This window comes from Coffea eugenioides, chromosome 4 (genome assembly GCF_003713205.1).
Source record: "Coffea eugenioides isolate CCC68of chromosome 4, Ceug_1.0, whole genome shotgun sequence".
In the NCBI taxonomy this organism is placed as follows: Eukaryota; Viridiplantae; Streptophyta; class Magnoliopsida; order Gentianales; family Rubiaceae; genus Coffea; species Coffea eugenioides.
The window spans coordinates 41,004,286-41,148,464 of NC_040038.1; the positions used below are offsets into that span (position 1 = coordinate 41,004,286).

At 35.3% G+C, this 144,179-nt stretch overlaps 7 protein-coding genes and 1 non-coding gene across 8 annotated transcripts; 5 read left to right on the forward strand and 3 right to left on the reverse strand.

Annotated features, from left to right (window-relative positions):
- The first annotated feature begins 22,877 nt into the window (after nucleotides 1-22,877).
- On the forward strand, nucleotides 22,878-27,899 carry LOC113768268. Its single transcript, XM_027312549.1, has 4 exons — nucleotides 22,878-23,282; nucleotides 24,949-24,987; nucleotides 27,403-27,487; nucleotides 27,636-27,899. Exons 1-4 carry the CDS (start codon nucleotides 22,902-22,904, stop codon nucleotides 27,716-27,718), a joined length of 588 nt encoding a protein of 195 aa, XP_027168350.1. The 5' UTR covers nucleotides 22,878-22,901; the 3' UTR covers nucleotides 27,719-27,899.
- A 7,641-nt stretch (nucleotides 27,900-35,540) lies between these two features.
- LOC113767738 (cyclic dof factor 3) lies at nucleotides 35,541-38,892 on the reverse strand. Its single transcript, XM_027311918.1, has 2 exons — nucleotides 38,482-38,892; nucleotides 35,541-37,251 (listed from the first exon to the last, which is right to left on the reverse strand). The coding sequence occupies exons 1-2, from the start codon at nucleotides 38,701-38,703 to the stop codon at nucleotides 35,977-35,979; spliced, it is 1,497 nt and encodes a 498-aa protein (XP_027167719.1). The 5' UTR covers nucleotides 38,704-38,892; the 3' UTR covers nucleotides 35,541-35,976.
- A 16,530-nt stretch (nucleotides 38,893-55,422) lies between these two features.
- Nucleotides 55,423-65,117, forward strand: LOC113769364 (valencene synthase-like). Its single transcript, XM_027313820.1, has 9 exons — nucleotides 55,423-55,527; nucleotides 55,612-55,882; nucleotides 55,998-56,370; nucleotides 56,490-56,593; nucleotides 62,054-62,192; nucleotides 62,284-62,416; nucleotides 62,527-62,775; nucleotides 64,785-64,929; nucleotides 64,963-65,117. The coding sequence occupies exons 1-9, from the start codon at nucleotides 55,423-55,425 to the stop codon at nucleotides 65,115-65,117; spliced, it is 1,674 nt and encodes a 557-aa protein (XP_027169621.1).
- A 22,832-nt stretch (nucleotides 65,118-87,949) lies between these two features.
- Nucleotides 87,950-92,989, forward strand: LOC113769365 (valencene synthase-like). The gene is made up of 7 exons (XM_027313821.1): nucleotides 87,950-88,090; nucleotides 88,175-88,445; nucleotides 88,625-88,997; nucleotides 89,129-89,347; nucleotides 89,445-89,583; nucleotides 89,709-89,954; nucleotides 92,666-92,989. The coding sequence occupies exons 1-7, from the start codon at nucleotides 87,950-87,952 to the stop codon at nucleotides 92,987-92,989; spliced, it is 1,713 nt and encodes a 570-aa protein (XP_027169622.1).
- A 27,974-nt stretch (nucleotides 92,990-120,963) lies between these two features.
- On the forward strand, nucleotides 120,964-122,268 carry LOC113767881. Its single transcript, XM_027312084.1, has 3 exons — nucleotides 120,964-121,154; nucleotides 121,269-121,330; nucleotides 121,710-122,268. The coding sequence occupies exons 1-3, from the start codon at nucleotides 121,067-121,069 to the stop codon at nucleotides 121,830-121,832; spliced, it is 273 nt and encodes a 90-aa protein (XP_027167885.1). The 5' UTR covers nucleotides 120,964-121,066; the 3' UTR covers nucleotides 121,833-122,268.
- Nucleotides 122,269-124,324: 2,056 nt separating this feature from the next.
- LOC113769366 (GDSL esterase/lipase At1g74460) lies at nucleotides 124,325-126,977 on the reverse strand. Its single transcript, XM_027313822.1, has 5 exons — nucleotides 126,740-126,977; nucleotides 126,430-126,560; nucleotides 125,997-126,239; nucleotides 125,441-125,690; nucleotides 124,325-124,558 (listed from the first exon to the last, which is right to left on the reverse strand). Exons 1-5 carry the CDS (start codon nucleotides 126,975-126,977, stop codon nucleotides 124,332-124,334), a joined length of 1,089 nt encoding a protein of 362 aa, XP_027169623.1. The 3' UTR covers nucleotides 124,325-124,331.
- Nucleotides 126,978-133,812: 6,835 nt separating this feature from the next.
- On the reverse strand, nucleotides 133,813-137,791 carry LOC113769367. Its single transcript, XM_027313823.1, has 3 exons — nucleotides 136,502-137,791; nucleotides 136,084-136,219; nucleotides 133,813-133,919 (listed from the first exon to the last, which is right to left on the reverse strand). Exons 1-3 carry the CDS (start codon nucleotides 137,789-137,791, stop codon nucleotides 133,813-133,815), a joined length of 1,533 nt encoding a protein of 510 aa, XP_027169624.1.
- On the forward strand, nucleotides 137,313-137,419 carry LOC113769726. The gene has a single exon (XR_003468272.1). It is a non-coding gene; the product is annotated as a small nucleolar RNA R71 (small nucleolar RNA).
- Nucleotides 137,792-144,179: the final 6,388 nt, after the last annotated feature.

Genomic DNA, 144,179 nt, shown 5'->3' on the forward strand with positions numbered 1-144,179 from the left:
ACGAATATAACAATATATTTAAAATTTTAAATAAAATGTAAAAAAATAAATACAAAATAAATATCATATTTTAATTTTATTATTATTCTACAAAGTACGAAATAATAAATAGATAATAGATGAAGAAATTGAGAGTAGTTTAGAGATGGAAGAGAGAAGATTGATTTTGGTGTAGTAGAAAATAAAATTTCAAGTCTTATTTATAGGACAAAATGAAATTAAAAATTTGGAACGTTGTATTGTAACGTTCCAAATTTGTAACGTTGTATTGAAAATTTGGACAAAATTACAACGTTGAATTGTAACGTTGTAAACTTGTAATTCACCCTAACCCCCAATTTGTCAAATTTAGCAGGCAGCCACCTTTCTTGTTTTTTTTCTATCCTTTGCTTTGTTTCTTTCTTCCGTTGAGAGCCTGAGGACCTTTGTGCAAGTCAGGAGGAGCCCCCGAGAGCAAAAATTGTGGTGGCATCATGATGACCAAGGTCATCATGATGTCTCTACTTTTATTATTTTTTATATTAATTATTTTTAAATTTTTTAACGGTTCTGGAACCGGCGGTTCTGGTTCTGGTTCTATTTTTTAGAGAACCAGAACCGGAACCTTTATCCAAGGTTCTACTACGGTTCTGGTTCCACGGTTCTGGTCCGGTTCCAAACGGTTCGGTTCCGGTCCGGTTCCCGGTTCCAAGTGGAACCATGGCCATGCCTACTTATATGTATAGATTTACCATTATATACTTTGTTCAATACTCTGGACATAGTAGTCTCACTATCGTAAAACAAAGCAATTGCAGGTATAGGACGAGGCCACAGATTTATATCAAATAATAAATCTCTAAGCCACTCCGCTTCTCTGCATGCAGAAGCTAAAGTTATGAATTCAACTTCCATGGTAGAATGAGTAATCACAGTTTATTTCTTAGAAACCTAATAAACAGCTCCACCACCCAGCATAAAGATCCATCCACTAGTAGGATTTTGATCACCAATACTAGTTATCGAACTAGCATTTGTATACCCCTCAAGAACACTTGAAAAATTATTGTAGAATAGACCCAAATCTTTGGTTCTTTTAAGATAACCAAGGATTTTAGTCACTGCTTTCCAATGATCTTTACTATGATTCTTGGTATACCTAACTAATCTACATACTGAATAAGAAATATCTGGTCTTGTGCAACTCATTGCATACATTAAACTTCCAATTATACTTGCATATTCTAACTGAATAATTGGATTACCAGCATTCTCATATAATTTGAAATTAGGATCAAAAGGAGTAATAGCCTCTTTCACATTCAAATGTTGATACTTTTTCAAAATTTTATCAACATAATGCGATTGTGAAAATGCAAATGCCCCACCATGCCTCTTAACTTTAATCCCTAAGATAGAAACTACCTTTCCAAGATCTTTCATTTTGAAATTGTCAGAAAAATACTTCTTAGTATCTACTACTGCTTGATAGTTAGTATCAATAATTAGCATGTCGTCTACATAGAGACAAATGATCACTCCATACTTGTCACTAAATTTAGAATAAATGCACTTGTCAGCATTTTTTGACCTAAATCCATGTGAAAGTAAAACAATTTCAAATTTTTCATACCATTGTTTAGGTGCTTGTTTCAATCCATATAATGATTTTACAAGTTTACACATCTTATTCTCATTTTCAGGTAGTACAAAGCCCTCCGGTTGTACTATATACACCTCTTTATCTAAATTACTATTTAGAAAAGCTGTCTTGAAATCCATTTGATGTACACAAAGGCTATAGATTGAAATTAAAGCCAAAAGACTCTAATGGATGCAATTCTAGCAACTGGTGCATATGTGTCGAAATAATCAACACCTTCCTTTTATCTAAAACCTTTGTCCACCAACCTAACTTTATAAGTTAGTATGGATCCATCGGTGGAATATTTCTTTCGAAATACCCACTTATAATCAATAGGTTTAGAATCATGTGGTAAATCAACTAGGACCCACGTACCATTAGATAACAATGAATCCATTTCATCATTTACCACTTTTTTCCAAAATATTGAATCTCTAAATTTCATAACTTCACTAAATGTTTTAGAATCATCCTCTACACTAAATAAAATTGGAGTTTTATTTAGTCGAGAATCTCTATTGCCTTTAACAAGAAAGACAATAGCTTGTGGAGAGATAAAATCAGAGAGCAGACTCTTTTCTTTTCTTTGTCTCTGACTCCTCCTTGATTCAAAAGAAGTGTCAATTTCCTTTCTTTTTGTACCATTAGAAAGATCAGCACTATTGGAAGAACTTGGTTCATTGTGTGGATCATTTTGAACTCTTGAATTATTGAGAAACTTATTCTTAAAAAATTCAACATCTCTTGATTCTACAATCACATTAGAATCAAGATCAAGTAGCCTATAGACTTTAGAATTTTTAGTATAGCCAACGAACACACTTTTAAGTGCTCTAGATCCCAATTTTATTCTTTTATTTTCCAAAACTCTATAATAAGCTATATATTTCCAAACTTTTAGATAATTCAAGTTTGGTTTTCTTCTCTTCCACAACTCATATGGAGACACTTTAGTCTTCAAGGAGGGAATACAATTATGCACATGACATGCAGTCAATAAAGTTTCGCCCCACAAATTCTTTGATAGACCAGAACTTAAAATCATGGCATTTACCATATCTTCGAAAATTCTAATTTTCCTTTCAACCAAACCATTTTGTTGTGGAGTATAAGGAGCACTTGTTTGGTGTACAATACCATTATTTTCATAAAAAATTGAGAATTCAGTAGAAAAATATTCACCACCTCTATCACTTCTCAATATTTTGATTTTTCTATTTAATTGATTTTCAACAAGAGACTTATATGTTTTAAACATATAAAAGATTTCATCTTTTATTTTCATCAAATATACATGCACACATAGAGTAATCATCAATGAAAGTGATGAAATATCTATTACCACCTGTTGTTAAAATTCCATTCAACTCACAAACATCCGAATGTACAAGATCAAGCAATTGTGAGTTTCTTTCAACTGTAGAAAAAAGCTATCTTGTTATCTTGGTTTGAACACATGTTTCACACTTCTTATTCACATTGTCACTAAATGAAATTAGACTATTTTTAGACATATGTTGTAGCATTTTGTGATTAACATGTCCTAATCTACCATACCACAAAGAATAAGAAAAATCAACAAAATAAAGAGAAACATCATCATTCTTATTGATAATTAATTTAAACATGTCATTACAAGATTAGCCTTTTCCAACAAATACACCATTCTTGGACAATATCACTTTATTGGCCTCTAGTACAGCTTTCAACCCTTTCTTGTTAAGAATATTAACAGAAACAAGATTTTTTACAATATCCGGAACATGAAGTACATTAGTGAGGACTAATTTCTTGCCGGAAGTGAATTGAATATTCACACAACCTTTGCCATGCACTTTAGCTCTTACACCATTTGCCATCACTACATGTTTTTCAAGAATTTCATAATTCTTGAATTGATTCTTGTCATTGCACACATGAATGGCTACATCAGAATCATACCACCAATCCTTGGAAAAATTAGGTGTGGTCATGTTCACTTCAGTCAATGTACAAAGTAACATCATAGCAACAATTTCTGAAATTTCCTCAACAAGATTTGTGGTTGAAGCACCACTAGTCTTTTGTTTCTTATCATATTGGCATTCAAATTTGTAATGACCTTTCTTGCTACAATTATAGCAATTTCTATTCTTCTTCTTATTGTCATTAGAATTAGTATTATTAGGTTTCTTCCTTTTGAAATTGAAAGACTTTCTTTCGTTCACAAAATTCACCTTAGATTCATTTTTCACTTTCACTTTAGATTCAACATTCACATCTTTGTTTTCAAGATTCTATCATTTTCTTCAATCTTTAGATGTTTCAAAATGGAGCAATTTCTTTTGATAGTCATTCCAACTAGGAGGCAACTTGGCAATAATAGCCCCCACTTGAAATGCTTCTGAAATTTCAATACTTAAATCTTTGAGTTTTGAAACAATCACTTGCAAATTGTGAATTTGATCAAAAAGTAGGGAATTGTCTATAAATTTGAACTCAAAGCATTTTTTGATAAGAAATTTATCCGAGCTTTGCTTTTGATTGACATGTTGACACTCAAGGGTAGTCCAAATCTCCTTTGGTGACTTGACGGTTGTGAATAAATCATAGAAACTATCTAACAAAGTGTGGAGGATGTGACTTCTACACACTACTTCATTTTTTTCACGCTTTTTCCTTTGTCTCTTCAAAACCTCTGAATCGTCATCCTTTGGAGGAGAAATTTCTGGAAGATTCGGGTTCAACACATATGCCACCTTCAGGGCTGTTAAGAAGAAGATCATCTTATCCTTCCACCTATTGAAATTGGTTCTGATTCCATCTAAGCGGTCCAAGTTGACAAAGTCTTGATTCATCACCTTGATAACAGATTCTTGAGTATACTCCATACCAACCTCAAATCACACCTTAAGATAGTTAGAGAAATAAGGATTAGAAGTGTATAAAACCTACTACAAAACTATTACAAGAATAATATTAAAACTAATTTTTTTAAAAATTTAAGAGAGTTTTCAAGGCATGTGATCTAGGGATGCTGTCGAGCAGAGTCAAACTCGAGTAGTACCATACTCGAGCTTGAGCTTGAAGGTTATGAGCACTACTCAAGCTCAAGATTGAGCACGAACAAGCCTCAAATTTCAGACTCGAACTTGACTTGATATAGTTAAAAATAACTCGAGCTCGAATGATGCGAGACACGAAAGCTACTTCGGATCTAGAGGAACACGTTGATGATTTGATGGAGTTGAACCCAAACTTGGACTACTCAAGAATAGATTCAACGGTAGAGGACGCCACAATCAAGTGTGTGAGACCCCCGTACAACTCAGCGGAGCGCATCTTCAATTGTAAGCAATACTTTAGTCGTCTTGCAAGGATCTTCCAACTCAATTTCTTCAATGGGCGGTTTCTCTTGGATTTGGACGGCATGAACCAAGACTTGAAGCGACTCCTTGAATCTCTTACCTCGTGCTTGTGTCACTGGGCCTTGGGGCACCTTGACAGAGTCTACTGGAACACCATGGGTCTCGTACTTAATCGCATCATTCCCCTGCTCTTGAAAAGGATTTGCCCTCAAATCGTACTCGTCCCCTGCAAGAAACGGGCTCAGATTAGAAACATTGAATGTAGCACTAACATTATACTTACTAGGCAAATCTAAACGGTATGCATTGTCGTTGATGCGCTTAATGACTTGAAAAGACCCATTTCACTTGGTGACAGTTTGCTTTGTCGTTGTTTTGGAAATCTCTCCTTGTGTAAGTGTAACCAAACCCAATCACCAGGTTCAAAGACAAGCTTGCGTTTGTGCTTGTTAGCTTGCTGGACATATTGGGCCGTCCTCCTCTCGATGTTGGTACGAACCTTGTCATGCAATGATCTCACGAACTCAGCTTTCTTCTTGCCATCTAAGTTCACATGCTCAGAAGAAGATAATGGCAACAAATCTAAGGGAGTTAAGGGGTTAAAACCATACACAACTTCAAAAGGTGAGAATTGTGTAGCACTATGCACAATCCTATTGTATGCAAACTCCACGTGTGGAAGACACTCCTCCCATGACTTGAGATTTTTTTTTATGATGGCACGCAAGAGTGTTGATAAGGTCCTATTGACTACCTCAGTTTGTCCATCCGTTTGAGGATGACTAGAGGTAGAGAACAACAGTTTGGTTCCCATCCGACCCCATAAAGACTTCCAAAAATAGTTCAAAAACTTAACATCTCTATCGGACACTATAGTGCTAGGTATGCCATACAAACGAACAACCTTTTTAAAGCATAAGTCAGCAATGTGTAAAGTATCATCCGTTTTATGACATGCAATAAAGTGAACCATTTTGGAGAACCTATCTACCACAACAAATATAGAGTCATGGCCATACTTAGAACGAGGTAAACCAAGCACGAAATCCATGGAAATATCAACCCAAGGTTGGTGAGGTATGGATAAAGGAGTATACAAACCATTTGAGTTGATCCGAGACTTAGCTTTGTGGCACACGCCATATCTTTCAACAATTCTCTTCACATCCTTGCGCATGCGAGGCCAATGGAAGTGTTCCTGTAATACAGCTAATGTCTTGGTGATACCAAAATGTCCCATTAGTCCACCACTATGTGACTCATGAGCAAGTAAGTCACGTATGGACCCTCGGGGAATGCACAACTTGGTAAGATAAAATAAAAATCCATCATGTACAAAGAATTTTTCAAAGTCAAATTTTTCCCAATTCGCATAAGCGTTCGAAAAGTCCAAGTCATCCTTATACAACTCCTTCATGAGCTCGAAACCTAGGAGTTTAGCATCTAAAACAGTGAGCAAAATGTGTTTACGAGATAAAGCGTCAGCTACTACATTAGATTTACCCGTTTTGTATTTGATGACTTATGGAAAAGACTCGATGAAGGCTACCCATCGGACATGTCTTTTGCTCAGTTTTTGTTGTCATTTTAGGTACTTGAGAGACTCATGGTCAGTTTTGATTACGAATTCCCGGGCACGTAGGTAGTGTTGCCAGGTCTCCAAAGCACATACGAGGACAAACATCTCCTTATCATAAGTCAAATAGTTGAGAACCGCACTATTTAATTTCTCACTAAAGTAGGCGATCGGTTTCCCTCATTGCATGAGTACGGCACCTATTCCTACACCTGATGCATCACATTCCACTTCAAAAGTGAGATCAAAGTTAGGTATTGCAAGAAGTGGTGCATATGTGAGTTTGTGTTTGAACAATTGGAAAGCCTTATCTTGGGTTTCCCCCCAAAAGAACTTCTCGTTCTTCTTCATGACTGCGATAAGAGGTACAGCAATGGTGCTAAAATCCTTCACAAAACGACGGTAGAAGCTTGCTAATCCATGAAAGTTGCGCACATCACTTACAGAGGTGGGTGTTGGCCACTCTTGGATGGCCTGGACCTTCTCTTCATCTACATGAATGTCCTGCGCACTTACAACATATCCTAGAAACACAACACGGTCAGTGCAGAATGTGCAATTCTTAAGGTTGGCATATAACCTTTCCCTTCGAAATACTTCAAAAAAGGTTTTGAAGTGCCCAGGGTGTTCCTCTAAGTTTCTACTGTAAATCAGAATATCATCAAAATAAACCACTACAAATTTCCCAAGGAAAAGTCTCAAAACATGGTTCATTAAACGCATGAAGGTACTAGGTGTATTAGTTAAACCAAATTGCATCACTAACCACTCGTATAGACCATGTTTAGTTTTGAAAGCGGTTTTCCACTCATCTCCCTCTTTCATTCTTATTTGGTGGTAATCACTTTTTAAATTAATTTTAGTAAAGATAATGGCACCATACAGTTCATCTAACATATCATCTAACCTAGGGATAGGATGACGATATTTTACCGTGATCGCATTGACTGCTCAACAGTCGGTGCACATTCTCCAAACTCCATCTTTTTTTGGCACGAGAATCACTGGTACAGCACATGGAGTTAGACTTTCTCGAGCCCAACCTTTCCTTAGTAATTCGTCCACTTGCCTTTGCAATTCTTTTGTTTCCTCAGAGCCCATTCGATAGGCAGGTATGTTAGGCAGTTGTGCTCCAGGAATGAGGTCAATTTGGTGCTCGATTCCCCTTAGCAGTGGTAGTCCATCGGGTACATCCTCAGGAAATATGTCCTCGAATTCCTGCAAGGGAAGTAAAATAGTAGAAGGCGAGAAGTCCATCAAGATGAAGTGACCAACCCTTCTTTGCATACAAGCACAAGTAAGAGTTGATTGGAAAATAAAGCTCGCTTTACATTTTTGGCTTTTGCTAGCAAGCTTAGTTTTCCCTTATTTTCTTCTCTCATAGCCGACCCACTTGTTGCCTTTTTTCTTCCCTAGGGGCTCGGCTCTACTCTTTCCTTTTTTTTGCTCACTTTTCTTTCACTTTTTCCTCTCAAGTTCTAACTCATACTCCTTTTGAAGTCTCAATTAATCTTCATACACTTGTTTTGGGGTGAGAGGTACAAGTGTCACCTTTCTATTACAATGAGTAAAGACATATTTATTAGCTCTTCCCTTGAATTCGACATCGCGATCATATTGCCAAGGACGTCCAAAAATAAGGTGACTTGCTTGCATTGGCACTACATCACAAGTAACCCCATCTTCATACTTACCAATTCGGAATGGTACTTTTACTTGTCTAAACACACGGACTTCCCCTTCATTGTTCAACCATTGAAGGCGATAAGGTCTTGGATGTTTGATAACTGGGAACCCTAGCATTTCTACCATGAGTAGACTAGCTACATTGGCACAACTCCCACTATCAATAACAACACTACATACCTTATCCTTGATATGACACCTTGTGTAGAAAGGGTTGTCCCGTTGTACCTCCATTTCCTCCTCCTTGGCGCGGGTAATGAGGACCTTTCGAACCACTAGGCATCCAATCTCCTCATGCGTAGGTATCTCCTCACTCGATTCATTCTCATCCTCCTCTAGAGGCGGGATCCCCTCGTACTCCTCTTTCTCATCCGATACAATTTTTTCATTTGGTAACATGAGTATGGTCCTTTTGTTGGGGCATTGAGATGCGATGTGACCAAATCCTTGACACTTAAAGCACTTGGTGTCTCGACCACGCGGTTTGGAAGCTTCATTATTAGCCTTAAAGTCAGGCTTGGCCTTTGCCTTGGAAGGGAGGCCATTTGGCCTTGGAGGGTGAGAAGGAGCTGCGGCCTTCTCCTCCCTTTTTGGTTGAGAAGTGCGCCAATTTCCAACTTGATAAGTAGTGCTTTGTCGCCCAGTACCCCTCCTCTTGAGGCGCCGTTCAACTGTAACTGCTTTCTCGAGCATTTCATTCATGTCGAGATAGTGTTGGAGTTCCACTACTTCGACAATCTCGGGCCTCAATCCATGTAGAAAACGAGCCATAGTGGTCTCCCCATCTTCACGCAAATCGGCCTTCATGATGGCCATTTCCATTTCCTTGTAATAATCCTCAACTGACATGGACCCTTAGGTGAGAGCTTGTAGCCGACGGTGTAGATTTCGACTATAGTAGCTCGGACCGAACCTTTTTCTCATCAGACTCCTCATTTCCTCCCAAGTTTCCACAGGTCTCTCACGATTTCTCCTTCGACTTAGTCTAAGTTGATCCCACCAAATGGAGGCATAGTCAGTGAATCCCACGACTGCTAGTTTCACCTTTTGCTCCTTCATATAGGTGTGGCATTCATATACTAACTCAATTTTTCGATCCCATTCCAAGTATGCCTCGGGATCCGATTTGTCTTGGAATGAGGGAATCTTGAGTTTGACACCTTTAATGGTGTCTTCTCCTCGACGTTGGAACCTTTGATCATTTTGGTACATTCTCTCAAACGCTTCCTCTTCATCATTTGAATATGTCGATTCTTTGCCCTTACTCGAGATAGGTGGAGGTCTCGAGTTCTCCAACTGATCAATCCGGTCATGCAATGGTTCAATTTCATTCTTAAACAATCATTTGAACTCCCTCATCATGGCTTCCAACTGTAGTTTGATGTCCATGGTTTGGTCACCAACTTCACTAGACATATTTAGTTCACCTGCAAAACAAATAAACAAAACGAGTTCCTCTCTCTCTCTCTCTCTCTCTCTCTCTTTAATACAATGTATAGGTCACTCACACTCGTGTATCACTCAAATGTATCACTCTCTAATAATCTCACCAAGCAATTTTTTGGCTCGCTAGTTGCTCGGGTTGAACAAATTAGGCGTCACCGCAAGGTTCGTCCTTGACTATTCAACAAGTGATACAAGATAGTAGCAATGAATGGAGATGAATGAGGACCTAGACGTGACTCAAGACTCTGAATTATAGTTGGAAAGTAACTAATGACTAAAAAAGAAAGCAAGACAAATGACCTCAAAGCTGAAATTTTAAGAGTCCTAGAAGACTCTACCCGAAGACCAATTTTTTTTTTTGTTTTGCTGGAATTTGTGGAGCTGCTGGTCCATGGTCTTTTGGTCAGGTTTGGGGTATTTCGGGTGGCCTTAGGCTGCTCAAATGATGGGCAATTTAATACCAAAAACTCAGCCCAATCGGGTGTCACAATTGCTTCACACGATTTTAGGAAAATTCAAGAATTCAAGATTTGGAAATTGAGAAGTTTGATCTGATTTGGACACTTGAGGTTGCCAAGGATTGGAAACCTTGGAGTTTGGTCAGATTTGAAAGTCAGAGTTTGCACCAGATTTGGTAAAACTTGGAGGTTGGTCAAGAATAAGAAACTTAGGATTTCTTGACTTTTGCTGGAGCTGACTTTTGCTGGTCAAGAATTGGAGGCTGGAGCCGACTTTCATGAATTTTTTTTTTTTGACTTTTGCTGGGTTGTTGTCACACAAAAGCCAACTAGATTAGACCACAATCTCACAACAATTAACGGAAAACAACTTGGACAGATTTGTACTACAAGGACAAGCCCATACAAGATGTGACAAGGAGAAACCCTAGCCGTCACACAAACTTTTTTTTTTTTACTGGGCTCTTCAAGAAACCAGATTTCAGTTCCAATTTCGTCTGATTTCAAGATCAAAGTCTATGAAACAAGAACATGGTTGAAGGTTTATTTCAGGTTTCAAGACTTCCAAGATTAACCTCTAGTGGTTAAAGAACTTCAAGAAATTGGTCCAAGAAGCTCAAGACTTCCCCAATAAGGTTTTGATGTTGGGGTTTTACAAAACAACAACACAAACGTTCAAGAAACAAGTGCAAACGGATTCGGCAGCCTAGCAAATTAACTCCAGCAACGACTCAAGGGAACGACAATAAGGTATGCAACTTCTTTTGACTCTTTTTTTTTCTTGTTGGTTAAGTCACGACTAACTAACACAACAGAATTTCGGACTCAAACAGAACATAAACACAAGACAAAACTGGACAGAAATTTCGGACAACAACTAAACAACAAAGACAGATCTATGACAAGGAAACAAGCAAGATAGATTTCGGACTTGACAAACCCTAACACTTGAGCTACGAATTTAGAAGACTAAAACAGTTCTAAAAATAATAAAAAGGGATATACGTGTTACCTCTAACCAGCTCTGATGCCAGTTGATGCGAGACACGGAAGCTACTTCGAATCTAGAGGAACACGTTGATGATTTGATAGAGTTGAACTCGAACTTGGACCACTCAAGAACAGATTCAACGCTAGAGGACGCCACAATCAAGTGTGTGAGCTTGATTGATAAGTCAAGAGCAACCTAGGATCAACTCTAGGATGTTCAACTTAGCTTTCTCAAACTAAGGGATTTTAGCCACAAGAAATGGATGAAATTCTAGAAATTGTATTCAATAATCTCAAAACTGAATGTAACGTCCGACTTGAGGCTATTTATAGCCATGACGAAGACTTAATAAACTGGAAGCAACACTTTAGTCATCTTGCAAGGATCTTCCAGCTCAATTCCTTCAATGAGCGGTTTCTATTGGGTTTGGACGGCATGAGCCAAGGCTTGAAGCGACTTCTTGAATCTCTTACCTCGTGCCTGTGTCACTGGGCCTTGGGGCACCTTCACAGGGTCTACTGGAGCACTATGGGTCTCGTACTTAATCGCATCATCGGACTAGTATAAGATTTGAGGTTGAGTACTCGAGCTAAGCTCGTAAAATGAGCTCGAAAACCTTTGTTTTCTAGACCAGAATTCAGCAAAAATTGAGTGCAAAAAATCTGGGCTTTCCTTCAATAAAATAGCAACTCATATTAAAACATGCATTTTGCTTCATTTCAATGCAAATGCCAACCATGTGATTCAAGCACTTTAAAATCCACAGTATCAAACTAGTTAATATGACAGTTTCTCAATAGCCAAAATAGCCGTGTAAGCAAAAGAACTAGAGAACTTGATATTAATAGAATTTAGTCACAACACACTGAACATACAGATTTGAGATCAAGTTCTCTATACAACATTCTATTAAGATCCGTTGCCAAGATTCTATACAGCAACTCATGTATAGATTTTAGTCAAAAGTCAAAACACAACTTGGCAGCAGCTATACAACATTCACTTGAGTAAAAAAAAATTACTAGATTCACTATAGCTATACAGATTTGAGTCCAAAGTCAAAAGTCAAAACACAACTTGGCAACCACAGCTTGTCAACATTCACTGGATTAAAAAAAAATTACCAGATTCACCACAGCTGTACAGATTTGAGTCAAAAGTCAAAAGTCAAAACACAGCTTGGCAACCACAGCTTGTCAACATTCACTTGAGTTAAAAAAAGTCACCAGATTCACTACAGCTGCACAGATTTGAGATAGGTCATTTGAGATGTTAACTGCATTGAGTTTCGATTCCAAAATTTCAAGTTTCTAACACCTATTGCCAACCAAAAAATGTAAGTCCTGTCAAATATCCCCAAAGACAAAAAATGAATCAAATTAAGGTACAAAGTTATCGAGAACTCTAAATAACCACAAATCCACAATGCTAAACCTGATTCAAAATAAGCCCTTTGCAATAAACCTTCAAACCTTGAGCAATTCAATTTCTTTGATTATTCTAGCTTGCTGCATTTACAATAAAAATCACCCAATGCAAATAATTTAGAAATAAAAGAAGTCATAACTTGTTGAACTTGGCCACAAAAGTTGAATGATAAAACAATAAAACTTACTTTCACTTTCTTTGAGATCCCGTGAAGTTTTCTACACCAGTCCCCTGCACATAACAACACCTAAACAGTATCTGGATGAAGGGAAGCGCGATAGCTATCAATAACTCAAGTTCCGGCACTAAATGTGGTCTCAGATGCCACTGTAGTTACAGGAATAGCCAAGATGTCAGCCGCCGTTTCGGACAATATTGGATATGCAACCCTATTGCTTTTCCACCACTCTAAACAATCATAGGCGTTTGGGTTGAAACCCGTCTTTAGGCGAGCCTTTTCTAAATAATCCACCAATTCATATTTTTGTGGCTCGGTAGTCTCCATTTCGTCACAGTACTTATCAAAGTCAACCTATCTAGAAGAAGATGTTGCATTTTTTTTGGCCCTTCTGAAGCACATGAGTGGACTACATTTTCTTTTTCAATTGCATTAAAATTTGCATACTCATCATAAAACTCAAATAAAGCTTTCTTCATGCTGGAAACATGTTCTTGTGCCTCAAAAGATGAAAACATTTGAGGGAAGGCGAACTCAACAACTCTCATTTTCTACCTTGAATCTAAAATGGCAGCAATAGCCATTAACAAATTGCATTTGCCCCAATATTTGTCGAACTTGACCTTTATCTTTCCAACTATAGCCCGGATGAAGTCATTTTCATCATTCACTCGAGAATCTAAGACTTTTTGAATTTTCACAACCTCTTGTAGGAACAAATTGCTCGTAAGATATTCACTCCTAGATATTATATGAGTGGCTGCCCAAAATTTCTCTAACACAGAGCACACTTTTTCTGCTTTTTTCCAATCCTCATAAGTTGGACAGGAATCATAGAGTGGCTCTCTATCTTGAAAATGAGGAAAAATATTTTTGAACTTCATAGCACAGCTTAGCATTTCGAAGGTGGCATTCTATCTTGTTCGACAATCATAAAGCTACTTCTTTCCTGGTATTTGAAGTTGTTGTGCAATCTCAGCGAACAACAATAATCTGGTCTCTGAGTGATTGGCAAAATCGACGTTGTCCCTAATTTTGTTTACAATGTCCGCAATCTCAAAAAGGCCGACTTGAACAATAAGGTTCAAGATATGCGCATAGCATCGAACATGAAACAACTCTAATAGCTTTTTCGATCTACTAAAATCATCCCGCAAAACTCTAATAGCCACATCATTGGCCGAAGCATTGTCAACTGAAATTGTGTGTATCTTCTACTCGATACCTCAATCCTTCACACACTTGAAGAGTGAAGCAGCAATCTCAATCCCTCGTCTAGGAGGTGGTATGTGAACAAAGTTGAGCACTCTCTTTTGTAGCTTCCAATCCAAGTCAATCCAATGGCCAGTGATAACCATATATTAGATTTTTTTATTTTTGGATTTCCAAAGATCGGTTGTGAGACTCACTTTTTTCATATTTCTCAACTTGTTCTTCAATTTCTTTTTCTCAAGTTCATAGACTGCCACACAATTATTTTTTGCTACTCCTCTGGTGATCTTCTGCCACTTGGACATTCCACACTTTAGGAAAATATTCAAACCTTTTTCTTCGAGAATGGTGAAGGGATGTTCGTGCATCAAAATCCAATGTGCAGCTGCTTCTCTCATTTTCTCCATGTCAAATTTCTCGGTATGCAAAGGTGGTACAGTAGGAAATGCATTATTAGCCGACTGAAAGTTCAATTTCGTTTGTTGTGCAGCTTGTCTTAAACTTGTTTTTCGAGATGGACATGAGTTCCAGTGCTGCCACATGCTAGATGTTAGCTTTTTATTGCAATAATGGCAAATGGCATAGTAATTGCCATTTTCTTCGAATTCGTTGAAGTCCTCCCAAGCTTCAGAAGTTTTATTCGTTTTGGAATATGAAATTCATCATCTTCATCTAATTTATCCTTTTCTCCTTCTGTATTGTTATCGTCAGCAACCACAGCTTATTGTCCTTCTTGTATATTACCTAAAGAAGTACTTTGTGTAATCGGATTAGTCATCATGTTTTCTGGATTCATCGTTGACTCATTGGAGACATATATTGGGTTGTCCAATATCAATGAAGTACATGAATCAGCATTGGAAACTAGTGGGATACAAGAAATCTCAGGTTGACTGCCCTTGTCTCGAGTTGACATCAGTCCATAAACACATACAGTCCAAGCTAAAGAAAGACAACGAATTTTCAAATCACAGCAAGGGAATTGGTTATAAAAAAGAATAGCTAATCTTTTTTGACTTAATAATTAATGAACGGTTGTTGTGCCAGTTCCAATTTCATCACTATTCGTTTAATTGAGCATAGTTGAAAGTAGCTCTTCCATTGAAGCATCTATCTATTGCTTAACCTTGATGTATTTGTGGTCTCGGATATAAGAAAGAATAAGGAACTTTCTTGTAGACATTCATAAGTTCTCTAATATGTTCTTAAATTGTGATATTCTTTTTCCCTTTTTTGCAGTTTTCATGTGTAAAATGGACCAAAAGCTGCTGACTTTATAATGGTTTATCGTGATAATCTAGTGCCTTTACTAATCACTAGTCCTTTGTCATTTAGGATGTTGTAGCTAAATGGCCTCCTCCGCGACCATTGCATTTAATTTTGAAAATATTTTACAACAGAGAGAGTTGAATGAGGTTGAGTTCTACTTTTTACTCTCTAATTCATTGTCTTTGGCAAGGGAATGGGTAATGAGAGTTGAAAAAGAATCGCTAAAAGAAACATGCATATATATACCATTAACCCAAAAAAAATAGAAAACTAAAGGGAAAACAAAGGGAAAGAAATTAGTATCATCTACACATCATAAAGAGGACAACTCAAGCTCATATGTGAAGAAACTATGGTGAAGTTGATGGAACTGCAACTAATGCCTGAAACGTGCTCAAGGTAGAGCCCATTTTGTTGTTTCCTAAAATAATTCACAATTAACATGTCCAAATTATAATTTAGGGTTTATAATTAGGAATACCCGAAAATTGGGGCTAAAAACTCTACCGTCAAATCAATAGCAATAGAAGGAAGTTGAGCTTATTTCATATTCGTACATTTTCATCCTTTACAGCTTCCCACGACCTCAAGCTAAGGTGGTGCTGAAAACCTCTAACTTCACGGGCGACAGATGGGGTGAGTGGATAATGAGCCAGCAACGGTCTTTGAAGTTCACCCCTCACCAGATTCGCTACAAAGCTACGAGCCGACGACGGTCTTTGTCGGTGAAATTTTGCACAGAAGCTACAACGAGCCGGCGACAAGGAGACGCGATTTGCTAGTTGGAAAGAGGAAGAAAGGCTCAATGGGGAATAGGGAGATCTCTCTCTACTAAAAGAATTAAGAACTTTTCCTTTTTAATGCTTTCAAATTAAGTTCTCTAAAAATAAGAAATAAGAAATATGATTTATGAAATTCCTACTTTTTCCACACAAATAAATAAAGGTGGTAGAATGGTTCATCATAAATTTCATAAATTGTTTACCTATATTAGTAATTTTATATATAATTATTTTTATTTTTTATGCGATACTCGATAGAACTCGTCGAGTTCTCGAGTATTACATATCTAAGATCGAACTCAACTCGCTAGCTCTAACGAACAGCTCAAACTCGAGATCGAGTTCGTTTGACTAAGCTCGATCTCGAGCTGCTGACCGAGTCAAGCTACTTGGTCAACAACTCGAGATCGAGTCGAGCTACTCTGTTCAGCTCCACCCCAAGTGTGATCACTCTCCTTAAGGTGTGATTTGCCTTCACTATCTTACTAACCAGGTTGAGATGGCAAATTACCTCTAGGATACAATGGAAACAAAAGCTAGCCTATAGCAAGTTTAAATTTAGTTTTCACAAGAAAGAGATGCAAGAAGTTGGTTTTGCTAATCTAAGATAGCCTAAGCAGAAGTTGCACAAAAGAGGTTTAGACTACCTCTATTTATAGGCAATCCGAGAGCAAGAGTATATGAACTTCACTTAATGCCCATTTATAAATATAGTACACGAAATACATGAACTAATGAACTTGAGAAAATACATTAATGTATTTTCACTTAATGTCCATTCATGAATTTAGTACTTCAAGTACATGAATGGAGTAGTTCCATAAATTAACAAATGAAGTTGAGAAGATACATCAATGTACCAATGAACCTTGTAGGAAATTCATGAATCAAACTTCTAGACATGATAAGAAAAATCATGTAACGAGTCATGATCAATTTTCATATTCCAAACTAATTTCCAACAAGAAGTATGTGAAGTTGAAGTCTACAAAAATGAGTTTTTAAATTTGTACAAAATTAGAGTAATTCATGGTTGTTGTTGGGGTACTTGTTGGAAAAATTAATCTATCAGTGTTTTTGTAATTGTGTGTCTAAGAAATGAAAAAGTCATTGAAAAGCTTGTTTAAAACTTTGCATATTTTCAAGAGCATGTTTCTGGAAAACATTCACATTTATTTTAAAAAGTAAATCTTATATGCATTGACAATGTATACATTATCATGATTAGATGAAAGATACATACATAAAATTTAGATAAATTTCAAATGTGGTTTTAATGAGAGACACATATTGCATTCGTTCTATCAAGGTTTTGAAACCTAGACCATATGTTGACCTGGAAATATGATTGGGTCAAGGGCATTAGTTTAATCGTTGGACTAACCATTATTGACTCATGACGCCACAAATACATCATATATATTATTAGTAAATATTAAACATCTAAAAATATGCAAATATTTGTAAAAACTTCAATAATAATGTTAAAAAGAATCACTTCAATACTCATTCTAATCTTAAGTATTACTTGTTTGAAATTTAAGAATAACTTTTATAAGTAAAGGCAAAAAAATTATAGAATAGCATTATTATCTATCTTTAATGTTTTACATTTTAATTTTCCTAAATTATATGATTATTAGTTTATCAAATAGGAATGAAAATAAATAGAAGGTAATGACAAACAATTGAAATGTTAGCATAATTAATATATTATGTCGAATAAATGTTAGACAAGAATTGAGGTGTCATTATGGAAGAGAGAAAGAAAAAGGAGAAGAAATAAAGTAATAATTGTTATTGCCTAATTAATTTAAGACAATTACGCATGGATAATTAGTAAGGTTTAATTTTGTAATGTCACTGAATGAGATTAGTTGGCCAAATTTATTTTTTTTGGATTAATTATATGTGGGCAAGGAATTGGTTCAATAAAAACAGTTTCGGTTGAACGGTTGAATCGAATGGTTTTTTCGATTTAGTGTGATATTGAAGGAGTTTTAACCAAACTACTTTTAAGGCCCACTCAAATAAAAAAGCAGGCCAATCAACAGGTTGACCGATTCGATCAGCTGGTCCAAGTTGGGTTTTAAAACATTGCATTCTGCAATATCTTGTGGTTAATCTTGTTTGTGGAAGGATACTGTGGAGGAAGTTAATAGCTATTTATAGCCACACCATATATTACAAAACTAATGCAAAGTAGCTATACACATTAAACATTGCAGTAATTAACATGCAAAATTAAACGACCCCTAAGAATATCCTAATTAGAATATTTGAAACTGAGCACAACTTTGCATAATTTAATGATTTGGCTAATTGGTTATTATCACTTTACCCCTTTAAATTATATCACTATTATCAGTTTACCCCCTAACGTTATCGTTTAGTCACTTCAATCCCAAAAGTAATTCAACTCAACATGTTAAGAAATTTTGGACAAAAATACCCCTTTATTCTATAGTATTCTCACATTGTTATTATCACTTTATTCCTTAAAATTATAGTAATACAATTACTTTAATTTCTAACATTATTTTCTAGGCATTTTATCTCATCGTTAATCTAACTAGTATGGTAAAAAAATTTTAAATATATTTACCTTTTTTATAGATAATTAAAAATAAAAAAGTTGGAATGGTTATTTTTTTCACTTTAAGAGATCCAAAAATATAAAAATAAAATAATTTTCTCAAATTTCTTTTTTCACACTTATTAATACTAGGAAAAGGAAAAGAGATAGGAAAGAAAGAGACAAACAATTAGATTTGCAAACAAAGAAAATAAATAAAAGTCTAACATTATCATATTACTTTAAGGTTGTCAGATTAGGATTGAAATTTGATGGTAAAAAAGAAAAGTGAAATAATTTTAAAATAATAAGAGTATTTAATTGTTTCTTATTTGTATTTTTTAGAAAAAGAATTGAACTCTTTCTCTCTCTCACTCTCTCTTCCCCTCCCCATCTTTCTATTTTTTTCAATATTAATAAGATTGTTAAAAAAAAAAAAGATTAACACTTTGACTTTTTTCCTTGATACTAAAAAGGAATAGAGCCACTCTAAATTTTTTTTATTATTTTTATTATCCAAAGAGAAGGGTACTTTCTTCTAAAGTTCTTTAACTTGCTAAGTTAGTTTAATGATAGGATAAATTGCTTAAAAAATAACTTTATGGAGTAAATTGATAATGATGCTATAGTTTATGAGGATAAATTGATAATAATTTTAAGGGCTAAACATATCTTTTCACTTTAATTAACAAATTCCGTTAACTTTGACCGTTAGTTTTAGGGGTAAAGTGACTAAAGGAAACGTTAAGGGGAAAATTGATAGTGCCATCGAAAGTTAAGGGGGTAAAGTAATAATAACCCTATAATAAATGGTAGCTAATTATGTAGTTATTTTGTAATAAACTAGGGATAATTGTATAAACCTCCCCTGAGGTTTCTGATAGTTGCATTCACCTCTTTTGAGATTTCGAAAATAGCACTGACCTTCCCCTGAACTTAAGGTTTTGATGGCAAATTCAGTTCATGTCAAAGAAAGTGCCATTAGAAAAGTCTTTTGAGAAATAAGATGATAATTTTGTTCCATTTATACCCTTTTTGTCTCTTGTAAGGTTGTATTAGTAAAAGAATAAAAAGCATTTAAAATTGGAAACAATTAGTCAAATTCAAAGGGATACAAATGCAAGGAGAACACGTGCAATAGCAACAATTGGAAGAAACAACAAACATACATTTAGAATATGAGATTCTAAAGCATATAAAGTGTACAAACCAACTCCAAAAATTCTCTTTTACTAATGTGCATAGAAACTTCTTAGAAACCAACATAAGTAATTTTTTTTTGTGGTTAGTTTGCTAGTTAAAAGTGAAGTAGTGGTGCCAGAAGAATGGCTTCATCAAACCACTAGGAAGAATCATGGAATTCACCAAAATGGCAAAGCTCGAACAACCAAATGCCACAGATAATAATATACGACTTGGATTGTCCTCTCAAGTGCTGTCAATCACAAAATGGCACCAATTAAAATAGTGCCATATTGGAGCATCAATTGGCGACATTTTTATAAGTGCACTTATAATGCCTAATCAGCAAGAAATAACCGTTAATTTTATTTATTAGTTGTCTTTAACTTGTTTATTGCCCTAATTTTTTTGCCCCATATTTGTTTACTAACAACCTTAAACTCTTGGGGTATGGAAGTAAATTCACCCTATTTTATGTTAGCTATAGGCCCCAAATTCATATTAGGGGAGGTCAATGCTATTTTCGAAACCTCAAGAGAGGTGAGTGCAACTGTTAGAAACTTCAAGAGAGGTTTTTGCGATTATCCCAAGAAACTATATGCATATTATATGCATAAAACACATGATTTCAAGTTCTAACCACCAGAGTTCCTACATCGTTGACATTTTCTCAATTTAGTTGGCAATTACATTGTATAAATAATAGTTGACTTTGTTACTTAGCTCGTGTGACTACATTGCTAAGACCCTTGACATCATCTGGATAGATAGACCAGGGTGACCTAGGTAGCTAACCTCGCCCGACAGGATCACTAGATTGGCTGGTAATGCCTTTACAGCCCACTTTAATATCCACTAGGTAGAGGGGTGAGTCATCCTACATCCTACTTTAATATCCACTGGATAGAAGGGTGAGTCATCCTAGGAGAGCTAACTTTCCTGATACAGTTAACTAAGATAGGAGCATAGTTTCATGCAATAGACAATAGAAAGAGACTCACCATTGTCAAGATCATAGAATACTCCTAGAATCTATAAGTACTCACCATTCTCACTGTTTATTGAGTTTCATTGCTAGGCTAGTCGGACATAATCTCGATTAAGAGATCTCCTTCTTTAGGAGCTTTCACTGAGTTCATTCCTGCTTGTGCTATTACCTTTGAATCTTGCAAAGCGTCTCACTTCATTTTATTCCCTTTGTTTGAATGTTAGACTTTTTGTACTTTTTCCTGCTAACCAAGCCTTTAAAGTAGTGGTCCTCACTTAGTAGACCTTCCTGTCTTTTTACTGTTTTTAAATGGTGCATGTTCCATGTTTTTGGCAATCTGGTTGGTTAGAGAGTAGTGAATCAGAATATGGCAGTGATCATTCTGAGGAAACGAGAGAACTCCCTGGTATTCCTCTTACTCCCAATTAGGTAGGTTTCTATCAAAAAGCCCTCTAGTGATCCATCATTTTCCAAACATGTAGCTTCATAGAGACCAATTTAAATAAGTGTCAATATTACTTCATACTTTATGCGTATTTTAGGTCATTTGTAGTTAATTTCGAACTCCGATGACAATATGAATGACTATTTTGACAATATTTGATATTCTTGAATAACTTTGAGAAGACTTGTGAATTCATCCCACATTTACTTGTTAAAGTTTATCATTTTTGATAGAAATAAGAAGTAAGGACAATTCGGCACCAATTACACAAAGTCATTGCCGGATTGAGTAGGGATAATATTGCCCCAAATTGACATGGGTAAGCTAGATTCAAACTCGGATATTCATCAAAAGCTTTTCAAGACAAAGTGAAGAAAACAGAATTTGAGGCCTATTTGTGGAATTCTAGGCTAGACTTTGGAGCAAAAAAAAATTTACAAATTTGTGCAACTTGCAACGGCCTTTTGATCACAGTGATATGGGCAGCTGAAACCATTTTTTTGGATTCAAAACATCAAATTTTGTTAACTTTTTGTCAACTTTATGTCATTCCATCTTCAACTTTTGTCTCTTCAAGACCAAAAGAACTTATTGTAGAAGATTGAGGGAATTGAAGAAAGTAAATAGAAAGAGCTTTGTTTAGTTTAGTGCTGGGAGTTCTTGTTAGTTCTAGAGAGTGTAGGGAGCTTTGGAGAGAAGAGAAACAAACCAAAGGGTTGTGTCTTGCCCTTAGAAGCAAGACAAAAGCCTTCAACAGATATAGTTGTCTTCACCTTCTTTTTCTTGTTTTGATGTAGGTTAGCATAGGATAATTTAGTTGCTATTCATCTTAGCTTCTGTGTTGGCTCAACAAAGAAGCTAAGAGAGATGACAATGGAGAGGTTCAAGAAACTCTAGTGATAACTACTGATAAGGGTTTTCTTCTCTCCAATTCTTGATCTTGTATTGACTTCTAAGTTTTGTTAATGCAAAGTTTGGATTTTATGTTGTTAATGTTGTTTTAAAGTAAACTATCTATTATTGTTATGTGTTGATTTCTTAGTTATTTTGAGGCTATCATCTTAATTGAGTTATTTAGCATTTTTTCTCTTATAACCATGATTAAATGATCATTAATTATGATCGTTTCAAGGTGTTATATTTGCAACGAAAATTAAAATTTGACACTAGTTCATGGAAATGTTAAATCTAAGGAATACATTCACGAAAGTAGAGATACACCTTGATAACTTGTAGTGAAGTAATTTTATAGAATTTCATGAGCTTATGGTTGATTTCATAACCACGAAAATAGGTAATCTGTCATCTTTTATTGTGTTTTTCCTTTCTTTCTTTTGCAATATGACATGTGACCTTAGTGTGGTGTTTATTTTCCTGAATAAATACTCTTCTTTTTTAGTAACAGCAATAAGTCACTCTATATTCCTTAATCCATTCTATTCCTAAACTGTAATGTTATCCATAAACCATTATCTATTTGCAAGCACATCATATAATCGAATTTTTGGATGTAAAACTTATCACTAGCATTTGACTGGTCAATGGTTGGGGGTAAAGTGTATATGTGCAGAGTTTAGAGGGGGAAGTATCAGTAATTGTCAAGTTCAAGGGGGAGAGTGTAATTAAACCTTTCTTTCCTTATCTATTGTTTCTTTTCGTCCTCTTAAAATTTTGGCCCCAATAATCTCATCCTAAATTTGGCGCAGTTTTCAACATGAGAGCCAGCAGAAGAAAACGAACCAACGGATCTCCAACCAGGGCCCGACCCGGAGACCCATCCGAATCGGGCAGGACCCGTAACTCCAGATTCTCCTCCCCTCCGCCATCATCCTCACTTCTTCTCGACAGCGACCCCATCACTGAAGAACTTGCAGTCTTTGAAAAACTCCAAATCTCTTCGCCCGACCCGAATCCCAACCCAAGAAGCTTTCCTTACAGCGTGAAGCAACAATGCTGGGAAAAGGCAGAGAAAATCAAGGGTCGTGACCCGGATCGATGGCGCCGTGACCCGCTAGGGAATATTGTGTTCCGGAAGCTTGTGGGCTGCCCGGGTTGTTTATGCCACGATTATGACCATATTGTTCCTTATTCTAAGGTATTGATGCTCATTTTTCAAGATTTTGAATTTTTACTTTTTTGTAAATTTTGAATCTTTGAAGCTGCTAACTTTATTCAGATTCTTATTGTCTTAATAAATTTGGAATTATGGGTTTTGCCAGTGATGGAAATGGGTGTCTGGAGCTGTTTTTTTTTCCTTTTGGTTTTTTCCCCGCCTCTGTTGGTGTTTAGTGTTATGAATTGGGGTTCTTTTTCTTTTCTTTTCTTTTTTTACGCTTTCCCTTGAATTTGTTCCAAAGTTTTAATTTTTTGGGTTTTGACTATTAATTTTTAAGTTTTTTTCCTGTGGTTCTCTCATTGTGCAGCTGAAATAATTCTCTTTTTTATTTGATTGTGGGGTGTGGAAGCATAATTTGCTTACTAAACTGCGAATTTTGGGTTTCCTTGTCGGGTTTTGAGTTGTATTGGATGAAGTGGTTATGATTTCGGACTTCTAGGTAGCTAAGCCAATAATACCTTTTGAATCAATATGTTCTAAAATCTAACCCGAAGGTCTTGATTAGGTCCATTTGTTTTTTGTTTTGCTGGTTTCTGTTTGCAAGAACTGATTAGTTGTAAAGGTTCGATTTCTTGTAGTTGGATCAATTTATCCTGGGAATATGGTTCCTGAACTCGGTTTGAACGGCTTGTTGAATCTTGTAGCAGATTTGAATCCCAAAGTTGTGCTAATATATTTTCTTAAGATAGAGCACAGATTTTTGTGAGCAGAAATGGGATGCATTTTACTTCTGGCCCATTTTTTGAAGCAAGGCTAGGGGTTACCAAATCCAATGATACCATCTTCCTTATACACCAGAATAGGATTTATTAGGCTAAAGTCAACAGGCTAGGTTTGGGAAGACTAGCAATGGAATCAGTTTTCAGTGTTGCAGCTCTCTTAGCCGTTTTTCCATCCAAAATCTCCTCCTGGGAGTCAAAACCTAAAGCTTTTCCTGGAAATTGCAAAGAACTTATAAATGGGCTGGTTGTCTTTATGTTATTGGTTAGCAGGAAGCCTTTCTGCAAATGTGTTGCTGTGTTAATTTTCTTTGCTCGTTACCTGTGATTCTTTTTCGTTTTGCTATGATGTTGAGATGTTTTGCCTCGTCAATGTAATATGAAATAATAAACTTTGTTCTTCTAGATTGTGCTGGTTTAACTATGATTCATGAGCAAAAGATTTATTAAAAAAGAATGATAAGGTCTTTACTTCCAATACTGGACCATTGCACATTAATTATGTTAGTGTGTCTAACTTGACCAACTAAGACAGTTGAGAGTTACTGACAATGTAAACTGATGCATCAGAAAAAATAACTATTTTTTTTTTGTATTCTCTCATCTAGAGGGCAGAATCTGACTAATCGGACCAGGACTTCAAAAAAAAAAAAAATTGTAACTGAAGTTAAGTTTATGTTGCAGTGGTCATGATCCAGTTACTGCTTTATTTGTTATTCGCATCCTCTGTGATGCATATACTGTAAATATATATAGTATCCCATGTGATTTCTTTTACTTGTTGGCTTCAGCTCAATTTAGAAGTTTAATATCAGTTTTTCCTGCTCTCTGAAATTTTTATGTTGTATTTTTTATGTCTAATTCGCATGATATTCTTTGAGCCTTACGTTAGTTTCTCCTAAAACCCAAATTTGGATCATTTTCAGGGAGGACAAAGCACATTAGAAAATTGTCAAGTTTTGCAGGTACGGAATTTTCTTCAATATGAAAACAGATCTTTCACTTAATCACCTATCTACTCAACTTTACAGATAGCATTATTTCTCATCCTTCCATTTGCTTGACTGTAACATATTTGTGCTTCAACGTGGTTTTCTCTTTTGTTGGTTGAAAAGTAATGTTAATTGTTAACAAAGCATCTAATGGTTGTCATTTGAGAAAAGTGCTGTTTAATGTGGATAAAACTTGGAAGCTCTCCAGAAGTTAAAAATTGATAGTGTACTGTGAAGAATGATGCTTGTGTATACCCCAAAATGTGATACAAAAGATTGAATCTGTAACCAAAGGATAATCCGTGTGCTATTTGTTTCTGCTTGTTGTACAGTACTTTCTATATTGCCTGGAAGACAACCACTTGCTGCCAACTCTTTTACAATATTCTTATTTTTCTTCAAAATAAGCTGCAGCAAAGCAATAAATTAATGTTCTCTTGGTATAGTTCGTTGCCATGCTTAAAACATGAAGAGCTCATGCTTCATAATGGAGACAAATGGTTGGAACTCGTCTCTGCTTCTGTGTGCACAAAACAGTACAATACAAATGTTACTCTTCCTCTGACAATTCCTGCCAAGATTTTGTTATAGCTTCCCCAGCAATAAAGATAAATGTCCGAGGGGTACATCGTTTGGTATTTCTTTCCAAATGAAGGTTTTCTGAGATTTTCCAGTTATTCAATAAAACAGGCATTGGACTGTTAAGGTTGCACATATTTCTTGACAAGTCCTATTCTATGCAGTTTATCACTTTGCATGTCTTGCTCATTTAGAGGCTTCACTGCTTGTTATCCACCTCCCTTCTTGCACCTTTCTTTCAAACATGGACTTGCCATGTTTTCCCACATTGTGCATCATGAAGGATCTGCAAATGTCTCATTGTTATCAACAGCTATTCTGAAAAGTGTCTATTTAGCTTAACCAATGATGCTTTGTCTTAATAGCGCACCTTATCTGAGGATCTGACTCTTTGGACACTTTTCAATCCTCTTTAGATAGTTTCGAGAATCTTGTATCCTTATGCTGGTGACTTCTTCATCCATATAGGTAGCAGTAATCATTCATTCTTGCTACTTTAGGACCTCTCTTCACAAATCATCCTCTGTAGCAAAACTCTGCCTCGTCAGTTTTAAAACTGCTGCTTATTTTAACCTCACTTGTCACTTTGATTAGCTGCTCCACACATTTACTGGATCACAAATGATACCCACTTTTTAAATGATACTCGTGTTCTTTTGCAGAACCGTCCAATATAACTTCATATGAATTTTGATGTCCTACATAATTTTCCCTTGTCTATTGTTTGATTCATTCTCTCGGTGCTGGGTTGGAACATGCTTCTTCCTCTTCCACCATGTTGTTTGACATAACTGGATTATCAGAATCTTCTTGGGCTGCTCATAGAACTTCTTTCAATGTTTCCGTTAGCCCACAAAAGCTAACTTTATGTTCCGCCTCAAATGCGGTATACATCTTAAAACCCCGTTAGACTTGAATTCTGTGTCCTCCTATTCTCTTTTGTTCATGCACTGCTTTCCCAGGATAGAGATGGAACCTGGACAATTTGATGTTCTAGTTTTCTGCTGTCTAGATTTCGTTTGTTTTTTTTTTTTTATTGAAATTAATATAACAGGTTTGACCTGTATAAGATTAGTATTTGTTTTTAAACACTACATTGACTGAGTTGAATGTGTAAAACTTGACATCTTAGTGCGATTTTATTCTATGCATTATGAGATTACTGTGCTGTTTAGTGCTTCTAGCAATCTAGTTCTTGTTGTTTGATGAAGTAATTGACATGCTTGTATGGGCATGTCAGTTAAATGAGCCCAAGCTACAATTGGGCTCATATAACGTGTGTATATCAAACTCTGCCGTCAGTTTTGAAAGCATGTGAACCAACACCCAAGCCATATTTGTGTTGTCGTGAATAGATAATTAGGCCCCCTTTGGTTTAGATTATTCTTCTAATATAATTAAAAACTTGTGAAGTCAAGTATTTTGTTTCATTTTATGTTCATGAAGTCACTTGCTGGAATCAGAAGTGATTGATTACGTAAAAGTTGATTTTCTTTTTCAAGTTAAGCATGGAACTTCATTTTTTTATTTGCTAAAATCAAGGACTGAATTCCAGTAATTTTATCTAACAGCAATAAATAGCTCATCCTTTTAGCGTCGTCATCCCCTCCTTTTCAATTTTTTGCCTTTTCAAATTGGGCAAACCTAACTGGATTGCTTTACAGACCTTTTTTTGCTTTTAACATCCTGTAGGTCAGAGCTCATTACAAGTATTTTTGCATGAAACGAATCAGTTTTTATTTTCCCATGTACTCTGCCGTAGTGATTTAACACGGAAGGTATTGCCTCATCACCTGTTCCTTGCTGCAGGCAACCGTTAATCGATCTAAGGGGAACCGTACTGAGATATCTAAATCTGAACTTATTCAGAAGAGTTCTTACTGTCGGGTTTCAGGTATTTCCCACTCTTGCATTACTTTTCATTCGGTTACAGAAGAATACTTACTTGAAATAAAATTGAAACGTCTGGACTTTTAGGTAATCAGGTATGTAAGATTACTCAACATTTCTTCTTTGTAAATTGGTCATTTAATCAACCGCAGGTCGAGATTTGGATTTACTTGAACTGACAGCCTATGGTAATGTCCGACGAGGACAAGATTCTGGGGGATGTAACATCCAGTGATGATTATGTTGTGGGCTGGTGACTTGCACAATTGCATCTGTTGTAAAATTGAATTAGCTAGAAAGCCTAGAATATACTCTATTAGTTAGAACATAATTTCTCTCATTCTCTATATTGTTTAAGCTTATTGATAATGAATTTATTTGAGAACATTCCTAGTTAACTGGGCTTTTTTTCGTTTTTTTGGGGTACCCTTCTCCCTTTCTGTGTTTGTGAGCCTTGTAGGTGATTGCATGCATCTATCAACAGTAGGGGAAAATCCTGCTTTTAAAACAAAATTGGTATGTGCAGTTTGTTATACTCCAATTATGGTATCATAGATTTTGACCAAATAACAAAAGCAAAGAAAAAAAAAAGATAATGGTATTGTAGAAACTCATGCATTTCTGGGGATTTAGCACTCTTTATCTGTAGGTAAGTTTCATTTCTGTTGCTGATGTTGGCTATGGAAAGTAATCTACATTGACTGATCTACATAGTAGTAATACGGTATATTAAAACGCAAGAAATAGGCATCTGAATTTTTGTCTTTCACAACTTATTACTCTTTTATTTCAGTCAAATTTCAGAAAACTAAAGTTAGATTGAAAAAGTGTCAAAAGCAAGAAGACAATAAATGAGTTTGTGCATTTAGATGATATTAACATGTATTTTAATGCCTTAACACCAATTAGAAAACTTGGTTTGAAATGCCTCTGAGTTTGTGTAGGAATAATAGTTTGAATAATTTTTTTATACACTATCAGTGTGTATAAATATATATATATATTTTTTATATTAATAGGTTTAGATTATACTATATAATATGAATTTAAATTTAAAATTTAAATGATGCGCATGTGGCATAAATCTAAAACTATTAGTGTAAAAAATTACTATACTGTTAATATATAAAAAGTTAATCGTAATAGTTTCCTTGAATGTATCATTTTCTTTCTCCCTTATTTTTGAAGGATATACCACATTAACGTTTTTCATTGAAGGTTAATATATGAATTTGAAGGTGGTTCTTTACCTTATAGAACAAATGCAGTCAAAGAACCAGCTCTTTATCAACTAGCATCCAACAAGTCAAAATGTACCCCATCAAATTATGAAAATTTTGACAAATAAGTATCTGTTGACTGCTGACTGTCTGATCCCTTTTTGGTCAAGAACCAAAATAAACACTCAAAACTTTGAAATCTAAAGTAAAACTAACTCTCTATTTCTGAAGTTGAACGACCAACGCCACCTCCATATTGTAGAAGAAAAGTATAGGGTTTTAATCAACCAACCCTTTTCAGCCATTGACAAATTAGACATCCAGGTGCCAAAATCTAGTCAAAAAAGCTTGTGGAATTTGCATATAAGTCGTGTTTGCTTCACAATTCATAAGGACTGACTGCCTTAGGGTTATGGCTATGAACAGCAAACTCTGCTAAAAAAGGGGAAAAAATCCACAGATTCACACCTTCTTGTTTAATTAGCAATAACTTTTGAGATTTAGTCAACTTTTTTTTGTTTTGGGTTTTTGAAAATCATTGTTGGCCACTTAGACAAATGCAAACCAGTATAATAGGGGATCTGACTCTATTGATAAAGGAGTCATTAATGGTTTATATCATTTTTATCTTGAGTTTTTGTCTCACACGTAAAGTGAATTAGAAGCAAATTGTTTCACCACATTCTATTCCTTTCATTAAAATCACTAGAATTCGATTGGTTAACGTGGTGAAATTCTATTAGCAGAGACAAAAGTGCAGGTTATGGTCGAACTCAGGCTTGTACCAAACTTAGAAATTGTTTTGTTTATAATTTTATGCATGAAAGAAGTCAATAGAAGGGATAAGCAAGAACTATATATTCTTGTATATAGTCTTTGTCATCTAGCTACTCTTCTTTGGATTAAACTGTTGTCAACTTATACTTTTCATCTGTTTCGTTGGTCCTATTACTCTTCACTCAGAAGCAGGTAATGAAGAAAAAGTTGGCAAGCAAAATGAGTCTTTTTCTTACTTTTCCTCAGAAAGTGATGTGCTTTAATCCGCACTTTCTTGCAATAGATGATGCTTTTCCCTTCCACAAAGTCCTTTCCTTCTTTGACGAAGCATTTCACCCCTAATTTTGTCACCACAAAGACGGATAATATCAGAGATACTTTGTTTCGATTGGTGTTCCAACCGTAACAATTCTGGCCATACATGTTAAAAAAAAGGGCAAAAAATGTTATGCCATGAAAACATCCATTAATCCTGTAGGCTGAACATAGTGACAAGTGTGCTATTTCTATCCAATTTAGGAGTTGTACACTTTTTTGCCACCAGGTCAAGCCCTGCATGGTATTGGTCACAAAACATAAATACAACATTAGGGACCAAAGAAAAAATAATAATGAAATCCCTATTTTGGTTGGTTCATTTTTGGATGATCTTTCTTCCCTTTTCCTTTTCGTTTTTTGTTTTGTTTCTCTTTTCTGTTCTTAAAGAGGAAGGATAACAGGTCTCTACTTACCTTTTCAGTAACACGATTCCTCAACTTCTAAGTTATAGGTGAATAGCTCAAAAAATCGAACTCAATTTCATCCTACCTCAATCTTACCTTATGGAATGAATTATTTAAGCGCTTCTATCTTTTTAGATGGTACAAAAAATTTAACCGTTTCATTACGAGATTAGAATTATGAACAAATTTTTTGTGACATTTTTGGTATTGATGATAGTTGATGGGTTGGAGACTCAGCTGAATTAAGAATAAATGCTAAATGGATGATCTAACTACAATAAAGAAAGAAATTTCAAGAGTATGTATGTAATAAAAATTCGATTTGCCTAATTTGGAATCTAGCTTAACAATTAATATAATATTTTGAAATATGCTATCATTGCACAATTATGCCCTGAAAGTATCATTATAACAAAAAGATAGTCAAGCAGGAGTAGGAGTGTAAGCGAGTCTAAACAAGTCGAACGTTCCTATGTTCAAATTTGGTTAATTATTTTGATGAGTTTGATTCAAATTTAACTTGTTTACTTATCGAGTCAAGTTCAAACGAGATTTTATGAAGTCAAATTGGAATGAGTTTAAGTAGTTTGAATAGTTTATATGTAAAATTTCATTTTTATACTAATCGAATCGAGTTCCAGTCGAACTTAAAAGTATATCAAACACAAAATACTATTTAAGTTGGTTTCATTAGTTAACAAATCAAATTCGAAAGAGTTCTTAACAAATCAAATTCAATTAAAATATCAAATATAGTTTAGTTCGTCAATCAACCTAAGCAAGGGAATCCACTTGAATCATCTTTGGGACTCAAGCTTCATGGTTGACAACATTTCAAAGTGCATCATCCTTGAGTTCAATCTCGAATTGGTGGGACATAAAATGCATTACATATAGGGCTGACCCTGAATTGCACTTTCTATAACTTTCACTTGAAATGACTAATAAAGCACTAACCAACCAAAGAAAAAAGAGTTGAATGATAATTTTTGATGGGAGGTTGACTTTGGAGTCTTTAGTGCTACATACATGGTTCTCGACAGGGTAAAGGTTGGAATAGTAAATCCCATAATGGGTAAACAGTACCACTTTATGCAACTCAGCCCAAGAGATAGATCCCACTAAGTATAAGAAATTGGACAAAATTGTGGTTATGGACAAACTAACTGGCCCCTGATGTGATTTTTTTTCTAATATTTTAACTTTAATTACATTGGCATAAATCACTTCATTAGTTTTCAAAAATATATCCTATGAATTTATCTAGTCAACCATTTAGTAGCATGATCATTTAGCCACCGTGACATCCTCCAACCATGGTGTTTGTAAAGATAATTTGGACTTAAATAACGTCATAAAAAGTCAGTGGGGACGTCAAATGTTACTCTAGTCTTAAAAGGGCTAACTTCACTGTGCACTTTGTATACTTGTATCATATTCTATCATCGCACTTTAAACTTTAATTTTTAAAACTTTGCACTTTAACCTTTCAGAATTGTTCCATTTAAATCCAATCGATAACACTATTAGAAAACCTAGCGGAATTGAGGATCGTACAAATCAATGATCAAGTACTGAGAGTGATTTTTTTTTCTTTTTTTTGTAAGTGAGAGGATTTAAATTCATTATTTTCTAGTTACAATCCCTTTCATCTCAGCATCCAATCCAACCGTCTCCCAGTATTAAGAGTGATCACATAAAGCAAAAGGACCACACATGGATCAAAATGATACATTGTCATCGATATGCACTGTCTTCTCAAGTAATTTTGCTAACAATGTTACGAGTTAGATTTAAATGGGAAAAGGATGAGAGGTTATGCTACAAAATACCCAAAATTAAAGTTTAAAGTGCAAAATAAAAATAGGGTACAAGTTCAGAGGTATAAAACAAAAATTAATTCATTTTAAATGCATACACAATTTATGTATGTTCGCAACACAATCCTGTAGAATTGCTCAAAAGGAAAAGATAATTAGGAAGAAATCTTAACATCCTTCCCCCCCACCCACACCCCACCCCACAGAAAAAATAAAGAACACCTTAAACTTTACCATCTTATGTCTGCTCTATTCTTCCATAAATTAGGCCTTAGTACGTATCCAGGATGTTGAAAACACGCTAGTTTTTTGTTTCTTTTTTTTTTTCCTATAGAAAAAAATGTTAGGAGGACACTCTCATCCCATTCTAAAATCAAGTCAAGTCATCGGCGCATTTTTTCAATGACTTAGAGTGATTTTTTTATGATTCTCTACCAATGAGAGATTATTGACAACAGACCTTATAAGCTTTAACTTGAATAAGGTGAATGAGTCTTATCAACTCAATCAACCCTAGATAGCAGAAACCGTGTTAGTATCTATAAGGTTTTTCATGTGTAGAATAACGGAAAATTTGCTCCGTTTGAATTAGTTGTTTTTGAAATATTTTACTATAACAGTTTATATAAAAAAAACTTTTACTGTAGATGTTTTTGAAGGGGTTTTTGGAATATACCTTAGACTACCTTTAAAATTAAAATATTTTTAAAATACTTCTTGAAAATTAATATTACCACCCATAACTATCCCCACCGCCACCACCCGCTCCCCTCCCCTTCCCCTCCACCCCTCGAGCTGGTCGCAGCTAAATCACGACCAAAAAGTACCAAACCTTCTGGCTGCGATTTGGCCTCAACCAGCTAGATCGAGGGGGGGAAGGGGATGGCCGGAGGGTGGCGGGGAAGGGGAAGAGGGGAGGAAGAAGAAAAGAGAGGCAAGGAGGAAGGAAAAGGAAGGGGGTGGTGACGGTGGTGGGTGGCGGTGAGAGAGGGGTGGTGGTGGTGGTGGCGGTGGCGGTGGCAGTGAGTGGTGGTGATAGGTGAAAAATGTTGTAGAATTTATTTTATTTTAATTTTTTTATGTGTATTTGCGAATTATTTTTGATATATTGTATGGATGAGATATTTTTTGAGTTGTTTTTGTTTGTGTATTAATGTAGTATTGTATTTTAAAAACTTGCTTTAGAAAATAGGCCAATCCAAACGGAGCATATTTTTCATTCCCAAACTTTGGTTCATGGACACCTTTCACCCTTTGACGTAATACATTTAGTATCCAAACTATCAATTTTTGACCAATTTCATCCTCAAAATAGGAAACTAATCAAATTGAAAGGAAATCAGGCACCTAATGAGCATGAATTTGTTGAGTAAAACTTTTGCACTGTTTAAAATCAGCAAAATGGAATGGCTATCTTCAGTCTCCCAACTACAATATCTTTCTTCCCGACTCTAATTTCCATTCAAATTGATTAATTTTTCATTTGAAGATGAAATTAGTCAAAAATTAATAGTTCAAATACTGAATGTGTTATGTTAGAAAGTTTGAGAACTAAATGTGTTCATAATTCAAGGTTTAGGGATGAAAACTAGTTAGAAAATACCTTAAAAGAATAATACACTCATTATCCGTTTTAGTTTTTAGGTGAGGAGACCTTTCTAACTACTTGGTTAATATAGTACTCAAAAAAAAAAAATCTGATATCCCTTTTTTGGTATACTAGGATTTTTCATATATATTTGAGAGAATGAAAGAAGACCACAAAATAATAGAATTGAGATTGCCAGAAAAGGTAAAAATGCAGTTCTGTCATGCACATGGTTGGTTGCAAGATTCTTAAGCAGATTTTTTGTGGGCCGACTGGCTAGTATTTGATTATCCTTATTCGATATTCGATATTCCCTCCCTATCAAGAAATTTCTTGATTTCCATCAATTATTCTATGTAGGAATGGGACCAGGTGACTACAAATTCTAGCCTACAGGCAGTTTTTGATGTATATGACAATTGGATTAACATTAAAATATATATATATATATATATATGTATATGTATGTATGTATGTATATATATGTATATGTGTGTGTATTCTTTGGTTTCAATGACAGTTTTTTTTACTAAGCAAAGGTATACAGTTTTTTTTTTTTTTTTTTTTTTTTTTTACTTTTCCTAGCAAATTCATCAAGTTTGAATTCGAATTAAGTGGTAAATATTTAAAAAGGAATTTGAGAAAAAAAAATCCTTTCTCTTGACTTCAATTATTTGATCCAAATAATTAGGATTTTTAGTTATTGAGGCAGTGCATACTGCGCGCTTGAAATGATACTCTGCCCCAAGAGAAAATTGTCATTTAGTATGTGCCTAATGCCTTTAAAAGGCAAAGTGCAATGGGGAAAGGAAAAAAAAGAAAAAAGCATGTCCTAAATGCCAAAAGTGTCCATGGCTTTATGTTCATATATAAAATTTTGGGTCCCATACAAACTAATTTCTGAAAAAAAGATGTGGTTTGCAATTGTTGAAGACATGAAAATATCTCTTGTGTCTTGTATTGCCAATCCACCAGGAACACATAATTGTCAGGATTTTGATGATTCCACCAATAGAAAAGGCAGATGTCCCCATTCTTGTCCACATCAATATGAAAGTGAGAAAACAATTTCATTTATTTCTCAGCCTAAAGGGCCTGATTTCATAGACTCATCAGCATCCCTCATTTTCAAGAAACTCATGACAAGCAGGGCAATATTTTCCAGGAAGTACAAGACACTGCATCAAATTCTCATTTCTTTTCTTTTCCTTTTTTTTTTTTTTTAGATACTGGAAATCTATGTTCAGCCATTCAATTGTATAAACTTTTTGATTGGAGTTCAAAAACTTAGGGAGTTTACCAATTATCCAATCTTTAGGAAAGGAGGATAAAGGAGAAAGGAAAAGGTTAGGTTGGAATTGAGAGGGTTGGGTGGGGTGGTGAGTTAACTCACATAACTAAAGTCTTCTTTTATTCCCATCAGTGATTGTGGTTTTCATTTTGGTCCAATACATTAAAGTCATCTTTCCACTTCCTTTTGACAAGTTGTTTGCCTTTGAAAAGGAAAGCAACTTGGCTTTTTCTGATAAAAAAGGAAGAAAAGAACTTGTTTTGTTAACTAAATTTCTCAGAGCTAACTGTTTTGATAAAAAGGGCAATAGGAAGTTAAGGACTTTACATGCACTGACCACATGCAGCCACTTGAGTCCAAGCTGCCACCTACCCTGATGCATTCTTAATGTTTTTCATGTTTGTAAGCATTTGGCATCATTTTATAAGATAGATCTGGGGTTGCATATTTTTGGGAACTGAATAGTACTTCATTTTCTGCAAATCTAGATTCCTTTCCTGTGCCTCAGGAAATGATAATAGATGTGAAAGGAACCCTGAGTTTTCAAAAGCTTTCTGCTGATCAAACTTTTTGATTCTTTGAACTCTCTGAAAATCAGGAAGTGGATGCTTCAGCATAACCATAAACTACAGAAGGGGATACAGTCAAGAAAACAACATTCTCTGCTTTTTATTCATACCATGATGGAGAATGGAAAAAGGCAGCTTTTCACACTAACTAGGTAGTTACATCAGACCACATTTAGATGTTGGTGCATCTAGATATCTATCACTCTCTCACAGTCACACACTACTATCTGTCAGTATTTCTTTATAATAATATTTACATGAAACCACACAAGACAGGTACAAAAAAGAGGCACCTGCTCTGAAGATTAAGGGAAAAAAAAAGAGAAAAAAAAAGGGAGAACTGATTTTCTCCCAGAATTGCCTCAACACACTAATATGTTCACGAGGCAGGAAAATCAACTAGTGGCAAAAACTAGTCTGAAGCGGGGGCAAGCGATTACAAGTCATTCAGTTGAGCTGCACTCAGATTTCTTGGATTGTCGATGCCCCTGAGATAAGTGCACATTTTAGGCACTCTCTTGGAAGGTCACAGACCTTGATAAGGCAGCAGGGTTAGCTTGCAACACCGGCGATGCTGTTGTTAAGTGTTTCTTTTCATCACCCTTTGGTTGAAGGGCCTTGAAAAGCCCTCCCCTGCTGATAGAGTCGTAATTAATTCCAAGGGTTGTCCATATCGAACTCTTTGCAGCTTCGTCAGGATCATCAATCCTCAAAGTTTTGGGAATCAGAATTGATCCTTCAGAAGCCTTCTGCTCTTGGGACTCTTTACCCTCAGGATTGTTTTGTTTAATCAACTCACCATTTCTAGAGTGCTTACCTAAAGTTGGTGAATTAGGACCAGAGCCTGAATTTTTTTGGTTTCCTGTAGGAAAGACAGGGGGTAACCATGGAATACTCCAGGCACCGGGCACCCCGCAGTTCCAAAAAGGAGTAGGGTAAAATGGCATGGGAAACCCCGGGGGACAAATGGCTGGCAAAGGAACAGTGGAACTCCAGGGAAAAGCCCATGGGACCCCAGGAAGACAGGAAACTGGAGATGGAAACCCATTGATTTGTTGCATAACTGGCTCTTGGAGCCCATTTTTGGCTCCATCGACCGTTGAATTCGATGTTGTGACAGAAGAACCACTAGAGCAATCGTCACCATTTTCCGTCCCTTTTAAAGAAACTGAAATTCCATGATCAAGTTTATAGAATCCATTTTGGCTTCCATTTGGTGACTTCTTCTCTGCTAGATTCAAAACTGAAGCCATGGAATCACAAAGCGGGGAGTCAGAACCAAAAGAAAGCACAGTTCCATTGGGTTTAAAGTTCAAGTGGTGAAATCCATTTGGAGTATCAATTCTAGCAGCTTGAAGGGCTTCAGAGATAGTGATATGGCGACAATGTGAGGCAGAATTCTTATTTTTACGTCGACCAGCTCCCACCGGCACATTCCTCATCGTTCCCCCAGCGGTCCAATATCTCTGGCAGCTCTTGCAGAAATGGCGAGGCTGATTAATGTTGTAATTGTTATAGTAACAGAATTTCGTATCCATACTATTACAGCGAGGGCATGGAAGAATTTTATCTGGCTTCTTGAGAGTTTTCTGTTGTGAATCAGTAGTATCGCTCTGATCATTTTCAGCCTTTGGACGTTGTTTTACTGGAGAGTCTTCATCTGTGGAGTAATTGTTGGAGTTTCCATCAGAATCTGATGAGCTTTTAAGAATTGGTAATTCTTCTGCAATTGGATCCTTTACTCGTGGCTCTGAGCTGCAGAGCTTCCCAGATGGACAATCCTGAAATAACACATATTTTCATATGAGTTCCATAAGTGGTAAATACCATCACAATCTACAAATAAAACAAAACCATAGCAAGATGATTGTTCAACTCCTTGCAGTAATTCGTCTTGATAACCAATATAATATTCCCATCAAGGATCTACATAGAGCAAAATTTCCCCCAGGAGGTCCTAGTTCTTTCCACCAATGTTCAATTCTGGCAGAATAGGCAAGGGTGCAGATCTTTTAAAAGGAATTAAACAATGAGAAGTCTCTTTTGACTTGCAGAAAGAAGACAGCAGCACTACTAGGCTGTCAAATTACCAGGATTTACAAAATTTATTTGCCACAGAGAATAACAAAGTTCTCATCCAAAGGCTTACAAAACAAAGCAGAGGTACCAATTACCAGCAAACACTTCATAATACCTTATTAGCCAATAGCTGAACTACAGAACACAGGGCCAGAAGGCTGTTGGGCAAAGAATATCCATTTTGTAAAAACAAATCCACGAGATTAAATAATAGTCATCTTAAAAGCAGAGTGGAAACTTCCAGAATCAAACACAATTTTCATTGACAGTTTCAAAAAGACAAAAAAGGCTTAGCAGAATCAATTCTGTTTCGCTGCCAAAAATGAATCTAGAAACTAGAACTACTCCAATTCTCATCCAGCATCTAGAAAAGAAAAGGAAAAAGAGAAAAAAAGCATCAAAAAACACTAGTAATTTGCAGAATATTTATCAAGAAGATCAAAGTTTGAAACTTATGAGACTGTACTAAATTTGAACACCACCCCACTAATACTCTCACTCTTTTATTTACTTCCAAAATCACTACTTAGAAGAAGAAACTTTTGGAGACAAGAAGCAAAGGATGCCAAGAACTGCTTTACCATCATAAGAACAAGAATCTAAAAATATCAAATACGCTTGGGAATTTACCAGAAAAGGCTTCTTTACTAGTTAATACTATTAGTAAAAATCACAAAAAAAAAAACATTTCTATTACCAAAACTTATAACACCAGTTAAAGAGAAAACAGGGATCACAATCACAAGCTTCTCAACTGAAGGCAAAGCTGATAAAGTAAAGCCAACCCATTAATCAGCAGCCTATTTTAGCATCTGGGCCGTCCTCAATTCCTGTTAAAGACCTCACATGCCACGGCATTTTTTTGGTACACACAGTACACCTTCAGCGTGTGTATTTCAAAAAGAAAGAAAAAAAGGGTGCTAAAACAGTACCTTATCAGAAGCAGTTTCTCGCTTCTCTTGATCTTTCTCATCTTCAGCTTTTCTGCTGTCCATAGACAGATCAGAATCCGACCCGACGCTGTTTTCTCCGCCAGAAGCACCAGAAGAGTCCTCGCCGGCGGCGGGAACCACCACAAGAATCCGCTTGCCGTTCTCCAGCAAGGCAATCTTTTTCCCAAAAAGCTTGATTTCTGGGTCCTTCATTTCCTTCATTTTTTTTATCAATCCGTTGCTCTGGCCGTTGCCGGTATCTTCCCGGAGGATGTCGTTTAACTCGTCTCCTTCTCCTTCTTCTTCTTCTTCCTTAAAAAAATATCCACAAAAATAAGAAAAGATGCTGCTGCTGGCAAGAGCTGAGGTCTGAGGGGGCTGATGAAAAGGCGCTAAGAAGGCTTTGTTGGCATCGTTGAGAAGTCTGATTTTGATCTGCGTTTAATTAATAACGACGAGGGGGATGTGGGTGCCACGTCAGCAGCTGATTAATTTTCTCAGCCACAAGTTTTATTGTGGCCCTTGATACCCACATATCTTTTACTCCCCTTGGCAATTTTAGATTTCAGACAAAGCATCATGTTAGCTCTACTTTATTACTATTAGTTTACTTTTAATAATATTAGTACATGATTCTACTACTTCTTGTTGCATGGAAACTTTGGTGCACTCTCACTTTCTACTTTTTCCCTTTTTTTTTTTGTACAATTTTTGGGTGTCATTTTTGCCCACTCTAAAAACTTGTTTGCAATTTCTACCCCCACATATTGTAGTAGCCGTCGTGCTATAAAGTATAGACATGTTTGAGAAGAAAAGGGTATCTTAATCTTGGGTGTGAATTAGATGTTGAATGCTATATTGATGTAGTTACATCTTTTTTCTTTTAAATTAAAAAAAACATTGATACAGTCCGGTAAAAAATTTGAAAAAAATGAAATGGGGAAAAATGAAAAGAGCTAACTAGAATCAAAATGGATCATTTGGTGTTTTTACTTACTTTCTCGAAGGGTATAATCGTCATATAATGCATGCATACTCGATTGACTTATGAAATTAAAATTTTTTATTTGAAAAGAGAGGAAAAAATTTTCTACGTAGTTGACCATATCAATAGTGATCAATCAATCGGCTCAAGGTTTGATTGGAAATCTGTGTAAGCATGGATATATTAAAAGACCTTGACCAAATTCATTAAATAATACACCAAGTCTTGATTGCTAATTAGAAAAAGAAATCCAAAAAAAAAAAAAGAGAATATGAATAAGGGCAATATAATAGGGTACAACAAAGTATTTATTCAGGCATCTTTGAAGGGAATAATCAAGCCGTTCCTTTCTCTCTCTCTTGAAGGTATTGCTTTTCTCTTGTTGTACCTCTAGAATCCATCTGGGAGACTGTTCTGTTCTGAAAACGTAGCTTTTCTTAGTGAAGTGGCAGAAGACTATTGGGTAAAATGAGGATAAAGTCGTACTCTGGTGGGAACTTTTAGGTAATGAATGGCACTTCAGTTGTGAGGGAGTCATGGGTTTTTCCTCAAAAAAGAAAAAAAGGAATCAGGAAACGGGGCAGGAACGGTTGCTGGCCAAGATTTGGTCAAAAAAATAATACTCCCTCCGTCTCACTTTGATAATTCCGTTTTTTTTTCACATAATTTAAGAAAAAGTAGTTAATTTTGTTGGAAAAAGTAAATTTAGATTGCTATTTTTCTAAAATACCCTCACATTAAATATGGTACAACTTTATGAGAACTTGAATTGATGGTAAAAAAAGAATCAACTCTCATTAAATGGGGTAGGTTTATAGTAACAACTACTTACATTGAATAAGGGTATTTTAGAAAAATTAAAATACAACTACATTCTTCAATTGAAAAGTGGACTACAATTTGAAACAGATGAAAAAGGAATACAGGACTATCAAAGTGGGACAGAGGGAGTAATAATGTAAGATTCAGATTTTATTTTATATATTATTTTATATATTTTGTGTGAGATTTACAAAATTTTGTTTTATAATTACACGTTATATAAAATGAGTTACATCTGTGCAAATTGAATTATATTTTATGTAAAATGCACAAAATCAATCCGAACGATTTCTCTGATGAGTGTTCGGGCCACTTGCCACTGATCCAAGTACTCACGGTTTCACAGGGGAAAAAAAAAAGAAAATAAAATAAAATAAAGAAAAAGAAAACTGACCAGTTAGGGTGCCACGTGTTCTGTTGAAGTTGTCTCATTGTTTAGGATGCCCAGCCCAAATTATTGAATGTTTCTCTTAATAATAAATATTTAATTAGATCCACCCAAAAAAAAATCATATATAATTAGAAAAAGTGCAGATTAAAAAATTTGAGGTATGCTAATTAAAAGCAAATAAAACAACGGATGCAATTTCAGCACATGACTTATTTTTCTTTTTTCTTTTTCTCTTTTTTTTAAAAATTTTTTTTTTGCTTGCTTGTTAAATAGCTGCACATGTTGGTGTGATTATTACTCCCAATTTCTTTTCTTATCAAATTATCCATTCATAAAACAAATTGATTACTTCCCCAAAATCAATGGCCCAAATTCAACTACTTTTGTCAAGCCGAGCTATTTGACCAATCATGTCTTCTTTTATGGAAGTCTTCAACCAACTCAAACATCTCAACTCAAGAACTTAAGGTGGCCTAATCATGTATACCCTACTCAGATATACAATGCATAAAAATCTCCCCCCAAAAAAAAAAAAAGGAGACTCATATTTTTTTTTTCCCCCGGAATATCATGACACATAAGAATGAAATTAAAAAAAAAAAAAGATGCAAAAGACATATATTTCCATGAAAAGAAGAGATAATTGTAATAATGGCCTCAATAGAATTTGTTTTTCTCGTTGAAAAGAATGTTAATATTTTCATAAATACTGTTTTTTTTTTTAGTGGCTGCGATCTTTTGCCATAGTCCAATTGCCAGATTTGGAGGGGAAGAATAGGTTTCTTAGGTTTTGTGGCCATTTTTAGTGCACTCAGCCAGTAGGGAACTCATAATATCTTGAGCCAATGTTAAGGTTGTTGCATTTACTTTGACTCAACAACACATGTTATAGTTCTTTCATCTTTTCTTTTTGGTAATAATAATAATTTTCCAATGATATATGCTTGAGCAGGAAGTATTTCCCACGTCAGGATTTACTGCAATGTTGACTTGGAATCGAAGAAAAAGACGGGGCTTCATCTCTAGGTGTAACTCCAATTAATGGTCAAGTTAATAAATATGTATTAAATTCAAGAAAGAAAAAAAAATATAGAGAATCTGATTCAAGAAAGATTATCTGATTATTCTTGGATCCGTACATCTTGTGAGCATCCTATGTGAGCATACACATAGCTGTCTGTATGAATAGTACCTCATGCATGTCTACTATTCTGAACAGTGCTCTCGTTTGAATTGTTACTTTTAGAAGTTTTCATAAAAAATATATCGTAACAATTTAATATATATGATGTAAAGAGGTGATTGAAAAATGTATTCATAAAAAATGTGAAAATTTTTATGCCAAAAATACTTTCCAAACCAGGTTTTCTAGTTTGGGCAACGAGGGCACCTGCATGATACAAGTGTGTTTGGATTGTCAAATTATTTCAAATAATATTTCGCTTGCATTATAAACAAATTTTTCAGTTCACCTTTTTATATTTCCAACTTTTTTTATCTCACATACATCACATCACAAAAAGTGCTACAGTAATTATTCCAAATAGGTTTGTTTGGATAGCTGATTATTTTTCCAAATATATTTGCTTACATCATCATTACAATTTCCAATACACCTTTTTATCTCACATACATCACATCACAAAAAGTGTTACAGTAAAATATCTCAAATAACTTACGATCCAAATCCAAACACTAAAACACACTAAATTCTACCTAGTGATGATGCAGATGACACTTGTCCTTAACAAAGAGTGTCCACGTATCATTCAATTAAAAATACAAAATAAACTGTTAAGCTATGAAGAGACTGATGGATCTGAGGGAAAAAATACCTAAAAAACAGTCATTAAATTGAGGGTTGACGGCTCAAAAGATGGACTTGGCTCATGTTCAATGGATTCTCTCTCTGTTTTCTACCATGCATATTTGGATGTATATTTTCATGCTAAGTGTCCAAATTATCCATTCAGAATGCATGTGTCTGTCATGTGGGCTAACTTCCATTTATCTTAACAGTAAACACTGACGAAATGGTCAAGATGATGAAATACTTTTAGGAGTTCTGGGGCCTAATTGGCATGAAAAGTAATTTGGTGTATGAATTGAGAATCTTGAAAAGTTTAATGACTTATCGTGTGCTTTAAAATTTTTTAATATCTTAATAATACAATAAATATAAACATTAAGTAGAGCTTTATTAGAATTTCTTTTAACTTCGATAAGAAATTTGTTCTTTTGGCACTTTTTAAATGAAGATCATGCATTTGATAAAACTAAAGTTTGAAAACTGAAATTTAAAATCTTAAATTTGAATCCATTAAATTAGTAAATTATTAAGTACTAAATTTGATACATTTGAGTGTATATCACATTAAGTGATAAGTGAATAGTTTATTACTCATTTTTTTGGATCAAGTTTTGCCTAGAAAATTCAGGGTGCATTTAATAAAATTGAAATTTGAAAACTAAAATCTGAAATCTGGAGTCTGAATCCATTAAATTATTGAATTGTTAAGTATTAAATCAAATACAGTTCTGTATATCACATTCAGTGATAAGTAAATAGTTTATCACTTATTTTTGAATAAAAATTTGTTCTATAATTTCATTGTAGTCAAATTTTAGCAAAGAATCAATTACTTAAATATCAATACGTTACCAAATCATTATCCATTATAATTCCATAATTGAAACCCATAAAAACAATCAAACAAAATCTATTTAAATTCAATCCAATAGGATGAGACAAATACAACTAAAGTAATCAAGTTTTTACATTTGAGACAAATACAATCACTAAGTTATTATTGTGTTTCTTTTTTTGAGAAAAAAGTGTTATTATGTTAAGTGCAATTAGGAATTTAGTGTAAATGTATTAGTAAATTTAGTATAACTAATCAATAATTTCTATTAGTAGCATGTATAATTATTAGTATAATTGATAATATCAATTATATTACATATATTAATATATATATTATATAATACTTATAGCTAACAATATCATTATGATAAGTTTGTAACTAATTAAATTAAATATATATAATTATACACATATGTATTTAATTTTTTTAACGGGTGGCGTGGCAGTGCCGCCTAATTGGCATCCCTATCAATTTGTAATGACTGAGAGGCATCATGCACTTCAGTAGGATTTATTAAGATAATATTTCAATAGGGCCCTTTCTTTCTCTTTTGAAGAAATATTTTATATCAGTGACGTGCCAATTCTAATTAAAGAATTAAATTAATGATCAATAGAAGACAAATTCTGGACTCCAGGAGCATTATTTTCTTTTCTATATTAGCAGGTTATTATATACTTGCAACATGGTGTCCTTTTATGATGATATTAATGAAAAAAATCTTTGATTTTTTTAAGCAATGGAGAAATTATAAAATACTGTAGGATGACCATTTTGCATTAAGTTTCTGAAGCACATGAGTGAGTGACATACTCTTGACTGATTTCCCACATTCTAGGCTTTAACTCTTTTAAAAAGATTAAATAATACTATGCCATATCAGCTTTTCGTAAAGATACGAAGAAAACAAAGATACATGACTGGTGGGACAAATAGCCTAAAAACTCTATCAAATATTTTCAAAATTACCAAGTCTAATCTTTTAACCTATTAAATCTTCAAACTCTTATATTTGTCGATTTCATATTGAAGTAATAGAACTTTCCTTCGTTAGTGATGGAAATCCAAAATATGTTTCTCATTTCAAAATTAGCCTTACGAAAATCCATAGAAATAAAACCGCGTTGATATCAAAATATAGGAAAATGTTCAAGAATTCAAGAATTTTACTAATCAGTGTACTAAGGGCACTTTTGAATATAAATAATTAACCATATAAAAATATGCACTCACATTCATTTTTTTTTAACATTTAGGTTTTATTTAATAACTCAATTCAATATTAAAATTTAATATATTCAAATCTTAACATATTCAGACGCATTTGATAACTAAAACTCGAACATCTGAATTAATTAAGTAGTACTGAATTTTTTAGACAAAACTTGCTCTAAAAATAAGTAATAAGCTGTTCGCTTAACATTTAATGTAATATACACTCAAATATATCAAATTTAGTACTTAATAGTTCGGTAAAATAATAGATTTAAATTTCAGATTTTAGATTTCAATTTTCAATTTTATCAAACGCACCGTTAGTCATTTTCTTATTCAATTTCATCTCTTTGAAAATTTAACACTTGACTCCAAATTAATAAGTGTTTCTGGAGCACCCATCAAACGGGTACAAATTTTAGTGAATTAGAAAAATATAACAAGGGTCTATCAAAAAATTAAAAAAAAAAAGAGAAAGAAATCTAACAAAGGATGTTGTTGCAATTAGTGAAAATCTGTCAAGGTCCATGTTATTTACCCTAGCTTTAAACAAAAGCAAACAGAAACAATAAATTGTGTCCATGTCTTTTCAAGGGGCACACCAAAAAAAAATGAAAAAGAAATTATCCTATTGTGAAGAATATTAGAATATTCCCTAACAGTTTTAACTATACGAACTAAAGAAGCCACTCTTGGCTGGGGGAATAACACTCCAATTAGTGTGTTTAATTATTAAAAAAACATGCAGACATCGCCACTTAAGTGTCTTAATCACTGTCATTACTTACAAGAAACGCAATTAAATGGACGACACGTGTAAATCACAAACAAAAGGAGTAATTTGAGACTCGCACCTGCCCTAATTTTCGGTACCCAAAAAAATAATTGAAAGTTGAAAAGCGTTGTGTAATTTCCACGCGTACAGATAAAAAGGTTCCCGACGGATCTTTTTCTCTTTCGGTGTGTGCCCTGAAGTCGTGCTGATATCTTTTACTAGTTTATGGAATAAGGAGATAACAAGTGGCATTTATCTATTGGAGGCGGAGTTTATGACTTTAATTAAACGAGTAATTTGTACAAGTTTTGTTCAAAAGAGGCCTTTTGTTTATGAATTAATGTCAATTTTAGATGTTGGACCACACATTACGGCCGGTTTTTGATAGAGTTGGACTTTTTGACCTTTAGGATTTAGCTTTTAGACAAAGTTTGATTTAGACCCTTGATGTTTGAAAATGACGATAGAGTCAAGTAGAATTTTGATTTTCGATAAAATAATAAATTGGAATATATGTTAAAGAATGAGATATTTAACATAAAAAATAAAAGGGCAGTTAGGGTTAGCGAATGAAATTCTTGGATATTCTTTTTATAGAGAAAGAGTTTATTAGATTAGTAATTAAAGTTCAGTGGTCAGGGGAGGGATCTTAAAATCTTCCCTTTTAGATTTAAGATTCGAATCCTGGCTTGGGAGCTTTTAATTCATCTCGATTTGGGAGGATTTATTAATTTTTTATTTTCTTTTTATAATAAAAGCTCATCAAGAGATAATTTTTGTCATGCTTGGATTATGTTCTCAAAAGTTTTGTAATTCAGATATATAAAATGGAGGCAACTAAATTAAAAGGATTGAAGTCTAATCAAGACAACATTTTTGGAATCAAATGGTATAATTTGCACAAAATTCTCATGAGCAGAAGCCATTGCACCATGAATTTTCCTAACGGATAGACATTCATGTCCAAATGGTGTTAGGGCTTCGCGATAAGGAAAGCCTCCCGTAAAAGGGCGGATCTATGTCCTGACCTGACACCATTTAGTTTATATGGCCCAAATTCCAGGAATGGTTTCATTTGGGCCGAAGGAATATCTCTCAATTCCTGATCGATCTACCATGGGTAGATGTATTTCCTTTCTCTTATCAAATCTTTGCGCCTGGAGAGTTGTCGAGAAATTTATCAGAGTTGATATTAGGCATGGCAATTGATAGGATATAGTTTGGATCCCTTTGACTTAGATTTTCAAATTCCAATCTATTAAATTTAGTTAGATACATATTCATTAAATAATTTTAAGATGGCACAATAAGAAATTTCAGTTTTTTTAGTGACATTTATCTTACTCCTATACTAGCCTACATTATGAAAAAGGAAGAGTCTAAAAAGACTTGTATAGGGATTAAAGAGTGAACCACAAAATCAAAAAATGCACTACTGCACTTTTTGAATTTTTTAAGAGCAAAGGAAGCAATGCACTAAGTGGGGTTTGGTCATTGGACCAAGGTCCAATGGTTAGAAATTTCACGTAGTGCACGAGAGAATTTTAAAGAAATTTCAATAAGTGATGTACTTTGGTGGATCATATATAAATGTATGTGACAAGAACTACTAAAGAAGTACACTTAGAAGGATTAGTTTATTCTTTTTCTGATAATCGTCTACCATAGCTTAAGTCAGTTTGTTACTGTATTGGCTTTACCTCATAGTTTTCCCAAGATTCAATTATTTATTATTGGGTTTATTTTGGTGTCTAAGCATCGGTGTCTAGATGCCACTTTGAGTCCCGTATAATCGTGAGTCAATCCGGGTCGTTCTTAAGGGGTCAAAATCTCCTATTGTCTGTTTTAGGGGTGAAATCGAGTCGAGTCGATTTCGACTAGTGACGTACTGGAGCTCGAGTGAGCTCGAGACTTGATAATAACATAAGCAGACTCGAACTCGACTCGATTGAGATCGACATGCCATTCGAGCTTAATATCGAGTCGAGTACTCGAGCTCGATGATCCTACTGTCATTTGTTAGTTTGCCCCTTTCTTGCACAATTTCTAATAATCTAAAGAATCTAGACTTTGTATCTTAAATGCAACACTACTAATTTGTACTAAACAATAAACTAAGTTGCAGTAAACATTCGAATTAAAGTACATTAATATCAATTGAACAAGATTAATTGCAATGCAAAGAAACAAAACGTAGAAGCCGATTAAAGTCTTGGAGCCTAGCAAATGGATAAGACTTAGAAGCATGCCGTTGCTTCTTTGAACTTTGAAGGACAAGCACCTCATGGCCATGATCAATAACTAGAAACAAACGTATGCGATACAGCGATAACTAGTTTTAGGCCTTCTCAACAGATTCCAACCAATAACCAGAAACCAAGTATGGCCATGATCAAGATTCAAGAATTCTAGCTTCTAAATTCAGAAATTCCACAAAAGAGAAACCAATGAGAAACAAAAGGGCAGGCAGATTAAAGAAAAACCATACGCATGCAGAAACTAAGTGGCCATGATCCACATTAACATTTCAGCAATATACACAAGCAACAACCTATTCTCAACCTCATCAGAATTTCACGAAAATAGAAACAAGAGTGCAGCCAATTGAAAGGAAAAATTTAGGGAAATTTTCTAGAGTCTAATGAGCATTTAGAAGCTCCTGTTTGTAATCTGGTAAATCCAATAGCTTGTTTGCTCCTTATGCATCTTCAACTTCGATGTACAATCTACAATACCTAACCATACACAAATGACAAATCAACGAACTTATGTGCAATTTAAATTTAAAATTTGAACACAACTTAAAGCAAATTAAGAACAAGAAAATCAGAATTCACAAAAAAGATGGACCTGATTTCCAGCAAGTTATTTGCTCCTTATGCAATTTCAAACATTGGGCAGCTCATATTCTTTGAGAGCTTTCTGTGGCTGCATTTAGGTGGTGGAAATGCAAATAAATATAATACTATAAAATCAACAAACAAACTAATAAATACTAATTTATCTCTGCAATAACAAATTTATATAGATATAACTTACTTCTTTTTAACCCCGTGTAAATTTCTACACCAATCGCCCGCACACATTAACATCTGGACTGTCTCTGAAGCAAGTGAAGCACGGTGGGAATCAATCACCCTAGTTCCAGCACTAAAGGTGGCCTCAGATGCGACGGTAGTGATAAGAATGGCCAATACATCAGCTGCTAGTTGAGAGAGTGCCGGGTATGCTGTCCGGTTGATTTTCCACCAATCTAAACAGTTGAAATCCTTTGGATTTTGTCCAGTAGGTTGGCGAGGCTTGTCTAGGTTATCCACCAACTCGCTCTTGTGGGGCTCATCGGATTCGAGTTCACCACAATACTCATCCAAATCATCCCAATAGTCAGCACTTGCTCGAGGTAGACACACTATTTCGGATGCAGCATTTAATGAACAATCTGTCCCTGCATTTCCACTTGTAGCCATAGCAACGTACTCGTCATAAAGCTCAAAGATGGCTTTTCGAACATCTGTGATATTCTCTTAAGCTTCATATGTGAAATACATCTTAGGGAAGACGAACTCTATTGCTCGCATTTTCTATTTGGGATCCAAGATAGCTGCAGTGGACATCAATAAATTGCACTCTTTCCAGTATTTGTCAAACTTGAGCTTCATTCTTGTAATCATACCCTGGACAAAATCATCTTCATCATCCACTCATGCATCCAAGAGTTTCTTCACCTTTAGAATCTCAAGGAGGAATAGGTTGCCAGTTGGATACTCACTCTCCGAAATTATGTGCGTGGCTGTGTAGAACTTCTCTAAAATGGTGCAAACTTTCTCAACTTTCTCCCAATCATCTGAAGATGGACAAGACTCATAAAGGGGCTCTTGAACTTGAAAACGAGGAAAAACCTCCTTATATTTTACAGCACAACTCAACATTTCATATGTTGAATTTCATCTCGTCCTACAATCATGGAGCAATTTTTTTCCAGGAATTTGCAGGTGTTGACCAATTTCTGCAAATAGCAATGCCCTACCATCAGACTTGTTCACAAAATCCACACTATCTCTAATATTTTCATAAATATCTACTATCTCCTTCAAGCCATCTTGAACCATAAGGTTAAAGAGATGGCCGCAACAACTAACATGAAATAGTTTTCCTCCACCCAATAGCTTCTTGCATTTACCGAAATCATCTTTCAACAATCTCACGGCCATATCATTGTTTGAGGCATTGTCTACGGAAATAGTGTGAATTTTTCCCTCAATTCCCCATTCCTTTGCACACTTGAAAACTACATTTGAAATCTCAATTCCTTGACGTGGTGGTCGGATATGAACAAAATTTAACACCCTCTTCTGATGCTTCCAATTTCCATCAATCCAATGCCCGGTCACCACAATGTATTCAATTTTTTGATTCTTTAATTTTCACATATCAGTGGTCAACCTCACTTTTTGTACATGTCTCAGCAAGTTCTTCAACTTCTTTTTCCCTATCTCATACATCTGTGTACAATCTTTTTTAGCTGTCATGCGTGAGATCTTCTGCCACTTCAACCACCCACGTTTCATCATTAGGTTGAAACCCTCTTCCTCCAAAATTGTGAAAGGGTGCTCGTGCATCAAGATCCAATGTGCAGCAGCCTCTCTCATAGCTTCCATATAGAATTTGCTCGTGTGCAATGGTGGTACAGTTGGAAAACGCTCATCCGCCTGCTGAAAGTTTATCTTTGTCTGCTGCTCGGCCTTTCTAAGCTTGGCTTTTCTAACGGAACAGTTTTCTCGATGCCTCCACATGCTGCTAGTTTGTTTAGTTTTTCCTCGATTTAGTTTCTTGCTACAACGTTTACATATGGCATAATATATGCCATTTTCTTCCAAATCGTCGAAGTCTTCCCATGCCTCAGATGTTTTATTCCTTTTAGGTACTCGAAATGTACTATCATCGTCAGCTGCATCTCCTTGCTGCCTATTGGTGTCTTCGGTTCCCCTTTGTTGTGTTTCACCGTCCTCCTGTGTGGGATCACAGGTGTCACGGCATACAAATACTGGGCTATCAATCATGACTGGTGTGGATGAATTGGTCCCAGACACACATGGTATTGAAGAAACCTCGAGAGGACTAATGGACATGTCTTAAAAATTCAGCTTATGAATCCCATAATCTAATAATGAATGCTGAAATAAAATGCTATAAATAATGAAGGATATACATAGTTTCTAAGGAAATATGATATGCCTCCTAAAGTCCTAATTAAGAAATATACAAGATCCCCAAATAATTTTTCACAAATCAAAGAAGAGTAGTCATCAACTCAGTTTCGGATTTCAACTCAATTTTCGCTGACAGAAAAGTTAAAAGCCTACAATCAAGTAATGTACATCTATTTCTTCCATAAAATTACGGTTAATCTGCAATTTTCATGTCAAAACAATGGAACTAGTCTTCTAGTTTATCCTTCATGGACATGTCACAGGTTCATTAAAGCATGAAATTTTTGGTAGCATGACAAAATACCATTCAACCAATTTGCTATAAATTACCTCAAGAACATGAATAGTCACTGATTCTGCAAAATTAAATCCTAAGCTGCATGAATCTAATGGCAGTAATTAGAAAACACAAATTATCACGAAGTAGGTATCCAGATCTGTAATCAGGCAACAAGAAAACTCTACAATCAAGGGGCAATGGCAGAGACATCATCATTAGTCTATCCTTGACAGGTCGACTATAACAAGCACAAACCAAACCTATCTTTGCTTATAAAAGCAACTTTGTTTTCTATTAATTATCACAAAAACCATAAGCAACTTGTCTTAGTTGTACAACCACAACCCAACAGGTACATAAACAGGACAACATCTAATTATACTAGCTAGTTAACACTTAATAATGCAACTCAGATGTATAAGCAAATTTCTGAAATCAGTGCACTTTCACATCAAAGAAAAACCCACAAGCATGTTTAGAGCCAACGTCAAGAAACTTACCAATTCTCGGAGCTATCGCACCAACTACTGAATCGCTTGTTGAAGGAATTGACTTGCCTTCCATTTCTTCAAAGTTCCAGTATAACAATAGAGAGGGAATGGGATATGCAAATGGAATCTATTGAATTGCAGCCCCCAATTTTTTTGGTTAGGGTTTCGAGATTAAAAATTAATATTACATTTATAAAATTTAACCTCTTAATGCACATATTTACTACACAAATGCACAATATGTACCTCAATTTGTCAAATGCAATTGCTGAAATTGGTGGGTTTTGATTTGATTTCAAACCCTCGCTCAAAGGTCGGCTGCCCACCACTGCAACCTACTCCATTTTGAGCTCGCAGCCTCCAAGTCCAGGAGAAGGAAGAAGGAAGATTAGCTGAACTGCTGAAGCATTTAAAGCTCTAGATGTCGCGGCTGCCTTGTGACTCAAAGAATGAGAGATTGAGATTTAAGAGTCAAGGCTGAAGAGGAGCGAAGAAGAAGAACGAAGGACGGAAGGAGTTTTCAGTTTTCATCATTTCATCATATTTCTCAAGCCAAAATTACTTATTCACCCTTCATTATTACTACAACATAACTGGTTAAGCTCGTAAATATTCTAGCTAACAAACCTAAAAGAGTAAATTAATAACTAAAATAATATACAATACATATATGCTACCGATCTCGAGCTACTCAACGAGCTAAAATTCCTCCTACCGACTACTCGAGATCGACTCGTTTGCTATAGCGAGTAGCTCGAGATCGACTCGAGATCGAATTTGATCGAGTTCGAGTCAAGTATCTAACCAAGCTACTCGCGAGCTCGATTCAAGCTACTCGATTTCTCTGCACCCCTAGTCTATCTCTCCATTCAAGAGACTCAGACCTAAAATCCTTACTTAAGGGGAATCAAACTCCTTGCCATCGGACCAATTAGCGCTGTTTCACAATTGACTTTGTCCTGCATATTTCCTAAAAATTTGAACCATTGACATTGATATAGGTATTACTAGAGGCTCGTTTGACAAATGAGTTTTTTAAGTGTTTATTTAAAACTTTACTGTAACATATTGTTGAAGTTGTAGAATAAATTTTTAAGATAGAAAACTTTTTTTCATTCTTTCTTTTTTAAAAAAAAAAACTTTGAGAAGTTTTTGTTATCTTTTAAGATGGAAAATTTTTCTTTTTCTTCTCTTTCTTTTTAGGATATAGTTTAAAAATTTTGAAATTTTTTTTGAGATTGCTGTAGTTAAAGTTATTAAAAAAATTGTAGGAGACAAACTTGGCCAAAAACTCCTTTGCCAAATAGGTCCGATTTTCAGGAAATTTTAAATGCATCAAAGTTAAGTTCTATTGAGGGAACTAAATTCTGTGCAATTACAGTGTGCATTGTAGGGAACAATTTATGTTGGAAGATGGATTACTTTAAAATTAAGTAGTTTGGATAGAATTTGGGGTACAAAATTTCAACAAGCGAAAATTTTTTTTTGGTGTGTTAGTACGTATTGTTGTTTCAGTGCCTACAATTATTATTTTAGTGTTTACTTGTGTTGTATCAACATCTACATTACACCATGCGATTGCGTTGATAATTGTACAGCACCTCAATCCTCTATTGGCTAAAGGAAATGGATTTCAAGTTCAACTTTTGTTGGATGTTAAATTCAATTTTTGATTTGTACTTTCCCTCAACTTTAGTTGAGAAGGCAGGCAATCATTCCTAAATAATGTAAGATTCTTTGAATAATTTGTAATTCTTGATTAGCTACACGTATACGTAATAAAGACAGGAAAAAAATCACTGAAAAAAAAAATGAAGAACAGTACCTATAAGCATTTATAAAAGCGTTAATCGATTGTACGTTTTCCTAACAAGCCTAAAAAAGCATGGGTTATTTATTTGTATGGAAGCAAATTTCATGCCATATTCATAATCTTTTTGTTTTTGTTTTTCCTCAATCTGGATTGGACTTCCCCACAAACTTTTCATATATTATCTGGCAATATTTAATATCACATGTTTCATGGCTTTATTAGAGCTTATCATTATCATAATTGGTCTCCACAATTTGGTTTTACCAGATCATCCTTGTCAAAACCAAAACCTATGCCAACTAGCAATCCATACTAAGAAAAAAAGTGTATGGAACGTGTAGCAATCCATACACGTTTTTTCTTAGTATGGATTGACAGAAATGTTTCTCCACAAGGATGAGTTTATAAAATCAAATTATGCCAGCCAATTACGATAAATGTTTGATAACAAGCTCAAAATAGGGCAGTGAGACATGTGGTATGAATTGTTGCTCCAAGAATCTGAATATTTCAATTCAATTGTTGGTAAATTCAGGACTTAATAGGATAAGATTGTCCCATTCAAAGCTTAATATCGAAGGGCTTAGTTGAGGAGGCAATACTAAAATATGGAATGCCACATTGAGAATCCGGGCTTTATGGTTATTTTTGCCTTTGGATGTTGTAATTCAATTTAGTCTTGTGCTACAATCATAATAGTCCAGCTGTAAAAATCTCAATTATTACTCCAGAAGGATGAAGATTATTGTTTTCGCAATGTCCCTTTTTATTGGTTGTTTTTTTTTAACATGTGTCCATTGGGCACTCGTTAACAGATTTAAAATTTACCTAACCTGCTATATATATATACAGACTAACAATTATTATCTTCTCTTGTATTTATATACTTTTCTTATTTAATGTTACCTAACCTCCCTCGTATTTAATTATTTTTTCTAATTAATGTTACACTTTAAAAAATATGACATCTAAAATATACCTTAATAAGTGTCTAATGAGCACTTGTTAGATAGACACTTTTGGTTCTTCGACTTGGTCTTCATGTGAGCTTATTATTTGCAATGGATCAACAAATAAGAAAATCCGTACAAATCATGCAACTGGTTCAACTCTAGGTGTGACTTATCGGAAATTTAAATCCCAAATATTTGACTGAGTAATGAATTTTCCCAAAGAAATGGTATTGGACAACTATGTTGAATGGTTAAAGGCAGTAGTTTATGAATGTTTCAAAAACCGAAATGAACAATTGAGAAATTTCTCTATGAAACTCCACCTACAATAATTATACGTGATATTCAACTTCACATAGCATCACCTTCAGCTAGAGTAAGAATGACAAGGGCTAGAATTTATTTCCAGTAGTAAAAAAAGCTCATTTTCTCTTGAGATTTAGTTAAATATTAAAATTTTGAGTTGAGATCATAATCTAATTGTCTTTATTTATCTTTTTTTTAATGCGTCCTGATTACCATATCTTAGTAGTCCGATCAGGCAAAATAAGTAATTAGAAGGTGTCTTTTCATATAATACACTTTAATATACGCATTACTAATCTATACGATTGAACATTGGATCCAAGCAATATTATTGGAGATAAGACCTACTAGCTTTTTCACATATAGAAAAAAAAGGACATATTTACTTCTCTTTAAGAATTCCTTATCTCTAACATAGAGTTTGCTTGATGATATGAAAAAGTGCTAAATCTGAACTTTTTCAGACATTCAAATGTTTGGAGTGTTTGATAAATGAAAATTCATTTGCTGAACTTATTAAGTAGTGCTGAACTTGTGCATAATTTTTTCAGTATAAAAATCCTAACCGAATGCTTAATTCTGATAAGAATCAATAGAATTAATTCAACTACCTTATTTTATCTACCAAATCTACCATTGTTTGTTAATTATGTTCAAAATTCTTATATAATTAAATAATCTAATATTCTCTATCTAATGATTTTCTGTTGCTTGTGTCCATATTTGACTTCATATCTGAGAATTTAAATTGTCCTCCTAATTCTAATTTTTCTCACGGATTTTTTTTTTGTAAAGCTTGACCAATTTCTTCTTCAAAATGATATTTTATACCTTTTTTTTATTCTTTTATGTATTTAAAATGATATTCTATGCCTACGAATATTTGAATGGCATAAATCAATAGCAACTGTTCTGAAGGATACCTGGCTATAAATGTGCGACTACAAGTCTACTTTTGCAACAGTATCGATCGTACAAAGCAACCTAGCAGTTTTAACATTTTCCAATTCTTGAATCTAAGCTACTATAGACTTTGTTCTTACCAAAAACCAATGGGAGAAGAAGGTCATGAATCAAATGTTCATCCTCCTTTGGCACATTTTCATCCCAATATTTGGGGAAACCAATTCCTCCTCCATTCCCCTGATTCCGACAAGGTACTACTATAGTATAGACAGAACAGTTCTTTTATGTTAAAGAAATATTAACATCATCCAAGGATATATATTTGCTCTTTGTAGGCAAGATGGGCTTCTTTGACGAGGCAGGTTGAACAGCTGAAGGAAAAAGTCAGGACAAAGCTTCATGAAACTGCAAGTAATCCATCGGAACAGCTGCAATTTATTGATGCGATTCAACGACTTGGCATAGAATACCAATTTGAAGAAGAGATCAGTCAAGCTTTACAAAAGTTGTATGAGAAACATCAGAGTTGGGAGGACAATGACCACTTTTATACTGCTGCTTTCTATTTTCGTATTCTACAACAAGAAGGGTTTGGAATTTCATCAGGCAAGAGTTATAGTGTTAAAAGATTTATACCCTTAAACTTCAATTCCTAGAAACCTTAACTATTTTGTGTTTTTTTGCCATCACAATTTTCTTTCACCATTTTTCCATTATGCAGAAATATTCACGAAATTCCTAGATGCTGAAGGTAGATTTGAAGAAAGTTTGGTTAATGATGTGCCGGGCATGCTTGCACTTTATGAAGCCGCTCATCTCAGATTCGACGGCGAAAATATATTAGATCTCGCCCTAGATTTTACCAGTGATCGTCTTCAGTCATTACCATGCAAGTTAAGCAGTCCACTAGCTGAGCTAGTAAGTCACGCACTATTGCAGCCTAATTGGAGAGGTTTACCAAGATTAGAGGCTAGGCATTACATATCCATATACGAAAAAGATCCTTCACATAATACAACTTTATTAAAGCTGGCTAAGCTGGATTTTAACATGCTACAATCTCTGTACAAGGAGGAGCTACATGAAATTTCCTTGTAAGTTTCTTGTAAAATTGTTTCTCTAGAAATAAATGAAGAAAGAAAATTATTTATGTGATTTGGATTACCTTCAACTTTGAGAAATTGATATATACTTGCTGGCTAGTGGATCTCAGGTGGTGGAAAGAACTAGACTTTGCAAGAAAGCTTCCATTTGCGAGAGATCGAATTGTTAAGGGCTATTTCTGGATCGCAGGAGTATATTTTGAACCCCAATATAGTTGTAGACACCAAAATTTTAGGGTAATTTCATTTACTATTTGGTTTTTATTTGTCGTGTTTTTTAGTTTTTATTTTATTATTTTTATTTGTAAGTTTTTAGCATAGAATCTCTCGGGAAAAGAAAAAGCATTCAAAAATTATGTTTTAGTTGTTTTGATTTAAATTCAATGTTTCCTTGGAAAAAATATGAAAAATGAAAAAAAAATGAGAAATGAAGAAAAAAGAAAAGAAAAATGAAAATTGCAACTTTGCTGTTTAGTTTATTTATTTTTATCCGATGTTAATTAAATTGTTGTTGTTTTTACTTATTTTTATTATTACCAAAAAAAAAAATAGATTTTTACATGCAAGCTACGGAAACGCAGCTTGCAAGGACAGTCGCACATGCCCATCGGAGGGCTCTAGGATGCCCAGGTAAACCTCCACTCTCATCCTCACCCTTCAGGTGAGGGTTTGAGAGTGGGTGGTTGGGTATAAATAGAACAAAGGGAAGACGCAGCAGAAGAGGGGGCATACGGGGAGGAATGACGGCTGGAGGTTACGGGCTGAGAGTTTGCAAAGGAGAAATCTGGTGAGCAAAAGAGGGACGGCAAGAAGGGAGAGGTTTTGGGACGGCAAAAGAAAGAAACAAAACAGGAGAAAAGAAACGTAAGACGGCTAGAGAAAAACAGAGAGAGAGAGCGGCTATGTTTTGGCAGAAAAGCTTCGAAAGGAGGAAGAAACAGAAAGCTGAGGGTTTTTGACGGCTGAGAGAGTGAAAGGGAGAGCTTTGAGAGTTTGGGAGAGCGCGGTCAGAAGAGGAATCCGCAACCAGGAGGGAGACCGAGAGAAACCCAGGTAGATACTTCATCAGAATCTGCAGTAGATTTCTTCGTCACACCCAAGTTGAAGCTTCAAACCCGAAGGTGGTGAACAGGTAGCCTTCGACCTTTTCTCTTGTCTATTTTCATTTCATATGAAATCTGGTCTGCGTAACCAGAGATTCTGGGCTCTTACATTGTGGATTTGATTGCTAGACATATGTCGTTTCATACGTTCCCTTTCATTATACAGCCCAAAGCCGTTGCCTTTTTGTTGTTATTTTTTTGTATCATGGGTTTCTTGCTTACTTAGATGTTGTGGAATCTGGTTTAGCAGGCTGCATGTTCTTGGTTGTCGAATGAGTATGCTTATGTTCCCATCTAGAAATGCATAGTCCGAAGTTTTTTTCTGCAGAAAAATGAAATCTTGCTTAGATCGATTCATTAAAACTTGGAGTGTGATTTTCTCCAATCTGGCGAGCCGAAGGTTGTATCTTTGTCCCTATTTGCGTGTGTTATGTTACCCTTTTTTAAAGTTTGGACGTTGGATTGAGAAATGTTGGGACCAAACTTCGTGTATTGGAGTCTGAAATTTGAGTTTGGAAGTAAAAGGCAGCCAGTGTTTTGAAAACCGGACCGGACCGGCCGGTTCGACCGGTTGAACCGCGAACCGGCCATGGCTCCGGTCCGGTTCAATGCCAGGTTTGACTTTGTCAAGAAACCGGTCAAAAACCGGTCGGACCGCCAAACCGCTGAACCGGATGTGAACCGGTTATTTCCGGTTTTTGAGTTTTCCTTTTTTTTTTTTTTTTTTTTTTTTTTTTTTGCAAAATGTAGTTACCAAGATTCGAACTCAAGACCTTTGTAATAGAAGACCAATGTAGTAACCGTTGCACTATCACATCTTATTAGTTTGTTTTGATAACTTATTTATATAAAACAAACACTCATATTTCTTTTGTTCCATTTTTTTTACAAAATATCATCCTTTCATGACTCTTTCTTTTTAATCTTCAATACACACACACACACACTCTCTCTCTATCATCTTTTCTTTTGCCACTCATTTTTAATCAAACCTCTTTATTTTTAATTTATTGATGTTTTCTTCCATATTTTAATTTTGTTTTTGTCCATTAAATTTAAAAAAGTTAAAAAAGAATTATTTTTCTTTAACCCAATTTATTTAATACCACAACCACTCACTTTTATCTCATTTTTTGTTTCTTATCAAATTTGCATTTCTATTTTCAATTCTCTTGATTTTCTTCGAACTCCAGACTTCCTTTTTTAAATTGTAAATTTAAATTCCAAAATGTAAATTAAAATTTAAGTTCACAATGTCTAAATTCTCATAGACGTGAATTTTGTATAATTTCAAATATTGTGATTTTTGGATTATATTTAAGATTTTTTTGGTAGATATAATTGAAATTGAGATGAAATTTATTTGTTTTAACGTATAATTTAAAAAACTTATTTTTAAAAATCCAAGTTATTCAAAAATAGTAAACTTTTCATCATATAAAGTATTAAATTATCCATTACATGTCTTATTTTGTGCACATATATATTTATATAAATTATTTTTTAAAAAATTCATTGAACCGAGGTTGAACCGGTCCGACCGGTTGAACCTCGACCCTTTCACTTCACCGGTTCGATTAACGGTCCGATTTTTAAAACATTGAAGGCAGCAGGCCTGCACTTTCGGCTGCTGAAGTTTTTCTTGTTGTTTGAAATGCTTGATTTGTCTGTCGTCTGGCTGAGATGTCGTGGGTATCCTGGGAGAGGGGAAGCTGTGGATGATGTCTATGTGATAAAAGAAAGAAATCAGTGCTTGATGTTTACATGATCGAGGAGTCAACGTCCAGTGTTTGCCATTTTGTTTCCAACGTCACTTGATCCCTCCCTGTTTCATGTTTGGCTGGCTTGAAGTTTATGATTTCTTTGGGTATTCGGCTGGTATTGGTATGCTGTGGGCATGTTTGCCGCGAGTTTCTCCCTTTGTGCATTTGTCGCATTCTTTTAGTGACTTACCCATGCTTGCAATGTTTTTCCTGATGCATATAAAGGCTTGCGTCCCTTGCTGAACTTTTCTTTCATTTCTTTTGCTGTCGGGCAACTCAGATTTCCAGCTTTGATCTCGTGATAAAAATGTAATGTTCAGTCGAGTGAATGATTAAGACTTATTGTGTTTGTTTGTTTTGTTTAAAAATCTGGATGACCATTGGATCTGTCTGCATGATAAATTGGAGGACAGCCACGGTTGGGGATAGAATTGTTGCAGAGAAAATTCTTACGTAGCTGCACGAAATCTGTTGTGTTTTTTTAAGATTCTTTCCTTATGCATCTTTGCTGTTTTTTGTGCACTTTCAAGTCTGTTGGGAGGTATTCCTTCGTGAGTTAATTATCAAAGGCAGGTAATTGGGTGAATGCCTTGTTATGATATTGCTCTCTTACCTCACGAATCATGAGCAGCTTTCGGTTGTGGGAATGGAATAGCATGGGGAAATAAATTGCAGACTTGCTTTTCTTTATAGTTTGTATCGAATCTGCATGATGTATGTGGAAGTCATGTGTCTCGTTGCTTGGCTTGAAGTTAAGATTCTTGGTTGAAAAGCTTTGAATCAAAGTTTGTCTGGAATCATCATTTTGAAGTGAAATAGCGGCAGGTTTGAGTTGCATAAACATAAGCTTCGTATCTTTGCATGAGTTTGCATGGAACAACTTTCAGCAATTGCCACTTTGACCCCCTAAGTCTCCCCTTGTTCCACTAGGACCCAATCAATTGAATGATTTCATCAATTTGGTCCTTGGGTAGTTTTAATTCTTGCAACTTCATTACTGGTTTGCTTCAATTAACTACCATGCTTTGTCTAATTGCACTTAATTCGTGACTTTAGGGACTTTATGATCAAGTGAGCTTTGTTTTGCACATTTCTTTTAATTTTTCTTAAATAAAGTGGTACCTTGACCTTCTTATTGTTTTAAAGCCATTTTTACTTCATTTGATTACCATCGCGAGAGAGGTATAACTTCTTTTATCTTTTTTGTCTCTCCCCTATGTGACCCAACGTACTAAGTGAGAATTGCATGTCTACTTGCTTCCTTTGCCTTTCCTTAATTCCTTTCATTTATTTCATTTACTTTTGCTTTTGTTTAAGTTATTCTGTATGGGGTATGTGTACACCTCTTGGCTTGTAATAGATAGGGCTTGGAGAGCATTTTGTCCATTTTCCCCCTTCCCCTTTTGTTTTAGTTAGCAAGTGTAATAGGTTCATTAGATTGATTGCTTGCTTTTGTTGCTACGTGTTAATTTGCTTTATTAGGCTCTTGCATTTAGTCGAGCATGCTAAGTGTTATGTGCTACGTGTTTATAAGTGATTGGCATGTCTACTTGCTTTTTATAGGCATAAATGAATATGATGGATGAATGCACGTCACCACACTAGTCCAACACTAGTTGTGGCTCATTGTCCCGTTTTCCACTAGTCCAACGCTAGTAGGAATTCATAGATATGGGCTAGTCCAACGCTAGACCCTTAGGGACTTTCCTCGCTAGTTCATACTTGCATGTTTCACTACATTTCATGCATTTTTCTTAGTTTTCTAGCATTTGGCATGCTCCTCCAATCCTTCCCCTTCATTTTAGGTTTTTGCATCCTCATGCTAGTTATAGGGTATATTTGCTTGAGAGTCCCCTTTAGGTAAGGGAAACGAGCGAGTGTGGCTACAAAATAGCCTTAGCACGCTAGTTCTTCCTTCTAATCAAAGGAAAAATTAAAGTCGTGAAATTAGGAGTCATTCCCGTACCCGACTTGATGCATTTCTCTAGGTTCATGCACTCTCATTCTCATCATGTCACTCCCTCACCCTCTTATCCACATTTTCTCACTACTTATATCCTTCTCAATACAAATGCCACGTTCACGCATTTTTCTTCTTGTCACTTGTTTTTCTACCTCACAAATGGCACTCAATTGCACTTATATGTATCTACTATCATATTTTCATCCATTTGCACACAAACACCTTTATTTTCCCAATTTGCACACATGCCATTGTCTTACATTCGCACACATGCACGTTTTCTTACATTTTCACACTTGCACTCATATTTGAGCCTTCATTTGCATCATTCGCGACCTCTATGAGGACTTTCCTCATTGGCCACCACAACTCATGTGGTTGGGACCAAAAAGCCTCGTAAGAGACATTTTAGATTTAGGATTGCATTTCTTTTTCATATCCATTAGTCATATCCAACATGCAACGCATATTTTGGGTAGAAAAATTAGGAAACGTGGGGCTAAATCGCGCAACTAGCTTTGGCTAGGGTAAGGGAGTGCCTTAGGCTTTGCCTTTGCCTTCTCCCTTATCAAATGTGAACCCCGATCCCTTTCTTTGGTTACGTAGACCTAAAAGTTCTTAAAAAGGGGTTTGTTTACTTTGATTTTCAAAAAATTCATTTTTGGGTGACTTGGTACACCCTAACTCTATACCAAGTGGCGACTCCATTTTCCATGCAAAAAAAAACCCTTTTTGAACTCCGTTTGGCCAAATCGTCCCATTTTCAAGTCCCACGGCCTTTTATTTTTCATTTTCACACACATTCACATACATATTCCACACACTACTTTCACACACTCAAAAAGTGGGGCGCGACAATAGTCTTGCTAGGAAGATTATGTCCAAAGTTATGGCAATGACGTCTATAATAGATGACATCTATGATGCATACGGGACTTTTAAAGAACTCGTAATCCTAACAGAAGCAATTGAAAGGTATGACATGTTTACTGTTGAATTTGGCACTACTGATATGTATACTATAGTAAGATCATTAATTTGCTGTAATTTGATGTATTACAACATTTGCAGATAGAATTGGCTGCATAAATCAACTACCAGATTATATGAAGATTTGTTATGTAGCACTCCTCGATTTGTTTGAAGAAATTGAGGAAGAGATGGCAAACAAAGGAACATCATACTGGACTGATTACGCAAAGGAAGCAGTATGAACATGCTCTAATTCTGCTATCAAACTCCTTGTTCATAGGATAATCATCTAGTTAGTCTCGGAATCGTTCTTGAAAAAAGTTTATTTTGTTGAACTAATTTGCAGATGAAGGTTCTGGTCCGTGCCTACTTTGTTGAGGCTAAGTGGCTGCACAGAGGGTATATACCACCATTTGAAGGATATATGCAAATCGGATTGGCAACCTGTGGATACATCACCCTTACAATAATAGCTTTCCTAGGCATGGGTGACATTGTCACAAAGGAGGCCTTCAATTGGGCATTGAGTGGACCTGATATCTTAAGAGCTGCATCAATCATTTGCAGGCTCAGGGACGACATTGTGGGGCACAAGGTAAGATTAATTTGATATACTATTTTTTTTTTGAAAACGATAATAATTGTATAACCTATGATATCCTAAACTACAGGGGAGGGAGAGCTTAAATAGACTTGTGTTAGAAACTAACTGATACACAAATCTTACTAGATCAAAAGAATGTTTTAACACTACTTTTAAATTTTTTTGTTACCAGTGAGAATTGAACCCCATCCACAGCCTAAGGAGGGACTTTAAGTCCCTTCCTTGGTGGCCAAGGAGCCATGTTCAGTGGTTAATTCGATATACTATGTGGTAATGCAAAACCCGTACATAGATAGCAACACATAGTTGACTGGTTGATGTACGTGGATAGAGTAATGACAGAGTAGAATTAACGGTCCAAATTGAACCAGCTTGATAAAACTCCGATCTTGATCATTCATTTGAAAATCCAAAAAGAAGTTTTCGTCTTCTTTTTATAAAATTAAAATGGACAACTCAAATCAAGCCAGTCCTGATGTGCTCGACGCAGGCAAAAACCTTACTCCTGCAATCACCGAGGGCATCTACAAAAGTCTGGAACCCAAAATTGCGCCTGATTGGCAAAGAAGCTTTTGTCAAAAATTTTTTTAAAAGTTTTTTAACAATTTTAACTATATAGTAATATCAAAAAAAACTTCAAAATTTTTAAAATACACGTTTTAAAATACTCAAAAATACACAAAAAAATCACCTTCCTTCCTTTGTTCTTCAACCTCGCCTACCTCAACCCACAACCATCTCCTCCACTGACCAGTGTTGACTAGCATTTTCGCTGGCGTCAGCGACTGCTATTTTTCCCCTTTCTTCTCTCTCTCTCTCTCTCTCCCCTTCTCCTTCTCCTCTCTCCCCAATGCAACCAGGTCTAATCGTCGTGACCAGATCTGGTTGCGTTGGGTGAGGGGGAGGGTGGCTCGGGGAGGGAGGGGAAAGAAGGTGGTGGGGGAGAGGAAAGAGGAGGGGGGAGGAGAGGGAGAGGGGAGAGGAAGGAGGAGAAAGGGAGGAGAGATAGAGAAAAAAAGAAAAACAAAAAAAGGACCGCTAGCGCGGGTTGTCGACGGAGGTACTGGCCAGGTGCCAGCTGGCCTGTGGAGAGGGAGGAAAAAGAAGAGTAGTGGGGTGGGGAAGATGAATAAGAAAGGAAAGAAAGGGAAAAAGAAAAAAGGAAAAAAAGGTATTTTTTTTTTCTAAAGAACAGTTTTTACACACCTCAAAAAGTTTTTTTACAAATTCTATATAAAATTTCAAACAAACACCCAAATAACCTATTTGCCAAACAAGACCATGTTTCTAGAGGGTTTAGTCTCCTATAACCTTACAAAATTAATAACGACAACATCAATGTAATAAATAATCATGCTCTAAGGCCGAACTGTTTGCTCTGGTAAAAGTATGGTTCAACTATAGAAATGATCTCGGTCATAGAATTTTTTTGTCTAATTAAAATACACTCGAATTTAAGGCCTTCATCTCATAAAAATAGCTAATATAATGATTTACACATTAATAATATTCCGATGTTTAGAAATTCTAAAGTAAGAAAAAGAATTAATGTAAGTACTGTGAACAGTTTGCATGTTAATTTGTAACAACTTCATGTTCATGTCAAAGCTTTTGAAATTACTTGTACAAATTTATAGGCTATATAATTCCAATTATATATTTTTTTTCAAATTTAAAAGGTACAATTTGTACTTCGCTAAAGTTGGTTCACAAAACATAAGCTAGCCATATCCTTCAACTCTTAAACTCTCCCATAATATTGGTTCACAAAACATAAGCTAGCCATATCCTTCAACTCTTAAACTCTCCCATAATATTTTCTTCTTGTAAGTTTTAGAGTCTCTTTTAAACTAAATTGAAAGGAAAAAAAAAGGTTATTTCCGTGAAATCCACTTATTCCTTTTCTGTACAATGTCGAAGTCCACTTAATCCACTGAATCCATTTCTTTTTAATCCATTTCTGTACAATGTCGAATGGTATGTGTATCTCATACTTGCAGTTTGAACAAGAACGGGCGCACATTGCTTCAGCGGTGGAATGCTATATTAAGCAACACAGGGTATCGGAGCAGCAGGCATGCGATGAACTTCGTCGACAAGTTGAGGATGCATGGCTGCTCATGAATCAAAATCTCCTTAAACCTAGTACTTCTACTTCTGCTGCCATTTCTGCTGCAGCTGAATTTCTACCTCCCAAGGCTGTCCTCCTTCGAGTTCTAAACTTGGCACGTGTGATGGAGGTTGCTTATAAGCACAAAGACGAATATACACACGTGGGAGAAACCATGAAAAGTTACATTAATTCACTGTTCATTGAGCCCATTGCCAGTTAAGCAAATACTACTATTTACCGGATATGATGAACCAATAATTCTTGGTCATTGCTTTATCTATTTTTTAAGTTGGTCAGCACAAGTGTCAAGAACTACATCAAATCCTCAGTCGCCTCACTTCGATCGGTACACAGTACCAACAATCCACGTAGGATCCATCTTTAAGGGAGACTTCTATGTTGCCAATAATGATCCACCTAAAAATAGAATTCTTTCTATTTTATAATTTCTATTAGCTAATAAAGTATGTGGCTCGATTCCTGATGACAACAGATCTTTCGTCTACCATCCTTTCACCATCCAAATTATTTCTTATTCTTTGCTCTCAGAGAACTAGAGAATAAAACTTGGGGAGCATTTTTTTTCTTATGAAAAATCACCTAGCGGCTGAGGAGGGAGAAGAAATATTGATAGAATTCATTCAAAGTTCTAGTTTAAAGAGTCAAGATCATCATGGAACTTAAGCACTAAGTTTCTGGGTATGTAAAATAGCTTTTATTTCATTTCTTATTTTTGACTTGAGTTTCCTATTTAGTTTATGAGTTTTTCACATCAAATGTTAACATGTTCAATTTGTAATGACTGAAAGGCTTCATGCATCTCACTAGGATTTATTAAGATAATATTTCAATAGTGATCAAAAGAATATTTAAGATAAGCACCCTTTGTTTCTCTTTTAAAGAATATTTTACATCAGTGATGTGCCAATCCTAATTAAAGAATTAAATTAGTGATCAAAAGAAGAAAATTTCCGAATTCAAAAAGTATTTTCCTTTTCTAACTTAACAAGGTTAAATATATATATGTTTGCAACATGGTGTGATTTTATGATGATATTAACGAAAAAATCTTTGATTTTTCTAAGCAATGGAGAAAACATAAAATATTGTAGGATGACCATTTTGCATTAAGTTCTGAAGACATGAATGAGTAACATACTCTGACTGATTTCCCACCTTTTGGGCTTTAACTCTTTTCAACAGATTAATTATACTTTGTCCATATCAGCTTTAATGAAAGACACAAAGAAAACAACCTATTTGAATGGTGAGTTTTCCTTGGGGTGGGGGGTTGTATAGAACTTTACTATAATTTACTACAGAAATTGTAGAAAAACTTTTGTACATTCGATGGTTTGAAGAAAAAATTTCTTTTTTTTTCTTTTTTTCTTTTCCTTTTCTTCTTCTCCCTCCCTTCCTCCTCCCTCTCTCATCACCACCAGCCGCTATCACCACCACTTCATCCCTCTTTTTTTTTTTCCTTCTCTCCTCCTCCCTCCCTTCTCCTTCTTCTCCTTTCCCCTCTTCACCGGTGTTAAACTATTTATCTAAAGCCAATATTCAAATAAATGGAAGCTTGATTGATTGGCAGACATGATATTAGAATTAAACTCGAACTCATATTTGGCTCAATTTTTTATGAGACTATCTTATGTCATGCCTCCTGCCCGCACATGCTAGACACATGACAGCCACCGTACCCTCAAGTCTCACTCGATAAATACAAGGCAACATTTGAAACATATAACACTAACTTGGAAAGTGATAATAACAACAGAACTAGTTATAGTTCGTTATAAATCCAAACTGGACATAACCTAAAATCCTCAAATGAGTCCATACGCTTAGCATCTAGTAAAGATAGGTTTAAGAATATCAATATTCTAAAACAACCAAGCTTGATATAACTACTAGCTCTTAGGATAATATAATCTAGTAAAAATCATCTTCCGGGTCTTCCACGTAAACTATTTCATAATCCTTGAGGTCTACAAAAATATCAAAGAATTGGTTGAGCACTGAACGTTCAATATGTAGTTACTACACCTCTGTTGGATCATGTAGTTATAGTATAACATAGTACACCCTTCCCATGCATGATTATTCAATAAAGACATCAAATTGATAACACATAATATTAGTGAGTGGCAATAATAATTTGAACTTCATAGCATAACGTAATTGTACTTAAGCGATTCTAATATCATAAAACATTTCACATCATCTTATAACTGGTACATATAATATCCGATTTTTGAGTACTCAACCTAGAGATTAAGCCCTTTCTAGGAGGCTGACTAAGAGGTTTCATGATTATTCCTTGACCACATAACATAACATAATATATGTCAATCGGGACAACATAACATAATAGGACTATAGTCCCTACTATCTATTTCATAACCGTTTAGAGCTTTTCATAACATAAATTCATTTTATACATCACACACATATTCCTTTCATTTCATGAAAACAAACCACTTATTTTGCATTTTATAGCATAGCAAAATATTTCAAATAGTCATACATGACCCAATTTGCATATAACAAAGTAGAACTTGCGTTAAGATAAATTCATATATGGCATTTTGAAAACACAGAGGGAAAGTGCCACCTACCTCAAACTGCTTGCAAAAATAACTTTAAGCTTTCTTGTTTTGTACGTATATCGAATACATAAGTATCCTAATCAGTTGGTATTTCTTATACTTATGACTCTGAAAAATTCTAAAATTCATGTATGGACATTCTAGAATGGGTACTTGAAAAATTTCCCAAAATAGAAATTTCTATTTTTGGAATGTTTTCCTGTTTTAAGAAGGTTTCTTGATTTAGAAAGAAAAAATTTCTTTTTAGGGAAGGTCATCTAAAATAATTATTCATGAAATGGTCTTTCCTACTATTATTCATTTACTATAAATGTATACATATACATAATTTTATTTATTTATTTATTTATCATCATCATCAAGATGGTCTCATAAGGAATTGAATTGGATATGAGTTCGAGTTTAGCTCTAGTATCATGTCCACCACCAATCAATCAAACTTCCACTCATTTGAATATTGGATTTGTAAAAGTTGTTCTTGGGTTTAATTACTACTATTGGGTTAATTTGGTAACATTATTAGTAATAATAGAAACATTGGGGTAGCCCAAAAAATTATCTATATTTATTTAAATTTGGGCTTTATTGTTTAAACCTAGACATGAAGTTTGGTGATAATTCTTAATATCTTATAATCTTTGGGAGCAACCCTATATTTATATTATCTATTTAGGTGTTTTAACAAGCCCAATAAGTCATTTTTAATGATTGGCTAAAAAAAAAAACCTAACTCATTTGACTAGGTCAATTGACTTGTTTAACAAAGATAAATAAACCCGATTTCTTTTCCTTTTTAACAACCGACCCGTTTTCTAAATGGGTCATCTTCTTCCCCAAAGAAATTTGTTTCTTCTGAAGACCTAGCTTCTAAACCTAAGAATCCATTTCCATAACAGATACATCAAGCACCATCATCTCTATAACCATCGGTTTCAATAAATCAGAGTAATGGCTGTCAAGGTCGAAGCTATATGTTCGAGCCCTAGCAATTCGATGAATTCAATAAATTATAATTTTCATCGTAATTATGAAATACAAATCTAATGCAATATCAGAATAAATCATGATTTTTTATCGTAATTTTATCATACTATTTTTCTATTATGTTATTTCGTACGCAAACATTACTCCTTGATATTTGATGTTTCTTATCATTTTGTTAATTTCTTCTAAACTAATATTAAGTACTAAACTTGCTAAGTATACAATCTAAATTTGATCAATATTTATCTTTACACTAATTCAAGAGCAGGGCTTAAACAATAAGCATAGACCTAGATTGTATTTATTTAATTTGCATATGTAGAAGCCCAAGTTTAGACTTAAATAGGCCCAAAGATGATCCAAACACCAGTTGTCTTGCCTAATTTTAATTTTTTATTGTAAAGTGCACCTGGTTACCATTGCCCTTTTTTCCATATTTATGCTAGTTGTATGTACTTTGTTAGCAAGTCCTATAGCAACTATACAACTTTTTTTTTAGCAAATATACGACATTTTTTTAGCAACTATAAAACCCTAATGATTCTTTCATATATTCTATATCCTCTCTTCATGAATATATGTTTGACAGTATATTTTCGTTTACTTTTTGAAAAATTTTCTTTCTTACATTTTCATAATTATGTCATGTGATTATAATAGTATTTTTTAAAAAATATGTCTAATATAACCATAGTTATTAAACCCAACCCGGGAAGAAACTCGCGTGAAAGAGGTGGGTCAACGGGTTACTGATTCAATCAGTGGGTGAGTGGTTGAACCGGTGGGTCACTAAATATATTTAAATATTATATTGTATAATTTTTAATATAAGATATATGATATAAATTGTAACAAATAATGCCATAGCAAATGCTCATTTAATTTAATTTGCTATAAAATAATTAATTCATATAAGAATCAATAAAACATAAAGTCATTTAGTAATACACCAAACTTCAAGTGTAAAATTTTATCTATATTTAGTGTAATTATCTAGCTTATTTATGAATTTTAAGTGCAACAAATTATTAAAAATAATATTTGTCTTTAAAATAAATTATGTAATATGTTATTTTTGAAATCCATTTTATAACTTATAGAGTTTGGGGGTCATAAATTTGTTTTAGAGAAATAAAAAAAAGGATAGAATTGACAAAACGTTTATATATTATAAGAAAAATATTTTATTAACATATGGTGAACTAGTCTGGTGGTGAGTGTGTTATATCATTTGCCATAGGTCCAAGGCTTGAATTCCAGCAAAGCCAACAAACTTTTTCCACAAAAACCGGTTCGTGGACAAAATCGACTGGGTTTTCGGTTTAATCCAGTCGAACAGCTGGATCGTTGACTAGTCAACGGTTTGCTTGCCCAAACAATCTGATTTACAAGCCAACCCACCCAATGACCGGTTCGACCGCCGGGCCGGGCCGGATTTAATAACTATGAATATAACATTCATTTAATAAGGCTGAATTTTAAGCTAAACTAATTTTGTTATTATGAACTCAAATAAAAGACACCACATTTGAATAATTAGTCTTGGGATTGATTTCAAATTTTTTTTAAAAAGTATGTTTGTATTTGTTTTTTTATTTCAATTAAAAATATATTTCAATATATTTGAATTGTCTATTTATGAACAAATGCCAAAAGTGTAAGATTTCAAGGAATTTACCTCGAAAATTGATTTTCCCCATATATCATCATTTCGTCCTTAGATTTAACAAAAAATGAATGAAACGTAATGAAACAAACTGTGAACAATGTAGGATTGAGAGGTAGGCTATTTGTGGGTGAGAATGAGTTTGGATTGTAGGATGAGGGGAAGGGTGGCGAGCAAGGTGATGAATAGTGCTATAAGGATAGATAGGAGACAGGATTGCTGAGTGGAAAAGTGAGGAGATGGGCCTTGCTAGATAGGAAAAAAGGAAAATTGCAGGATGTGGGATAATGGGTAAGAGGAGGGTAGCAAAGAAAGAGAGATAGTTACTAGAGCAGAGAAGGAGGAGGTGGGGCTGCAGGTTGAGAGATGCATCACAAATAGAGGTATAAGTGAATAGAATAGTTCGGTACTCAACTCGAAGAACAGCTTGACTAGACTCGATTTTGTTGATCTTAAGTTTGAACACAACTAGTTCGAGTAACAAAATTGAGTCCAGCCTGAGCTCCAATATATGGCTAGAGTACTCGCAAGCCATATCAAGTATTAATATATTTTTTTATATTTGTAAAATTATTTCTAAGCCATTCTACAACATAACCATAACCTTAAACATCTTTTATTTCTCCAACAGCTGCCACCCACCTAACCTCTTCTCCTATTTGGCATAATATTTCCCTGATCGTGCCTCTTGCATCTTTTCTTTTTCTTTTTTTCCCCCACTTCTTGTAGATTCCAATGTAGTAGCTGCCCCACCCCACTCTCCATGTAATTGTATTCAATTCTATCACTCCATGTAATCATTTCATATGGTTTATTCTATTAGCCAAGGCTAGTAATCCTTTATTACCATAAAAACAGATTGTAAAAGGTACGAAATTCAAAAATGATGATTAATCTGGATGAGTAATAATCACTCCATTTGAACATGGTAAATTTGTTGCTTGTGATATTTGAATATCAATTTTTGGTTAGTTCTTTTGAAAAATTGTATGAGGATGAACTTTTGATTTGTTTTGTTAAGTTCATGAGTAAAAGATTATGTCTCATATTAGTCCGAGAGATGGAAAAAGAGTGGTTAATATGTAAGTAAGAGCTTGAGACCTAATAGCTTAAATTTTTAGGTCGAAATTGGGTTCCTGACTTACATATTGGCCTCTTTGATGGGATCTCTTGAGGTGTTTCTCCCATACAAGTGGTATCAGAACTCCATTGGGGTTTTGGTTAATTATTTGAGATTGAGTGGTTGGTGGTATACCATGGTATTTAGAACTATACAGTTTCCGATTCAACCGTTTAATGGAACTACAAGTTTTACTCTTTAGCAAAAAAGAGTGAAGGATGTTCTAGTTCAACAATGCTTGGCAAAAGCATTGAATGGTAAGAATAAGAAGCCAGAGAGTATAAAAGATGATGAGTTTGAAGAGTTGGATGCAAGGTGTGCGAGCATGATTCGGCTCTATGTTGCGGACAACATTATAAATAATGTGATAGATGAGGAAGATTCTATAGTAGACCTCTAGAAAAAAATTGAAAAAACTTTATCTGGTTAAAAGTTTATCCAATAAACTGCATTTGAAATGGCGGATCAACTCCAAATAGTTGGCATAGACATTAAGGAAGAAAATAAGGCCCTTTTACTTCTTACCTCAATCTCTGATTCTTACGAAAGTGTCGTGATGACCGTATTGTATGGCAAGGACACTTCAGAGTTCGAGAATGTGCAGTCATCTTTGTTGGATCATGAAAAAAAAGAAGGCAAACCAGGATGTGACACAAGAAAAGGAGTGAGAGGGTTATACAAAAGTTGGGCTTGAGAATCAAGTTGTAATCTTGTAATATTTTTTCTCTCATAGTAAAAATAATTTTTCTCTCCGTGGATGTAGGTTTGGTGATTAAGCCAAACAACATTAATTCTTGTACATTGCTCATCATTCGTGCTAGTTATTGTTTTCTATTAAATTGTAGGTTTTTCTTTTTCTATCTCAAATAGTTTGCCTAATACCCTTACAAATGGTATCAAAGCTTCTGGTTGCGAGATTGGACTACTCATGGGCAAATGAATTCTTCTCGGAGTTGGATTGATGAAAATTCTCTTCTTGGTGGTAGATTGAACTGTCAAGGAGTCTGGTTGGTATTGGATCAGGTGCGCCATGGATTTGGCAGGGGCTCCGGTTGGTGTTAGACCAAAGAGCCAAGGGTTGGGAAGGATCCACAATCTAATTTAGATGTTGAAGAAGAGTCGGTCCATGATTGAGAGAAGAGCTGATCTTAGGTGATAATGTGGGTTTGCGTTGAGTATTAAAGTGGCTTGAAGAAGAGCTTACAAACTTAAGTTCAATGTAAGGGATTACTCATGGAGGGGGAGATTTGTTAAATTCATGAATAAAGGATTATGTTCCACATTGGTCCGAGAGATGAAGAAAAAATGGTTAATGTGTAAGTAAGGACTTGAGATCTAAAAGTTAAATTTTTGGGACTACTTGATTCAAGATTGAGTTTGCCTCAAATTGAGCTCGCGTCATGAAAATGCATACTCAACAAGCTCAAGTCCGAGCTCGAGTATGCCTACTTGGGATCAAGTTCGAACTCAAGAATGGTGATAGTCAAACTCAACTCAATTTGATTACAACCCTGATCACAAAGAGAGAGGAAGATTAGTAGGAGGGTGTTGTCAGATTAGTATAAAAGCTGATTTTATAAAATTGATTCTTAAAAATCAAAATTTTCAAAATAACTGATGTGTTTTCATTTACTGTTAAAAAGCCATTTTAATAAATGTATAGGTGTTCTCGAAAAAGGTTAAAAAATGGATTTTGACAATACTACCCTTATATACTACATAAATGAATTTTTGTACTAATTAAATAATTTTTGATGTATTAATTACTTATCTAATGAAGATTAAATGATGAATGAGAAAAACAAGGGACATATAGATGATTCTGGAAGTGAGAAAAAGGATGAGAATAGAAGGACCATGAAAAGTTATCTAATCTTTAGATAATTTAGTAATTATGTTAAAATTGGAGGGTAATTTTCTCTACATAAAAGAGTAGTCAGCATTAGAATCCAAAAGCATCTCAAAATCTGCTTCTGATTTTTAGCTTTTTTGGGCCAAAAAAAATCTAAAATCAATTAGTTGAGAACACAACAAAATAACTTTTTGAAAGTCAAAAGCTAAAATCAGGCTTTCAAAATCAGTTGAAAATGGACCCCAAGTTTTGATCTTGTATTGGCTTTCTCGTCATTTTTCCCGAGCTTAAATTATTTATTCTTTTTTTTTAATTTTAGGCGTCTATGCCTCTGGTAGCAACTTTATGCCCTGTCTAATTGGGAGTCAATTTAGGTCGGATCCCATGAGGGGGCAAAATCTCCCAACACCAATCTCTCCATTCCGAAGACAAAACCTAAAAACCTTACTTCAGGAGAGCCGAAGTCCTTGCCACCAGACCAATTGGCGTTGTTTCGCTATTGACTTCGTCCTGCATTGCAGCTAAATGTTTGCAGCATTAACATTAATAAGACTTTTTAAATGCATCAAAGGTTAAGTTCTATTGAGGAAACTGAATTTTCTGCAATCATAGTGTGCATTGCAGAGAACAATTCATGTTAGAACATGGATTACTTTAAAATTAGATAGTTGGATAGAATTTGGGGTACAAATTTCAATAAGTGAAAATTTTTATTGTATTCTTACGTATTATCATTTTAGTGTTTACTTTTGTTGTATCAACTTCTATATTACACCATGCAGTTGCATTGATAATTGTAGAGGGCCTAAATCCTCTACTGGGTATTTGGGTACAGGTAGTGGATTTCGAGTTCAGCTTTTGTTGGACCCTGAATCCAATTTTTGATTTGTACTTTCCCTCAGCTTTAGTTGGAAGGGCAGGCAATCATTTCTAAATAGTGTAAGATTTTTTGAATGATTTGTAACTCTTTCTTAACTCTACACGCATCTGCGTAACAAAGACAAAAAAAATCGCTGAAAAAATAGAAGAAAAGTACCTGTAAGCATTTATCAAAGCGTTAATTGATTGTAAGTTTTCTTGACAAGACAAAACAGAACTTGTATTAATTAGTTGTATGGAAGCTAATTTTATAAAAAAGGACGACCAATCAAAATTTTGTGCCTGTTTCAGTAGACATAGCCTATAAAAGAACGATCTCTGCAATTCCTCTTTTTTAATTTCAATCATTAAGGTGAAGATTTTTGTAGGAAAGAGGAAGAATTAAATAAAAAAGAAAGAGAAAAAGAAAGAAAAGAAAGAAAAACAAGGTAAATGAAAAGTCAAAATAATGCAAGGGCAATTTTGTCCTAAAGGGGGTTAAGTAAGCAAAATTAAAGGTTAGGGGGTAAACTGAGAAATGGGGTATTCTTTAAGGGGATAAAATGTGATTAATCCTAAAATTAAATTGAAGAAAGAGCAAAATAACTGGTTACGATAATCAGTCTGTAGAGATACAAGTCGCATGACTGGTGGGTTAAAATTGCCTATGTTGATTCAAATTATCTAAATTTAAATGATCTAAACTATCTACTCTTGTCTAAATTTAGATAATTTAAATAATTTAAATTTATCAAATTTTAGATATAATAAATTTATTTAATTTTTTATTTTCATTTAAGTTATTTATTTAAATTTATATATTATTGATTCAATTTATTGTTCACTTTCAATTGCAAATGAATTATACTTTGTTTTTATGCTTCATGCATCATGAAAAGAAGATTAATTTTTCTTTTGTCAATTTTCTTAGTCCTTCTATAACATATACTACATACATGCTTCAGCGTCTCATTTTCATTTATGAAAAACAATTAAATTGTACTTTATGATTCATGAATCATGAAATGAGTTCTTTCTTTCTATTTCACACAACTATAAAATGAATCCAAAAACAATATTTGTTTCTCTTTGTAATTATTCTTACCTATTATTCTTAGCACTTTCACAATTCTTACGATTTATTATTCATAAATCTGAAAACAAGATTAATAAGGTTTTGCAAGTATTCTTAGCCCTTTTTTAATGTATACTCAAGCAATTAGATCATGAATCATGAAAAGAGTTCTTTCTTTCTACTTCACAAAACTACAAATTGAATCCATGAATTTGTAATTATTCTTACCAATTATTGTTAACACTTTTGCGATTCTTGCACAATATTTGATTTTCTTTGCAACTATTCTTAGTCCTATCTTTGCAACTATACCTGATACTATAGGATGAAGTCACGTGATAAGAAACAATACATTAGAAAAGGAAAAGTTGTTATGAAACAATTAAAAGTATGGATGTCCCTTTGTATTCCCAAGAGGATTAATTCATGATTTATGGTTACATTATGTATAGAAGTTACAATCCATAAATCTATTCATGTAGTGGAAGAACCGTTTCATAGGATTTATGTACCTTTGATCTTGTAGTACCTATATATAGAGGTACATTAACACCCTTTAAAAGTACTTTTGTATCTTATTGGAATATAAGAATATCATTCTCCCTTTCTCTACTCCTTTCTCTAATACTTCTTCAATTCCTATTGTAGTATCTTCATGCATAAGTGCTACATATAAATTTAAGACCGGTTTACCTAAATAAGGTATGAATTGATTTCAAATATCTCCGGAGATTAAATAAATGTCATGACAAAATTCAACCTCTTGAAGAGGTCGCTCCTGATGAGCCAACTCCTGAAGAGAATGAAATCATAGAAAATTTAATTGGAGCCTAATGAAATGTAGCACTTGATATTATAGAAGTTGATGAGGATTATGAATCTAAATCGGTTGATGAATGTCGGTATAGAAATGATTGGTCAAAATGGAAAGATGCGATCCAATCTGAATTGGACTCACTGGCTAAAAGAAAAGTTTTTGGACCTGTAGTCCAAACACCTGAAGGTGTAAAGCCAGTAGGATATAAATGGGTATTTGTGAGAAAAAGAAATGAGAAAAATGAAATTGTGAGATATAAAGCAAGACTTGTAGCCCAAGGATTTTCACAAAGGTCTGGATTTGATTATGATGAAACGTATTCACCTGTAGTGGATGCTATCACATTTAGATATCTTGTGAGTTTTGCAGTACATGAAAAATTAGATATGCGTCTAATGGACGTCGTTACTGCATATTTATATGGGAATCTTGAAAATGATATTTATATAAGAATTCCCGAAGGATTCAACATGCCTGAAGCATGCAAATCAAATCCTAAAAATATTTATTCTATTAAATTACAAAGGTCTCTGTATGGGCTCAAACAATCTGGACGTATGTGGTATAACCGTCTCAATGAATGTCTGACTAAAGAAGGTTATACCAATGATCCAATATCTCCATATGTTTTTACCAAGAAAAATGGATCAAATTTTGTGATCATTGTTATATATATTGATGATCTAAATTTGATTGGAACTCCTGAAGAGATTCAAAATAATGTTGAATATTTGAAGAAAGATTTTGAGATCAAGAATTTTGGAAAAACAAAATTCTACCTTGATTTACAAATTGAGCATTTGAAAAGTGAAATTTTTGTTCACCAAACTGCTTATACCCGGAAGGTATTAAAGCAATTTTATATGGATAAGGCACATATATTAAATACTCCAATGGTCGTCAGATCATTAGATCCTAATAAGGATCCTTTTAGACCGCGAGAGGAAAATGAAGAGATACTTGGTCCTGAAGTACCATATCCCAGTGCAATTGGCGAAGAATATTGGAATGCAACGATTAAAAGATCTCAAATGATGTTTGCATCAGGAGGAGAAATTAATACACAAGAATAGTGTACTCTTTTTCCTTCACTAGGATTTTTGTCCCGATGGGTTTTTCCCTAGTAAGGTTTTAACGAGGCATATTCTTTGTGTAATGGACATCCAAGGGGGAGTGTTATGAAACAATTAAAAGTATGGATGTCCCTTTGTATTCCCAAGAGGATTAATTCATGATTTATGGTTACATTATGTATAGAAGTTACAATCCATAAATCTATTCATGTAGTGGAAGAACCGTTTCATAGGTTTCTTCATATTCTTGTAGCAGTGGGTGTTTAATAGGATTTATGTACCTTTGATCTTGTAGTACCTATATATAGAGGTACATTAACACCCTTTAAAAGTACTTTTGTATCTTATTGGAATATAAGAATATTACTCTCCATTTCTCTACTTCTTTCTCTACTTCTTTCTCCAATATTTCACTTGATATTATAGTAGCTTATTTGATTAGTTTTATAACAAAAGTTAGCTCTTTTACATGATCATTTCCTTACAATATCATGTTCTATTAATTTTATCATATATTTGTAATACTTTTTAAAATCATAAAAGAAATGTAAATTATCTATTCATGTCTAATTTTTCAACTTGCAAAGTTATAATCTTGTATTTATCCCTACTAAAACTTGTTCTTAACTGTGTCATGATAGTCTAACCAATACCAGTCTTTGAATTTAAGCATGTATACTTTAGTACTATATTTGTGCAGAATTATTGGGTATGATTCTTTCTTCTTCTTCTTTTTATGCAGTCATAGCCAGCAATAATTATAGTTGCATGGTTAATTAGCCTTGAAGTTATTGAATGAAAGTACTAATTTCTCAATTTAATGAATGCTACACATTTTCCTTAATACAAATTATAGTAAAACCTCTATAAATTAACAATTTCAGAGTTATACAAATTCTATTAATTTAAAAAGATATTAATTAATTGATAAATTAATAATTTATTAATTTATTGAGTGTGCTTACAATTCAAATAAACACTCATTTAATCGACTAAAGTTTTATTTTATTTTATAAAAATATGAATTATTCTAGTAATAAAAGGATGTTAAAAGTCTAAATATGTGAATTACCTAATGGATTATCCAGATGATGAAAATGAGACAAGTTCAGAGGTCTCCAGTTTATAAGAGATTATTGCTAGCATTACTGAAAATCATGCAAATGACGAAAGTTAGAGATGATATAGTAACTTTGGAGCCTAATACACAAAAAGAAGCACTTAAAGCATTATTAACTCTTTATAATTTATTGCAATATGAGAATTCATGTCCAAAACATTTAGATACAATAAGAAAAATTAGGAATGAGGCTTGGATAGATTTAAATTTCAAGAAAAACAAACTACAATAGACTTATGTTTCAAAAACATATGATATGTAATTTTAGTGCATTATTAATTTATGATATGGATGGGATCAAAGGGTTATATAAGATTTTTAAAAAAATTATTTATTGAAATTATTAATTTAGTTTATTAGTTCAAGTCGGGATCGAAAAAATTATTATTTAATAGAGGTTATTAATTTATCAAGTACTAATTTATAGATGCTTTATTATATATGTAAAACCTAATCATTATTTATAAATGGATTTTGCTAGCAACACTCTTTTTTTTTGATAATGCTAATAACACTCGTTAACACACTCAACTTTGCTATGTGAATGTATGTTAACCATTATTATACTCCTTCACATTTATGCATTTTTTAAAATAAATTTTACTTCTCATTTTAATACTTGAGTTATATCTTATTTGGGCACTCCTCATTAGATTGACCCTTTTTAAAGTTCACATTTTCTTTTCTTAGACTCATACCTGGGTAGACCTGATTTTCAAAGATTCAATAGCCCAAATTGTGCCACACTATCTCACCAAGTGGTGTGACACAATGTGGGTTATTGAATCTTTAGAGATGTGGTCTATCTAAGTTTTGGCCCTTTTCTTAATAGCCAAAACATTTTATTTTATTTGGCCTTCCATTATTTTGTAATATTAATTTTTAATGGTTAATGCATATGCTCTTATTTTTTGTGCTTTTCTTACAATAAAAAATAATTTCATGGTTTCATTTCTATAACTCGTTAACATAGTGCATTAACGAGTTCCTTCAAAAAAAAAAAAAGTGGGTTAACTAGTATTGTGTTAGACAAGACTATTTCTACAAATGGACCTAACTTATTCAATAGCATTGTGTCAGACAAGGCAACTTTTACAAGCGGACTGTAATGACACTAGATCAGCAATTATAATTTTGCTACATGCGAAATGTATTTCCTTCAGGTAGTTAGAGGGAATCTTCCCTGTTAGTTAGACGGTTATGCTAAGTCAGCAATCAGGTAGTTATTTTGTTATTCTTGAGCTGTATAAGAACGCAGAAATCCGGATTGGGCAGCATGGAAAAATCATTTTGAATAATATCTGTCTTTCTTCTTCCTCAAGTCTAGTTTCTCTCCCCCTTATCACTCTATTTCTGTTGCAATTGCAGCATTCATTACAGTGGTATCAGAGCTTCCGATCCTTGGATTAGGAAGCTTGATTCACGGCCATGGCAGAAGGAACACGTCTCAAAACAATCGAGGACCAGGCGGCAAGATTGCAGACTTTCATGGACGCTACCAGCGAGACTCTGAAATCCATGGAAGAGAATAATGGCTAACTCCACAGAATTAAAGGCTCTCATAGCCAGCATTGCTGCGCGGATTGGAGGAAACAACCGGAATCCTCAGCAAGAAAGAGGAATTCTGGCCACTCCCACGAGTTCCTTGCAAGGCAATTCCAGGCAAGGGCAGATGAATCAAGATAGAGGAGACAGAAATGCCTTTATCCCTGGGGTACCCAAGCTGGAGTTTCCTAAGTTCTCAGGAGAACAAGTGAGGGACTGGATTCAGAAATGTGAGACCTTCTTCCATCTGTATGGCATCTTGGATTCGCAGAAGATGTTGATTGCAAAAATGCATTTAGATAGGAGAGCCAATGTTTGGTTTCAAAGCTTCAAAAGAGATAAAAGGACGTTGGCATGGGAGGAATTCAAAGGTGTGAATCACAAATTTGGAAACCTTGGTGACAAGGATGGGGTAGAGGAGTTTAACAAACTGCACCAATCTTCCACTGTAATGGCCTATCAGGAGAGGTTTGAAGAGTTGAGAGCCATAGTGCTGCTCAAAAATCCTGGTTTGAGCGAAAGTCATTTTGTTTCAAGCTATTTGAGTGGATTACAAAAAGAACTCAAGGCTCTGGTCAAAATGCATAAACTTCAAACCTTGCAAGAAGCTTTTGAGGTTGTAAGATGGCAAGAAAAGGCACTGGAGGTCATTTTCAAGAAGAACAAGGCATTTAACAGATCCTCCCCATCTTCACAGTGGAGTTCCAATGGAGGTTTGGTCATAAATAGATCCCCTGTAGCCAATACAGCAACAGCAAGCGAGGGAGATTCCAGGAAGCAATGTAATTCTATTCAACAATTCAGAAAAATTACTCCCACTGAGTTTCAATATAGGAAAGACAATAACCTGTGCTTTAAGTGTGGGGTCAAGTTTGGGCCAGGTCAAATGTGTAAGAATAAAGGGATACATATGATTATTGCTACTGATATAGAAGACAATGTAGATGAAGAAGAGGTGATAGAATATGAGAGAAGTAGTCACAAACAGGATATTGAGTTGTCCTTGCATTCAGTCACGGGGAATTTGCTTTCCAGTACCATTAAATTGGTATGGATGGCTAGGGACTCTGAAATCTCTATTTTCTTGGATGGGTGAAGTTCTAATTGCTTCCTTAAGAAGTCAGTTGCACAGAGATGGCATGATCTTATCAGGCAACACAAACCCTTTAAGGTCAGAATTGCAGATGGTCAGGAGCTTTGTTGCAGTCAGTGGATACCAAGTTTCCAATGGGGTATGCAGGGACAAAAGTTTTGTCACAATGTATGCCTCTTAGATTTGGAGCCATATGATTTGATCATAGGGGTGGACTGGATGAAGGCCTACAGCCCTCTAACATTTGATTTTAGACAACTGCAAGTCTCATTCAGTAATGATGGTGAACTGGTGAAATTGCAAGGGGATGAGGGCACTGCAAAAACTAGGATGGTTAAGGGAGAAGTGGCCCAAAAATACATGAGAAAGAAGCTAAAGCAGGCAGTGCAAGTTTGCATGATCAACACTACGCAGTCACAGGTAAACATAACTCTAAATATTCTAGAACCTCTATTGATTGAGTTCCAAGATGTATTTAGTGAGCCTAAGCAATTGCCCCCTAAAAGATCATTGGATCACCAAATCCCTTTAAAGATAGATGCAAAACCATTCAAATTGGCCCCTTATAGATATCCACATTTCCAGAAAACTAAAATAGAAAAACAAGTCAAGGAAATGTTGCACAGTGCCATTATCCAACCCAGTCACAGTCCATTTGCCTCCCCTGTCCTATTGGTTTAAAAGAAAGATGGTAGCTGGAGATTTTGCATAGATTATAGACAACTCAATTCCTTATAAATTTCCCATCCCTATCATAGATGACTTTACTAGATGAACTCCATGGGGCCAAAGTCTTCTCCAAAATTGATTTGAAATCTGGTTATCATCAGATTTGCATGAACCCTATAGATATTCCTAAAACAACTTTTAGAACTCATTGGACTCTATGAATATTTGGTAATGCCATTTGGGCTTACCAATGCTCCAGCTACATTCCAGGCTCTTATGAACTCAGTATTTGAACCTTTTCTCAGAAAATTTGTCTTGGTCTTCTTTGATGACATTCTTATATATAGCCCAGACATGGACACTCATATCCTCCACCTTAAATCCCACGCTAAGCTCTCTAAATGTTCCTTTGGACAAAATCAAATAGAATATTTGGGGCACGTGGTTACTGGTGAAGGTGTAAGAGCTGATCCTTCAAAGGTGGAGTGTATGTTGAATTGGCAAGAACCTACTGATGTTAAAGCATTAAGAGGGTTCCTGGGTTTAACTGGATACTACAGGAGATTCGTCAAGAATTATAGGGCCATAGCTAAACCCCTTACTGAACTACTGAAGAAGGATGGTTTTGTCCAGAATGAAGATGCTAGTGCTGCATTTTATGAACTTAAACATGCCATGAGTAACACACCAGTCCTAGCATTACCAGATTTCTCAAAACCATTCGTCTTGGAGACATATGCCAGTAACCAAGCTATTGGAGCTGTTATTATGTAGCAAGGTCAGCCCATAGCTTATATGAGCCAGGCATTGGGAACAAGAAACCAGGCACTATCTATTTATGAAAAGGAATTATTAGCCTTGATTTCTGCTGTAAACAGATGGAGGCATTACTTGTTGGGGTCTCATTTCATCATCAGAACTGATCATCATAGTTTGAAATACTTGTTGGAACAGAAAATTTGGACTCCTCTACAGCAAAAGTCGTTGACCAAACTGATGGGATTTGATTATGAGATTCAGTTCAAACAAAGGAAAGAAAATGCAGTTGCAGATGCACTTTCCAGAAGGAGAGGGGAAACTCAAGAACTCAGCGCCATATCCATAGTAAGACCAGCTTGGATAGCTGACATAAATGAGAGTTATGAGAAGGATCCTAAAGCTAGGGAGCTGCTTACTGCATTAACCGTCAATGACAGAGATGCCTGAATTCTCTTACAGTGGAAGGGTCATCAGGTACAAAGGTAGAGTGTATGTAAGGGCCTCTATGCTACTCAGGCAACAACTCATTGCATGTATGCACACGTCAGCAATTGGAGGACACTCATGTAATCTGGGCACTTACAAGAGAACTAAGACATATTTTTTTTGGCCTGGCATGAAAAAGGAGATGGAAGATTTTGTACAGAAATGTGATGTATGTAAAAGGAACAAGGGGGAGAATTGTAGACCACCTGGGCTATTACAGCCCTTACCTATACCAGAGTAAGCATGGCAACACATATCTATGGACTTTATTGAAGGACTGCCTAAATCTGAGGGTTGTAATGTACTGTATGTGGTAATTGATAGGTTTACAAAGTTTGCACACTTCATCCCCTTAACAAGTCACTACACTGCTAAGAGTGTAGCACAAGTATTCTTTGATCAGATATTCAAACTGCATGGTCTTCCATCCAGCATTGTGATAGATAGAGACAAGACATTCACCAGCATATTTTGGCAGGAGTTATTTTCGAAATTAGGAACTCAGTTGAATTTCTCTACTGCCTATCACCCCCAATCAGATGGTCAGACAGAGAGAGTTAACAGGTGTGTAGAAACATACTTAAGGTGCATGTGCTTTGAGCAGCCACACAGATGGAAAAAGTTACTAGCCGCAGCAGAGTGGTGGTACAACACCAACTTCCATACTGCATTGAAGATGTCCCCATTTCAAGCTCTTTATGGCTATACCCCTACACAACTCAACCTAACTCCAGGAACATCAGTGGTAGCTGCAGTGGATGATTGGATATCAGAGAGGGTAAACTGGAATTTAGTGCTCAGGGATAAGCTACTAAAGGCACAAAACAGGATGAAGCAGAATGCTGACAGACAGAGGTCTGATAGGAGCTTTGAGGTTGGTGATTTAGTCTATCTTAAGCTGCAACCATATAGGCAGACTACCGTGGCTCTCAGAAGGAACTTTAAGTTGTCTGCCAAGTATTATGGGCCGTATAAGGTGTTGCAGAAGATGGGACCTGTAGCTTACAAACTGGAATTGCAAACAGGATCAGCAATCCACCCTGTGTTCCATGTGTCTCAGTTGAAGCCTTCTACTAAAGGAGAACCAGTGCAGAGTTCTCTACCACAACTAAATGAACTAAAAGGAGAGATAAGGGTAGCACCCTAAGCTATGCTGGAAAGAAGAACTAAAAGGAGAGGAGGACAGGCTACGGAGCAGGTGTTGATCTTGTGGGAAAATTTGAGCCAGGAAGATGCTACTTGGGAAGATGCTACTGTCATTAGGTCTCAATTTCCAGAATTCAACTTCAATCCTAGGGACTAGGATTTTGTCAAGGGAGGGGTAATGTAACGACACTAGATCAGCAGTTATAATTTTGCTACATGCGAAATGTATTTCCTTCAGGTAGTTAGAGGGAATCTTCCCTGTTAGTTAGACTGTTAAGCTGAGTCAGCAATCAGGTAGTTATTCTGTTATTCTTGAGCTGTATAAGAATGCAGAAATCCGGATTGGGCAGCATGGAAAAATCATTTTGAATAATATCTCTCTTTCTTCTTCCTCAAGTCCAGTTTCTCTCCCCCTTATCACTCTATTTCTGCTGCAATTGCAGCATTCATTACACGGACCCAGTTTATTATTTACTTGCATGAATTTCTTTCTTCAACCGGGATTCATCTCTAATAAAAAAACAGCCTATAATTGAGTGTTTGTTGTGCTGTCTTCCTCCTAACCCTCAATTTTGCCTTTACCACCAAAATGGTACAAACCACTATACCATTTTGTAGAATTTTTGATAGTCACGTGGATCATGGATGATTCCATGACACAGCCTGCCTTCTTACCAGATATGATTGATAGAGCATTCAAATCTGAAATGGGCAAGAAATAAGTTTAAAAATAATTTTGGTGTCATCAATTTATAAATTTCAGCTGTCAGATTGTCTCCTGAATTAGTAGTGGATATGGATTGAGATGTTGGTAAAATTATTCATCTCTAATTCAGTGATTTAGTCAGGTCATAAATTGTTTTTATATGATGGTAATTAGCCCTTTACAATGTAAAATGAGAACCCGATCCCCATCAAATGTAATTTTTCAAGTTTTTTTTTTTCAAAATAAACTTTTTTTTTGTTCATTGTAGAAGAAATGTACAATATGTTCTCCATACATCAGGACTCCTATCTACTCGAACCTCCTACATATTTCTGTATAGCATATACACATGACTTGCTTTAAATCTATACAATGTATGTCTAGCTCATCAAACATCTATGGTCCAAACCCCACTCTAGAATTAGCTCCAAATGCTCCATCGTTCTTGGTGCACTTCACCATTATGCAACCGTTAATTGCACAGCCTTTACAATTGCTGCAACAAGTTGAACATATGTCCTGTTGGCTTGCTTGAAAATTCTGTTGGTTTTTTCCTGCCACAAATGCCAAAAAGTAGCAGCTAGAACTAATCTTTTGATTTTGGTAGCAAAAGAATCATCTTTCAAGTCAGTACTCCACCATTGCACCTCCATCTGCCAACTAATGTCACCCCTATACAAAAGGCACATCTTTTGTACTTTTTTGCCGATTGATTTAGCAAAAGTTCATTCAAAGAACAAATGATCAAGTGATTCAACACTTTCACCACATAATGCACAAGTGGGATCAACATTTTGCACCCCCAATCTCCTTAGTCTATCTTTGCTCACGAGTTTTCCTTACATTGCCAGCTCACAGTGTTACCTGGAGAGAATAACTTCCTCATTACAGGTTTAACAGAGAATAGACCAGTTGATGAGCTAAGCCACTTCACATGGTCCTCTCAATGCAGATTGTGCAATAAGGATAAAGGAGTTGCATCCTTGAATTCTTGAACACGAGAATTAAGTCTCCTTCCCTGAGGCCAAATCCAGCAGTCATTATGAATAAAGTCAACAACCAAAGATCCTGTATTTAGTCCTGAATCTTTAAGTAAGGACATAGGGAATACTTTATAGAAAGGTCCAGATGGATACCATGCATGATACCAAAATGAAGTCTGGGCTGCATTGCCAATAGAAATGCCTATAAATTGTTGAATCAGCTCTTTGCATTTCAATATTTTTCTCCAAATCCAAGAGCAGCCTGAAGTTATATAGGCTTCCCATAAGCTTTTCCCCTTCAAAATTACTAAGTGCACCCATCTTACCCAAAGAGTGTCTTTCTTGCCATTACTAAGAGCAGCCTGAAGTTATATTGGGTCCGGATGTAATGTTTCAAGTTAGTTCTCAAAGTATGATCTTTTGGGGGTCTTTTTTTTTATTATCAATTAGCTGCAAGAATTTGAAAAACTCTATTTATTGTTGGAAAATCCAAAACCTAATAAGATAACATTGTCCATAAGCTAGCAGGCCAACATTCTTAAAACTTCGCGTTTGAAGGGTAAGTTCAAGATTTAATATCGAAGGGCTCACTTGATGCAATACTAAAATATGGAACGCCACATTGAAAATCCGGCCTTTATTGTTATTCTTGCCTTTGGATGTTTTAATTCAATTTACTCGGGTACTCATTTACTTATTTTCTCAATGATTGAAATGAATTTCACACACGTACTCATTCTTAAATTGCCTGCCCTGATTCTTGCCGTCTTCTCCTACCAAGAATTATTTGTTTCTTGGCATGACATTCCCTATCAGGTGTCATGTATCAGGAAAGCAGTCTTGTTACTTGAAATGCATTCATTTTCAGTATATAAACTTATGCAGGGTTTTATCAACAAATTGTAATAGGGAAATGTTGATTAGAATCTTAATACTAGTTTATTAACACATGCGTCGCACGTTGATCGGTAACTTGTTCATGGGTTCAAGTTAAAATGATTAATTTAGGTACTAGTAAATTTATTGCAGTCTAACATTTGGATGGAATAGAGTCTACAGACATAATAATAGTCCAACTGTAAAAATCTCAATTATTACTCTGGAAGGAAGAAGCTAATCATCATATTGTTTTCACAGTATCCCTTTTTTATTGTTTATTCGACTTGGTCTTCTGTTATTTGCTATGGATCAGCAAATAAGAAAATCCATACAAATCATGCAACTGGTTCAATTCTAGGTGTGAACTTATAGAAGATTTAAAACCTGACTATTTGATTCAGCAATAAAATATCCGAAGGAATGGTTTTGGACAACTATATATTTTGAATGGTTTAAGGAAGAAATATATGAAAGTTTCAGAAACCGAAATGAAGAATTGTGAAATGTCCCTATGAAAATCCACATACAATAATTACACATGATATTCAAGTTCATACTGCAGGGATAATCGGATGAAGCATCCACCACTATGTACAATAAGAAGAATGACAAGGGGTAGAATTTATTCCCAGTAATTAAAAAGCTCAAGCAGGCCACTATCAAGCCATTAAGGTTTGGTGGGATGTGAGGCAAGCATTATATATGTGACTCTTCAAAAAATTCAGTTTGGTTCAATAGTGGTTCAGTCCCCGTCGTTTCCTCCTGGAATAGGTTAGAGTAGGAGTACGTCGTTCCCTCTTAGAATAGGTTAGAGTAGGAGTAGGTATAGATTAGACTATTATCGACTGTCACAAAAAAAAATTAAAAAGCTCATTTTCTCTTGAGATTTAGTTAAATAGTAAAACTTTGAGCATAATTAAAACTTTGAGATTTAGTTAAATGTTGCCGACTATAAAAACAATTAAAAAACTCATTTTCTCTTGAGATTTAGTTAAATAGTAAAACTTTAAGCATAGATCATAATCCAATAGTCTTGATTTTATCTCTTTTTTTTTATGCGTCCTGATTACTATATCTTAGTAGTCCGATCAGGCAAAATAAGTAATTAGAAGGTGTCTTTTCATATAATACACTTTAATATACGCATTGCTAATCTACAAGAATGAACATTGGACCCATGCAATATTATTGGACAAGACCCACCACCATTTTTGTACAGGACAAAAAAAACATATTTAACTCTCTCGAAGAAGAAGAATTTCTGGTCTTAAAAAAAAATAATACCAGCATAATCTGTTGCTTGTGTTCACATATGACTTCAAATCCGAGAGTTTAAATCGCCCTTCCAATTCTGATGTTTCTCACGCATTTTTCTAAAGCTTGGAGACCATTTGCACCAAGTTTGACCATACTTTCAATTCTTGAGTTGGTAAAATAGTGTAGCAAAATTTAAATCACGTGATCTATATAAATCAGGTTTATTGAAATGTTTACCAAGGATAACTGACTATAAATAAATGTGCAATTACAAGTCTACTTTTGCAACCTAACATTTTAACGTTTTCCAATTCTCTTATCGAAGCTACTATAGACTTTGTTCTACCAAAAAGCAATGGAACTTGAAGGTCATGAATCAAATGATTCCATTTCCATCCAAAATGATTTCCTGGGTGATGTTCATCGTCCTTTGGCAAATTTTCATCCTGATATTTGGGGAAACCAATTCCTTCTCTACTCCCCTGATTTCGACAAGGTACTACTATAGTATAGACAGAGCAGTTCTTTTATGCTAAAGAAACATTAACATCATCCAAGGATATATATTTGTTCTTTGTAGGCAAGATGGGCTTCTATGAAGGGGCAGGTTGAACAGCTGAAGGAAAAAGTCAGGACAAAGCTTCAGGAAACTGCAAGTAATCCATTGGAACAGCTGCAATTTATTGATGCGATTCAACGACTTGGCATAGAATATCAATTTGAAGAGGAGATCAGTCAAGCTTTACAAAAGTTGCATGAGAAACATCAAAGTTGGGAGGACAATGACCACTTTTATACTGCTGCTCTCTATTTTCGAATTCTGCGACAAGAAGGGTTCAGAGTTTCAGCAGGTAAGAGTTGAAGGATTTAAAGATTTATACCCTCAAACCTCAAATCATAGAAACCTTAATTATTGACTATCTTTCCTCCTCCTATATCACCCAAAAAAAAAAAAAAGCACGAAAAAGAAAAGTTGGGTTTCATTTTATTGTCCCAACAATTTTCCTTTTATCATTTTTCCATTATGCAGACATATTCAAGAAATTCCTGGATGCTGAAGGTAAATTTCGAGAAGGTTTGGTCAATGATGTGCAGGGCATGCTTGCACTTTATGAAGCAGCACATCTTAGTTTGCAGAGCGATGACATTTTAGATCATGCCCTGGCTTTTACAAGTAATCATCTTCAGTCTTTACCATGCAAGTTAAGCGATCCACTTGCTGCGCTAGTAAATCACGCACTAATGCAGCCTTACTGGAGGGGTATACCAAGATTGGAGGCTAGGAATTACCTGTCCATATATGAAAAAGGTCCTTTACACAATACAAGTTTACTAAAGCTGGCTAAGTTGGATTTTAACATGCTACAATCTCTGCACAAGGAGGAGCTACAGGAAATTTCCTTGTAAGTTTCTTGAAGATAATTATTTACCTAAAAATAGATAAATTTAAAAAAAAAATTGTTTAAGCTATTTAGATTATCTTAAACTGTAACCGTGTTGAATTAATGCATGCTTGATGCCTAGTGTACCTCAGGTGGTGGAAAGAACTAGACTTTGGAAGAAAGCTTCCATTTGCGAGAGATCGAATGGTTGAGGGCTACTTTTGGATTATAGGAGTATATTTTGAGCCTCAATATGCTCTTGCCAGAAAGATTATGTCAAAAGTTATTGCTATTGCATCCATAATAGATGATATTTATGATGCTTATGGGACTTATAACGAACTTGAAATCTTCACAGAAGCAATTGAAAGGTTTGAAATGTTTACTCTTTGACTTGACTCTCATGAAACATACATCATGTATGCAGTCAAGAATTTGCTGTAATTTAATGTGTTGCATCATTTGCAGATGGAATGTTGACTGCATGAAACAGCTCCCAGATTACATGAAGATTTGTTACCAAGCACTCTTAGATGTGTTTGAAGAAATTGAGGAAGAGATGGCCAACCAAGGAAGATCGTATCGAACATATTATGCCAAGGAAGCAGTATGAACATACTCAAATTCCTACCATCAGACTCCTTAATAGTTTCCTAGGATAGTAATCTAGTTTGTCTCGGTGACATTATTGTGATTGAAATATATAGTTGATTTGATTGCACTAATTTGCAGCTGAAGTTGTTGGCTTGTTGCTATTTTGCTGAGGCTAAGTGGCTGCACCAAGGGTACACACCAACTGTAGAGGAGTATATGCAAATTGCAGTGCCAAGCTGCGGGTACCTCACTCTTGCAATGATATCTTTCGTAGGCATGGGGGATGTGACAAAGGCAGCCTTCGAGTGGGCAATGAATGACCCTGATATCATAAGAGCTTCATCAATCGTTTGCAGGCTTAGGGCTGACATTGTGGGGCACAAGGTATAATCCAATTGGGTAAATTATGTATAATCCTCCTATGATTTTGCATAATGTTAGATGATCCCCTTCCAAGGTTTCAAAATAACTACATAACCCTCTGTGATTTTATGTAAAGTAGAATATTGATTGAATGCATAATCAGTCGTGCCGCTGAATGCATAATCAGTTACGACAATTGGACTATAAGCATTCTTAAAGTTTGTGTGATGAAATCATAATATCCATTTAATCCCCTGTAGTTTGCATAAATATCTACTTTACCCCCATATGATTTTTGAATTTATCCACAAGTTGCCATTTGATTTAACAATTAAATAAGTGCACTACTGATATTTTAACTATCAACGTTATATAAGTCATTTTTCATTAAATTTCAATTTATGTAAAACTATAGGGGGTTTACGAGTATTTTGAAACGTTAAAGGAATTGTGTGACGATAGATGAAACTATAGCGGGTTATTAGGAATTTAACCAATGCAATTTGATATTCCTAGGAAAGCAAAATCCATAACAACACAGGGCGGCTGGTAGCTCTAACGCAACTGCGTATTATCAGTAATGGCCCAAATCAATTTGACTTGATGGAACTCGCTTCAATCTTAGTCAATCATTTTAAAATTAAAAAAAAAAGAGCTTGTTTTTCAAATTGGAAGAATTGTAATTTTGGTCCTTAATATTTGGCTTATATGCAAAATTGGTTCCCAATGTTTTGGTCAAAACAAATTTAGTTCCTAAAGTTGTAGATTTAAGACAACTCAATGGAACAATGAGTGACAGCGAATATCAAATTATTGTTAGTCAACAATTTGACTTGGCACTTTTTCTCCCTAATGTTATGATTTTAAATCATTTTATTTATCTAAATTTTAAATAGTGATATTAAGAGTTTAACCTGAATTGAGATGCAAATTAGAATAAAATAGTATTAAAAGGGTAATAAGAATTCTAATTAAATTCTTTCTCTTCTTTTATTTCATTTATTCGTGCTAATAATATATCATGTATTTTTTCCTTTGCATGGTTAGATTCAAATTTGATATAATATCTGTATATTATTATTTCTCAGTATTATTTAAAACACTTTATATTGACAGAATACAATAGTAGCCTAATTAGCATATCTTTGTTAAATAAGTTATAATAGGATGATAATATACCAATAATAAATAAAACATAAACCAGTGGAAGAAAAGGAGAATTTTAGTTTGATAATCTATGTTTATTATAGTTATTATTACAAAATTATTGCATATCTTGTGCACATAGGTTTCAAATTCTTATAGTTAGCCATTGTACTTATAAAAACTAGTGAAGATAAGTATCAATGTGAAGTAATTCTAGAACTTCTTAAGAAAATTATCTTTTATTTTTTTGCCCTTCCTGTCAATTAAAAACTAGTATTCCAATACTGTAGTTTTAAATCATTTATTTAATATCAATATATCTTGATAATCATTTAGTGCTTCATATAGTATGTATAAAATGCCAACTTGATTTCAACTTCAATTGATAACCTATTAAAATACCAAAAAAAAGATCAACTTAATCTACAAAAAGTATGTATTTCTAATATTTTAAAGGGATATTTAATTAAATTTTTAATTATCATTATAAATATAAATAATAAAACACATTATCAAATTAATTATTAATACTGAGAAACAATAATATACATACACATATATATATATGTATGATACCAAATTTAAGACTAACTACGTAAAAGAAAAGAAATATATGGTATATTATTAGCATGAATAAATGAAATAAGAATAAAAAAGAAGAAAAAGAAGTTTAATTAGAATTATTATTATCCATTTAATACTATTTTATTCTAACTTTTATCTTAGTTCATTCTAAAACTCTTACTATTACTATTTAAAAATTAGAAAAATATAATGATTTAAAATCAAAACATTGGACATCAAAAGTGCAAATTCAAAGTTATTGATTGACGACAATTTGATTAGTTATCTTAAATCTACCCAGCTAAAATTACATATTTTAAGAAGTAAATTTATTTTGATCGAAATATTGGAGACCAATATGATACACAGATCAAACCTTAGGCACCAAAACTGCAATTGGCCCTTACAAATTTGGCATGGACAATCCAAATCGAGCCGACGTCCCCAATCTGGGCCTAAACCTTACTTTGGAGTTTGGAGTTGCCACGGACGCGGGACGCGGGACACCCGTAAAAGTCTTGATATCCTAAAGTTTGTCTCCTTTAATCTCACCAAATTAATAATGATCACTGTGATAAAGTGAGTGATCAAGTTCCAAACCAATATAAGTTGGCATATGTTGATTCAATTGATAAAGATGAATTGTTTCCTCACAAAAGGTACAGTATGTTCAAATTTTACTATCAATACCAGGGTTATATTGGTGAGTAATTTATAAAATTCTTGTGAACGACTTTGGTTTGAGAAGTATGTTTTGACTCGTCGCAGCGACTAGAATTGAACTCACTCAAACATTTTATTACTATTAAAAGATTTTATATACGTATACATATATACATGTGTGTGTGTTGGGGGGTCTAAAGACGTGGTTCAACTGTAGAACTGATCTTAAGTATAGATTTTTTTTTTGTCTAATTAAAAGAAAACCCGAATTTAAGCCCTTGATCGGCTGATAATAACAAATATAAGCTTTTACACATTAATGAAAAAAATCCAATACTATATATCTTTCATACTTGCAGTTTGAACGAGAAAGGGAGCACATTGCTTCAGCAGTGGAATGCTACATGAAGCAACACGGCATGACGGAGCAGCAAGCGTGCGAGGAACTTTACAAACAAATTGAGGATGCATGGAAGCTCATGAACCAACAACTCCTTAAACCTACTCCGACTGCTGGTTCCGCTGCACCTGAATTTGTACCCTCTAAGGCTGTGCTCTTTCGAGTTCTGAACTTGACACGTTTTGCGGAGGTTACTCATATGCACAATGACGATTATACACACGTGGGGGAAGCCATGCAAAGTCATATTAAGTTACTGTTCATTGAACCCGTTTCCATGTAAGCAGTACAATAGCTATACCATTTGAAGGCTATAATAAATCAAAGGGTCAAGTTCTTGTTTGTAACTTCTAATGGGTTGCATGGGGTTTGAAACATGCGACTGTATTTTATGTTGGGAATAAACGGATTGGGATCAAATAGATCATTCAATTTACACGAAACATTTGACCGATGAAAAATAAATCAAATTATAGAAAAGTTTGTAATGATTAATTAGATGGCAAAATTTAGTCAATTTCATATGAAATTTTACATATAACTAACATGAACAATGAAATATATTATGAATCATGCTGATTTTTGAAAAATATTTTCAAATTAATTTTATAAGGGTGTATTTGAGAGAAGTAAATTAGTGTTAGTTTCTTTTTTCTTGATTCTATGAAAAACTGGAATAGACTCAATGTATTGTGTGAGTCTCTCTTCTCTCGATTATCTGTGTATTCCCTCATGTTCTGGTTTCTCCTTGCTTTTGATTTGGGTACATCAGAATTGGTAATCTCCTCTTGTATCTCCTGAACCGACTCCCAATCTGGATGGTCAGACCAGTTAAACCACTGAATGGTTTGTTTGCCAGTCCGGGCAGGCCCTAAAACTCAGTAGAGGCAAAAGATCGATCAATTGGAATAAATCTCTTTGCTTATTGATCTTTGGTTTAGGTCCATATATGGCAGCAGCTTGATTTTTTTCCCTTGTGTTTCCTCGACTGCCATACATCAAGTTCCCAATAGGCAATATCAATTTGGTTTTTCTTTTTCTTTTTCGAAACAACATATTTGACAAATATTTCTGTGGCAATTTGTCACCTAGTCGTGTATATGTAAATTAAGATTTCATTAATAGAATCAAGATTTCTATACTCACTTGCTTTATGAATCAATTTTATTGATCAATCAAACTGCCATGTACTATGAGTCTATGAGTTATTGAAGTAAAATTTAAAAGAATAGAAAAAGAAGGGGGAAGAACTTTTTTAGTGAAAAACATTCGAAGAAATTATGAGACGGTAATTTAAAAAGTGACTTTTATCTTAACATTTCTCATGGCCATAATATATGAGATAAGATGAGGGTAACTTTATACAAGAATTAAAAGCATCCTTAACTTTTCTATCTTTTTCTTTTTCTTTTTCTTTTTTTACCTCTCACCCTTCCCAATACGCTTCCCACCCCCAACTGCCAAACTAGGATTCCAACCCTAACTTTAGAATCTGACCACTGGAAAAAGCATCCTTAACTTCAATGAGAAATATATAGAGCTATCCGCAGCTAGAGGAAGTTCATGCAATTGCCAATAATCCATCAGAATAGGTGCAATTGATAAACGCAACTCAACGGTTAGGCATAAAATAAAATTTTGAAGAGGAGATTTTTCAATCTTTACACACACACAAAAGATCATGAGAAACATCTAAGCTGGGAGGACAATGACCGCTAGAGCAACATTTGTTGGAGCGAAACTGATCGCTCTTTTTCCTCTTTCCATATCAATTTTAAAAAAAAAAGCACAAAATAGAAGAATTTTCATGTCATTTTTTGTTGTTACATAATCTGTCCTTTTACAATTTTTCCATTAAACAGAAATATTCAAGAATTTCAATTTTCATTGATGCTAAAGGTAAATTTGGAGAGTATTTAGGCATGCCTGAATTCTATGAAACCATCATTTCACATTGCGCGGGGATAATATTTTAGATCATGCCCTGAGTTCTATGGTTTTTTATCAATATTCATATCCAGTCTTTACTACAGGTGGCTAAGCTAGATTTTGACATGCTACAGTCCCTGGACAAGGACGAGCTCCAGCTCCATGAAATATCTATGTAAGGTTTTAAAAACTTGTTTCTCTAAAAGTAAATAGATAAAGAAAATTATTTATGTTATTTGGGTGAACGCATGCTTGTTGGCTGTGTACATTTTGTAGAAGAAAAATCATAAGAAAAAATAAAGTGGATCAAGAGGATAAATGAACCACAGTTTTGGCATATTTAAATATATTTGATGGCCAAATTACACCAACCATTCCTTACATTTTGGCAAAATTTTAGTCCGTCAGCTGTAGAATGAAGATTGAAATCCTTCGTGAATCCAAAACACACATTTTTGGTTCCTGAATACATTTCCATTTCCAGCCATATTTTTGCCAGAATATCAGAAGCACACCTTGTTTTCAAGTTTTAAAGGGCAAAATAAGGTCATGAAATTTTCTACAGGATGTAGAGGTATTTAATAAGTGTTTATTGTGCACTATATTTTGTGGCTATTTTAAGGAGCTTTTAATGATATTTTGATAAAAATCAAGAATTGAAATTGATATTATCCTAAAAGTTAATGTTTGAGCATTGTTGATCAAATGGTAGAACTTTCGTTTCTTTTCACTCATTTAGATGATTGTTTTTATAGGAAAAAGGACGAAGACTCGAAGGAATTTTGGTCACCAAGATGAGCGAAGAAACCAAGAAATGTTTATGCATTAAAAATTGTCACGAGGCAGGGAACGAAACCTCACGAGGCTGATCTGGTTCAAGAGAGGTTTCCTGGCAGATTGGATTTGCAAGAATTTTGCTTAAACTAGTGCACAGAAACTGGGCTTGAAACCGGCAATGCCTCCCCCGGTTTTTGCCCTGGTTTCTTCCAACCGAAAATTCGTTGTAAGTTGCACAACTTAGTTCCTTTTTGGGCTATATCTCCTTACTTGTGTTTGAAAAGTTGATGAGACATTTTGGAGACTTGATGCATAAGTTCAAGTAACATCAAGAACAACTTTTGTCCAGGGTTTTTAAACTCCAATTGGACCGGTCGGTCTGATCAATTCGACCGAAAACCGATCAAGTGCCTAGTCCGAGTTGCCCTAAAAACTCGGATGACAGAAACTCGGTTTAACCCAGGTTTGACCCGAAACCGGTAAAACTGATGAGAACTCGATTTTTTTTTATTTTCCCTTTTTGTTGCCTTTTTTTTTCTCTTTGCTTCTGATCTAAATCCCTACTAATCTCTCACCTCTCTACAAAGTACAAACCCATTTTCACCTCCTCGACTCCTTCAATTTAGCCACCACAATCAGTGCTTGATATCTTTTTCTAAATAAGATTTAATCTTAGATATGAGGAAAAGACCAAAAAAAAAAAGATGAAGAAAAGAGCAGTTTGAAGAAAAAAAGATAAAAGTTTGATTATTTGTTAGTTTTGAAAATAAATACCTAAGGACATAAGAATGGAAATCCTAAAAAGAAATAAGAATGGAAATAAAAACTCAAAAATAAAACGAAAAGCAAAAAGAATGGACAAGAGTAGCATGTCCACTTTGTTCTTAAAGTTGCAGTTAGAACCCAAAACAGGCAAGACTTCAATGTCTATTGTAAAGCTTACTCTTGCAATCAATCCATGTCAAGAAAACTAAAATATCAAGAGCATCTTCAAAAATGTCACTGGAAGCAATGTTTTAAAACTCGGACCGTTAATTACACCAGCGAGGTGTTCGGGTCAAGGTTCAATCGGTCAGACTGATTCAATCTTGGTTCAATGAATTTTTTAAAATTTAATTTATATAAATATATATATGTACAAAACAAGACATGCAATGGATTAATTTAAGACTTTATATGACGAAAAATTTAATATTTTCAAAAAACTTGGATTTTCACAAATAAAAATTTTAAATTATAAGTTGCAACAAATAAATTTTATCTCAATCTCAATTGTATCTATCAAAAAATAATCTTGAATCCAATCCAAAAATATTACAATATTCTAAAATTATACAAAATTCACGTCCATGGGAATTAGACAGTGTGAGTTTAAATTTTTAATTCACATTTTTTAGATTTAGAGATTGCAACTTTTTTTTTTTAAAAAAAAAAGAAGTTTGGAATTTAGAGAAAGTCAGAAAAATAGAAAATAGAGATGCGAACTTGATAAGAAGCAAAAAAATGAGAAGAAAGTGAGTGGATGTGACATTTAATAATTAGTCTTTAGGGTTAAGGAAAACCTATTCTTTTATATATATATATATATATTTCAATTTAATAGACAAAAACAAAAAATCACTGGTTCAACGGTTCAATCCGGTTAGCACGGTTCGCACAGTTCAAACGGTTCATATCGGTTTTTAAGTCTGGTCAACCCGAGGTATGAATCGGACCGAACCTATGACCGGTTCGCTATCCAACCGATCGAGCTGGTCCGGTTTTCAAAACAATGGCCGGAAGAACTTAAAGATTGCTCTACCTCTTCGAATTCGTCCATCTCAAAACACTAGGGAAATGTTTCTGATCAACGCATTCGGAGTGGCTGCCTAAGAGCTTTTGCTATCGATGGGCTTGAGACTTGAGAGCTTATGCTGCCTTCAATACCTCTTTGGATTTAAAATAAAATAAAATAAAATAAAAAGGAAGAGTGGAATGAACAGCTAAAGAACAAGAACAAGAAAAGGTAGCATAATAGTAGAAAAGCCTTTGTCGGCGGTTAAAAGAAAAGAAGAAAGGAATTGGGGGAATATTAATGTAGGATTCTATTGGGAAAGGGGTACCAGTACAAGCACACAATATCAGAGTTAGCCCAAGACAAATTTCTCTTTCCCCAAATACCAGTTAAAACAGGAATAAATCAAATCACCAAGTAATAATGCTAGCAGTGATAATAAAATGCGAGAAAAATAGAAGGCATAGGACACTAAGATTTTTACATGGAAAATTCAATTGGGAAAAACCACGGGATCTAGTCCAGTCAAAATCTCCACTATCACAATAATGGGAATATACACGTCTATTTGAAATATTCGGACAACAATAATATCACAACTACCAACCAAGTGAAATTGCTACAAAATTACTCCCAAAAACTACAACTGTCAAAGAAGTGAATTTGGAAAGGTGTTACCAAACGAAGAGAAAATTTGAAATCTGAATCGGTAGATAAGTAGAGCCTGACGAGAGGATCTCGTGGATAAAATTTCATCTCAATCGGGTTCCGAATCACCCTCCAATCAAGACTTTGAAGTTTCTCTCTCACTAGCTCTTTCTCTCTCTTCGTATTTCTCTCAACTAGCAAAAGTGGCGGCTGACTTTTTCTAACACCCGAAGGACCGAAGAAAGAATTCCATCTTGTGGCTGCTGCTCCTTTCTATTTAAGCTTGAGAAACCCTCAAGTACTTGCATAAGTGAGCTAGCCCACAAATGGGCTGGCCCACAACGCAAGTCCAACAATCTCCCCCTCCAACTCATTTGGGGGGCTCTACCAAACATATTTCTTATCTGTAAAACAAGAGTTTCTCCTTAGATAATGCCTTAGTAAACATGTCAGCACCATTATCATCTGTATGCACCTTCTCAAATGTCAACAACTTGAAATTCAGTACTTTTCGAATCCAATGATACCTCACATCAATGTGTTTGGATAGAGAGTGAAATATAGAGTTCTTACACAAATGAATAGCGCTTTGACTGTCATAGTAAAGACTATACTTGTCTTGTTTCATACCCAACTCCTGAAGGAATTTCTGCAACCAAAGAGTCTCCTTGCATGCTTCAGTGGTTGCAATATACTCTGCCTCCGTACTAGAAAGGGCGATACATTTTTGTAACTTATTTTGTCATGACACTGCTCCCCCTGCAAAAATCATCAAGTACCCATATGTGGACTTCCTGTTATCAAGATCACCTGCCATATCTGCATCAGTGTATCCATCTAGCATAGTTTTACCATTGCCGAAACATAAACATAATCTAGAAGTTCCCTTGAAATATCTGAGAATCCATTTGACAGCATTCCAATGCTCCTTACCGGGATTAGAGAGATACTGACTGACTACTCCAACTGCATGAGCAATATCTGGTCTGATGCAAACCATAGCATACATCAAACTACCAACAGCCGAAACATAAGGAACCTTCTTCATGTCTTCTTTATCTTTCTCATTTGTCAGACACTGTTTGATATTCAATTTAAAGTGACCTGCAAGTGGAGTTGAGACTTCCTTAGCATTGCTCATGTTAAACCTGTTGAGCACTTTCTCAATGTATTTTTCTTGAGACAACCAAAGCTTCCCATTTTGCCTGTCTCGTGAGATTTTCAATCCCAATATTTGTCTAGCCGGACCCAAATCCTTCATTGCAAAGGATTTACTTAACTCCCCTTTTAGCCTGTCAATCTTCACAGTATCACGACCAACAATCAACATGTCATCAACATATAGCAAGAGAATAACAAAATCACCATCTGAAAAATTTTTCATATAAACACAGTGATCAGATGTAGTCCTGTGGTACTCATGATCTGTCATGAAGAAGTCAAACTTCTTATACCACTATCTCGATGCTTGTTTCAACCCATACAAACTCTTCTTGAGACGACATACAAGATTTTTCTTACCACTTTCTTTGAACCCCTCCGATTACTCCATGTAGATCTCCTCTTCCAAGTCGCCATACAGGAAGGCTGTCTTCACATCAAGTTGTTCGATCTCTAAATTTAAACTGGCTGCAATACCAAAAACAACTCGAACTGATGACATTTTTACCATAAGAGAGAAGATTTCTTCAAAATCTACACTCTTCTTTTGATTAAATCCCTTCACAACCAATCTTGCTTTGTACTTTGGTTGTGAGCTGTGCTCTTCAGCCTTCAACCTGTAGATCCATTTATTCTTCATAACTCTCTTACCCTTAGGCAGTTTTACTAAATCATAAATATGATTCTCATGCAGGGACACAATCTCCTCTTGCATGGCTTGCAACCAATCTTCTTTGTTCTCATGCTCTAAAGCCTCACTGTAGAACTCTGGCTCTCCTCCATCTGTTAACAACAAATATTCATGAGGATTATATCTGTTAGAAGGTCTCCTCTCTTTCGTAGATCTCCTAATCTCATCTTGTGGTGGCGGTGATAGAGTAGGTAGTGCTTCATGCTCAGGTTCATCAGTAGTACGATTATCACCATCATTAACATCCTCTCTCTGCTCTATCTCAACTCCCCTTTGATTAAAATCAACAGGTACTGAAATTGGATCTGAATCTAAATATGAACTAGCAGGAATGTCATCTGATAATTTTAAATTATCACCTTTATCAATGTTTTCAATGGTTTGATCTTCAAAGAAGACAACATCTCTACTCCTGATCACCGTCTTCTCGATAGGATCATACAATCTATAACCAAAATCTTCATGTCCATAACCCAAGAAAATGCATTGTTTTGATTTTAAATCAAGTTTTGACCTCTCATCCTTGGGAATATGAATAAATGCCCGGCAACCAAAAACTCTCAAATGCTTAAAGGACACATCTTTTCCCGTCCATACCCTCTCTGGGATATCACCATCTAGAGGAACTGATGGAGAAAGATTTATCAAATCAACTGCAGTCCTCATTGCCTCACCCCAAAAGGGTTTTGGCAGTTTAGCATTAGAGAGCATACATCTGACCCGCTCAGTGATAAATCTGTTCATCCTCTCTGCTACTCCATTCTCTTGAAGAGTTTTTGGCACAGTTTTCTCTAATCTAATTCCATGGAACTTGCAATAGATTTCAAATGGTCCTTTGTACTCACCACCATTATCAGCACGAATACACTTAACTGCTTGTCAGTCTCTCTTTCAACTTTGCTATGAAAATCTTTAAACACATGCAAAATCTGATCTTTGGATTTCAAAACAAAATACCAAATCTTTTTAGCAAAGTCATCAATAAAAATTACAAAATAAATAGCACCACCAAGAGACTTATCTTTCATATAGCAAACATCAGTATGCACCAATTCTAACGGATTCAATTTTCTAGATGGAAGAAAATTTTTGAATGCAACTCTGTGTTGTTTCTTATAAATGCAGTCAACACAAGGTTTAAGTGCATTACCTTTAACTTCAGGTAGGAGCTGTTTGCGAATAAGTGTCTGAATCCCTTTTTCACCCATGTGCCCAAGTCGCCTATGCCACAGGTCAATTGATGAATCACGAACTGCATTAACTTCTCCCTTCCCTAACTTGGCTTGCATCAAGTAGATGGTACTCTGTTTCTTTCCTCTAGCAACAACGAGATTTCATTTGCTGAGGTTCCATTTGCCTCCACCTTGCAAGTTATGGTAACCCTCATCGTCAAGTTTTCCTGTAGAGATAAGATTCAGGCGAATATCAAGGACATGTCGAGCATTTTTTAATATCAGCTGGCACCCGATATCTGTATTCAAATATATGTCTTCCATGCCAACAATTTTGCATGAGACCTCATTTCCCATCCTAATATATCCAAAATCTCCTTCGGTGTAAGTTGAGAAGAAATGCCTGTGAGGAGTAACATGGTAGGATGCACCCAAATCAATTACCCAATCACTGTCATAATGAATAATATTCACCTGATCATCATCATAGAACACAAACATATCATCATGAGCTGCCGCAACTGCTGTAGTCTCTTCATCACCTTTTTCCTTCGCCTTACCCTTTTTCTCAGCTTGTTCCTGTTTTAGGATTCTGCACTCCTTCATATAATGTCTATTCTTTTTACAATAATAGCATACAACATTTTTTCGCGACTCAGACTTGCCTCTGGATTTGTCATTCCTATTGTGGGGTCCTCTACTTTTGCTTCTCCTTGTTCTTTCTTTCTTTTCTATCACCAGGGCTTGGGATCATAAACAATTCCTTGTTCCTTCCTCCTGAACTCTTCATTCATCACGACCTCTTTTGCAATAGCCATGGTCAACACAGCATTTGGAGCTGAATTGCTGACGGAGACCACCATAGTTTCCCAACTATCCGGTAGTGAACTGAATAATTATAAAGCCTGCACTTCATCATCCAATTTCAAATTTAACGTAGTTGTCTGGTTTATCAATCCCTAAAAATTACTCAGGTATTTAGTCATATCCTTCCCATCCTTATATCTCATCGGAGTAATCTGCTTCAGACAACTAGTTTTGTTCAAACCGGTCTTCCTTTCATACATACTCTCAAGCTTTTTCCATAATACATCAGTTCTGGTGTTATTAGCAAAATATTGAAAAATAGTTTGACCAATCCATTTTCTAATATTACCAACAGTTTTCCTGTGCATAACAGCCCATTTTTCATCACTCATATCACTTGGTCTGCCTTTATCCCCTAGAACAGGTTCAAACAAATCACTACAATACAAGTAGTCTTCCATTCTGGGCTTTCAAATTGAATAATTAGTGGCATTCAATTTTATCATGCAACCACTATCCGAATCATTCATTTTTAACCAGTACAAATGAGCAGCCTAACCTGACTGCTCTGATACCACTTCTTGGGAAAGGGGTACCAGTACAGGCACACAATATCAGAGTTAGCTCAGGACAAATTTCTCTTTTCCCAAGTACCTGTTAAAACAAGAACAAATCAAATCACCAAGTAATAATGCCAGCAGTGATAATAAAATACAAGAAAAATAGAAGGCACAGGACACCAAGATTTTTTTGTGAAAAACCCCAATTGGGAAAAACCACGGGACCTAGTCCAGTCAAAATCTCCACTATCACAATAATAGGAATACACAGGTCTATCCGAAATATTCGGACGACAATAATATCACCACCACCAACCAAGTGAAATTGCTACAAAATCACTCTAAAAAACTACAACTGTCAAAGAAGTGAATTTGGAAAGGTGTTACCAAACGAAAAGAAATTTCAAAATCTGATCGGTAGATAAGTAGAGCTTGACGAGAGGATCACGTGGGTAAAATTTCATCTTAATCGGGTTTCGAATCACCCTCCAATCAAGACTTTGAAGTTTCTCTCTCACTAGCTCTTTCTCTCTCTTCATATTTCTCTCAACCAGCAAAAGTGGCGGCTGACTTTTTCTAACACCCGAAGGACCGAAGAAAGAATTCCATCTTGCAGCTGCTGCTCCTTTCTATTTAAGCTTGAGAAACCCTCAAGCACTTGCATAAGTGAGCTGGCCCACAACGCAAGTCCAACAGGTTCAAAAAGCTTTTTCAATATTGTGTTCTAACCCCTTGGGTATTGAAAAACTATTAACTTACCTAGAAATGTTTCATAGTCTATAAATATTCTCCATAAATTTAACTTTAAACTTGTAAATATGCATTGAATTATATAAATTGCTATTTGATTGTTCTAATTTCTTTACACTTTCTTGTTAAATAGCTTTGAAACATCAAACACATATGTATACACCTTTATTGATATTAGCTTGCTTTAGATATTTTACATAATATTTTAATTTCTAAATAATTTTTATTAATAACATTACATTGAAGTTATGGCATCTATGAGGATGACCTTGATATGACAATCTAAACTTATGAAGTTGTAAACCACCAATTTAAAGATAAATTTTATATCTTATTTTGATTATATATTATTAATAAATATTTATGACATATTTATGATATCACTTAATTTGACCCCGGTCGAACCCATTGACCCTTGATCTCTGAGCTCAACCGAGTCAATACTCGATTCAAGTCTGAAAACATGGCTTTTATCACTTTAATCCTTGAAGATTCCATTGGAGCCACAACTTGTGGCCTTTTGGAAACTATGCTCATGTTGAAGAAGAAAAAGACAAGAAAGCCTATAGATAATTTTCTCTATAGATAGGTCTCTTGTGAACAAGACTTGTAACTTTGGAAGCCTAGGAACTATACCAGAAACGTAGCTTTTTGTTAGAGTTCCCTAATTCAGTAATTAGTATAGGTTCGTGTAGTTTAGTCCAATCGTGTATGCATCTATACTTAGAGGAGTATGAAAGATTGAAGAAGAAGATTGGAGCCTCACTGATGATAATAGTTTCTTCTCTCTATAGTTTTGATATCTTGTACTTGAACTTCAATGTTTAGCTGTAATACAAGATTGTTATTTTTTTTTCTTATCTTTTATGTTTTGCTACTTTTGCACCTAGGGTTGGATGATCTATCTACGCTTATTATGTGCGGTTTTCATAACTATTTGAGCTTATTTTTTGAGCAAGTTATTGAAAATTTTTGCTATTACAATAATTATTAACTTATCATTAGATGTGATTATTTAAAAGTGTTATTTCATCAATGAACTTTGGGTTCCAACACTAATTCATAGAAGTATTAAACTTAGAGAGTTAACTCACCAATGCAGAATTGCACCTTTGTAGTTTAACCAAGTAATTTTATAGAATCTAATAAATCAATACCTAAACATTAGTAGATGTGGAGTAGTTATAGGTATGGCTGTTATACTTGTGAAAACATATATCACATTCATTTGGAAATAATGTCCTAATTAATCAAGGTAATAACACTCATTTAACCATATAATTTCACTTGCAAGAGTAGTTAGGAATTCCATGACCCTATGAGCTTTTTATTGTTATTTTTACTTCCTTTTAATTACATGTTGTAGTGTAGATTTAAATTCTTACACTTGTGATAGTATAAATAATAAAGGAATTCGAAACCACTAGTAATTGATCGCTCTTCTATGGGATTAACACCTAATATCTCTTGATAAATGATCTGTACTTGTAATGGAATGTTTAAGTTTTTAAATTTTGAAGTAAAAGAAAAACCTTGTCAATCCTGAATTCAAGTCTGTCTTCCCCCTTCCTACTTTTTAAATCTCAATCCTTCCCAGCTTGACATTTTTTTAAAAAAGAAATCACAAAATTTTTACTCAGTTTTCCAAGATCAACAGCTCACATGAAAATATCAACTATCAGGTTAAAAAGTTGTGGACACCAAATTTTTGTTAAAATTTTGATGCTTTCTTGAATTTTTTCTATTTAGTAATTTATTTATTTTCTTGCATTTTAATGTGCATTTTTCTTATTTTTGCAAGTTTATTTAGAAAAAAAAAGACAAAAACAACAAAACAACAAAAATAAAAACAAAAACAAAAACAAAAACAAAAACAAAAAAAGAAAGAAAAAAGAAAAAATCATAATCATTTTGTTTCACCAAAATCACTATTAACCCATTTCACACTCAATGGCCATCGACTGGTCTTTTCATTAGTTGAAATCATCATTTTGGCCCAACTGAACACTCAAGCTCCACTTTTGGCTACAAAATCTCCTCTCTCGGCTCTCTCCCAAAAAAAAAACAGAAGACAAGACCCAAAAAAAGAAAAAAAAAACACTCCATCTCTCGGCTCTCTCCCTCACACGGGAGACGGACAGAACAAAAAAAAAAAAAAAAACTCTTCACTCGGCTCTCTCTCTCACAGACAAGCCACAACAAGAAAAAAAAAAAACTTCACTCTCAATTCCATCTCTCGGCTCCCTCTCCTTCTTTCCTCTCAATTCAGAAAACACAAAAGAAAGGCTCCATTCGGCTCCCTCTCCTTTCCCAATATACACACACAGAATCAAACACAAGAAGGCAAGCAATCGGACGTGAGGAGATTGGAATTTCATCAACAATTTTAACTAAGGTCATAAGAGGTATCAACACTTCCATTGAACTATTTCCCGTTTTTTTTTATCATGTTGAATTCATGTATTATTGGTTGTTCCTGCTGTTTTCTTGTTGTTGCTGCTGGTGTTGTTGAAATTTTGGGGTAAAGCCATGAATAAACATTAAGAAAAAGATGATTTCTGTGAATGCATGTTAGGTGTTTGTAAAAATGCCAAAATGGAAAATGAATTAAAAGCTGAGCATTGTGCATGTTCTTTCTGTCAAAATAGATGACCATTTGACAGTGTAGGTCCGAAAATGTGTGGTTATTCAAAAATTTTGGAGTTTCGAGTGTTAAAAGTTTTTGAAGGATTTTTGTTATTTTTTGGACTGTTTTGATTTAATTTTGTCATATCTATTGTTACTTTTATTGATTTTAGTTGATAGTTAGGTTGTAAAAATTACAAGGAATGTTGTAGTATAAATTTTATATTTTTTGGTGAAGATTTGAGGGTCTAAAAATATAAAAAATTGGGCTGATTTCTTGACTTTTTGGCCACCTTCGGGTCATCTTTTGTAAAAATTAACTCCGGAAATGGAACCTACGCGAAAAATGGAGTGGGGAAGTGCATTTTGAGAAATTTTGACGACCGGAGAGGTCGCCGGTGACGGCGGTGGCGCGGCCGGCGGCCGCCAGCTGAAGCTTCTTCAGCTGGCCGAAGAAGAAGGGAAGGAAACGGTTGGAAGTGGAGGAAGAAGAAAGGAAGAAAAAAAAAAGAAGAAGAAGAGAAGAAAAGAAAAAAGAAAGGAGAGAAAAGAAAGAAAAAATGGTTTGGGCTAAGGTTTTTATCTTCGGTTGGGCCAATAGTTAGTTTTGATTGGGTTTTAGAAATGGGTTTTTGATTTATTACTTTTGGGTTTCGGTTGGGCTTGAGGGATAGAAAGACGGGCTGGCCTGCTTGTTTCTTTTGGGCTTCGGCTGGGCTTAGGTAGCATCCGGCCCAAATAAATAAAAATGATGGCCCGATGGCCTTTTTCTCCCATATCAGAAATCGAAATTTGCACTTTAGCCCCTGATATTTGGAGTAGTTTCACTTCGGCTCAGAACATTTTAAATTTGTTTCACTTTGGTCATTAAATTAATTGCACTTTGGTACTTGAATTTTATTTTTCATTTAATTTTGACCTCTAAGCTTTGGAAAAATATAATTTTTGTCTCCAAAAGTTTTTCAATTTTTGCAATTCAGTCTCTGGTGAATTTTGACTCTCTTTATTATGATTGTTTCCTTTTTTTTAATAGCTAATTATGTTACTTTTGAGTATGTTCAACTTGTAATTTTTAGATATTTTTAAATTTATTTACGTTTTCAATTAAATTGGTGTCATGATTCTTTTGTTCATTTTGAGTATAAATAGGGCAATTTGACTCCGTTTAGTCACCATTTCAAAAGGGAGGTACCCCATTATTATTATTTCAATGTCAATTACGTGCTCTTATGTGCTCCTACGTGTTCCTATGTGTTTATATATATTTTTATATGCTTTGTTTATTTGATTTGAATGTTCATTTAAATTTTCTTATGTTTGTTTAGTTAATTTTATAATTATTTGGGAGGCACTTAAATACCTCAAAAATGTAATAGATAGGATAATCAGATTTGTTTTATTTTATTTCCCCTTTTAGATTGTAGTTAGGCGCTCCCCGATGTAATAGATAGGTTGTGTGCTTATGTGGCTTATGTGTTATATGTTTTATCTGCCTTTCTTAGGATTTTGGCATCTAAATATTATGTTTACGTGTTATGTGCTACGTGCTCTTACGTGTTTATTTGTTTTAATTTATGCTTTATTTGTTTCACTATGAATTGTTAATGCATGACGTCACCACACTAGTCCAACGCTAGTTGTGGCTTCTCCCTCCGCTTACTTGCTAGTCCAATGCTAGTAAGGATTTTTAGAGATGGGTTAGTCCAACGCTAGACCCTTTTAGGTCGTCTTGCGCTAGATTCATCTTTGTGTGCTATTCACTACATTTTCATGCATATTTTCATTTTTAGGATCTTTTCTCATTTGTATGATATTTTCTATTATATTATCCCCTATCCTCTATATGTGTTAATCATATCACTTAGAATTGCATTTCATTTAAGAAATTGTATGATAAGTAGGTTCATTTGCTTGTTCATATTAGGGGAATTATTTTTCAAACATGGAAAATGGGTGATTATAACTTTTTAGTTTAAATACCCCATTAATCCCTATATAAGAAAATTATGTCACGAGTTTTTGCCTCCCGTACCCTTTATGTTGCATTCCCTTTTTCTTTGATCACTTATATCTATGTATATAATTTAATTTCTTTTCTTTTCTTTTAATTTCATCATTTGCATACTTGTGACACATTCAAGGAATTATTTTGATCTTCGCCATCAATGCGATTGGTTCAATTAAACCCTTGAATGAACATTTTATCCCTTTCGATATTTTTATAAATTTAGATTTGCATCCATGTAGGAAACATTCAAATGTGATAAATTTAAGAGTTAGATTAAGAAAATTTTGACTAATCCACGCAACTAATTTAGACTAGGTTGAAAGGGTGCCATAGGTTTGAGATAATTGAACATTTGCCTTCCCTTTCTTCAACCGTGACTCCCGAACTCATTTTCTCTGTTTTCACAGACTTGAAATTGTCGAAAAGGGTTTTATTTTATTTAAAAAACACTTTTTGGGTGACTTGGTACACCCAAACTCAATACCAAGTGGCGACTCCCATTTTTCTTAAAAACCCTTTTAGACTTAATTTTGGACCCAAATTGTCGCATTTTTTTAAGTCCCATTCTAGGTCCCTTTTCACTTATTTTTAAATAAGATCATATCTTTTATAAACACCTTCTTATTTATTTTTCCATCGCGAAAAATGGGGCGCGACAACTTGGCGACTCCACTGGGGACGCTAGAGAGTCCAAACACTTGGTTTAGTTGTCTTTTCTCTTCCTAACCCTTTTATTTATCATATTTGGATGTTCTAGGTTGTATTTTTCTTTTTTAGGATATTTTGCATTTCACACACGCGACCGTCTCTTGATATCCATGTATGCGATGATTTGTTATTTACTTTCATTTACTTATGTTTGTATACTTGTATCGCGCTTGCATCTTGGGTGGGGGGAATATCACCTTAGAGCCTCCACACATGTTTTAATTATATCTCTCCCCTCAAAAGGAAGCACCTCATACGTGCATGCATTGCTTTTTACCCTATTTTTATTTTTCTCGTGGGCGCCATCCCACATCTCCTTATAGAATTATAATCGATTTCCTTAGGTATGCGGATGGTGTGCGCTGCGCCCATAGCGGTATCTAAGGGATCACTCAAGCCACCGATCGAAGGCATTGGGATTGATGACCCTTCGCCTCTTGTCTGAAGGCTTGGGAGCCTGAACCTTATCGAGTCTAGATGCATTAGTAAGCCAAACCTCATGCATCCATGATAGAAAGTACCCAGGTTAGAGTCAACCTACCCAATTAGGAACACTAGGCACGAGGGGAGAGATTACACCCTTCGTTCTTTAATTGCCTTTTATTTTCATATTATTCTTGTTTGCTCTAATGTATTATGTGTCATATATCAATTGAACTAATCTTTCCTTGTTTTCTCCTTTCCTGCATACACAAACCTTAGAAATAAAAGTCTTGGTATGGTACTCGTTTAGGACCAGACCGCCTTTTGTATCAAGCATGTTTAAATTTTAGTTAAATGCATATATGTATGTATTGTACATCATTTTAGGCTTACCCCGACATTTAAATGGGGCACTTTTAGATCATATTTCAATTATTTCATCGCATATTTAATTGCTTTAATAAATTGGCATCATGTATCAACCTTAGAGGGAATGCCACTTAGGGAATCCCTCGTTAAGAATAAGCCACCTTGTGTCTCGGATATGTAATCCAATGAGACTTGCACGTTTATATTTTTGTACCATCTAAAGGAGTAATGCACAAGGTAAGGTAGGATTCGATCCCTTCCGTGTGACGACATTGAGAATGATGGAACAGTTTTTATGCATTAGAATATGAGCCTTTAATAATCACTTTTTGTCCATTTTATCAGAATTGATAAAAATTCCTTGCGTAAAGGACATTAAATTGAAGAAATTCACAAATTTCTCATTGTTGAGATGATAAATATATCAAGACCAAATCTTGATTTTAGAAGGCTCATAGACTAGTGAATCACAATGAATTTTTGAAACTACCAATAGGCAGACAATTCCATCGATTTTGATAAATCATCAATTTCATTCATTCCATTTTTACATCTAAAATGATTGAGTCAATTTTTTATAGATCATTCAATCCATACAATTCTGCTCATTTTAATTCAATTTCATTTTGGATAAATCATCAATTTCATTCAATTCATTTGGCCAGTGATTCAGTCGATTTTTGAATAAACTATCAATTCTATCCAATCCATTTCACCAATTTATTCATTTTTTAGGACAATACAATCAATTTTGAATAAATCATCAATTCCATCCAATTCATTATTCATTTAGTCAATTTTATTTTTTTTTATTTTTTTAATTTTTGAATAAATTCTCAATTTCATCCAAACCATTGGATCAGTTTTATTCACTTTCAGGATAATCCAGTCAATTTTGAATAAGCCTTCAATTTCATTTGATCCATTTCACTGAAGAAACTAGTCGAGGCATTTCAATCCTTAAAAAATAAGTTTTTCACACTCAATTGATTTTGATATTTTTTTTTTCAATCAAAGCAATCAATTCATTCGGACTTTGTCCTCATTTTATTAGGACAAATTGTCTTTTGTCACTCTAATTATCCAATTTTTTCAAAATTGTTTTTTAATTGAATCTCAACAAGTCAATCGGATCCATCAGGTATTGTATGGTGCCTACCCCAGAAGATTGCATTTTTCATACTAGACCAACCCTTGGCATAAAAGGGTTCTCCCATAGGTCATGCATCAGAATTTTTTTTGGATATTTACTAACTCTTATCTTTTCTTTTTCTTTTTCTTTATTTTATTGGAAAAGCTAAGTGAGAGCTAAATCTAAAAGGCAATTCCTTTCAACACTCTCAGGTAATATTTAAACATAATTTCTCGTCGAAACCCCATCATAACACGATCCCGTAGTCAAGCCCAGAGGAATCGTGTAAATATGAGTTCACAACCAGAACCGTCGGATAGGTCTACTACTACAGCTCAACCTGAAAATACAAATTTGGGGGTCCAGCTAACCGAGATGCTTGCTAAGTTTAGCGAAATGACTACCGAGATGGCGGCCCAGAGGAAATTGATTGATCGACTTATCAACAGTGGTGTTCAACCCGAACCCGAACCTGTCAGGCAGCTTGAGCCAGAACCATTTGTCATACCTTTCACTCAAACTTCTTTTACGCCATCCTTCCCTATTTCACCCGAAAAAACTTTCACCTATACCACCACAAATTTGACATACACTTACCCTCCTAATCCTTCATTCTTTCCTACTCACACGCAAGGTCCACAACCCCAGATCACTTCAAATATACCCCCTGAGCCGCATACCTTTTATCACACTGCTGCAGAGCCCTTTTTGCCAGACCACACTATCCAAGCTAAACCGAAAATAGGGGAATCTTCTGCTCCTGTCGATATGAAGCTGCTCAAGCGCCTTGACCGTTTTGATGAATTTATAAGGAAAAGTCAGGGGTTAAACAAGCAAGGAGTGCTGGACTATGATGAGATTTGCCTTTTTCCTGATGTACAATTGCCTGTGGGGTTCAAGACCCCGAAATTTAACAAGTATGATGGGACAGGTAATTTCAAAACACACCTCCGACTGTTTGCTAACAAGTTAGGAAGACCCGTAGATGATGACAATCTGCCTCTAAGGCTATTCCCGGAAAGTCTGGAGGGGGATGCACTCGATTGGTATTCCAATTTGAAACCGGAGGAAGTAAAGACCTGGCTTGACTTGTCTAATACTTTCGTGAGACAGTACGAATACAATTGTGAGCTGGCTCCGACGCGAACCACACTGGAAGGAACGAAGAGGAGACCATCTGAGGACCACAAAACTTATGCCAAGAGGTGGAGAAAAATAGCTGCAATGTTGAGCCACAAATGACTGAGGACGAAATTATTCGCACCTTCATTAAGGCACATGATCCTCCGTACTTTGAGGAAATTTTTCGCATGACTGGATGCTCGTTTGCCGCTATTGTCAATAAGCTCGAAGAATACAATGATTTCGTAAGAGCTGGGAAGATCGTTAATGTCTCTGCCCTCAAATCGCAATTGGATGCTCTGCAAGGACAAGGGAGCAGTGAAAAAAAGACGCAGTTTAAAAAGGAAGAGGGGGAAGCTACCTTTACTTGGGACCGTAACCCTACACTGAGACCCAAATTTCAACATAGCCCAACATATTCACCGCCTTATCCCTGCTATCCAAGTTCTCACCCTGTTTACAACACTAATATCGCCCACCCCCGATCTCGCCCAAATTACGCCAACTCGCCTACAACTCCTTTCCAAATATCTCAACCAAATTTTCAACAAACTCATCCTCATCCTCCTTACAACCAGAGATTTTTCCCGCCAAACAGACCCACCTATAATTATCCCCAACCCACTGAAACCTACAATGAAAGCCGTACCCGAACATTCACCAATCTAGGCAGGCCTTTGGACCAATTGTATGAGCAATTAAAGGCTGCCGGTAAAATAGGTGTGATTCCCCCTCCAACTTACCCTTATGGCATACCTGCTGGATACAATCCACAGGCTATTTGTGCTTATCATTCAGGGGCACCTGGTCACGCCACTGCCGATTGTCGATTTCTCAAACATAAAATTCAAGACATGATCGAGGCAGGAAAAATAGTGTTAAGGAAAAAAGGTGAACAAGGACCGAACATAAGTACAAATCCCTTTCCCGAACACAACGACGCCTTTGAGGCATCTACCCCCAATGAAGAAATTTGAAAATCCTGAAGGAGGTTTGCATAATTGAATTGCCGAGTACCTTCCCTCTCGAAGGGAATTTCGGTGAATCTGGGGATTGTCATTTGCTGAAAATTCATGAAAATTGTCACTGTTTTGCGTAAATAGTTTTATCAAGTTCAATCAAGTTTTTGCTAAAACAATTTTTGCATTATCAAGCTCCTGTGTTTTTCAATAGAGTGTATAGTTACGTCTTTTCATACCATTTTGTTGATTGCTTATTTCCTTCTAAATTCCTTCAGATGGCCAAAAATAAAATTATTTGACCCTTTGGATATCACTGTTTTGGAATCCGATGATGGTAATCTCGATATCACTCACGACTTTGGGACTATGGGATCCGAATTTCAAAATGAGAGCGATAATGAGGAAGTTTTTGACTCTTTTTCAAAAGGGTTTGAACAATATGAAGAGAAATCTAAATCGAACCTAGAAGAAACAGAGATTGTTAACATTGGCACTGAGACTGAGGTCAAAGAAATAAGGATAAGTATACATCTGAATGAAAAGCAGAAAAGAAATCCCCTTCATTACGTATTCTAATGAAAGCGAAGTTAGAAGAAGCTGATTGGTTAAAGTAGAGATTTTTTAACAGTTGGCTCTGATTGATGAAAAACGTCAGAATGCTATATGTCGCGGCCAATGCTACCAAAAACGCATGGCCCGTGTTTACAACAAAAATGTCCACCGGCGATCCTCCGAAGAAGAAGACAAAGTGCTAAAGCGAATTTTGCCAATACAAAATGAAGCCAAAGGCAAATTTGCTCCAAACGGGCAAGGCCCAAAAAAAAAAAAAAAAAAAACTCTTCACTCGGCTCTCTCTCTCACAGACAAGCCACAACAAGAAAAAAAAAAAACTTCACTCTCAATTCCATCTCTCGGCTCCCTCTCCTTCTTTCCTCTCAATTCAGAAAACACAAAAGAAAGGCTCCATTCGGCTCCCTCTCCTTTCCCAATATACACACACAGAATCAAACACAAGAAGGCAAGCAATCGGACGTGAGGAGATTGGAATTTCATCAACAATTTTAACTAAGGTCATAAGAGGTATCAACACTTCCATTGAACTATTTCCCGTTTTTTTTTATCATGTTGAATTCATGTATTATTGGTTGTTCCTGCTGTTTTCTTGTTGTTGCTGCTGGTGTTGTTGAAATTTTGGGGTAAAGCCATGAATAAACATTAAGAAAAAGATGATTTCTGTGAATGCATGTTAGGTGTTTGTAAAAATGCCAAAATGGAAAATGAATTAAAAGCTGAGCATTGTGCATGTTCTTTCTGTCAAAATAGATGACCATTTGACAGTGTAGGTCCGAAAATGTGTGGTTATTCAAAAATTTTGGAGTTTCGAGTGTTAAAAGTTTTTGAAGGATTTTTGTTATTTTTTGGACTGTTTTGATTTAATTTTGTCATATCTATTGTTACTTTTATTGATTTTAGTTGATAGTTAGGTTGTAAAAATTACAAGGAATGTTGTAGTATAAATTTTATATTTTTTGGTGAAGATTTGAGGGTCTAAAAATATAAAAAATTGGGCTGATTTCTTGACTTTTTGGCCACCTTCGGGTCATCTTTTGTAAAAATTAACTCCGGAAATGGAACCTACGCGAAAAATGGAGTGGGGAAGTGCATTTTGAGAAATTTTGACGATCGGCGGTCCGGCGGTGGCGCCGAAGAAGCTTCAGCTGGCCGAAGAAGAAGGGAAGGAAACGGTTGGAAGTGGAGGAAAAAGAAAGGAAGAAAAAAAAAAGAAGAAGAAGAGAAGAAAAGAAAAAAGAAAGGAGAGAAAAGAAAGAAAAAATGGTTTGGGCTAAGGTTTTTATCTTCGGTTGGGCCAATAGTTAGTTTTGATTGGGTTTTAGAAATGGGTTTTTGATTTATTTCTTTTGGGTTTCGATTGGGCTTGAGGGATAGAAAGACGGGCTGGCCTGCTTGTTTCTTTTGGGCTTCGGCTGGGCTTAGGTAGCATCCGGCCCAAATAAATAAAAATGATGGCCCGATGGCCTTTTTCTCCCATATCAGAAATCGAAATTTGCACTTTAGCCCCTGATATTTGGAGTAGTTTCACTTCGGCTCAGAACATTTTAAATTTGTTTCACTTTGGTCATTAAATTAATTGCACTTTGGTACTTGAATTTTATTTTTCATTTAATTTTGACCTCTAAGCTTTGGAAAAATATAATTTTTGTCTCCAAAAGTTTTTCAATTTTTGCAATTCAGTCTCTGGTGAATTTTGACTCTCTTTATTATGATTGTTTCCTTTTTTTTAATAGCTAATTATGTTACTTTTGAGTATGTTCAACTTGTAATTTTTAGATATTTTTAAATTTATTTACGTTTTCAATTAAATTGGTGTCATGATTCTTTTGTTCATTTTGAGTATAAATAGGGCAATTTGACTCCGTTTAGTCACCATTTCAAAAGGGAGGTACCCCATTATTATTATTTCAATGTCAATTACGTGCTCTTATGTGCTCCTACGTGTTCCTATGTGTTTATATATATTTTTATATGCTTTGTTTATTTGATTTGAATGTTCATTTAAATTTTCTTATGTTTGTTTAGTTAATTTTATAATTATTTGGGAGGCACTTAAATACCTCAAAAATGTAATAGATAGGATAATCAGATTTGTTTTATTTTATTTCCCCTTTTAGATTGTAGTTAGGCGCTCCCCGATGTAATAGATAGGTTGTGTGCTTATGTGGCTTATGTGTTATATGTTTTATCTGCCTTTCTTAGGATTTTGGCATCTAAATATTATGTTTACGTGTTATGTGCTACGTGCTCTTACGTGTTTATTTGTTTTAATTTATGCTTTATTTGTTTCACTATGAATTGTTAATGCATGACGTCACCACACTAGTCCAACGCTAGTTGTGGCTTCTCCCTCCGCTTACTTGCTAGTCCAATGCTAGTAAGGATTTTTAGAGATGGGTTAGTCCAACGCTAGACCCTTTTAGGTCGTCTTGCGCTAGATTCATCTTTGTGTGCTATTCACTACATTTTCATGCATATTTTCATTTTTAGGATCTTTTCTCATTTGTATGATATTTTCTATTATATTATCCCCTATCCTCTATATGTGTTAATCATATCACTTAGAATTGCATTTCATTTAAGAAATTGTATGATAAGTAGGTTCATTTGCTTGTTCATATTAGGGGAATTATTTTTCAAACATGGAAAATGGGTGATTATAACTTTTTAGTTTAAATACCCCATTAATCCCTATATAAGAAAATTATGTCACGAGTTTTTGCCTCCCGTACCCTTTATGTTGCATTCCCTTTTTCTTTGATCACTTATATCTATGTATATAATTTAATTTCTTTTCTTTTCTTTTAATTTCATCATTTGCATACTTGTGACACATTCAAGGAATTATTTTGATCTTCGCCATCAATGCGATTGGTTCAATTAAACCCTTGAATGAACATTTTATCCCTTTCGATATTTTTATAAATTTAGATTTGCATCCATGTAGGAAACATTCAAATGTGATAAATTTAAGGGTTAGATTAAGAAAATTTTGACTAAACCACGCAACTAGCTTAGACTAGGTTGAAAGGGTGCCTTAGGTTTGAGATAATTGAACATTTGCCTTCCCTTTCTTCAACCGTGACTCCCGAACTCATTTTCTCTGTTTTCACAGACCTGGAGTTGTCGAAAAGGGTTTTATTTTATTTAAAAAACACTTTTTGGGTGACTTGGTACATCCAAACTCAATACCAAGTGGCGACTCCTATTTTTCTTAAAAACCCTTTTAGACTAAATTTTGGACCCAAATTGTCGCATTTTTTTTAAGTCTCATTCTAGGTCCCTTTTCACTTATTTTTAAATAAGATCATATCTTTTATAAACACCTTCTTATTGATTTTTCCATCGCAAAAAATGGGGCGCGACAAAAGTTAAAAGTAAAGGACCATAATTTACTATATCTTCAAATACCCCCATTTCAAAAACCCTACAACCACCGCCTCTCCTTTTCCACAACCAAGCTTTCACCTCTGTCTAGTCCCCACTTCTCCAACTTCCTCCGCCACTCTCTCCTTGCCTTGCCCCTCCCACCAGCAACCCTACTTATTTTGTTGTCTTGATGAATGCATGTTCTTAGTTTTGTGTTTCATATGTTTGCTTCAGTCAATTATGAAAATATGTGTATAGGTCGACACCAATGGTATGAGGAGAACTAGGGGAATTCGTAAACTGGCCCTAAGTATGGTCCTTTGACTTGTGGAAATTAGGTACAAATTATATGATCTACCAATTTGCCCTTTAGGTATAAAAAAATGTGATGTATCTGTGGCTTCTTCCAGCGAAAATACATTTTAGATTTGTGAGAATTCATTTATCTGTGATGAATTAAATATTAAAAAATGTGAAGAATTAAATTTAACAACGATAAAACATGATGAACGGTTGGCGTGATTTTCCTATATCTAATGCCATATGGTAAAAGTTCTCTAATCAAATCAAAGCTTTCCTGCAATGAATGGCATATCAAATTTCAATAGTAACCCAAATCATCACTGGGCTTGGGAGATTTTATTGGATGATGTTGTGAAATGGAAAAGCAGTAGTGTTCAGCCCAAAAGAAATGATAGCCTAATCCAAAACAACAGGTTTCTGCATGGAAAACAACACACAGTTGTATGGCCTAAAATTTCATGGATGGTAGCTAATTTGGTTCAAGGAATATCCGTGACTTAGAAAAAAAAAAAAAAGTGTGTGGATTTCGTGATGCTTCCAAGGGGGATCAAAGTTACCATGAGTTGACGCTTTGCCTTTCTTTCTGTCAAACCTATACATTGAGAACTCTCCCTTTCTTATTCTTAATTTTCCAAAATATTTCCTTCATGTACCTAGCTAGGGAAAAAGAAAAACACCAATTATTCCTCAAAAATTTTTAAAAACAACACTAAAAAGTTGCTCAATAAGAAGCATCTCAATCATCTTTTTATGTAGATTTAAGTTTAAGATTTTTTTTCCAATCATCTTGAGGGTAATACATGTATCCAAAGCACAGAAAATTCACTACTACCTGTCGAATCTAAAAGCAATCTGTGATTATCTCAAAATTTAGAATACTTTAGTAACAACAAAGCATTATATACTTCTCCATAGACTAGAGAAAATTAGAGATCTCCAAGGTCGTTTTCTATTTATTAATTCAATCTCCTGCAGATGTCCCAAGCGTTCAATCTCCAAAAATTATTTTTCAACCATTGTGTGAATAAAACACTTTTCGCTTTTACCATTCCTTGAAAATGCATGATTCTTCAATCGCTTAACACTATGAACATAAATTTGTGGGATAAGAAGAATTACTTGGTAGTTGTAATATTGGATCAAATATGGTTTTGTCCTCGAAATTAATTCAAGACTCTACTTTTTTTTTTTTTTTGTTTTGGATAATTTAGAACTGTATCTTTACGAACCAAAAACATGCAGTAGAATATTTTATCTGTAAAATGAAGTAAATCTAATCAATATGATGACAAGAAGACCAAGAAAATGCCATATATAGTTGAATCTACGAATCAAACAACTCAGTAGACAAAGAATCCTGAAATTGCACGGAAATTAACCACCTGAAAACTACATTACAAGGTGCCACACTAGATAGACTATAATGAAGCATTTGAAAGTAGCTTTTGATGAGTTACCCTGCAATTGCAGTAGTCCAATTTCCACCATCGCACTAACTTCTGTTCAAGCTTTAATTGCTTTCTCAACCAACAACTTTTGGAATTTTAATTGTTGTTATAATTTGACAAAATAGTGCTTGATTTTTGGAAGTTGACTATAACGATTACACCATAAAGTTGTTTGCTCCACAATGGACATAATAATGACAATCAAAAGTTTTGTGGCCACATTTGGTACTTAGAGTACCTATCTTGTAATTGACCACACAAAGGCAAGCCATTAACGTGGAAAAGGATTGTTCGCCCTCCGCAATGTCCTGGAAAAGAGGGGTCAAGTTCCTATGAAGCTAATGATTATGATCAGGGAAAAGATGGACGCTTAGATTGTTTCGGCAGCGGAAGAGCCACATGAGTCAACTCTTGTGGCTTCGCATATTATTATATGTGACTCCTCTAATAATTTAAAATATCTACGTAATATTCCTGTGATTTTATGTAAAGTAGATATTCAACGAAAAATAGCCTTTATAAAGTGCTAAATAGATCATAGTTCTAATCAGTTTGCATAAATACAAAATAACAAGGAGGTTAAATGGATATTTATACAAAATTACAGGGAATTACGAGAATATTATAATTTCATCACACTCATTTTTTGAGCGCATTCAAGTCAATTGCTGTAACCGGAGGTACTTTCTGTGCGTTTTGTCCTTTATATAAAATTATGATAAAGTTATGTGGATATTTTAAAATTTTAGAATGATCATGTGGTAATAAACAAAACTACCGGGGGTGCTAATAGTAATTTATCCTAAAATAGAAGGTAGTACTTTAACATAAGTAGTATCAAACGAAAAAATAATTTAACTAAAGACTAAGAAGTTTAAACATGACATAAAAATAAGAAAGTTTAAACAAGACATTTCAGAGGTTTCTTGGTTGCCCGTTCCTATTGCATACCATAATATTTATTGAGATTGCGAAACTAATTGGAGTACTAATTCTGGAAAACTCTAGCACTTTTGCTGTAACTCCTTTCCAAACCCCACTTGTTTTGACTGTAATTTACTTATCTGCCTTTACTTAGGAACTGTAATCCACTTGTGTTGCCTTATACTTTTGTTTAACGTTGACTTGAGCTGGACAGCCGACCACAAAGTAAAAACCACATCCACATCAGAAACAACACTACGTACCACTACAATGTCTAGAGACTTCCGTTCGTTTCACTTTATAGATCATTAAAATTGTCGGAACATTTGCCATTATATGCCGTTGATTAAGAGGAGTTAAACCTAGATGAAACTCAGGTGTACAATATTAGGTATACCATGAATGCCACGTGACGATGCATTAGTATCAATAATAAGTCACCAAATATTATGGGGGATTATTCTTTGTCTGGTTTCTACTAAACTAAGAATAACTCGCAATTATTATTTGACGATGCGTAATTGATACTAGCGCATCACACGATATGTGATGTAGTCTACGTGGCATACTCATTACATTCTCAATTCAGATTACGAAAATCACGATAAATTTCGGTCTGAATCGATATCAAGAATCGAAAGGTCTATGAGAAAATCAACTTTCATACCAAAATTTATTTAATTTTAGAAGCATCTAAATATGATTGCAAATGGAGCGCTCGACAAGTAAATAATTAATCAAAGTGGCAAAAATATTTGTAATTTATTACGTACTAACAAATTTGCATTGTAAATTGTAAATCTTGCACAAAAACTAAACACAGAAATGAGCAGAAGCATCCGTTTTAATAAATAAAACAATGCGCTCTTTAGGATTCTGTGTGCCCCTGTTTCAACAAATTTCCCACATCGTTGATGTAACTATACGGTCTTTCTTCTCAGGATCCATCTAGATTGCATCCAGAAGAAGTTTAAGAAAAATAATACTATAACACTTTCCTAGTAAGTGCAGTCGCTTGGAAATCTTTGTGAAGAAACTTTAAATCATACCAAACCATAACAACCCTAGATTCTTTGGTCTTTTGGTTGGTAGATTTTTGTCCTTTTTAATTCGAAATGAACTGAACGTTTACGTACCAAACTGAGAATGGACCATCATAGAATTTTAGTCCGGTTACATCTCTATATGGTAGGATGGTTTTTGGATTCATGAAGCGTCGTATCCACCATTACAATATGAGAGAATGGCAAAAAGAGTTATTAAGCTATGCACAATTTGGTGATTTGATCACTAAACTTTTTATTTAACCATAATTGCCATTCAACTAATCAAATAGTGCATTTTTTTGGTCACTTAACTAATAAAAACTTATACTTTTAATCACTCGACTAAATAAAAATATACATTCTTTTATCACGAGAAGTATGTTTTAATTAATTGAATGATCATTTTAGCTAAATAAAAAGTTTAGTAGCTAAAACAGAACTATAAATAGTATAGTGAAAATTTGTGTCATTTGCTCTTACAATATTAAACCCAACATTCAATTGCGTCACAATTTGAACACTACATTGCCGTGTAATTTCTGTATTGAATATATTCATGAACCCTCGTGAACGATAAGTTCCACTAGGCCTTGTGAAAATTTGGTGCCAATTCTTCTGTGGATGAGAATTTCATCATTCTTTTGTCACCCTCCACTTGCACAGTGTGCTCAGCAGCACATCAACAAGCCATTTTTGTTACCCATTTTGACTTAATATAATTGTCATCATGCCCTCCACTTAAAGTCAAAAAGCCCAATTTCCCTCACACAACAGTTGTTCAAATCTTCACATGCAAAAAGGAAAAGGAAAAGATATGTGAAGATCATCAAAACCGCGTTGTGCAAATATAAGCCCTCCACAAGATTTTTGTGTGTGTTGCTATTACACCTTTTTGACTTGTGGTGATTTGATTGCCTCAACCAAACATCACCATACAAAACACCCACACCACCATCGTATATATTGCTCATTTGTCCACAATCAGAATGTATAAAATGAAGCACCACTAAGCCTTATTATTACCCCAACCAAGAAAACATACAGAAAAATTGGGATAAAGGAAAGAGTTTTGTCTGGAAATGGCAGGCAGTTTTCTTCTTCGCTTACTAGTGCTTCTTCTTTGTGTTTCTCAGCTCATCTGCTTCATGAATGCTGTACCAGTTACTAGTAAGTAATCGTACTTGTTTTTCTTAACTTGTTTCTGGCTTTAAAATCATTCAGTTTTGCTCTTTCTCCTCATTATACAGCTAAAACTCAGCTACCCAAAATTGTTGATTTCAGGAATAACGAGTTTGCAGCATAAATTTCAAGGTTTTGATCAAGTCTCAGAATATAACAACATGGTAACTTTATTTTCATGCTTTTTCAATCTGTTGATAATTTGTAAGAAAAGTATGATCGTATGTGCAAAAGCATCTACTATCTTATTGGACTCCCTGTCTTAGAGTCCACCTTTTTCCTATACCATACGAGCCAAAACCTAAATAAAATACCTGAACTAAATACAGTGAAGTTTACTTGTGTTGCATGCTTGGGTTCTTTTCTTTTTCTGCTTTTTTTTTTTTTTTGATATTATATACTCGGCATTTATGAAGCCTAGAGAAAAAGATTTGGGAAGTTTATTTGCATTCATTCTTTTGTTTTTTGTTTTTTGTTTTTTGTTTTTTGGATGTTCTAGATAGTACTCTGGGATTGACACAGTTTTTCTCTTGAATTACTCAGGAAATTGTAGAAAAGAACAGCTTGAATTTGGAGACGATCGGCAGGAGTAGAATGGATCTTGAGCTGAATGATTATCCTGGATCTGGGGCCAATAATCGCCATACACCGAGGCCACAGAATTAGGGAGATGCTCCAAGATTTCTATTTGAAAAAGTTGGCATCATTGAAGAGTCCGTGGGCAATCCCTTTCTAGGCAACCAGAACCAGTGAAAGCAGAGTGAACAGCCCTGATTGCTAGATATATATTCTCGTTATCATTAGTGTTTAGCAAAGTTGTGACCTGTAGTATGATTTTCTCCCCAGCTATGGTAACAGCACATAATCGTAGGTAGATTAGGATATGTTCTTTTTACTCAAAACTAGGAAATGAGGGGTGATGCTAGAATTTAGAAGTGTGAATTTTGAGTGTATCAAGGTGGGAATAAAAAGCAGGAGAATAATGGGAGTCAAATTTAGATATATGTCTTATGTTTAGTCTAATGATATTAATACTTGACAACTTTACTTCTTGACTCTTTCTCATGTTTCGTAGTGTACATACCATACTTTTGGGCTTTTATATTTCCTTTTGGCCAGGCAGAATGGAGGAGTCAGTGTTTGATTAATCCATCCCCACTGCATAGGCCTTAAAACAGAGTTGAAGTTGCATTTTGTTCATCTAATGTAACATAATTTCGTTTGCATTCTGGAGTTTCTCATTATTAAAGTATTCTTATTCTAGAATTTTCAAACACTTTTTACAATTGCCTTTTTATCTCATAAGAATATTTATATTAAAAAAAAAGTGCTGCAATATATTTTTTTAAAAGCACCCCAAGAACAACTGGCCAAATAAAACTATTTTAAAAAAAAAAAGTGGAAATAGATATGGTATGCTCCACTTTAATAGTTTTGGATCTTTAATTTTGATTTTGCTAATGGCATGGGCCGCCAAACACTTGATTAATAGATGTACACTTGTTCATCTTCCATATGCATTAACCCTTTTTTCACCATCCAAGAAGTACAAGCATCACTAGCAGCCTTTTTGGTGAAATTTTTAATTGAGGAGTTGGTGTTAGACAGCCAAAAAGTTGTTAATCTATATGGTTGTTTAAGGTATGCATATAAAGTTAGGTAAACCACTGCTTTAAGTAGAAGGTCTAGTAGAAGTAAATATCTAGATCAAACTGGAGATTAGTTTATCTTCAGTGGAGACAGTGGAGTTTGAAGAAGTAGACATCCACTTATTTCTATGGCTTTCATTTGTTAGATGCATTCTTGTATGGTCCAAGAAAATGGAAGGAATAGAATTTATCAGCTAAGGAGTCGTGAGACCACACAATATGCCCTTGGATGTTGTAAAACAAGATACCATGTCAAGCCATTAATCATTTTTAAAAATCCTGCAATTATATGCATAAAATATCTAAAATTCAATTTTGTCCCTTGTGTGGAGTGGAGGTTAGGCCTTGATATAAACTAGTTGCGATATGTTATAAGAAAATTTTATGCTATTAGGATGTTTCATGCTCTTGAGTATACATTTTTAATGCTAATTTCTCTTTGCACCCTCACAAAGTACATGCAACAATCAATGCTTTGCGATCAGACAAAATATTACATCCTAATTCATTAGCAAACCTAGTAACATTGAGCAAGATTAACTTCGTGATTTTTCCTAACAAACTTGTGGTATCAAGAATTAGCTTTTTTGCTGGTCAGGAATAAAGAACTTGATGATTATGGTCCAGAATATGGTGTCTATATCTTGTAATTTGCATAATATCTGATTAAGACTTTAATTAATAAATAACATCTTCAAGGTTTCATGACCATACAATTATATTATTGCATGTACATGTAATGATTAGAATGTCGTGCATATGTTGTGGACAATTTCATACATCTCGATAAACTTATGAACAGCTACCACATATTGGGGTTAAAAGTACCATGTTGTGCTTTGAGAAAATGCTTTACAAGAGATAGTTAGAAAATGCACCCAAAAATCTTGCACGCATCTTTTTGACATAAAGCTATGGATTAATTGCAAATTTTGTAACCTATATTGTGTTCCCACAAATTTTCTTCGAGTCCAAAATCTGCTATGAGAAAATTAAAGTTGTTTAATGATCAACGGTCTCTACTGCTCATTTTTGTATGCTCATTTAGATTCTAAAAGTTCTTATTGTCCTTTTGCCTTAATAAAAATTGAATTTACCTACAAAAACAACTGTAAAATCATGAGATATGTTTAAACGATAGATACAAAAATATGAATTTCTAAAATTAAGGAGGCGCGTTATTATTTAATTCATATTTGCTGTATAAGCTGTAAACCGTTTAGAATAGAATTTTTTGTAAAAATTAACACGAAGCAAATTCGTCCTTGTTCGTGCAGGTATTCATTTTTTTTCTTCTTATAACATGTACGTAAAAGTTAAAAGGAACCTATTCACAAGCTCCTTTAGTGCTTACTAAGTTTCAAAAAAAAAAATGTTGAACAATCATTATTTACACTGAACTTCTTAGTCACACGTAAAATTTTCAACAATTATGTATAGAGTCATGTAAATGTTCGCAGTACTAGATTTAAAAAAAAAAAAAAAACTAGAGGGGAAGAAGTGCAAAAATGTATTCCTAGCGTGATGAGGATGGTGGCATGGCTGGTGATGAAGCTTGAGTCAAGAATGGGAGCTTTTTGAGGAGCTCATTGGCGATCAGCTCATTAGCGGCGTCTGAGGGGTGGTACTCATCCCAGAACACGTACTTGCTCCGGTCCTTGCACAATGATGATACCGGAATACATGTTAGAGCTGGTCGGATTTTCCCAAATGAGCAGCATGGCGAGTCAGAGTTCGAAAACCCTGAAAATTGATTGAATATTAGCACTACTAATTGAGTTTAAGTCATTTTAAAGTAAAAGGGATGAGTTGTTTTTGGATCACATTACACTATGATGGCCTTGTTTGCAATATACCTCATGCTTAGGGACAGACAAGATCATGATGGAGTATTACTACTACTTTTATTACATTATCATCATTCAAGAATTGTGTGTGTGTGTGTGTGTTTTTTTTTTTCTTTTAATATTGCTCAATGCAAATGATGCATTTGGCTTTCACTGCATAGGTGTAAAGTGGTTACTTCTAGATTAGCTCGAATTGAAGTTTGAATTGGTGTAGGAATCATCAATTGTAAGCATAACTATTTACATCTTGCAATCTAGGATATGGAGTTCATTCATTTTGGCTTTTGACTTCATGAATGTATATATAGGAGTATTTGATTTTGACAACACTGGTTGATATGCTAAATTCTTTTCATATTATAAGACACGAATTATTGGAAGACACACACAAGCTATATTGATTTTGTTGGTTTATTTCCTACATATCATTTGAGTGTAAGTGAGAAGAATTTCCTACATATACATGCTAGTAATAAATTTGTAGAAATCAAACTACACCATTTGTTGCTGTGCACAAAAATTGAAGAGCTAAACCGAATCAACGCTCAAAAGTTTCATATTAAATTTACCGTCAAAAAGATAATGTGCTATGCATGTAGACCCGTAGGTGTATATATTGACAGTGTAAGAAAAATTAATCCTTATTCTTATTTTAAAAAAAAAAAGACCAGATTTTAACATAAGAACAAAAGCATAAACATGATGTGATCATGTGATATTCCCTTTTTACCTGTTCAATATTTCCCAAACATAAGCTAAATTTAACAAGTTAACTTACCATTTTTAGATGGATTACTTATGACTTCGTTGACAACATCATAAGCATCTCCAAAATGATAGGTCGCATTTGGAAGGCTGTTGGACAAATCTGCAACAAGCTTGCCTGCTTGTTGGTTGAAGCTTTGGGCCAATTTGTTTGTCCTGTCCTGGCATTCACCAGACGAACTCAAAACCCTTTGGAGTGGGATGCAACCCATTGGTCCCAGTCCAAACACCATCACTTTCCTTGCCCCTAAGCCGTGCAGAAGCTACAATTTGACAAAAGGAAAAATACATAAAAAAAAAAAAAGATCAACAAAATTGTACAACTGCTTGAATGATCAATAATGGAGCTGCTGGAACTTGGAGCTATATATGCAATTTATGCTTGTGTAACATATACATATGAAGTATGGTATATGTATTAGCTATTTTTATTGATTAAACGCTTTAAAAACGTAAACCTCTCTTTGAACTAAAACAGATCTGAATGCATACCACATATATAAAAGAATAATTTAGTAGGAATGCTATCGTGTTAACTTCTTATAATTGAGGAGTTATCGATGAATTACCGTAAGTTGATCTCGAAATGTACGCATCAAATACTGAACAAAAGTTTTGTCATTGTAAGTAGAGGCATCGTTGTAAATTATTGGCATCAAGTAGTTGTTGATGAAGTCATTGCTTCCCAAAGCTACCACATAAACAGCATCCTGGAAAAACTTTTCAGCTGCAGTGTCGCCAAGTTTGGCCCTTATCAGTTCTTGTGTTCCTTGAAACAACTCGATTTGTTTGTAGAAGCAAATTCTCTGGATCTGAATTTTGTGATTGTCCAATATATTTTAGTTTAGTAGGTACTACTTACAAGATACAAAGAGACAAACAAAAATGACCGAGAAAGCAATACCAAGAAAGAAAAAAAAAAGGAGGTGGATTATTTTTATTAGATAGAGTTGTGTCAGAAAAAAAAAAAAGTATCATTTTACTCAATTTTTTTGAACTTACAAACAAAGAACCCGTCTCATTCAGAATCCCACCACCTCCAGAGGCATAATTCACTCCACTGTCTAAGATAACATCTTCAGTTAATGATTGATCCATGAATGCAGGAGGCCTTGGAAGTCCCATCTTATCGCCTGAAATTCACAAAACCATCCTCAAGACTCCAAACCAAATCATAGTAAACATCCAAAACAAAAGCACAAAATTGTTCATTCCAGCTCAGGACAAGGGCTAAAACGGCTGATTATCGCTAATCTTACCACAATAACGTTAAAAGATTGAATAAAAAGGAGTTAGAACTTCGAAGTTTTACCTACTATATCTGCAACCGTTCTGCCATTAGAGAACCTCCCATTAGGCAGCCCGCTGTCCATATCAATACCATACCAGGGAAGGTTTGCCTTAGCAAGGCTCTTGGATAGAAAGTTGTTGTTGCCCACATCCGAAAGGGAGTCCCCAAAGATGAATTGCACAGCTTTGCAGTCATATCCTTTGAAAAAGACAACTTGAAGAAGAATTAGAGATGCCAGAAATGCTACGTACAACTTCATATTGTTGCATGAACTTTTTGGTTTTTTAAGGCCGAGCAAGAAATGCTGCGTACAACTTCGCAATTAAAAGTAGTGGAAATTATAGTCAACAAAAAAGAGGGTTCAACTGGGAAAGTGGTGAGGATCAATATTTGGTGGAAAGGGAATGTTTTGAGGGCAAGAATGGGAGATGGGTAGAGATAGTTTGATGAACCAACACAAGAGCTTAAAGATTCCAACCTAAATTCATCTACCTGCCTTCTGTTACAACGGCGGGAATCTAACGGGCCTGAATTTCAACAGTTGCAGTACTAGAATTCCTGGGCCGTTAGATTATATATGCAGTTGCAACTCCCAAGTATTAGTAGTTAATTGCTATTTTGAAGATAGAGTTTTTGAAGGCCGTTGCGTAAGTTCACCTAATATTAGATTGTCATTTTCGATAGATTGTGGACTCTTCTATCCTCTTCTGCGAAGTTTGGACTTTGGACTGTTCTTATAAGCATAAAACTTAAGAAAAAAAAATAGACATTTTCAATCAGTTCGGGTATGAAAATGTTGAATATAGGCCAACTAGATTTTAATGCAGTAAACGGAGGGCAGATTTAGAAACTAAATTAACCTAGCTTTGCTGAATTTTAGATCTAAAAGGAAATCTAATGCAACTACGAAGTTTGTCACTCTTGGCAACAAATTTTTCCTTTATAAATTAGTCTTACCCTTGCTCACATTTTGAAACGAAAGAGAGGCACAAGTTTTTGTGGGATAGATTTGTTATTCGAGTTAGCTACTTCATGTGTATCCCAACAAGAAAACTGTATCAAATTTGGCCAAGCATAGGCACATTTTCTTTTTCAACTTTGTACGCTATTTGAATTGATTAATGTTTTTTACACTGATAGTACAAATAATTCTTACACAAGCAGGTCTAAATGTATTTCAGTGTGTGAAAAGGAGATTATAGATGTAACCAGAATATATGTGTAACAAAATTAAACCTATTTATGTTTAAAAAAATCTATACTATATATAAAATGGAAGAGTGTCCATTTGGTATAAACAGTTCATGTCGCTTAATGTTTTACCAAAAATGTCCTTTAAAATTAATTTTCAAATTACTCAAATTTCCTATTTTTCTCTACCATGATGTTAAGTAACGTCTACTCATATCACTTCTTTTTCTCTACCATGATTTTAAATACAACAACTTCCTAATAAACAAAAAAAAAAATAGTAATCTAATGTTATATTAAAAAAATGCCTTTTAAAAAAGCACATATATCATCTAACATGATTCTATATATAATAGTTGATTATAAAAAAATAATTAATTATATAATTTTGAAATAAGCACACACACTTAGGGTGTGCCATAGAGCATTAATGACACTAATATGATGTAGGAAGAATCAGAACTTTGTACATGTTAAAAATTTGTGGGTCATGAATCTAAACTTTTTATGTTAAAGGATTCTTTCACCAACCGTGCAGAAATCTATAACAAATTGGATCAAGTCTTTGGGCCTCCCACAGATATACTAACTGACGAAGAGAAAAACAGCGATCAAAACTATTATTGGATCTCTTGGGCCAGTGCACAATTATTTGACTTCTGCTATATCTGTGGCCCTTGGATTTGGTATGCACTTAAAGAATTCCAATTTCTGGTTACTTTTGTTTCTAATGAGTCCAAAGAACTGTCAATTTACGATCATGAGAGCCCAAATGCATTTGCATGGCGATCAATTCTACTAGGGTGGGGTAATTCCTAATTTTAATCCTTCATCTCTACGGAATTCTTACTTTGGCCTCTAAACCTCAAAGTATGACATTTTAGTTCTTAAAGTTTAAAATTTGTTCCACTTAAATAAAATCTAAAATTTTATTGATAGATTTTATTTAAGTGGGACAAGTTTGATACTTTAAAAACTTAAATGTCCAATTTTAAACTATAAGGACCAAAGTGAGAAGGGTATATAATTGAAAAGTGCAAAGTAGAACTAACCAGTTTCTTTTGTAAACCAAAAAATATTAGGTTATTATTTCAGGGATGGATTAATTTCACTTTGTACCTCCATACTTATATCACTTTCCTAATTTGTAACCCAAACTCTTAATTTTGGACATTTTGCACCCTAAATTCTCAAGTTTATCAAATTTAAATCCAATCAATGACTACATTCACAAATTAATGAGATAAAAAGCGGTGAAATCAATGACAATGTACCGTTTTGTTCTAATTGCAATCCTTAACTTTTGGACCACTTTTAGTACATTTTTATTGATTTATAAGGTTTAAATTACTAATAGTATTAGTAAAGTTAACGAGATAAAAAGATGGTGCAAATTAATGATAATGCATGATTTCAATTTTGTTTGATATCTTGGCATCTTTTGATTACTTTTGACACATTATCATTGATTTACAGAATCCTCTATGTCATTAATTTTGCTAAAATTATCATTGATTGGATTTACATAGGACAAATTTAAGAATTTGAAATACAAAATATCCAAAATTAAGAATTTAGGGTATAAAATCTCCGAAGTTGAAGTTAAAAGTATAAAGTGAAAAGGTGGTATAAGTTAGAGGTTGCAAAGTGGAGTTTGTCCTTTCAGGGATATAATTTGATCAGGCACTGTCATCAATGTCAAAGGAGATTTGAACTTGGCATGAACTCCATTGTTCCAAGTTCCAACGGCTATCCATGCATGAAGGAACAACTTCATTCATTAAAAAAAAAAATTAATTCTACCAATTGCATGCCATGTCAACCATATTCATGAAGTAGTAGTTGAAATCCAGAAGGTCCTTCTGGTTTGGTGCTTTCCTTAAATCACTCGGGCATTGATCTTGTTAAAGAAGTAACAAATGAGCATGTACATTTTTATCTAATTTGGAAAATTAAAGAACTATCTGCACTTTGAGTCACTAATGGCGACATAGACACTAAACTAGATTTCATTTGCAGCTAAATATTACTTCTACCGTTATTAGGCGGAAGTTGTAATATCATTTTTGACCAAAGATTTGATGGGAGTTACTCTTAATAAAGAGTCTAGCAATGTAATTGACCTGAGAAAGCCTCCTTTCTAACCTGACAAAGTGATAATTGTTGTAAAACTAATAAATTACTATAGTATAAATGGAGATATTAGAGAAAGATGTAGGGAAATGGAGAATGATATTCTTATGATTCCAACTAATACAAAAGGTCATCCCAAGAGGTGCCAAGGTACCTCTATATATAGGTACTATAAGATTAAAAGTACATCAATCCTATTAAACATCCATTACTACAAGAATATAAAGAAACCTATGAAACGATTCTTCCACTACATGAATAGATTTATGGATTGTAACTTCTATACATAATATAACCATAAATCATGAATTAATCCTCTTGGGAATACAAAAGGACATCCACACTTTAGTTGTTTCATAACACTCCCCATTGGATGTCCATTACATAAAGAATATGTCTCGTTAAAACTTTACTAGGGAAAAATCCATCGGGACAAAAACCCTAATGAAGGAAAAAGAATATATTATTCATGTGTATTAATTTCTCCCCCTGATGCAAACATCATTTGAGATCTTTTAATCGTCGCATTCCAATACTCTTCACCAATTGCACTGAGATATGGTACTTCAGGACCAAGTATCTCTTCATCGTCCTCTCGTGGTCTAAAAGGATCCTTATTAGAATTTAATGATCTGACGACCATTAGGGTACTTAATGTATGTGCCTTATCCATATAAAATCACTTTAATACCTTCCGGGTATAAGCAGTTTGGTGGACAAATTTCACTTTTTAAATGCTCAATTTGTAAACCAAGGCAGAATTTTATTTTTCCAAAATCTTTAATCTCAAATTCCTTCTTCAAATATTTAACACTATTTTGAATCTCTTCAGGAGTTCCAATCAAATTTAAATCATCAACATTGACAGGTGCCAAACCTGCACAATAATAAATACCTACTCAAGAAAATTACAAATTTTGTATATAGCGGTGAGTAGGATCGAATCCACAGGGAGCAGGTAGGAAATTATTTCTTTCCAAATCAGTAGAACAGAATTGGGGGATTTTCAATGGGAGGCACACAAATAAAATAAAATAAAACAAACAAAATTCAAATCTAACTCGCAAAGCACAATTCACTGAAAATAGCAATTAACAAAAGTTCTACCCAAATGATCAACTGCTCAGGCACGGTCCAATTAAATGCTCATCGATGCAAAGATATTTCACCCATTTATCACTAGGTTGGTTATAGCCATCAATAAGCTCTGACAACCAGCTCTTCCTTACTTTTTCGACAGTCAAGGTACGACCATTGACTGCTTCTCTAACCAGATAACAACCCTAGGTACGACCGTAGGAATTTAATTACCCAATTGCATTAAAGCTAGAAGAACCCAACCCTAACCAATAAACACGCTAAGAGGGTTTATTTAAATTAGATCTTGCGTTTCCCCATCATAAAGCCAATTATGGTGGTTACCACGGGGCGCTAACTAAATGAACAATTACGGATTCTATTTAATTAACGTGGCAGTAGGCTATTAAATTAAATCAAATACCCGGCCGTTGATATTCAATTAATCAAATACCCATGAACAATTAATTCAGGAAACGCACGAATAGCAATTAATTGGAGGAAATAATGAAGATTCGGTTAGATCTCACAGATATGATGGACCGCGCCTTCGCGTCAACCTTTGGGTAGAGGAGGAAATTAGCCGCTTCTCATCGTGTCAATCCCGCGTGATTTAGTTGAGTACATTCAATTGATTTCCGAAGAATTGGAAAAACACAAGAGGAATCTCACGGAATTTAGAAGAGTCAAAAGCAAACAGTGAAAAAGGGTTTCCGTTGTACAGAGCCCAGATGCAATCCGCAGAAATATTCAATGTCTGGCCGCTAGCCGCAGGCGAAACAAAGGTAAAAGAAAGAAACAGGAAAAAGCGTCTGACAAAAAGTAGAAAAGGAGAATTAAAAGCTAAGGTCTTGATTCTTTGTGAATCCTGCTTTATAGCCGCCGCCCACAAGTAAGAGTCAAAGAAGGAGACGTCTGGTGCAAAGCCTAGTGTTGTCTCCAGAGTTCTGATCCCACGTTCCGGGTTCACGTGGACCACGGTCCGTCTTTCGGTTTCGTCCACCTTCCTTTTCGGTTTCGGTTTCGGCCACGCCTTGGAACGGTAAGTCTTCTGGAAATTCATCCCGCAAGATCATTTTTCATGCCTACCACCTACAATTCACACAAGTATCGAATATGAGTGAAATTCCAATTCTTAGTACCGTGAATAGCCAAAATTAGGACAAGATAGTAGTGCAAAATACGCCAAATAACCGTCCTATCAAATCCCCCCACACCTAGACAATGCTTGCCCTCAAGCATTTCGGAGCTCAGAAGTACAACCAAGAGAGCAGAGGTCATGTAATAGTCTATACTAACACAAGCATCTAGGGTCCCTGACAATATCACCAAAAGTAGAACACACCGGACATGTTGTAATTCAAAGAGTATATACGAATACTAGGATCGCTCAATTCAACATCACGGAATGCCATTACCATAGGCTTGCACGTTTTATCACATCTCCACCCCTTAAAAGTGAACTAAACACATAAATCAAAAGGACTTTAATAGGGTTGTAATGGGGCTCAGGTGAAAGGCGGGTTAAGAAGGTATGGATAGGGGGTAAAATGTCAAGAGAATGTCCGAAACTCACCAATAACCACAGTGCTTTACCGGAGGAGTTTCACTAACAAGGCAGTTTCCATTTGCTGTACACCCTGTACAAGTGCCCCCAATTTTTTCTCTGTCTCTCTTTTTTTTTTCTTTTTTTTTTTTTGAATACTGCTCGCAAGGCGTGGGCACGCCTTGTAGCCCATAGCCCTCTGGTCACGAGGTCCCTTCATCAAATCTCCTCTTTTTTTTTTTTTCAAGGGACAGTCCTGTAAGGCGTGAGCACGCCCTGTAAGCCAAAGTCCTCTGGTCAGTGGCCTTTTTTTCCAATTTCCCCTCCTTTATACAAATATAGCATCATATAGCTCCTAATCTATCAGCACTTTCAACCCCAACCCCAAATTCGTTTGCTTTGCGCAAATGATGGATTTCAGACATCCCTTGACAACACAGGGATGAACAAGAAAGTTTAAAGAGGTCTTGGGTTAACAAACACGGATATCAACCAGAAACGAAGGACAGAAGCTCAAGTTGGTTCACTATTGGGATATAAAATGAGGGCTTGATTTTTTAGATAGCTGAAGAGGGTTAAATCCTAAATGCCCTTATCATTTCAAATGCAATCAGTTCATCAAAATGTGGTCTCGACATGCAAAACTAGCAAGTTCTAGAATGTTCATACCATGTGCGATACCCACTCAATCAAACAAAATAGAGCAAACAAGAATAATATGCTCAAGCAAGGCTCAAAAGCTCCCCAAAAGTTACAAAAATGGGTAATTCCAGCATACTCAACATTCAATGACATTGCCAAGGGAAACAAAATGCACAGCCAGCATATACGATCACATACCCACTCACTTTGATTATGTCATTCATCACAGCAACATGCCCCAACACAAACAAGCATAAAAATAACCAAAAAGACGACTAACTACAATGCTTTTTTTTTCTTTTAATTTTTTTTTTTTGAAAGAGTAACAAAGCAAAAAGAACTAATGACAAAGAACTAATGGAAAAGTACTAACGGAAAAGAACTAATGGAAACCACTCCCCCTACACCTAAGACCTACATTGTCCGCAATGTAATCTGGAAAAATAATTTGCAAGGCTAGAGGGAGCGAGAACTTCCCTGACTACTGAAAAGGTGCGGCTGGAGCCTAAGGAGGCGGCGGATGCGGCGGCTGGAAGCCAATATGAACATAGAAAGCCGCTTGATTCTCTGCCTGAATACGGGCGAAAACCTGGAGCGCCGTAAGACGGCCATCTATCCTTGATAGTTGGGTGTTAAGCTCAGAGACAACCAACCAACCACCAAGAAACAGATAGGAGACCACAGTCCACCGAAATTACTAAGTATTCAGCAGCTCACAGCAAAAGGGGACACAATTACCCCACCAAACAACAACCAGACAACAAACACCAACCAATGTCCCACTGTTGTCAAGCAGCCGACAACAATAAAGAAGACCGAACCAACTTCTCCCAAATCAAGAAATCAGTCACTAAGAGGCAACAATCAGTGAGCTACCAACCATGTGTTCCAAATAACAAATTCACTAGAGCCCACAAATTTCTCAAGTATATAATCACAGGGAAGCAGATATAAGGTCTCTCCCACTGGTGTCACGTGGCCGACAATAAAGAAAATAGGTTCAACACAGCACAAATTGCAATGAAAGTTGATAATAGTCAACAATTAGTGAGACACGGACCACAAATACCAACTAACAGATTCACCAGACCCCACAGACAATCAATGGAAAGCAGATATAATCCCCCGTCAGACAATCCATCAAATAGCCCAATCACAAAGCAAAATTTCAACAATAAAAGCTCCAAGACCTCAGTGTCCAATGCACAAGAGAGAGGTAGGGGTACCACTACTACGCTCAGTGCTCAGTCAAGTTGAATTGGACTGGGCAGTGCCACACGGCTGTTCGGGCGGTGAAGGCTGGCTGCAGCGCGCGATAGAGACTGCAGGTGGCTGCGCGCAGAGCTGGGGCTGGCGAGGCAGTGCTGCTGGTGTCGCGCGCTGCTGATGCTGGGCTGTGCAAGGGAGAAGCTCGTGCGCTGGGTCGCGCGCTGGAGTCGCGCACTGCCGGGCTGAGGCGCGCGGGGGTGAAGGGAGCAGGGGCGCGCGAAGGCTGCGCGAATTGCTCGCTCGCGCTGGTGGCCGCGCGCTGGAGTTGCTTGGCCGTGGGTGACCCACAGATCTGGTGGGTCGCGCGAGCGGCGGTGGACTGCTGGAGAGGCGTTGTGGAGCGCGCGATGGGCTGGGCAGCGCGCAGGGCGGCGGAGGGCGGCGGACAGCGATGGCAAGCGGCGGCGACGGCGGTGCGAGGTGGGCGGCGAAGGCTCGACCAAAACAAAGAGGAGAAGTCTAGAAACGTAGGCAATAAAAATTGGAAGAAGATTGTCCAAGACTAGTCAAAGAAGATAGGGAAAAGTGAGGGGAGTAGGGTCTTGGTCAAATTTTTTTTTTTTTTTTTTACTTTTTCGCTATCGGAGGGGTTGGAAGGCGTGGGCACGCCTTGGAGAGCATACTCTTCTGCCCACAACATCCAAATGATGTCCAAACGAACTCTTTTTTTTTTTTTTTTTGTGCAAGGCGTGGGCACGCCTTGGAACCCCTACTCTTCTGTCCAACACCACAAAAACCATCAAAACATTAAAATAAAACTGAGAAATCATAAAGTAAGGAAAAATGATCACAACTAATATTGTAATTCTTGGGTTGCCTCCCAAGCAGCGCCTTTCTTTAATGTCTTTGGCTAGACATAGCACCACTCTTTAGTCTGGATGTAATTGAATTTTCCTTGTAATTGGTGGCCCTCCTCCAGGATCCACATGGCCATTGAGTGCAACTTTTTTCCTAAATTTCCTCTCCATTTTTACCTCATGAATTGCTTTCATCCTATAGGACTTGTTCGCAGCAACCTTGAATTTACCCCTATAAGCAAACTTAGAAAATTCTTGCACAGAGGGATTAGTGGTATACATAGCGAACACAGAATGAGAGTTAACAGGATGTTTCATTGTATCAAAAATACTAAAGTGGACTATTTCTCCATCAAATTCCATCGTGAGAGTACCCTTACTAACATCAATTTTAGTCTGGGCAGTACTCAAAAATGGTCTTCCTAATATAATGGGTGATGGATTTGGGGCACTTCTATCATCCATGTAAAGCACATAAAAATCAGCAGGAAAAATTAATCCATCTACTTGCACTAAAACATCCTCAACTATCCCATCCGGATAAGCACATGTACGATCAGCCAATTGAATTATTATCCCCGTTTCTTTTAAAGGTCCTAAATTTAGGGAATCATAGATTGATTTAGGCATCACATTAATAGAAGCTCCTAAATCTATCATGGCATTTTTGATACTAGAATGACCAATCTTACAGGGGATAGCAAACATACCTGGATCTCCGCATTTGGGTGGGAGTTTCCTTTGAAGTACAGCTGATACATTCTCTCCCACCATCACTCTTTCATCACCCCTTAGCTTTCTTTTGTTAACGCACAAGTCTTTCAAGAACTTTGCGTACTTGGGTACCTGCTTGATCGCGTCCAATAAGGGGATGTTTACTTGAACTTTGCAGAACACATCCAGGATTTCTTTTTCCTTCTCTGCCCTCTTTGTCTTTTCCAACCTGCAAGGAAAAGGAGGTAAGTTAGATTTAATAGTGGGCGGAGAAGTGAAGGTTACCTTAGGATCCTTGCGAATACGCCCTTCCTCTTCAATTTCCTTCTCTATCTCCTCTTCACTTTTGCTTTTTGAACTTTCCACTTTAGGCCCTTCTAGTTCGTTGCCACTCCTCAGCGTCATGGCACTTACATTCCTGGGATTTACTTCAGGTTGTGAGGGTAACTTTCCATAAGCGTGGGACTCCAAGCGATTGATAGCAGTTGCCATTTGGCTTATTCGAGCCTCCATATCCTTCATGCCTGCTTTTGTGTCCTGCTGGAACTGAGTGGTGCTCATGGTTAAGGCTCTAGTTTCTTGCTGGAGTTGAGCCATATTTGTGGTCAATGACCTGGTCTCTTGCTGGAGCTGGGCGGTAGTCGTAGCCAGACTCTTGACAATATCCTCCAAGGAACTTCCCGAGTTGGAGGATGAGGGTTGCGGTTTCGGTTGCCATGGTTGCTGAAATCCTGGTGGACGATTGGAGAATGCATTTTGTGGCCTATTTCCATAGCTGAAATTGGGATGATCTCTCCAACCCGGATTGTACGTGTTGGAGTATGGATCGTATTGCCTATGAGGCGCGGGCACGCCTCCGGCCATGTTCACTTGTTCCGCCCCATTCTCTTGCAATATAGGGCATGAGTCAGTAGGGTGACCCATATTTGTACAGATTCCACTGGCCTTTACTTGGGGCACATTCCCCACAGCTAATTGTCGAACAACGGATGTGAGCTCCGACAACTGTTGCTGAATAGATGTCGACTCCACCTCATTAACCCTGCGGGTAGGGTTACTCTCACGGAAGCCAAACTGTTGAGAATTCTCTGCCATAGCTTCAATGAGCAGCCATGCTTCCCTCGGGGTCTTATTTGCCAGTGCTCCCCCACTCGCAGCGTCGATGATACTCCTATCAGTTGATTGGAGTCCTTCATAGAAATATTGGATTAACAGTTGTTCACTAATTTGATGCTGTGGGCATCTAGTGCACAACTTGTTAAACCTTTCCCAATAGTCATACAAGGACTCCCCGGGATACTGTTTAATGCTGCAGATTTCCTTTCTCAAACTCGCAGCCCGGGATGCAGGGAAGAATTTCTCCAAAAACTTCTTTTTCAACTGTGCCCATGTGGTAATGCTACCTGCTGGTAGGTAATACAACCAATCTTTAGCTGCATCCTTGAGAGAGAACGGAAAGGCTCTCAGTCTAATTTGCTCTTTAGTGACCCCAGGAGGTTTCATACTAGAGCAAACCACCTCGAACTCCTTAACGTGCTTGTGGGGTTCTTCACCAGAGAGACCATGGAAAGAAGGTAAGAGGTGAATCAGCCCCGACTTCAGTTCGAAAGCAGTATTCTCAGCCAGAGTGGGGAATGTGATGCATAAGGGCTGGTGAGTCAGCTCCGGGGCAGCCAGCTCCCTTAATGTTTGAGTGTTGGCCATGCTTACTTCGTCTTCTACCGACTCGTTTGCAATAAATAAGGGCCCTTCTTTTCGCTTCTTGGTCTCTTGCCTCCGCCTACGCGCTGCCTTCTCAACCTCAGGATCGTATACTAATTCACCTGTGCGAGAAGAACGGGGCATAAACTAGCAAAAATACCAAGAAGAACAGAATAAAATAAAAATAAAACAAAAACTGAATTTGAAAAGAAACAAATAATCCAAATGCCAGCTCCCCGGCAACGGCGCCAAAAATTGACAGGTGCCGAACCTGTGCAATAATAAATACCTACTCAAGAAAATTACAAATTTTGTATATAGCGGTGAGTAGGGTCGAATCCACAGGGAGCAGGTAGGAAATTATTTCTTTCCAAATCAGTAGAACAGAATTGGGGGATTTTCAATGGGAGGCACACAAATAAAATAAAATAAAACAAACAAAATTCAAAACTAACTCGCAAAGCACAATTCACTGAAAATAGCAATTAACAAAAGTTCTACCCAAAGGATCAACTGCTCAGGCACGGTCCAATTAAATGCTCATCGATGCAAAGATATTTCACCCATTTATCACTAGGTTGGTTATAGCCATCAATAAGCTCTGACAACCAGCTCTTCCTTACTTTTTCGACAGTCAAGGTACGACCATTGACTGCTTCTCTAACCAGATAACAACCCTAGGTACGACCGTAGGAATTTAATTACCCAATTGCATTAAAGCTAGAAGAACCCAACCCTAACCAATAAACACGCTAAGAGGGTTTATTTAAATTAGATCTTGCGTTTTCCCATCATAAAGCCAATTATGGTGGTTACCACGGGGCGCTAACTAAATGAACAATTACGGATTCTATTTAATTAACGTGGCAGTAGGCTATTAAATTAAATCAAATACCCGACCGTTAATATTCAATTAATCAAATACCCATGAACAATTAATTCAGGAAACGCACGAATAGCAATTAATTGGAGGAAATAATGAAGATTCGGTTAGATCTCACAGATATGATGGACCGCGCCTTCGCGTCAACCTTTGGGTAGAGGAGGAAATTAGCCGCTTCTCATCGTGTCAATCCCGCGTGATTTAGTTGAGTACATTCAATTGATTTCCGAAGAATTGGAAAAACACAAGAGGAATCTCACGGAATTTAGAAGAGTCAAAAGCAAACAGTGAAAAAGGGTTTCCGTTGTACAGAGCCCAGATGCAATCCGCAGAAATATTCAATGTCTGGCCGCTAGCCGCAGGCGAAACAAAGGTAAAAGAAAGAAACAGGAAAAAGCGTCTGACAAAAAGTAGAAAAGGAGAATTAAAAGCTAAGGTCTTGATTCTTTGTGAATCCTGCTTTATAGCCGCCGCCCACAAGTAAGAGTCAAAGAAGGAGACGTCTGGTGCAAAGCCTAGTGTTGTCTCCAGAGTTCTGATCCCACGTTCCGGGTTCACGTGGACCATGGTCCGTCTTTCGGTTTCGTCCACCTTCCAAGGCGTGGCCACGCCTTGGAACGGTAAGTCTTCTGGAAATTCATCCCGCAATATCATTTTTCATGCCTACCACCTACAATTCACACAAGTATCGAATATGAGTGAAATTCCAATTCTTAGTACCGTGAATAGCCAAAATTAGGACAAGATAGTAGTGCAAAATACGCCAAATAACCGTTCTATCAAACATATACAGTAATTATCACAAAATTTGATCCATTTTTCTTGATAAAAACACGTGGACATATTGGATCATTGGTATCCAAATATTTGTGAAAATTCTTGGGCTACTTGCTTTACACCTTCAAGTGTTTGCACTACAAGTCCAAAAACTTTTCTTTTAACCAATAAATCCAATTCAGATTGGATTGTATCTTTCCACTTTAAACAATTATTTCTATACCGACATTCATCAACCGATCTAAATTCATGATCCTCATCAACTTCTATAAAATCAAGTGCTACATTTCATTAGGTTCCAATTAAATTTTCTATGATTTCATTCTCTTCAGGAGTTGGCTCTTCAGGAGCGACCTCTGTGATGGTCCCACCTTCCCCTAAAGTGAACCATGTGACAGCCCCACCTCCCCCTAAAGCGAACCAAAGGGTTCGGCGGACCGCCTGCCCAACTCTTGCCGGGACTCAGTCTTTCACTTCACTCCTCAAACAAAACCAGAATAAATCCACAAGAATAAACATAACCACGATCCAAAATTTAAAACAAAACTTATATACATATCTATCTCAAAAGGAGTACAACCTTCAAATATACACAGTTTCTCATTTCCTCATACAACCAGCTCGTGCCAAGCACTAGGGCGAAAACCATTACAAAAATCAGAGATCTAGCTTAAGCGAGTTTATACAAAGCTCCCGTCCTTGCTCGCCTTCCCCTGCTAAGGAAAACAAAACTAAAGGAATGAGCTAAAAGTTCAGTGAGGTTCTGAACACATAAGCAAAAATATCAATAATTCAAGTAACATTTACAATGGAAAGCGATAATAACACATACATTAAAAGGATACGGGCACACAGGGGGCCATTTGTTCGTTCGTTCATTCGTTCGTTCGTTCTCCTGTCATTCCCCTTATTCCTCCATTCATTTGAAAATACATTTTTTTTTGTAAGTAAAACCCTCGTTCGTTCGTTCATTTCACTCACCCCCTTCCCAGACGTTGGTCGGGCTCCACCAACTTCAAGGTAATACTCGAGTATACCAAACGTTCACACCCAGGGTCACCATATCGCCCGACCGAGTCCGCTTCTGGCTCGAGTCGATCGGTAACGAAGGGTAGGGCCCAATTCAGCCAAAAGGCTTACATCATGCACATGTAACGTTTAATCATTAAATCATTGAAAATTTCACATTTCATTTAGGTCGAGCGCGATAAAGTACACACTTACCTAGAAAACTCATTTTGAAAATCCTTGAAAGCACTTATCATATGATCAAACAACGACACAAGCCATGAAGTCAAGAAAAATATAGCAAACAAGGAACACTCACCTAGCTATGCAAAATAATGTGCAAAATATCATTCCAGATATTATTCTCAGTCACCAATGAAACCTAAGATTGAACAAGATAACATATTACAGCTGATCTAGCAAAACAATTAAATGTAAATAAAGAAACCCAACGAGTTACGAGTAAACGTATAAAAATGAATTTAAAGTGAAGAGGGGCATTTGGATCGAAAGATGGAAATAACGAGGGTTCCATAAACCAAACGTAAAACTAAACTCAAATGGGGTATAAAATTTCTGGCGGAAAACACTTGAACCTAAGACAAGTCGGAATCCAACTCGATAGGCGGAGAAATATTGTTTTCGGGATCGTTTATGTAGTTCAAAATCAACTCGTATTCAAATAGCTAGTATAGACTAAATGTCTTGATACAAATCATATGAAAAGGAGGACAACGCTTACTTAGAAAACCCTAAATCATACCTCTATATTTTGGTAAGAAGTAAGTAACCATTTGGAATTTGAAACTAAAGAGGTATCATGTTTTCAAATGGTAGAATGGTCATGAAATTCACCAAGCGGTAATATAAGAGTTCAAATAGAAAGTAGCTTCTCGAACTCCCTTCGAGAGTACCAAATGTAGTTTTCCATGAAATACGCCCAACTCGACACAAAACACATTTCAAAAACCACTTTAACTTATTTACAAAACAAGAAAATAAACGGACAGCATTTCCCCTAATTTGCTTCACTTTCCCCCTACAATCAAAAACCCATTACTCAAAACAATTAACCATTATCACATACATGATTAACAAGCAATAAAACACATTCAATTAGGCCTTCAATCAAAGCCAATTAGAAGCTTAAGAGCCAACTATAAGAAAACCCCCAAATTGAAACCCTAAAACCGGAAATTATCCCCACAAGCGTAAATTTTTCGCAAACGATCGCAATTAACGCATAAAAGTTCCATTTACCACCATTTAAGGCTATCAAATCAAAACCAATCCATGACTATAATATAAAATCAGAAAAATCCCCAATAAATCAGAAAATGGTCCAACTTGACCTAAAACCATGAAATCATCCACAATATAGCATCTTTAACCTTCACAAGCCACCAATATACCATTATCAAAGTAAGAGAGAACTTTCTTATTCAACTCATCTCAAAACTCAAGAAAGCTAGCAACTTGGAGCTTCCCTTTCAAAAACAACTCCACTAACACCTTTAATCCCCTTAAGCTAGCACTTGTACGGAGGGGTTTGAAAATCCAACAGTGAAATCTCAAGATTCAAGCAAAAATTGAAACTAAGAAATGAAGAGCTTTTCTTTCTTCTCTCAAGGTGCGCGGCTGAGCAAGGAGCAAAAATGCAGATATTTTGGGCCAAAAATAGTATAAAAAGAGAAGAAAACAGGCGGTCAAAGTTGGTGGCCGCCTGTGCCACGTCACAATCCGGCTAGAATCTGGCCGGATTTCCGGCCGGATTCAAGGTAATAGCAAAACTCATTTTTTTTCAAAACCCTTCAACAATCCGGCCAAGAACTGACCGGATTTCTTGCCGGATTCGGTACAAAACATTTTCAGTAGAAATTTTCTTTTCCAAACTCACATGCCGTGTTCGTCCGTACTTCCAACAAAGATATATATATAATCTTGCACAAATACACGTAATATATACAATCACACGTTCACATTTATAATAAAACCTTCCTTGGAACCATGGATAGCAAAGATTCACTTGAATAAAACAACGGAAATGAAATAAAACAAAAGGCTGAGAAAATGTGAAATTTTTAGGGTTCTCACAAACCAAAGGGTCGGTGGACCGCCTGCCCAGCTCTGAAAGCGCAAAGGACTGAGGCCACGTCAAAATCTGACCAAATTTTTTCTTCCTCGTTCAAGCTTCACACTCGCTCGGTTTCTCCAAGTTTTTTGGACTGTTTGGTAAGGTTTATGAATGATTTGATCTGTAATCCTAGCGAGAGTTGGGCAGGCAGTCCGCCGGCCCTTTGGTTCGCCTTAGGGAAAGGTGGCCGTCACAACCTCTTCAAGAGATTGAATTTTGACATGACATTTATTTAACCTCCGGAGATATTTGAAATCAATTTATGCCTTATTTAGATAGGCCAACCTTAAATTTATTTGTAGCACTTGTACATGTCCTTCAGGGACATCAATCTTAGCTAGAGTATTTCTTGCAGGAATAGTTGATTTAATGACTCTTCTGAAGTCGATAAATATATCTGACAATTGATTTGTAATTTTCAATAAATGAAGAATTTATTGAACTTCTAGTTCACATTATTGAGGATCGAGAAAATCCAATTTTTCAGATGATTTCCTTTCGGTTGATTTTTTCCTCTCCCTAATGTCGGGAATCGTAACTCATCAGAATAAATAAATCATTCAATAGATCACTATCAATATTTTACGATATTTAATCGTAAAAGGTGATTCATACTCGATATAAATTTTAAATTTCCTTTGGAGCCATATGTAATATAAAGGGAGTATGTATAAATACTTGTCGGCTGTCAAATATTTTCACTTTCGTCAGATCATGTATTCATTGGGATCAGTAAATTTCTGATTTACTGCAGGTGATGATTATAAATCAAATGAGAATGAAGACAACTATATCGGTAACCATTTCTCTCTTGAATGATTATTATGATATAATTAACATTTATCTCACTTGATTTCTAAACATGATCTCTATTATTGCCTCATTTAATGTCTCAATTTAATATCCATTTCGACGGATATTTAAATTCAATAATTCTTTCGAGACATGGTAAAAAGTAGTGCTTTATTTATGATAAACTTTTCTCCTACAGGGAGAAGTATAACAGTGGCTCTTCCGGAGCTTTCAATCACTTAAGCACTACCACTAATTGTGTTTGTCTCTTTTATTGGAAAATAGTGTATAAACTAGCATTTATTAATGAGACACATATTATTGTCAACATAATTCTTATGGAACAAATATCATCACCATAATCCTTTGATTCCAAATATTTAACATCAATTTCTTCTTCAGGAAGAAAAGTCAATTACTATCATAAATTAAATCAATCATCATACACCTTCAGGGCGTTTAAAGAAATTTGCCACGTGAAAATGCTATTATAATTTTGATTCGTCAAATGTACTTCGAGACATTTATCTTCAGGATCCTTACTTTCTTGTCTTTATCATCATTATCCTACTTCAAGTGGTAACTTTTTCTCTTGTCATGGTAAAATATATATTTATCAAAATCATAGTCATGGCAGCAACCATAACTAATAAATTGAAATTTAGTCGCATTCACTTCTGGGAATGGACTAGAACTAGTATGCAATAAGTACAGAATACTTCTCAAATTTTCTCTCAATATTGCTACTACAATAGCATATTTGAGAAATATGTAGAGAATATTATTTTCAACTAAGA

Excerpts from the sequence above, each read along its gene's own strand:
- LOC113768268 (XM_027312549.1), top strand. The coding sequence starts at position 22,902 with ATGAGAGCCAGCAGAAGAAAACGAACCAACGGATCTCCAACCAGGGCC. Across the intron at positions 23,283-24,948 it reads ATATTGTTCCTTATTCTAAG|GGAGGACAAAGCACATTAGA; the intron begins GTATTGATGCTC and ends GATCATTTTCAG. Across the intron at positions 24,988-27,402 it reads AAAATTGTCAAGTTTTGCAG|GCAACCGTTAATCGATCTAA; the intron begins GTACGGAATTTT and ends TCCTTGCTGCAG.
- LOC113767738 (XM_027311918.1), bottom strand. The coding sequence starts at position 38,703 with ATGAAGGAAATGAAGGACCCAGAAATCAAGCTTTTTGGGAAAAAGATT. Across the intron at positions 37,252-38,481 it reads GAGAAACTGCTTCTGATAAG|GATTGTCCATCTGGGAAGCT; the intron begins GTACTGTTTTAG and ends GTGTTATTTCAG.
- LOC113769364 (XM_027313820.1), top strand. The coding sequence starts at position 55,423 with ATGGGAGAAGAAGGTCATGAATCAAATGTTCATCCTCCTTTGGCACAT. Across the intron at positions 56,371-56,489 it reads GAGCTACATGAAATTTCCTT|GTGGTGGAAAGAACTAGACT; the intron begins GTAAGTTTCTTG and ends AGTGGATCTCAG. Across the intron at positions 62,193-62,283 it reads GCAATTGAAAGGTATGACAT|AATTGGCTGCATAAATCAAC; the intron begins GTTTACTGTTGA and ends ATTTGCAGATAG.
- LOC113769365 (XM_027313821.1), top strand. The coding sequence starts at position 87,950 with ATGGAACTTGAAGGTCATGAATCAAATGATTCCATTTCCATCCAAAAT. Across the intron at positions 88,091-88,174 it reads ACTCCCCTGATTTCGACAAG|GCAAGATGGGCTTCTATGAA; the intron begins GTACTACTATAG and ends TGTTCTTTGTAG. Across the intron at positions 89,584-89,708 it reads CATATTATGCCAAGGAAGCA|CTGAAGTTGTTGGCTTGTTG; the intron begins GTATGAACATAC and ends ACTAATTTGCAG.
- LOC113767881 (XM_027312084.1), top strand. The coding sequence starts at position 121,067 with ATGGCAGGCAGTTTTCTTCTTCGCTTACTAGTGCTTCTTCTTTGTGTT. Across the intron at positions 121,155-121,268 it reads GAATGCTGTACCAGTTACTA|GAATAACGAGTTTGCAGCAT; the intron begins GTAAGTAATCGT and ends TGTTGATTTCAG. Across the intron at positions 121,331-121,709 it reads TCTCAGAATATAACAACATG|GAAATTGTAGAAAAGAACAG; the intron begins GTAACTTTATTT and ends TGAATTACTCAG.
- LOC113769366 (XM_027313822.1), bottom strand. The coding sequence starts at position 126,977 with ATGAAGTTGTACGTAGCATTTCTGGCATCTCTAATTCTTCTTCAAGTT. Across the intron at positions 126,561-126,739 it reads AACGGTTGCAGATATAGTAG|GCGATAAGATGGGACTTCCA; the intron begins GTAAAACTTCGA and ends TGTGAATTTCAG. Across the intron at positions 125,691-125,996 it reads CATTTCGAGATCAACTTACG|CTTCTGCACGGCTTAGGGGC; the intron begins GTAATTCATCGA and ends GTCAAATTGTAG.
- LOC113769367 (XM_027313823.1), bottom strand. The coding sequence starts at position 137,791 with ATGGCCAACACTCAAACATTAAGGGAGCTGGCTGCCCCGGAGCTGACT. Across the intron at positions 136,220-136,501 it reads CTGAAGTAAATCCCAGGAAT|GTACCCAAGTACGCAAAGTT; the intron begins GTAAGTGCCATG and ends GCGATCAAGCAG. Across the intron at positions 133,920-136,083 it reads ACCCAAATGCGGAGATCCAG|ATGGCCGTCTTACGGCGCTC; the intron begins GTATGTTTGCTA and ends TATCAAGGATAG.